General features: G+C 39.6%; 2 protein-coding genes and 2 pseudogenes across 5 annotated transcripts; all 4 read right to left on the reverse strand.

Moving 5' to 3' along the window:
- Positions 1–215: 215 nt before the first annotated feature.
- On the reverse strand, positions 216–43661 carry LOC309868502 (small ribosomal subunit protein mS35-like). Of its 2 annotated transcripts, XM_082738427.1 has the most exons (8): positions 43488–43661; positions 39436–39482; positions 37664–37831; positions 34886–34946; positions 27138–27277; positions 21432–21541; positions 19071–19140; positions 216–499 (listed from the first exon to the last, which is right to left on the reverse strand). In XM_082738427.1, exons 1-8 carry the CDS (start codon positions 43597–43599, stop codon positions 230–232), a joined length of 978 nt encoding a protein of 325 aa, XP_082594553.1. In that variant the 5' UTR covers positions 43600–43661; the 3' UTR covers positions 216–229. The 2 variants fall into 2 exon arrangements, with proteins under 2 accessions (XP_082594553.1, XP_082594554.1); XM_082738428.1 differs by lacking the exon at positions 19071–19140.
- Positions 43662–49278: 5617 nt separating this feature from the next.
- On the reverse strand, positions 49279–50036 carry LOC309868757 (rab15 effector protein pseudogene; annotated as a pseudogene). Its single transcript has one exon. The product of its transcript is annotated as a rab15 effector protein pseudogene (transcript).
- Positions 50037–56519: 6483 nt separating this feature from the next.
- Positions 56520–109752, reverse strand: LOC309870248 (liprin-beta-1-like; the record flags this gene model as incomplete). Its single annotated transcript, XM_082742435.1, has 22 exons — positions 56520–56822; positions 60442–60530; positions 60679–60790; positions 61475–61625; positions 63117–63245; positions 63533–63665; positions 66292–66463; positions 68666–68735; positions 70040–70096; positions 71070–71185; positions 76593–76747; positions 86878–86953; positions 90107–90168; positions 93388–93502; positions 94856–94948; positions 95271–95363; positions 99912–100043; positions 100963–101076; positions 102013–102087; positions 103786–103881; positions 109434–109504; positions 109725–109752. The coding sequence occupies 22 exons, from the start codon at positions 109750–109752 to the stop codon at positions 56520–56522; spliced, it is 2442 nt and encodes an 813-aa protein (XP_082598561.1).
- A 29180-nt stretch (positions 109753–138932) lies between these two features.
- LOC309868712 (kelch-like protein 42 pseudogene) lies at positions 138933–140512 on the reverse strand (annotated as a pseudogene). The gene has a single exon. The product of its transcript is annotated as a kelch-like protein 42 pseudogene (transcript).
- Between the last annotated feature and the right edge of the window lie 3667 nt (positions 140513–144179).

The raw sequence follows: 144179 nt of genomic DNA on the forward strand, positions 1-144179 counted from the left end.
GCACTGGGTATGTTATATGCAACTGATGAATCACTAAACTAATAATAATCACTAAGCCTCTGAAACTAATAAAAAAAATCTGAAATGTGTAAAAACGGTTTTTTTTTTAGCATTTTCAAATTTATATAAAGTGAGATAATTATAAAATTATATCATGGAGATTTTAAATCAAGAAGATTTTTAAAAATCATAAAATAAAAATTAAATCAAGGAGATTTTTCTAAATAAATCACATTAGATTTAATAGTTTCTTCACTGATTCTTTGTACCGAGAAAGGGTATTTTCATTGTCCCCTTCATTCTTAAGACTAACAACAGACTTTTTGTACTCTTCAACTTCTTTCGTAGCAAGGAGCTCTTCTTTATTTACATCCAGATTTTTCTCAGCAGCTTTGATTTGGAGAAGTGTTTCCAGAATATTTTTTTCAGAGGAGCTATTGTTCCATACATACTCTTCCATGTCTGCTTCAGTCTTATCTTTCTCCCATTCTTCAGTTTTCTGAAAGGAAAAAAATGAGTTCTGAAATCTGAGAAATACGATCCAAAAACAAAGTTTTGTTTTTGTTTTAGGGAAAGAGAATCTGCAAAATGTGGAGTCCCTATGGATACTTTGTATGTGAACTTTGATTTCCCTCCCTTACAGCACTGCTATCCACCTGCGCCAACTGTTTCAGGACCCCACACTCTGTAAAGTGACTACTACATTACCACTCACTAACTCTACAGAATTTATCTGGCTTGCAAATTCCACTCACAAAGCAACACTATTTCCCAAAAGAGACAGAAAACTCATTTTTTGCAGCTTTCTAATCCCTAAACTCTTAACACATCAACACTTGCACATTTCTGAGGTTAATAACAAAGAGTTGAGAAAAGACTGTATTTATCTTTGTAACACGCCTGTGTGGATGACAAGGAATACCAATCATTACAATAATATAAAAATATAAAATACATGTGTAATACATGATTTTTAGTCCTAATGACTTCATATATTCTGGAATTTTATTTTGTTATTATCTTTATTTTCTATTCCTCTAAGGGAAACAATTTTTGTTACTACTTGTTTTCTCTTTTCTTTCTGTCTTTCTTTTTTTTTTTTTTAAGATTTTATTTATTTATTTGATAGAGAGAGACACAGTGAGAGAGGGGAAGCAGGGGGGAGCGGGTGAGGGAAAAGCAGGCTTCCCTTGGAGCAGGGAGCCTGATACAGGGCTCAATCCCAGGACTCTGGGATCATGACCTGAGCTGAAGGCAGATGCTTAACAACTGAACCACCCAGGCTCCCCACTAACATGTTTTTTCTTACAAAAGTTACTACTATGCTATCTTAGGGAACACTGTTAGGTTTTATAGTAATATAATTCAGATTCGTGATTTAGATGAAGATGTAACATTCTGTGAAAAATTAAGGAACGCAGCTGATAAATAATAAGCCCTGGTTCAATGAAGTGCTGAATGCCAGCCACATTCTTTTCAAACTAACATATTCTAACATAATAGAACATATTAACAATATTTATTTCCAAAATAACATATTCTGAGCTATATACTATTATAGAATCATCCAATATTCTTAAAGCTTTTGAAGGTGGTAAACCCCGCAAATTAGAACATTTCTGAAGTATTAAAAGAAAGATTTGTAAGGCTGTCAAAATTATTTTATCTCTGAAAACTCCTCTTGAAAAAGACCCCAACTTGAGCAGACAGAGCTCCAAGTCTGTTCAGAATTAAGTGAGTACCAAGGAGTCGGTTTCCACTTCTGCCTCCCTCCTGTCCCCAACCTTACTATTCGAGTCCATGAAAAAAGAAAAAGCACAAGAGGGGTGCCTGGGTGGCTCAGTGGGTTAAAGCCTCTGCCTTCCGCTCAGGTCATGATCCCAGGGTCCTGGGGCATTAGGCTCTCTGCTCAGCAGGGAGCCTGCTTCCTCCTCTCTCTCTCTCTGTTTGCCTCTCTGCCTACTTGTGATCTCTATCAAATAAATAAAAATTTTAAAAAATCTTAAGAAACAAAAAAGGAAAAGAGAAAAAGCACAGGAAATACATCCCTCAAAAGGTAAAGAGGAGCCCCACCAACTACAAATAGGCCCCTGGATATGCCATGGACTCAGCTAAACCCATTTGGGTTAACTGAAGGCAAGGAAAGAGTCTCCTCCACAAAGAACCACAAGAAAAAGAAATCCTGTTTATATCCTTCAAACTAAATAACCTTTCCTTCAAGATAAACCAATAGGATGTGGAGTGTCTCCCTGACCCTCAAATTCCTTAGCCAAAGGGGCTATACTCACAACTCCCTATATACTGTTTGCCCCACCTCCCTATCCTGAATTTATAGCTGAGGAAAACATCTCAACTAACATTCTAGAAACATATTATCTGGTTGAGAATTAACTCTACACTCCTTTTTTGATCTGGCTGTGATTCACCCCATAGACTTGGCAAAGGGGCGGGGTGGGTGAATAATGTGAAACAACTTCTTGTATCCTGTGCATACAAGCCTGTTGCAAATAACTTCCAACAGCCAAACTCTGAATTTTACATTAAAAAGAAAACTGACAAAATCATCCTACCCTACCTACGTTTTACTGTAATATTTGGGGAAAAAATAAATGTCAGACCCTTAAAAAAAACAAATGCCCTAAATTAAATGTATCTTTGGTCCTATCTACTCTTAGAAGTGCTTTAAATGATGAAACAGTGTCATGGTTTCTTCATAATTCTAACTTACAAATGAGTATCCTTAAGATTCCAACAAATACATATATAAAGCACTATGTAAAACAGTCAATCTACCTCTTACTTTTTAAAAAAAATTCTAATCTACTTCATTCTTGACTGCTAGAAGACAATTAAGAAATGAACAATTTAAAAAATTATAACTTTCACCTAGTTTTATGTGGATTTTTTCACCTATTCTGAAATAGATACTTAAAGAGGTAACAAAAGTAAATTCACTGTAATCTTCATCATTTCATTTATCTTCCGCTTATGTTTGGTGTACACAATTCTAGGCTGCTTTGTCAAAGTGTTACAGTGTGCCATGCTATTGATTCTCTCGGCCCTCAGGTGGCCAGGAGACCCTGGAGCAGCGGTGCACAAGCACCCTCTTCCTTCACTGATCTCAGGAAAGACTTTTCTCTGTGTGCAGCGACACAAAAAAGGTTAGGAAATACTGCACTAAGGGATAACAAACACTTACAGGAGAAAATCATACTGTGTTAAATAGCCAGTGGTAAGTCAAAGTGACTACAATGTGTAGAAGGCATAGTTTCCTACTAATCCTACACAGACACAAAGCAGTGTTGGGCTTCAGCTGCAAGCTAAACAAAACTCATGTTTTCAACAATTCTAATAACTTTAGGATCCAAACTCTGCACAGTTGAATATAAATTCCAAGATAATGACAGTAACAATACCAATAAATTAAATATTTATATGCCACGGACCTTAAATGCTTACATACGTTAATTATTTCATATAATTCTTATTAAAACCTACTGGGTTTGATGTTAACATCTCTACAGAAAGAAAATAAAGTAATATGGAAGTTAAATAGGGGCCATAGCCACCTGGGAATGTTTCTGATTTCAGAATTTTTTACATTTTAGAAAATTAATACAGTGCATACACCATATATTTTGTTAACATTTCCAGAGAAGATCAACCACAGGACACCCTAAATCAAATACATCACCATTTTTGCAGCAACATGTATGCAGTCACACTAAATGGGATGAACAAAGGCTGTAAATGTTTTTCATCCATTCAAGTCTCATTTTGCCACCAAATAAGTTATGAAAAAACTAGCAATTTCCAAAGCTTTGGGGGTTACAGAGTTAGGGTGTGTGTGTGTGTGGTTGCTCAGGATCGCACAGGGAGGTGGTATGACACAATATTTAATATGGGCTTTGGTGTTTTACGGAACTCAGTTTACATCCTAGCTTCATCACTTACTACTGTGACAGACTTGTGTTACAGAAGAAGTGATTCCAAGGGCTGTTCTGTGAATTAAAAGAGGTAAGGAATAAAAATAAAATAAAATAGGTAAGGAATATCCATGCACTTAGAGCAACTGGCTAAGAGTAAACACTAAATAAATGCTTGCTACGAATAAAACATAGCTTATGAAGATGAATGAAAGAGAGTGGGATTCAAATCCTTGTTAGCCTACCTACAAAATGTGTTTCTATGTCAAGGGCATCACTACCCCCATCAAACAATAAATAGAAACTTTCAGTGTAAATATAAACACAAACCAAATTGTTCGAATGTTCTGCAATTATTCCCACTCACAAAATTGTATCATTATTTTTATAATGTTTAGATAAAATAGTTAAAGAAACAAGAGGTCTTTATTTCTTATCCCTGATATAAAGGTAATGTTTTTCGTGATTCTTGTAACTTCATGTCTTCTTGATAAATGCTATCACTGATTAAATTTTCCCAATTAATTGCCTATTCTTACTAAGTTATCTCCAGTTTTCCTGCAGTCTCCTTCGGATATAGGCATTTTATGTCTAATCAGATGTAGATTAGAAAACACAGACACACACACACGCACACAAAATAGCATTCTTTTTTTTTTTTTTTTTTTTTTTTTTAATATTTTATTTATTTATTTGACAGACAGAGATCACAAGCAGGCAGAGAGGCAGGCAGAGAGAGAATGAGGAGGAAGCAGGCTCCCTGCTGAGCAGAGAACCCGATGCGGGACTCGATCCCAGGACCCTGAGATCATGACCTGAGCCGAAGGCAGCGGCTTAACCCACTGAGCCACCCAGGCGCCCACAAAATAGCATTCTTGTCAAGAAAAAGAAATTTACTTTTTTGAAGTCCTGAGTTAAATGAAAGAAAATATCTTTACAGCATCTTTAGAATGTCTCTGTTTTTCAAGCAGGAAAAGTAAAAGCTAATTATTATCAATTTATTTACTTTTTGAGGGAAATCTTTACTACTCATTAATGTATAAGCTTTCACAGATGAGTAACAACCAAATAGAGCTTGTCATTGAAGAGAGAACAGAACTAACTAAAAGAGATGCTGTTCTATAAATGATATATTAGGAAGCTATTCTAAAACATCTTAATCTTTGTCAATGATATAAAGGCAGTAATACTGTCCATACTACTTGTCACGTTAGAATATTTTTCATTTCTAAGAGGTATAAATATAAAATCCTTGGGGCACCTGGGTGACTCAGTCAGTTAAACACCCAACTCTTGATTTCAACTCAGGTGATGATCTTAGGGTCCTGGGATGGAGCCCCCAGTAGGGCTTCCTCCTCAACAGGGAGTCTACTTGGGAATCCCTCTCTTTCTGCCCCTCCCCCACTCTCACTCTTTCTCTAAAATAAATTTTAAAATCTTAAAAAAAAAAAAAAAAAGATATCAGAGTTACAGAATCAGTGATGACTAGACGAATATGAATTCCAGGCTGCAAGGATGTGAGAAGGATCCTTTTGAAAATCCTTAAACATTTTCTTTTCTGAGGGCATTTTCCAATTCTGTACAAGACTGGCACTTGGCAAATGCAGGATTCTTCTTGGGTATAGAGGAATACGTGAAATTTGAGCTGTTACACAGGGCTCTATAAAACAGACTGGAACTGAAGAATCCCAAACATGACTGGTTTTAGTTCTGGGGTTACTTATGGAGAAGCTGGGAAATCATAATCACACCTCTAAAAAGCAAAGTAAAATCCCCCATAATCTCAGAATGTTTAGGAGACAAAGTCGCACTAGAAGGAAGAAGTGTGTTTTAAATGCACAACCAATCACCCTTTTTTTTTTTTTTAAATTTATTTATTTGACAGAGATCACAAGTAGGCAGAGAGGCAGGCAGAGAGAGAGAAGGGGAAACAGACTCCCTACCAAGCAGACAGCCTGATGTGGGACTTGATCACAGGACCCTGAGATCATGACCTGAGCTGAAGGCAGAGGCTTAACCCTCTGAGCCACCCAGGCACCCCCTACCCCAATCACCCTTTTAAAACATCTACCAGATTCTGTTTCAAGGTTAGAGGTTACACCAAGCTAAGCTCAAAACTTCTGAAAAGTACAAATGACTCTACAGCAGATATAGAAGTTGATTAACCAAGTTCCCAATCAAAAGCCTTGAAGGCTATGCCTAAGGAAGAGCTGGATGGGATTAATAACAGTCTAGATAGAGCAGAAGTCAGAATTAATGAATGCCAAAACAGACCAACACAAAACTACATTGCTATATATATCAGATCTGTACTATGGGATTATAACTATGAGATTCTGAAATCTTTTTATATTTTATGATATAACTCCAAGATTCCCAATGATTCTACTTAACAAGTTCCAACAAATCTTAACATATTTCTTATAGACTGAATGCTTGGGTCTCCGCCCCCCCAATGCCCACCCTAAATTCTTGTAGGAATGGAATTCCCAAATGGTGGCATTGGAGGCGGGGTCTTTGGGAGATGCATAGGTCATGAGGTGGAGCCCTCATGAATGAGATTAACACCCTTGTGAAAGAGCTTCCAGAGAAAACCCTTGCCCCTTCTGCCATGTGAGGAGACAGCAAAACGATAGCTGTTTATGAAACAGGAAATGAGCCCTCACTAGACACCCAACCTGCCAATGCTTTGATCTTAGATATCTCAAACTTCAAAAAAACAAGAAACAAATTTCTTTTGTTTATAAACAGACCAGTCTGTGGTACTGTGTTATAGCAACCTAAATGGAATAAGACAATGTCTTATACAAATAAAAATCAAAACTTATTTTTTAAGTTTGCAATAACAAATTTTGGGAAATTTAGTCTGGATCAATTTTCTTAAATAAGTTTATTTATTTATTTATTATTTTTTAAAGGATTTTATTTATTTATTTGACAGATCACAAGCAGGCAGAGAGGCAGACAGAGAGAGAGGAGGAAGCAGGCTCCCCGCTGAGCAGACAGCCCAATGCGGGGCTCGATCCCAGGACTCTGGGATCATGACCTGAGCCAAAGGCAGAGGCTTTAACCCACTGAGCCACCCAGGCGCCCCCAATAAGTTTATTCAAAAGCCTATAATTTTCACCATCTAAAACATAATTTTTCTATAACTTCAAACTTAAAGAATTAATAGTGTTAAATTTCACAAAAATAATCTGATACCATAGACTTCCTGATGGAAGAGCACAATACTAATTACACAGTAGTTTTTAAAAAGTCAAAATAGAATCTGATGAAGCTCTAGATACAACTATCAACTTAAAAAATTATAGTATGGTGATACAATCAGCAGAATTCAAATGATGGGAAAGCCCACAGCAAACAAGAGCCCAAGGTTTCTTCAACAAATAAATTGCAATGAAAGAGCTCAACAAACAAAACTCCCTTTCGGTCTGTGACTGCTCCTGCATACTCTTTCACAAAACATTTCCTGAGAACCCACCATGTGCTAGGCAGTACGGGGAGAAGCAGGATGTCTCTAGGTACCCTGGCTAAAAATGAATGTTTTCATATCCAAGTATTTTAGAAAAAGGGTACCTATGCTTGTTCGTATTAGGCATCTGCTGATGAAATAAAAAACAGAAAAAAAATCCTCATTATTCAAATACAATAATAATGTAGTGGAACAAAATCCAATTTTTTAAAAAAGATTTTATTTATTTATTTGACAGACAGAGATCACAGGTCGGCAGAGGCAGGCAGAGAGAGAAGCAGGTCCCCGCCGAGCAAGGAGCCTGTTGCAGGGCTTGATCCCAGGACCCTGAGATCATGACCTAAGCCGAAGGCAGAGGTTTTAACCCACTGAGCCACCCAGGCGCCCCCAAAATCCAATTTATAAGCTAATTCTTTTCTTTTCTTTTTTTCCTAATTCTTCTTTCTTTTTTTAGAGAGAAAGGGCACATGCTAGCAGGGGGAGGAGCAGAGGAAGAGGGACAAGCCAACTTAGTGCTGTGCACGGAGCCCAACTGGGGGCTTGATCCTATGACCCTGAAATCATGACCTGAGCCAAAAATCAAGAGTCCAACACTCCATTGACTGAACCACCCAGGCACCTCTAAGTTAATCATTTTCTATGAGGCTAAATACATTTTGTTTTTGTGATTTAAAGGAGTCTATTACAGAAAATTTCAAACACATACAAAAGAGATAGCACTATATAAACTCTCACGTACTCATCAACCAGTCTCTCTCCACCGCACCCCCAAAGATTTTGTTTATTTATTTGAAAGACAGCAAGAGAAAGAGCAAAAGAGATAGAGAGCATGAGTGGGGTAAGGGGCAGGGAGAGAAGCAGACTCCTGGCTGAGCAGGGAACCCAATGCAGGGCTTGATCCCAGGACTCCGGGATCATGACCTGAGCTGAAGGGAGATGCTTAACCAACTGAGCCACCCAGGCGCCCCAAGAGTTTCTTCTTTTGAAGTGTAGCTGCAATATATTAATTTTAAAGTATAAATAATATCGTCTTCAAATTACTGGGTGGCAATTAAAAATATCACTAAGCTTAAATTGATCACCATTTAGGCAGAGTTTGATTAACCTATAGACTTCTATTTTAATACTTCAACCACTAAACATTTATAATTTTAGCATTTAATTTGTATGAGTGTGTATATAATACATATACACATATCTGGGCTCTCTTTTTTCTTCCCTGCCTACAACGAGAGAACCTGCTCTGACTACAACCCTAGAGGAAGCAACCTTTCATTCTACACGATCTGTTCTCCTGTCTACAAAGCCTCAATTATTCATTTGCTCAATAAATCTTTATTGCACAACTACCCTGCCAGGCACACACTGTGCTGTCCTGCAATTGCCAGTCTAGTAGGAAACCTGGAGTTGAGTAGGAGCCAATCAAATGGAAGACTGCAACCCCAGCAGAGAAAAGAGCATCCAGAAAGACCTGGAGATAGCAAAGACCTCAGTATAATCACGGAACTGAATGGAGGCCAAGGTGAGGAAAGCAGCATGGGATGAATATAGCTATTAGAATACTTACTTTAGAATACTTACTACGTATGTCAGCACCATACATACAATAATTCACTTAACTTCCACAACAACCCTATGAGGTAGTACTATTACTATCTGCTTTATAGACCAAAAACTGAAGCCCAGACCCATTAAATAATTTGCCAAATCATACTGCTTTTTAGTGGCAGAACAACATATTCCAAGGAACACAGATACACTGTAAAAAAGAATATAAAGAACAAAAGAATAATTTAATTGCATCTATCACCTTTTTGTCCTCTTGTAAGCATAAATTCAATACAAAGAAAAACACTGCATTCCATGCATTGGTCAGTGTATTCTGATGTAACAGAAGGCAAAGAAATAGCTGTTCCACTGAACACACAAAGTTGTCACCTTTTACCATCTTAATTACAGCTCCCTTTGCCTAGAACATGAATCACAGTAATATTCCACTTCTCATGATTATAAGTAAGGCATTGTGCTACATGAGGAAAAAACAGTTTAAGCATTAGAAGAAAATTCAAGTTATTTGAAAATCATAAAAAATAAGAAGAGGTAAATATCCATAGTGGATTTTTTCAAAAAAGAAAGACTACTGCCAATTCTTTCAGTTACCATGGCCAAATGTTTAACTGAGTATGTCAAGGAACTCGATTTAATTCAGATTGGTTTTTTAAAAATTTACTGAATGCTATTTTGTCAGACATTGTACTCGGGGTTGGGAATGCAACAATAAATGAAAGATACGTCCTTCTCCTCAGTAATCTCACAGTCTAACAGGGTCAGTCAGACAATTACCATAGAAGCAATAAGAAGAATGCTAACAGGAGGAGGAGGAAAGGATACACTGATAACTTCTAGGACGGGCTACATCTGAAGTGTATTAAAAGATTCATATGAATCGGCAAGGCTGATCAATTTGAAAAAAAAATCATAAGCAGAAAGAACAGCATATGTAAAGTTATAAAAGAACACATTATGTTCATTACGGCTGAGATACAGAATACATAGCTTATATTTCCTGAGAACTGGTAATGAGGTGGCAAACTTGTGAACAGACAGGCTATGTAGGTTAGATTTTATCCTGGGTAATAGGGAACCACTCACTGAAGGACTTTATAAAGCAATATGACACAATAGATTTGCTTTTTAGAAACAATTACTTTAACAGAAATCCAGAAGATAGACGGGATGGGAAAATCAATAAGGCTATTATAGTTAAAAGATGATGAAGACTCAGAGTGGTAGCAGTAGGCAACAGGAAGAGAAAATATTTTTAAAGGATGTAATATGATGTTTTCCCTGACAGCAAAGAGAAGTGTCACCTTAATTGTGCCATCATCCAAGAATACAGAACAGCTGCCTATTGCCTAACACATCAAGTCAAAAAAGTCTGTATCATGGACAAATTTTTTTGCCCTTCTTCTTTTTTTTTTTTTTAATGATCTTATTTATTTATTTGAGAGAGAGAGCAAGTAAGAGGGAGCATGAGAGGGTAGATGGTCAGAGGAAGAAGCGGACTCCCTGTGGAGCTGGGAGCCCAATGTGGGACTCAATCCTGAGACTCCAGGATCATGACCTGAGCTGAAGGCGGTCACTCAACTAACTGATACTAGACACATATACAAAAACCATCTTAAAAGAGATATACCAGCCTTCTGTGTAGTTTCTTTATTAAGAAGACTCAAAGATTGGGGAAATTATTCACAATCAGAACTTATATCAGACTCCTCTGTGGAGACTTTAAAATGAAACCTTCCTGAGTTTCACCACTAGAGATGTTAATTATGTAGAGTTCATGGATCCGTCATTTAAAAAAAGCTTCCCAGGTGAGTCTAATGCAACCCCTACCTGAAAACAGGTTAGGGGGATAAATTTTCTTTCTTTTTTCTTTTTTTAAAAAGATTTTATTTATTTGAGAGAAAGAGCACAAGCAGGGGGAGAGGCCAAGGGAGAGGGAAAAGTAGGCTCGCCCCTGAGCAGGGCGCCTAATAGAGGGCTTTCCATCCCAGGACACTGGGATCATGACCTGAGCTGAAGCCAGAAGCTTAACCAACTGAGCCACCCAGGTGCCCTGGAAATAAATTTTCAACTGTCAATTGTTCAGTTTGAGAACATAGTAAGCTAGCAGCTAAAGTGCAGATTTGATTTCATCTCTTATTTAATAGTCTGTTTTAATGGAAGTCAAAGTTGAATAACACTAAATATGATACCATGGGAAGAATATGAACTTTGAAGCTGCAGTTCAAGTCTCGAGTCCCTCAGCCAACAAACTCTGTAAACTTGAGAAAAACTATGTATCTCTCTAAATCTTGATTTCTCAATTTATATCATGAAGAGGTTGTAACAGATAAATCTGATTCCTGATCTTCAACGTCAGTACTAATTTAAAATGGATGGACACACTAAACACTATTGTGTTCAGAAAAAAGACACCATTTTAAAGCACTTTTTAAAAATGGAGCTCCTCAGAGCACCTGGGCAGCTCAATCAGATAAGCGTCTGCCTTCGGCTCAAGTCATGATCCCAGGATCCTCGTATGGAGACCGGCATGCGGCTCCCTGCTCAGCGGGAAACTGCTTCTCCCTCTCTCCCCTGCTCATCATGCTCATCTCTCACTATCTCTATGTCAAATAAATAAATAAAATCTTAAAAAAAAAAAAATGGAGCTCCTCTCTCACTCCTCATCCCCTTTTTGGTTTCCTTTTTATTTTTATCTAGGGTGATCATTTGGAAAGCAAAGGTAAAAAAGAAAGAGACACAGGTGACTCCTGGAGCAAGATTAAAAATTTCTTTTAAAACGAAAGCCAAGGGGAGCCTAGGTGGCTCAGTCAGTTAAGTGTCGAACTCTTGATTTTGGCTCAGGTCATGATCTCAGGACTGTGATACCAAGCCCCACATCTGGCTGGGTGCTAGATTTGGAGCCTGCTTAAGATTCTTTCTTTCCTAGAATGAATGAAACAAGATGGGATTGGGAGGGAGGCAAACCATAAGTGACTCAATCTCACAAAACAAACTGAAGGTTGCTGGGGGGAGGGGGTTTCCGAAAGGGGGGTGGGGTTATGCACATTGGGGAGGGTATGTGCTATGGTGAGTGCTGTGAAGTGTGTAAACCTGGCGATTCACAGACCTGTACCCCTGGGGATAAAAATACATTATATGTTTATAAAAAAGAAAAAGAAAAAAAAAAGATTCTTTCTCTCCTCTCTGCTCCCTCTCTAAAAATAACAATAACAATAATACAAATAAAAATAAATTAAATAAAGGCCAGATGTGCTATTTGCCTGGAATCAAGGAAAAGGTAGCAAGTAAGCACTCTTTATTGTTACTGCTCTACTACAAATGCTCAGACTCATCATGGGAATCCAATTAATGTATTTAGTTATTTTTTTCTTTAATAAACACTGTAATATTAGTTTATGCATGATTAGATTACTCAGAAGTTTATGCATAAATACATTTCACATTGAAAAGATGTACCCTGTTACAGCAGCCATTATTTTTCTATAATACAGAGGATACTACCATAGTCAAATATAAATTAGCATCAGGAAATAAACTCATAGAAGCAAATGTTTGTGGAAAACTTCCAAAACAATAAGGAATTAAGAATACTTTGTAAATATTTGAGAAAACATAATCAAATGAAAAGCAAACCTAATCTACACATAAATCATACATCCATGAAAATTAAGTATCTCAAACTGTTGCAAAGATATTTTTTATAAACTGGGCACAATTATGATTGCTGATCATTAACAATTTTATCAATAGATCATTAAGCTAGAATAGTAAGCTAATCATTGCTAAGATCTAACAAGTATGCTACGTTTTTACTAAAAAGGGAGTTTGATACTTTGTCACCTTACTTTGAAGACTTCTACTTCAAAAGGCTATGGAAATCCGCACCTGGATGGCTCAGTGGATTAAAGCCTCTGCCTTTGGCTCAGGTCATGATCCCAGGGTCCTGGGATCAAGCCCTGCATTGGGTTCTCTGCTCCGCAGGGAGCCTGCTTCTTCCTCTCTCTCTCTGCCTGCCTCTATGCCTACTTGTGATCTCTGCCTGTCAAATAAATAAATAAAATCTTTAAAAAAAAAAAAAGGTCTATGGAAATCTAAAAGAATGGACAACTATTATTAAACATTCAGTGTTCTTATATAGCACTGACCTAGATACTATGAAGAACAAAAAGAACAAAATACAGTAAGGTTGGATATATGCTAATGAGGACCTTATGATCAGTCAGAAAGACAAAACATACATGGAATAACAAAAACACACATGGGAAACAGTCAACTGTTTCCAGTCATACATGGCACAACTGTCTGTGGTCAAGGGCCCTATGAACCAATATAGATGAGACAGTATAACTTGCTATTTATGTGAGATAGGAGTTACGCAAAGAATAAAAGGCTCAAATTCATCTGTTGAATTAATATCCAAAATATATGAAGAACTCATAACAACTCAAGCAGAAAAACAATTTGAGAATGAGAAGATCTAAATACCCACTTTTCCAAAGACATACAGATGGCCTAAAAGACACATGAAAAGATGTTCCACATCAGTCACCAGTGAAATGCAAATCAAAAGGACAATGAAAGACAATGAAAGAACACTTCACCCCTGTTACAATGGTTATTCTCAAAAAGACAAGAAATAACAAGTATTGATAAAGATAGGGAGAAAACTGCTGGTGGGAATGTAAATTGGTACAGCCACTGTGGAAAACAGTACAGAAGTTCCTCAAGAAATTAAAAATATAACTATCACAAGATCAAGCAACTCCACTTCTGGGTATACATCCAAAGAAAAGGAACATTAACTTGAAAAAATACCTGCACCCTCAAGTTCACTGCAACATTATTTACAATAGCCAAGACATGGAAACAATCTCTGTGTACAATGATGGATAAACCGATAAAGAGTTAAGTGTGTATGTATGCAAGCATACATACATATACACTATGGACTATTATTCAGCCAAAAAAAGGAACTCCTACCATCTGTGACAACATGAATGGCTCTTGAAGGCATTAAGCTAAGTGAAAAAAAGTCAGAGAAAGATATAGAACATATGATCTCATTTATGTGTGGAATCTAAAACACCTCAACGTATAGCAACAGAACAAACTGGTGGCTGCTAGAGGCTAGGGTTGAGCAAAGTGAGTGAAGATGGTTAATAGGTACAAACTTCCAGTTAGAAAGCAAATCATGGGGATGTCATGTACACCATGGTGACTACAGTTAATAATACTGTACTGCATATTTGAAAGTTACTAAGAGTAAATTTCAAAAGTTCTCATCACAAGAAAAAAACATTTGTAACTATATGCAGTGATGAGTGGATGAATGTTAACTAGACATAATGTGATCATTTCATAACATATGTTATGGAAGCATTACACTTTACCACCTGAAACAAATATAATATTATACATCAATTATATCATAAAAAATAGGCTCAAAGCAGGTATCAACTGAAGTGTTGAAGGATATACAATAAGTAGAAAAAATTAAAAATTAAATAGTAACCTATACAACATCGTAAACTATATAACAACACTTTTGTAATATTTACTACTAAACCTTGTTTCTACTAGTGTTCCTCAATGGAAAAGACAAAGTCTTCCTCCTTATATATTAAACCCCATATGCAACAACACCAAGCAAGTAATAGGCAACCAGTAAACTTTTACCCCATCAATCAATAAACAGTTCATTTTAATGAAAGCACACCTGACATTTGCTATACGGATGGTTTACTATTTCATAAACATTAAAAAAGTGAAAGGGGTACTTTCTTAAACAACTAGGAAAATGCTACCTCAGCTCAATTTTGCCCTCTGGATACAATTTTACACTCTGTAAATAAGCCATACAACCTGTTCACAACCTGGCTCTGACTTGTTTTCCTGGTCTCAACTCCTTACCTCTGCCCTATCAGCCTTACACCCCGGCCACACCCAACTTCCGCCGGCTCTCTACATCCACAAGGCCAGAGTCCTTCACCCACTGCTCTACTGCATCTTCCTATTTATCTTCCAGAACCAGTCACCAGTTCTTGTGAAGCTTCCAGGGAGAATTAATACTCATCAGTGGCTCTCACAGCACCGTGTTCCTACCTCCGTTACTGAGTGAAACAGACTACGTTATAACTTACTGGTTCTCTCCAGAAATAAAGGTACCTAAAGGCAGAGCTCTTTCACTTTCATAGTCTGAGCAATACCTAGCACTGTACGTGGTACACAAGACAAAATTATTGCTGAATGCAGGAAAGAGTACACAACATTACAAACATCATTCAAGAGTTCTTTACTGGGGCGCCTGGGTGGCTCAGTGGGTTAAGCCACTGCCTTCGGCTCAGGTCATGATCTCAGGGTCCTGGGATCGAGTCCCGCATCGGGCTCTCTGCACAGCAGGGAGCCTGCTTCCCTCTCTCTCTCTGGCTGCCTCTCCATCTACTTGTGATTTCTCTCTGTCAAATTAATAAATAAAATCTTAAAAAAAAAAAAAAGAGTTCTTTACTATCACCTGGAAATATACGTGCATTCCATGTATTCCACACATCATAAGGAACTCACAGACCAAACATTAAATGGTGATGATGGAGCTGCAAAAGGACTCTTCATTATCAGATACATCTGCGATAAGGTCTGCTTTAAAAATGAACTTTTTTTTTTTAACGATTTTATTATTTGAGATAGAGAGAAAGGGAGAAGCAGGATCTCCACAGAGCAGGGAGCCTAACATGGGGCTCAATCCCAGGATCCTGGGATCATGACCTGAGCTGAAAAGAGATGCTTAACCAACTGAGCCACCCCACTGCCCCTGAACTTCTTACTTTGACATAAACTCTTTACTTCAAAAATGAACTCTGAGGGGCGCCTGGGTGGCTCAGTGGGTTAAAGCCTCTGCCTTCGGCGCAGGTCATGATCCCACGGTCCTGGGGTCGAGCCCCACATTGGGCTCTCTGCTCAGTGGGAAGCCTGCTTCCTCCTCTCTCTCTCTGTCTGTCTCTCTGCCGGCTTGTGATCTTTCTCTGTCAAATAAATAAATAAAATCTTAAAAAAAAAAAAAATGAACTCTGAGTCTGAAATTACCCGACTCAGAAGTTTGTTATGTGGCTTTCCAGAACCAATTTAGTATAAAGCTAGATGTATTTTTGACTAGCAATAAGACTATCATGGAATCCACATAAGACAGTTGAAAATTCAAATTTAAAAAAGGAACTATTAGTAATTAAATATCAAATTATTCAAGAATCCTTGGAATTTGATTTCAGATCTCTATAAAGTAAGTGTTTTTTTCTTCCCCCAGTGTCTACCTTTTGTGCAAATCATTTTACAATGTTTCATCTGATCATTTCTTAACTTAAAGCTTGTGGAAGCTTTAAAGAATATCATGGCACGAAGTTAAAATCTAGGAAGTTTTGTTATTATCAGCATGTCAGAATGCTGAGAAGGATACCTGTTCTAAAAATTCAAATACAACAGGGTACAGATCTGATTACCTATATAAAGTCTCTGTCAAGTTAAATGGGAATAAATTAATTTGAAATCCAAAGACAAATCTTTCTTCCTTTTAGTATTAACAATAATGTTAATAGCCACCATTTACTGAGAGCCTGCTACCTGCCAGACATTTCATGCAAATTCTACCCGAAAACACTTAGAAGAAAAGTGAACCTAGGAGGCCAAATAGCTGGCCAAAGCTACATAAGAAGTAATGGAATTCAAATCCAGGTCAATCAGGTTCCAAAGGATAAAAGTTAATTCACTCCTATGCTAACAACATGTCATACTGAAAGACTGAAACAAATTTCTACAACTCTCTTTCCTTCTTTGAACTGTGGAAGGATAAATGGTCTAAAGCATGTCTCATCACCTCCTAGCACTGCCATAACCATTCTTTAACTCACTGCTTGAAGTCTACGGTATGTGAAATCTATGCTTTTCAACATTTACTTTGATACTTCCAAAGTTAAACTGTTTGAATAGCATACAGTAGTAAATTTCTTTATCCTCAAGTCTAGATGAACACGTTTTCATAGAAGTTTCCGAACTGTGTGCTACATAAAATCAACTACTTTCCCCTCAACACTTAGAGGTAACCTCCACAAAAAGGTTAAAAAGCCAGAAAATTAAGAGCAGCTTACTTTTAGGTATTAAATACTCTGAAACTAGTTAAAAAGAAATGGATTAAAAGGGGGTTCTCTAAATATTTGATTAAATACCAGTTTGCTAACATCAATTTCAAGTCTGAATTCCAGAAAGGAAGGAAAGTGAAGGAAAAAAGAACTTCAATTCAATAAAAATTCTGTTCCACCAGCTCTGCAAAATTTCACGGCTCATCTGCATTCTCTTAAAGCTTCTTCATTGATGGTACTTATTTAGAAAGGATTAAGAGCCAAGTTTAATACAGAAATTATTTAATTATATCTGTTTAGGACAGATGTATGTGGCCACTTATTCTGGCATCAAAGTAAATAGCATTAAAGATCAAAGGCTACTTGTGTGAATCCAGAATACAAACTTGTTTGGATTCTATGTCATGGAACCACAGAAAGAATCCAGTAAGTCAACTTTCACTGAATTTATTTATGCCTGTCATTTCCTTTGGGGCAAATTCAATTTACAGGCTGCTGGCAAAAGAGAATCAAAAGTGGTCAGTTTTTATTGTTTGGTATTAACTCTTTCAGGATCAGCCATAGAGCTATAGCTAATTCAACCATGTTGCTGGTTCAAAAGAGAACTTAATTATATTAAGCCAAAGGCATTTATAAAATCAACTGACAGGAAAGAGAGATTAACTGCTATTATGATGTTGCTCCTGAAGCCAGGAACTAGAAAATCTGGATAAAGTATGATAATTAGAATACCTCAGAAGAGAAAAGCTACCAGCTACTTTTTGTTCTTTAGTAACCTGGCAACAAAATTTCCTTTTCTTTTCTTTTCCACTTAAGCTCTTGTGCTACAGTTTTACTGTTATTATGAAGAGAATGCTGTGAGCAGTCTGGAGAATGGTTGCATGTGTTTACTCAATTACAACAACTCAGGGATGGCAGGAGATTCCCAAGGGCATCTAATCCAACTATCTATCCAAAGAGAGTGATCCTTTCACCACCATATCTCCATTAAGTAGCCAAAGGATGGAATGTTCTCTACCAATTAAAAGTAGCACACTCCATCTTTAGAGGACTCTCTTAGAAAGTTTGTACTCAGTGACAAAGTCTGTTTCTCTATTGCTTTTACCTTGTTGTAATACCTAAAAGTCATGAAAAACAAATCTAACCTTTCTTTAATATGAAGTCCTTCAAACATCTAAAGAGAGTGACACTCTCCTATTTCCATTCCTTCATATGTTCCTAATAGAAAATACTACTGAGTCCCATGTCTGTTAGGCAAGCTGCAAAAAAATTAATTTATGCATATTTTAAATTATTTTAATTTTTAAAAATAATATTTAAAACTTTGAGTTACCCAAACTATTAGATACCAACTTTAAATTAGTAAGTTGATGCTCAAGCAAAAACTTCCTTATAAATAAATGTGTATGCTTGTATTAAATCTCAAAACACTCAGACACAAGACTATTTTTAATACTAAAATTAAATAAATAATTGCCCTTAATTGTCCCTAATGTAAACTAGTGAAATGTTCACACAAAAGGCTATGTGTTAACTAAAAATTTTAATAAATATTTAAAATACCTTTCTATAAAGTTTTGGGGCTTTGTTATGAAGTTTATTTGAACAGCAGGATGCATTCTAAATTCTTGAGTTATACAGATGAACTCCCTTCTATAACTTTGATAACTTTCAGCCAAAGTCAAACAAAAGAAAAAAAAATTCAGATCTTCTAAACGAAGACAGAAACTCTGAATTTTAAAGGCATTTAGTATTTGGTCATCTGATTTCTGTAAGATGGAACTGAGTTGGACTGCATAATCTATTTCAAGGTCCTCAATTTCAATGTCAGTAGAAATTATTTATAACATTTCATCTGTAGTTTAGTGGTTCATTAAATCCTCAACCGACTAACTGTCACAGACTGTTTTGAAATGTTAACACCATCTAAATTATCCTGACAAAATTATTAAACATTCACACACAATCACTTACCCAAGACTCATGGTATAAAACTGTTAGCAGATAGAGTGCATAATCATAATTCTGTCTCTTTAAAGGGCACCTGTAAGAGAAAGAGAGAGAAGAAGTCAAAATTTTAAAAATTCAGTACATAAAATAATTTGCAAAATATACAAACACTAAATACAAAGGATAACTTATATTCAGGTATTCTCTATATTCAGGGAATATCTTACCTTTTATTTCTCTTTGTTTTCATCACTAATGGGAGTTATTTGTATCTGATAATAGTTTTACACTATTTTTAATATGACTGTGTCCAATCCAAGTGCCCTTCACAATCTTGGGGCTAAGAGTCTGCTGGACAGTGTGAGTGTATCTACTGAGTTCATTTTAAAAACAGAGATAGACTAAAGACAGTGGCTAATCAAAACGTTCATCTTGATTTCTCCAGAGCCAAGTTTTAAAAAAAAATAAGCTATACTATTCAATGCTATACTGAAGTTGTTGTATTTAAAATAGAATGAATGACCTAATACTAGATAAAACTTCTATATAAATATGAGATAACAAATTAAGCTTTTAGAAATCATTAATTCCAATTTCTTTAAATATAAAATAAAATCATCATTTGACAGGAGCATATCGGTGGCTCAGTAAGTTAAGCATCTGCCTTTGGCTCAGGTCATGATCCCAGGGTCCTGGGATGGAGTCCCATGTTGGACTCTGCTCAGTGGGGAGCCTGCTTCTCCCGCTGCCTGCTGCTCCCCCTGCTTGGACTCACTCTCTCCCTCTTTCTGTCAATTAAATAAATAAAATCTTAAAAAAAAAAAAAAAAAACATCACATGACAAGTGACTTTAACAGTACTCTGCTTATTCTACATATTTAGGTTTAATAGTTCTCTAAATAGTTGCTACCATAAACACACACCCACACCCACCAACACTGGAAAACTTAGGGAAAAACTCTGTCAGATACTTACAGAATTTCAAAGAGCAACACTTTAAAAGTAATTTTTTAAGCTGCACAAACTAAAAACTCAACCTTATTTTACATTTTCTAAAGACAGTAAAAAAGAATATTACTAATATATCTCAAATCTATTTTCCCCCATAATACTCTAAAACCAGGGTTCCCAAGTTTTTTCCACCCCTCATTATTGCCTTCATTTATATATGCCATACTACTTCTTCTCACCATTAAGAAGGAGGACATAAAACTTAAATGACTTCCAAGAGCTTTGAAACTAGAATGGGAAGGGAGAGAAGATATCTGCCCACTTGCTTTTCTCTAAAGGCAGGTCTTTATATTTTGACATAATTCAGAAACAGCCAAATATGGTAAGATAAAAATAAAATAATCCTGGGGCACCTGGGGGCTCAGTCAGTTAAGTGTCTGACTCTTGATTTTGCTCAGGTCATGATCTTGGGGTCACAAGATCATGCCCCGTGTTGGGCTCCGTGGTGGGCATGGAGCCTGTTTAAGATTCTCTCTCTCACCCTTTCCTTCTACCCTTCCCCGCCTTCCAGAAACAGAAATAAAATAACCCTTTTGTAAAAACATACCAATAACCCTTCTTCACCTCAAATAACACAATTTATAAATTCATATGAGGTAAATTTAATACTGTTTTTATGAAGCAAATTCACTAAAATTCTTATTTACAAAATTGCCTGGGTAAATTAAATTTCTGTATTTAATCATTTAAATTTTAAACTGAAAGATCTTTGACTTTGTAAAAATCAGTTTAAACCTTAATCACTAGCCAATCACACTTTTGTTCTCTTCTAACATCTTCCCTGAGTCTTATTCACATGGATATATTAGAATCCAGACTGAAAAATAACAATAATAATTTAACTAGGCAGTTAGGCAAGCCTCTCCATGTCCATAAAGAGGACAGCAACAGTAGACTAGTGTGAAGATATTAAACACATGAAATGTAGGTGGCTGGGTGGCTCAGTTCTTAAGTGTTTGCCTTTGGCTCAGGTGATGATCCCAGGGTCCTAGGATGGAGCCCTGCATCGGGCTCCCTACTTGGTGGGAAGCCTGCTTCTCCCTCTTCCACTCCCCCTGCTTGTGTTCCCTCTCTCACTGTGTCTCTCTCTGTCAAATAAATAAAATCTTTAAGAAAAAAATAAAATAAATAAACACATGAATGGGACAACTTCACTGACCTAATACGTTAGTTTATGTTGATGTATAAGGCTACCCCGATTTTTTTTTTATTGTTTTAATTTCTTTTCAGTGTACCAGAATTCATTGTTTATGTATACCCTGATTTTCAATGTAATTTCTTAAGGAAAGGACTGCCAGAAGACTGGAAGATAATAAAACAACACAATGACCAATAAAAACAACACAATGACCAATTGGCTGAACTTTTCTTTACCTGTCTGTTTTGATGGTAAGTACATCTGTAGTCTTGCAGTATCGCTCTCCCACAAGTTTAATGAGTTTCTTCTTTGCATGATCATCTAAATTCAAACTGGAAAGTTTAACCTTAAAAATACAAGAAAAAGTTATTTGAAAAGAATTATTTCAGATACTTTGTTTAGTGAAAAGAAAACCCCAAAAACCCAGTATCAATATCATTTAATGTTAAACTAACCAAAAAGAAACTTTTGCAACCTGTACTGTTGTCTATGTAGAGTTAGCAAACGGCATGCATTATGAAGCCTGATCTTACTCATGGGGAAAAAAAAAAAGGAGGAGGAGGAAACTGTTTTGAGTTGAAAGTTCTGGGCATTAGCACCTTTCCTGTTAAAACCAATAAGTCTCTTAAATAAATGATATTACAGCTTATAAGTAGCACTAAGAATTAAACTCAATTAGTATTAGTAAAGCTGGAATATAAGAATACTGGGATAAAACAAAAATGCTTTAAGATATTTCCACCATGCAATTATGAGACTTTTATCATTGCAACTTGCTTAGGGGTATTTATTTTAAAAGGTACAGGTATCTCATGGAAGATGGTACAGAGCATTCATGAAGGATCAAGGCATTTAAAATTCAGCTCGACATTTCTCAAAATGTTAATACTAGTCCGAGAGGCTGTTAAGTAGAATTATTTCTCGGGGCGCCTGGGTGGCTCAGTGGGTCAAAGCCTCAACCTTCTGCTCAGGTCATGATCCCAGGGTACTGGGATCGAGCCCCACATCGGGCTCTCTGCTCAGCAGGGAGCCTGCTTCCTCCTCTCTCTCTGCCTGCCTCTCTGCCTACTTGTGTTCTCTGGCTGTTAAATAAATAAATAAAATATTTTTTAAAAAAAGAATTATTTCTCTAAAAAGGCTATTTTTGTTGAATATATTCAGATAATACAGAGTTAAACTGGGTTCTTTATAGAAGGACTTCTTAGAAGTGGTAATATGCTAATGAGCATTCTGAAATTTCAAGACGCAGGGTTCTTATGTAACAATTTCCAGATTTATCTGACCTCATATTCTATTTTTCAAGGGACAGTTCATGGAATTAGTCTTCCTTAAAACATATTTTGGGAAACACTGGACTACATGAACAGTTTTTAATTTGGAGAGAATTATGGCATGGATTGAAGGTATCTAAAAGAAAACTAGACTTGACATAGAAAAATAGGTTAGATATTAGAATACAGTTAAGTAAGGTAAGCCACACACTGTTTTTCCATGGACGACATTAAGAATAAGAAAAATCCATAACTATATGAAGAGAAAAAAAGGCTCAATAAGATTTTACAATCACATCTACTTCTCGTTAGCTTCAATAACCCTGCACTTCCCTCAAGCCTTTATAGCAGAAGAGCTTATTTATTTTTCCATTTTTCCCACTAGCCTGCAAACTCTCCAGGGTAAGAACGGTATCAGTCCCATTTTTGGTGATGGCCTAGCACTTAAAGAACATATGACATGTATTTGTTGAATGAACACATTAATGAAAAAAAGAAAGGATACATGTTTTTTTTAAGCACTGTGAATTTTTATTTGAACTAAGAAAATATAGGAAATAAATAAATAAAAATATACTTTTAAAGAATAAATGCAGGAAAAACATTGACTATTAAATATCAACCTAACAGAATGGTCCTATGTGCAGGCAGTGCAAATTACCACAGTCCCCTGGAAAGAATACGTATCAACAACCAGTTTATCAGCTTGAGGTATAAGAAATATAATTCTGATTATTAACGATAAGAATTACTTAAAAGGAAATAGTGAAATGAATGTACCCCTAATTATTAACATACTTGTACATATGCATGCATACAGATACAGTACAAAGAATAGTTTTTACGTTAGAATAAGAGAATGGAATGATTTTTTTCCTTTTAAAACTCCCTTCAATGTAATCATTTTCAACAATAAATTTAAAAATTTACAATTTAAAAAGTTTAAGTGTTCTAGCTTTTTATGTAAGAAGTAGTAAAAAAAAATGGCACCAATGCTGATTATTGTAACTGCTTTAAAACTAACATTCACATTAACACTTTGAATGTTCAAAAATTATACAGCGTTTATGCCAGAAACTCCAAATATTTTAGAGCCATGTGGTACACTCACGCCACCTGCTAGCACTCAAAGGCACTGCAAAATTGTAGTCATTAAACTAGATGAACAGTCTGACTCTGCAATTGAGCAGCAATCATTACCATTCTTTTTCCAAAATTCCAAAGAATGCTTGGACTTTTCTTTTGCTACATTTTAAAGCATCAATACTGTATTAACATTATCCCCCAAAACAACACTGACATTTCAAATCATAGGAGATCATGGTTTTATGTATATACTTTCAAATGCCCATATTTAAGAGTCACATAAATTGAGAAATAAACCTAATTGTGTGAAGTACCTTCTCTATTTAGAAGCATAGTACGTCAATTAAAGAACTATAGTTATATACAAAAGACAAGACCTGGGTTTGATTTCTAGATTTGCAACTTTATTTGCTAAGTGACCTTAAATCACTTGATCTTACTGTTTCCTCATTTACAAAACAAAGTACTCACAGGATTTTTGTCAGGAATAAATGAGAATAAATAGAAGAAAGCCATTTTTAAAGAAAAGTCCTACACAAATATTGTTTTTAATTCAGCACTACCTTTATGACCATCAAGAAAAATATGATACCATCTTTCTTTCTCTGAATTTAAAAATTTGAGTATCTTTTTTTTTTTAAAGATTTTATTTATTTATTTGACAGAGTGAGAGATCACAAGTAGGCAGAGAAGCAGGCAGAGGGAGAGGGGGAAGCAAGCTCCCCACTGAGCAGAGAGCCCGATGCGGGACCCGATCCCAGGACCCTGAGATCATGACCTAAGCTGAAGGCAAAGGCTTTAACCACTGAGCCACCCAGTGGCCCCGAGTATCTCTTAATATAGTACTTTATACTATTTGACTGGCTTCACAATATTACTTTAAATCATGCCAGGTGACACCTGGTTAAATATCTGACTCTTGATTTTGGTCATGATCTTGCGGTTGTGAGATCAAGCCCCACAATGGGCTCTGCACTGGGCAAGAAGACTGCATGGGATTCTCTCTCCCTCCCTCCCTATACCCCCGAAGAGAACTCAGGTTCTCTCTCATGTTCTCCCCCCCAAAAATAAAGATTTTATTTGACAGACAGAGATCACAAGTAGGCAGAGAAGCAGGCAGAGAGAGAGGGGGAAGCAGGCTCCCCGCTGAGCAGAGCCCGATATGGGGCTCGAACCCAGGACCCTGGCATCATGACCTGAGCCAAAGGCAGAGGCTTTAACCCACTGAGCCACCCACGAGCCCTTTCTTTTTCATTTTTTAAAAAGATTTTATTTATTTGACAAAGAGACAAAGAGAGAAGGGGAGGGAGGGAGAGAGAGAGAGCACACATGAGCAGGGGGAGGGGTAGAGGGAGAAGCAGGCTCCCAGCTGAGCAAGGAGCCCAAAGTAGGTCTTGATCCCAGAACCCTGTGATCATGACCCTGGCCAAAGGTAGCCGCTTAACTGTCTGAGCCACTTAGGCACCCCAAACATGGACTGTTCTGATTTAAAATAAAAACTACATGGAGTACAAAATCTAATTTTTTGAGTGTAAAAAAAAAAAGGAGTCTCCACCTTTGCTATGATATGACGAAATGGCACTTTACTGGTGAGGCACCCCAAACATGGACTGTTCTGATTTAAAATAAAAACTACATGGAGTACAAAATCTAATTTTTTGAGTGTAAAAAAAAAAGGAGTCTCCACCTTTGCTATGATAGGACGAAATGGCACTTTACTGGTGAGGTTTTCCTCCCCAAAATACATACCAGTCTAAGCATGAGAAGAAAATCAAACAAATCTAAAATGAAGTACATTCCACAAAATACATAACTAGTACTTCTCAAAACTGTCAAGGTCACTAAAAACAAGTAAATTCTGAGAAACCACCACAGTCAAGAGGTGCCTAAAGAAATCTGAATAGGGGCACCTGGGTGGCTCAGTCTGTTAAGCATCTGCCTTTGGCTCAGAGCATGATCCTAGGGTCCTGAGACAGAGCCTGGTGTCAACAGGGCTTCCTGCTCAGCGGCAAGCCTGCCTCTCCCTCTCCCATGCCCTCCAACTCATGTTCTGTCTCATGAGTGCTGTTTCTCAAATAAAGAAATAAAATCTTTAAAAAGAAAATCTGAATAAAGTATGAACTTTAATTAATAATGTATCAATATTGGCTCGTTGTAATAAATGTACCACAATAGTAAAAATGTTAACAACATAAGAAATTTGGTGTGAAATATAGGAGGATTCTGTGAACTATCCTTGAAAGTTTTCCATAAATCTAATTTTTTTTTAGTTAAAAACAAAAAAACAAAAAACAAAAACCCATCAGGTAACTGCTCTGTGACTGCTGTGTGAGAAAGCTATGCCATGTGGATCAAGACTCTTACCGGAGAAAACAGTGGTTTCAAATACTAACTTGGAAGTTACTACAGCAAGACACTTGGAACTGCAATAGTATGTGACATGCTCTGATGGGTAGGAGCAGGGATTTAATGTTTCTCCAAGCAACAAACGATCCTAAAGAAAATGCTAACAGAGCAGATCCATAGGAAGGCAAAAGAATGATGTACTATGAAATAATCAGGGTTCAGAACACTTCAGTAAGTGTAAATACAACCATATAATTCATTACTACATTAATTCAAAGGAGATCATTTCAAAAATGCTATAGGACTAGGACACATCGTTAACCTAATAGAGGCTATTATCTCAAACTGAATACCAGTGTATACTTAGAAGCTAAAAGCCAGAGGCACATCCATTGTATAGAACAGCATAAAGGACTACATAAACATTATTTTAGAAGTTTCACCTAATGAAAAAGACAAAAAGAAAAGATAAAAACAAGGTATAGATATTTAAAAAGGAGAATTAAAACCACTCTTATTTATCACTCATTTCCTAAGAAATCTCTGAAAGAGTAAACAAAAAGCCCAAATATTCAGATTTTGGTCTCTTATTATATATCAGTGTTCAGCCTCAAACACTCTCTTAGCATAGAAAAGACCCTGATTTACGTTATTCTATGTAGCCATTAATAATATATTAAAGAGGGGCATTTGGCTGGCTCACTCAGTAGAGGATGTGACTCTTGATCTTGGGGTTTTGAGTTCAAGCCCCACCTTGGGTATGGAGATAACTTAAAAATAAAATAAAAAAATAATATTAAAGAGTGATAACTTTGTATGCTAACAGATGGTAACTGCACTTATCATAGTGAGTATTTTGTAATGTATATAATCATCACTAGCTTGTACACCTGGTATTAATATAATAATGTATGTCAACTATACTTCAATAAAAAAATTAAAGAATGTTTAATAACCTTGGAAAAATTTTAATTCACATTGTTAAATAAAAAAGAGCAGATAACTAATCAAATATAGTATCATCCTATTAACATACACAAAGGTTGACTGTATATATACTAAAATGAATTCCAGTAGTCAAGGTTATTTATAAGTAGTAGAATTAGAGGCAATTTTATTTAATACTTTAAAATTTTCACTGTTTTCCAAATTTTCTACAGTATCAGTTTTCTATATACAAAATGTTATTTTGAATTAATGTATTATAATAATTCTTATTTTTAGAAAAATATTCCTTACCCTTAAGGTTACTACTCGTGCTTTGGGGTTTCGGATAGATGGTCCTGCTGAAACATAATCAGTTGTGTCCACTTCAATGGGAAAATGCTTCTCACATTTTTCATCCCTGTCCAGAGCAGCTAGCCACTCAGTGCAGAAATCTGAGAATTAAGAAAAATAATCTCAAGTATAGTTTCGCCAAGTACATTCTCGTTGCAATGTGCGCTACCAGACCAAATCACTGAGGGAGATGACTCTCGAGCTACATGGAATGAAAGAGCAGACTCTCTTCTGCACCTCACAAACACATCATCATCCTTCACCCCTTTTCTTCTCAGATGAATCCTCGTTAGGGAATGTGATTAAATGAAAGACTCAGATAACTTGGGTTTGGTGAGGAGCAGTAAGCTTGGTTAAAAGGAAGCTATGACTTGATAGAAGCTTATTATAGCTTTGCACATACCCAGTTATGGGGCAGTTTAATCCCCCCTCACTCACCAACTAAAAGCAAACAGTTCATAGTGCTCAGAGTGTTAATTATTTTTGAGAAAAGCAACAGTTAATAGTAATTCATTCCCAAATGAAAGTTACTAAAGTTCTGAGGGGAACTGAAAAAGGCTCTGAAAGAGCTCTTAGAAGAGAGATATGGTCTCCATTCTCTCAGAAACTGAGCTGAATAGGGCCTCAAACTGAACAGGTACAGGCTAGGGCATTACTAAGTAGATCCTTACAGTAACTCATGTTTCCTCTAGGTGACTTCTGTGCCAACGAAGCTAAATGGAAAAAGGAACAGACTTGTCCTCAGATTCAGGCAACACAACTAGCCTAAAGGGGAGATGGGACTGGCTGTGAGAAGTGGGCCACAATGGGAAGTTTCAAGCACTGTGACAAAAATGTGGTGCACCGTCTATCTCCACAGCACAGATCTCCACAGCACATACAAACTCAGGCCTTCAGTGGAGGGGTGGGGAATAGGGGAGAGGGGGCTGAAAAGAAAAAGAGCTCCTGGCATGTCCTACAGCTATCTGTATTGAGGGACTCCGTAAGAAGGTAGCTGATTTCATTTTGCCCTATTCCTATAAAGTTAGTGAGGTAGAGGGCTCTCAGCTTGAGATGTACTTCTGGCACTATCAGCCTCCCCTCCATGGAAATTTCACTGCATTCTAAGAATCTTCATTCATTCGAAGAATACCTAAAAGTAATTGGTTTCTTAGGTCAAACCTATTAAATCTCAGGGGGTCTGTGCTTTCTCCAAAAAGCATGACTGCAGGAGAGGCTGGTCACAAGCACAGGCATATGTGGAAACCCTTCCACGTGACCATTTAAGGGACAGTGAAAGGTACTTTGTCAATAACATTTCCTATAGTTAACAATTTTCTTTCTTTTTTTTTTTTTTTAAGATTTTATTTATTTATTTGACAGACAGAGATCACAAGTAGGCAGAGAGGCAGGCAGAGAGAGAGGAAGGGAAGCAGGCTGCCTGCTGAGCAGAGAGCCCGATGTGGGGCTCGATCCCAGAACCGTGGATCATGACCTGAGCCGAAGGCAGAGGCTTTACCCTAGTTAACAAGTTTCTTATAGTAGGTACTATATTTAGCTCCCTTTATAGGCTTTAATACCAGTCAGCAAAATGCCACAAAGACTCTCCAAGATTTATAACTAAATATATGGTAACAAATTAAGTATAGCTCACACCATTCCCTGAACACCCTGCTTAAGAGAGCAATACTCACACACTTGAGGGGAAAGAAGTAGCTCCACAATTCTGACATTTAAATAAAATGGAAAGAGCATGATTACTGAAGTTAAATTTTATTCCCATCATGGAACAATTCCAATATCCTGCACTCTAAGATGCCACACTGCCAAGCACTTTATAAGAGACTAGTTTGGAGAATTTTATGAGTTCTTGGGTTTGTACTGACTCTTTTATTTTTTATAACTTTGAAGAAGTCATTTCAATAACCAGATGATAATTACAACTTTTAAATTACCGGATTATATGTCTAAAAAATACAGCCAACTGGAAAGTACATAATAGACCCCTATTCATCTGATAGGTAGAGCAATAGACTAGACTTCGAAAGACCTTGGTTTTTACTTAACTTCTACCACTGATTATTAAAGTTTGGGTAAATTACCTAACTTTCCTGTGCTTCAGATTTTCCACTTGCAAGTTAGATATAACATCTGAACTGACCTACTTTAAAAGAAAATTGAGAAGAAATATTTTAAAAGCTTTTGAGTTATTTGGAAGATACAAGCTAAATCTAGAAGCTGGCAAAAGTGTAAAGACAAAATCAAAGAAAGATTAAACACTTAAACACTTAAAATATAATGCAACTTTTCTGAATGTGCTATATGAAAACCATTCATTTAAGAATTATGAAGTATTTTAGAAGTACCTCATTTAAAAACCCATTTCTAGATTATAAATGCACATTCCAAAATAATGTTTAAAAAGGAAAAAAATGAGATTTATCACAGTGCAGAACATTCCTTAACTGGCTTCACAAAGGATCAAAAAGTGCTACATGGTTTGTGCCAAACAAGGAACAAATCTGGAATAATGATCAGTGACAGTCTATCACTAGGCACCAATATAAACAGAAACATACTAAAAGGATACAAATGCATTCTACTATCCCAAAAAGACCACATCCATGAAAGAAGATAGGAGAAACTGTTCTTCCTTCATGTAAGAGTAAAGTCATTCTTCCTACTTTTTGACTTCTTTATTTCTTCCTTACATTTCTCAATAAAAGGCCCTTCCAAAAGCTCAAATTATATCATAATCATGATCACTATACTATTTCTCCTTCCAGCATTATCACGTTACCTGCGAAGAGCTTTTGCATTTCATTTCTTTTTTGAAAAGCCTTAACAAGTGTACTGAGCATTTATATATCTCCTTTTTAATTAGCATGAAGAATTCATTCAAAGGTACTAACTCTTGAATTAAACTACAAAACCAATCACTAACAGCTGTGAACCTAAAACAATTCTAATGTCCTTCTGTATGTAGTCCAATGCAAATGAGATAAGAAATTGAGTCTATGTATATATGAAAACATACATAAAACTATGAAAAAAAAATTCTTTGCCTTTACCTCCGTGCATGTGGGAAGGAAAAAGAATAAGTGAGTGAGGGCTATCTGGGTGGTGCAGTCAGTTAAGCCGACTCTTGGTTTGGTTCAGGTCACGATCTCAAAATCATGAGACTGAGTCCCCTGTGAGGCTCTGTACTCAGCAAGGAGTCTGCTTCACATTCTTTTCTTTTCTTTTCTTTTTTTTTAAAGATTATTTATTTATTTATTTATTTGACAGACAGAGATCACAAGTAGGCAGAGAAGCAGGCAGAGAGGAGGAAGCAGGCTCCCTGCTGAGCAGAGAGCCCAATGTGGGGCTCAATCCCAGGACCCTGGGATCATGACCTGAGCCAAAGGCAGAGGCTTTAACCTACTGAGCCACCCAGGTGACCCTCTGCTTCAGATTCTCTTTCCCTCTTCCTCTCTCCCTCCCCTCTGCATGCTCTCTCTGCCAATATCTAGGAATCAATAAATATTGTTCAAATTCAATAAATTTAGAACTGGCAATATAGTCATGGTCTGGTGATTACTTCCATTTTACGTATGTATAATGAAAAATATATACTAACATAACTATACATATATAAAATATACAGAGAAAGAATATATAATAAATACTGTATAGAAAGAGACTATATTGGGCACCTGGGTGGCTCAGTGGGTTAAGCCTCTGCCTTCAGCTGGGGTCACGATCTCAGGGTCCTGGGATCGAGCCCCATATTGGCTCTCTGCTCAGCGGGGAGCCTGCTTTCTCCTCTCTCGTTGCCTGCCTCTCTGCCTATGATCTCTCTGTCAAATACATACATACATACATACATACATACATACATACATAAATATGAGACTATGTGGAAAAAATAAGCAAATATACTCTCAGCAAGTAATTATCAGACCTAAACAATGACTAAAAGAGAACACTTCTAAAATGAGGGGCTGAGGGGAAAGGAGAAATAAAAGACTACTGCTTTTCATCATCAGTTTTTCTGCTACTTGATGTTACCACATCTATGTATCACTATGAAGTTCTTATTTTAAATAGTTTCTTCAAGATAACTCTCTGCAAAGTATCCCATTACTGACTCTATAACTATTGACTTGGCATCTTTCTACATTATCTTCAGTTTGGATTATACTGACTTCTATCTATAGGCAACACTCTGCAATATTTTCTTCCATCACTTTATGTATGTGCTATCTATAATGCAACAATTAAGTCCCTAGTCTACCTGAACAAGGACTACAATTTCCGGTTCTATTTATTATTCATAGCCACTTGCAGAGTAGTCTGCAAAAAAAAAGAAAAAAAAAAAAAAAAAGGAACTTGCAGATTTGACATCTTAACAATTCACTGAAAACTTGAAAATTTTTCTAAAAAAAGAAGAAACTAGCAATGAATATAAGACAATTTAATACAATAAAAATGAGGTTTTGTTCTTCCATTTTTATTGAGATATAATGAAAAATATATACTAACATAACTATACATATATAAAATATACAGAGAAAGAATATATAATAAATACTGTATAGAAAGAGACTATATTGGGCACCTGGGTGGCTCAGTGGGTTAAGCCTCTGCCTTCAGCTGGGGTCACGACATAAAACATTGTGTAAGTTTAAGGTACACGATATATTGACTAGATGCACTTAATATATGTTGCAACATGATTACATTCACAACACTAACACAGTGTCACGTAATTACCATTTCTTCTTGTGTTAAGAATATTTATGATCTGCTCTCAGCAAATTCCAGGTAGAGAACACAGTATTAATAACTATAATCACTATTCTGTATGTTAGATTCCCAGAACTTATCATAAAACTGGAAGTTTGTATTCTTTGACCAACATCTCCCTCCCCCACGTAGCCCCTACTCTTCTGAGTTCAGCCTTCTCAAATTTCACATGTAAGTGAAATAATAATCCAATTGTTTTTCTCTGTCTTATTTCATTTAGTACAATGCCCTCAAGGCCATCTATGTTGTGACAGATGGCAGGATGTCCTTCCTTCTCATAACTAAATAATATCAAACACACATCCCACTTTTTTTTTTAAGGTTTTAATTTATTTATTTGACAGAAAGAGAGACAGAGAGGGAACACAAGCAGAGGAAGTGGGGGAGGGAGAAGCAGGCTTCCCACTGAGCAAGGAGCCCAATGCAGTGCTCAGTCCCAAGACCCTAAGACCATAACCTGAGCTGAAGGCAGACGCTTAATGACTGAGCTACCCAGGCACTCCCCACTTAGGTTGTTACCATTTTTTGTTGTGGTAAATAATGCTGCAGTGAACAGAAGAGTACAGATATCTCTTCAATACCATGTTTCCTTTTCTTTTGAAAAAAAAAAAAAATATATATATATACACACACACACACACACACACACACACACATATACACATTCACACACACATACATATATATATCCAGAAGTGTGATTGCTGGATCACATGGGAGTTCTAATTTTTTTTTTTTGAAGATTTTATTTATTTATTTATTTGACAGACAGAGATCACAAGCAGGCAGAGAGGCAGGCAGAGAGAGAGAGGAGGAAGCAGGCTCCCTGCTGAGCAGAGAGCCCGATGCGGGACTCGATCCCAGGACCCTGAGATCATGACCTGAGCCCAAGGCAGAGGCTTAACCCTCTGAGCCACCCAGGCGCCCGGGAGTTCTAATTTTTTAAGGGACCTACATACTATATTCCATACTGGCTATATCAATTTACATCCCTAGCCATTAGTACAATAGGGTTTCCCTTTTTTCCACACCTTCACCAACATTTGGTATCCCTTGCCTTCTGGGTGGTAACTATTTCTAGCAGGTGAGAGGCAACAGCTCCTTGTGGCTTCGATTTGCACTAATCTTTCCACAATTAGTTATACTGAGCATCTTTTCACTTGTCCACTGATGATTTGTATGTCTTCCTTGGAAAGACATCTATTCAGGTTCTCTGCCCATTTTTTAATCAAATTATTTGGGATATTTTGGTGTTGAGTTGTGTAAGTTTTTTATATATTTTATATAACCCTTATTAGATATATCACTTGCAAATACCTTCTCCCATTCAGTAGGTTGCCTTTTCATTTTGTTGATGGTTTCCTTCATTGCGCAAAAGCTTTTTATTTTGGTGGTCTCAAAAGTTTATTTCTGCTTTTATTTCCCTTTCCAAAGAGACATATCAAGAAAAATAGTGCTAAGATCAATGTCGAAGAAATGCCCATGTTTTCCTTAAGCAGTTTTATGATTTCAGGTCCACATTTATGACTAATCCATTCTGAGTTTATTTTTGTGTGTGACTTAAGCCAGTGGTCCAGTTTCATTCTTTTGCATACAGCTGTCCCATTTTCCCAGCATCATTTATTAGAGACTGTCTTTTCCCCATTGCATATTCTTGCCTCCTTTGTCACAGCTGAATTTACCATATAAGCATGGCCTTATATGGACTCTCTATCCCGTTCCATTGATCTATATGTCTACTTTTGTCCTGATATCATACTGTTTTGATTACTGTAGCTTATTGTATATCCTGAAATCTGAGACTGTGTTATCTTCACCTTTGGTCTTGCTCAAGACTCTTGGTTATTCAGGGACTTTTGTGGGTCCATACAAATTTTTTGGATGCTTCTTTCTAGTTCTGTGAAAAATGCTGTTGGTATTTTATAGGGATTATATTCAATCTGTACTTTGTTTTGGGTAGTATGAACACTTTAACAATATTAATTCTTCCAATCCTCTATTTATTTTTAAATTGAGTTGTCTGGGATTTTTTATCATTGAGTTGTATGAATTCTTTATATATTTTGGATATTAACCTCTGACCCGAAGTTTGCAAATATTTTCTCCCATTCTGTAGACTGCCCTTTCCTTTTGTCAATGGTTTTCTTTGCTGTGCTATAGCTTTATAGTTTGGTATAGTCCCACCTGTTAATTTTTGCTTTTGTTGCCTTTGCTATTGGTATCGAATCCAAAAATCATTGCCAAAACTCACGTCAAAGAGCTTACTGCCTATGTTTTCTTCTAATTTTGTTTTGTTAATGTGATACATCATTCTGACTGATTTTTATGTTGGACCATACTTGCATTCCTGAAATAAATACCATTTGATCTGACATGATCCTTTTAATGTACTGTTGAATTTGATTAAGTAATATTTTGTTGAAGACTTTCTGGGTTTTTCTTGTAATAGAGTTCTAGTTTTATACCACTGTGATCAGAAAGGGTGCCTGATAGGACTTCAGTATTTTAACATTTGTTGAGACTTGTCTTTTGCTCTAACATATGATCTGTTCTGGAGAATGTTTCATATGTGCTTGAGAAGAATCTGTATTCTGCTTCTTTTGGATGCAACGTTCAGTAAACATCTGCTAAACCCATCCAGTCTAACATATAGTTTATATTCAGTGTTTCCTTACTGATTTTCTGACTGATCCATTTATTGTTGGAAATGGTATATTGAAGTCTCCTATTGCTATACTGCCATCTGTTTCTCCCTTCAGTTCTGTTAATATGTGCTTTATATACTTAGGTATTCCTATCTTAGGTGCATAAACTAAGATGCGTAAATTTAGGTGCATAAACACATGTTATATCTTCTTGATGAACTGACCCCTTTATCATTAGAAATGAAATTTTTATGTTCAAAGTTATTGTTAAGTTCATATACTGAAACAATCACTTACCTTTAAGAGCTTCACAGTGCTTTTTAATTGCTACAGGAGTTAAATGCAGAAAATTGGGGATCTAAAATAGAGAAATTTAAAGGATAAATTCACCTACTACCTCAAAAACATAAAATAAAAATTTCATAAAACTAAATCCTAAGCACAACAAACCTTGTAATAAATAAAATCTAGTTTTTACAATATTAATTCTATGTCACATGTGTTATGAATTCAATAAATGAATTCTGGGAAATATAGATTCATGATGTATCTTATGATGACTGGCCGTTGTGGGGGGAAAAAATGCTGTTCTTATAGTACTCTTCCTGCCAAAAATCTACAGGTACACATATTTTAGTTATAAAACTAAAAGCACTCAAGGACACAGATTATTGTTTAATCATCTTAATTTCCCTGGAATACAAAAACACATACAAATTATTCAAGGTTCTACAGTCTTAACACTTTGGTTAACATCCTTCTAGACATCTCTTTAAAAAACAGATACATGTATATGACTTTACATAAATGGATTCATACTGTTCTAGAAACTGCTTTTTTTTTTTTTGTCTATGTTTTTTTTTTCCCCCCCAAGGGAAAACCATTTTATAAACATATATTTTTATCCCCAGGGGTACAGGTCTGTGAATCACCAGGTTTACATACTTCACAGCACTCACCAAAGCACATACCCTCCCCAATGTCCATAGTCCCACCCCCTTCTCCCAAACCCCCTCCCCCCAGCAACCCTCAGTAGAAACTGCTTTTTAAAGATTTACTTATTTGAGACAGAGAGAACGTGCACATGTGTGCACACAGCTGGGAGGGGCAGAGGGAGAGGGAGAAGAATCTCAAGCCGACTCCGCATTGAGTGCGAAGCCCAATGTGGGGCTCGATCACACGACCTTGAAATCATGACCTCACCCAAAATCAGGAGTCACTCAACCACTGTGCTATCCAAACACCCCTAAACTAAGTTCCCTTCTTTCATTTAAAGAAATGATAAATTTCTTCAATGTTTGTTTTCTTTTATCCCTTGAAACTTTCAGATTTCCAAATTTCATTTACCCCTCTCTAGCAGCAGTCAACTCCTTCTCCATATTACCATCTCATTTTTTAACCACCATCTTTTAGCAATTTATTTTTTGTTTTTCGGTTTTTCAATACTAAACATATATATATGCGATGCATATAAAAGTAGCATATAAAAGTAGCATACATATGCTAAGTGAAGTACGTCAGAAAAAGAAAATACCATATGATTTCACTTACATGTGGAATCTAAAAACATAATGAACAAAAAGCAGAAACAGACCCTTAAATTCAGAGAACAAACTGGTGGCTGGAGGGGAAGGGACATGGAGGGATGGGAGAAATGGGTGAAGAGGAGTGGGAGATAAAGGCTTCCAGTTATGGAGTAAGTAAATCATAGGGACAAAAGGTAGAGCATAGAAAATATAGTCAATGATATTGTAATAGGGCTGTATGGTGACAGATGCTAGCTACATTTGTAGTGAGCACCGTATAGCACAAAAACTTGTGAAACCACTACGTTGTATACCTGAAACTAATGTAAAATTGTGTGTTAACTATACTTCCAATTAAAAAAAAGAAGAAAAAGATTCTCATAGAGTGGAAAACACAGTTTATGACAATTTTACCGTATATAACATGAACCATCTAAGATATGCCTTCTCAGGCAAAACATATTCATATTTTCTTTAAAAAGGTTATAGTTCATGGCACCTGGGTGGCTCAGTTGGTTAAGTGTGTGTGTTCGGCTCAGGTCATCCTGGGATTAAGCCCTGCATTGGGCTCCCTGCTCAGTGGGGAGTCTTCTTTTCCTTCTGCTCCTCCCCTCCCCCTGCTCATGCTCCCTCTATCTTGCAAAAATAAATAAATAAAATCTTCAAAAAAAAGCTTATAGTTCATAAATCATTATAGATGCTACCAACTGAAGCATTGAATATGACATATTTTGCTTCACGAAATTAAGAAGTTGAAGGACTATAACAATATTAAATGATATTCTACTTTTCTGGGCAGAAAGTTTTAGAATCTCTTTAAAAGTAGATTTCAAGGGTGCCTGGGTGGCTCCATGGGTTAAGCCGCTGCCGTCGGCTCAGCTCATGATCTCAGGGTTCTGGGATTGAACTCTGCATTGGGCTCTCTGCTCGGTGGAGAGCCTGCTTTCCCCTTTGTCTCTGCCTGCCTCTCTGCCTACTTGTGCTCTCTCTCTCTGTGTCAAAAATAAATAAAAATCTTTAAAAGTAGATTTCAGGGACACCTCAGTGGCTCAGCTGTTTAGGCGCCTGTGTTCAGCTAAGGTCATGATCCCCGTGATCAAGCCCTGCACCCTCTGCCTCTTGCCCCGTTGGTGTTCTCTTGTGTGCATGGTTCCTCACCCTCTCTCTCTCAAATAAATAAATAAAATCTTACCAAAAAAAAAAAAAGTAAATTTCAGTCACAATTCTCAATCTCAAATTAGGTCATTTCATTTTTCTGAGTTCCATTTGAAAGATATAGGTAGAAAAAATACAATAGAAAAGAAAAAGCCAGAAAGGAAGCCATAGGATCAACTGGTTATATTCTTAAATGCTCAGGACTCTTTGAGTCTTCTCTACCATGGACAATCAGAATGTATCATCCATTATTACCTGAAAAAAAGTTTAAACTAAAATACAATACCTGCTGCTACATACTGAACCCTCAAGTACAAGGCAGGGTAGGAGTGGGAAGAGGACCAGCATTTCTTTAGAAATAATTCTTAGCCAATGAATCAGCAATTGACCTTACCTTTAGTAGTTCTAGATTTCCCTCCTTTGCCATGGGCACCCCCCTTTTTACTGGATAGCCCATTCGAATGGGAAGAGGTACAGCAGAAGGTTTAAATGGTGCTGCAACAGGATAAACACTAGGCCAATCTTGGTCAACAGTCATTTTCTCTGTCCTAGGAGGTAGTGCCTATAGAACATAAAATGGTTTAGTATTTTAAATATGAATATGATCTTTAATTTTAAAGCAAAAAACCTACAAAAAAAGAAACACAAGCAGAATTGCAACTGATGTAAAATCTGACCTCTCATAAAGCTGCTGCTATTCAAATGAAAAACACCAAATCTACCTAATATTTTTGCACTGTTTCTGCAAAGCTTCTGGTAAGGATCTTCTTTAATAGCACACTTCCTTCACTAAAAATTTCTGTGGATTTACACTTTTAGCAAATTTTTTACATTTTGTTGAAGAGTAACAATGTATTTTGAAATACAGATCTTCCTCAACTTATGATGGGTTTATTGGACACTCTGTTTAAGTTGAAAACACCGTAAGTTAAAAACGCTTTTAATACACCTAACCTACCAAACAGCATACCTTAGCCTAGCCTGCCTTAAATGTGCTCAGAACACTTACATTAGCTTACATTTGAGCAAAATCTTCTAAAACAAAGCCTATTTTATAATAAAGTGTTGAATATGTCATATAATTTATTGAATACTGTACTGAAAGTTACAAAAAAAAAAAAGAATAGTTATAAGGTACAGACTGGTTGTTAAGTATATTGGTTATTTATCCTCATGACTCTGTGGCTATACCTAACTGACACTGCCCAGCATCGCACAAGCTCATACCGCATAATGCTAGCTAGGAAATGATCAAAATTCAAAATTCCTACAACAGTTTCTACTGAATGTGTACTGCTTTCTCACCACTATAAAGTTGAAAAATTATAAGCTGAACCAGTGTAAGGTGGTGAATGTTTCCCAAGTTAAAATAGTTTTCAGAACTTTATTGATGGAAGTCAGTACAGGAGAAGACACTGATAACTGAGAACTAGAGGAAATAAGAAATAAATAATATGAACTTAGAAATAAGTAAGTAGGTTAAACTAACTGAATACATATATAATGAGAGATTATAAGTCTCCTAGTTTCAGAGAACAGCTATGTGACAGTTTAGTCAATCACATTAACATACACGTATTTTTTAAAAAACTGTATTCATTAGAAGGGGACGGCTGGCATATAAAAGTAGGGTTTTAAAGAAGCAAAATCTGGCAATGCCCAATAATGCAATACCAAAACTAGGGTAGTGTACGCCTTGGAAGAAGGTAATATTCCTGTGAAAATAACTACTCTAGATAATTATAATTTGGTACCAGTTAACTTCCATCTAATAATTTGTCTCTGTTCTGACTCCATCCTCAACAAGTGACCTTAGGATTCGGATTCTTTTATAGACTTGCCTACAGCGTAAGACCAAACTGGTGAGATTAATACACACATCCCAGGCTTCATAATTATTAAAAGCACCATCAAAAATAATTCTATATTCTAGTTTATATACCTATTTCCCAGGAATATGTGAGTCTATTTCTCAAAGATGATCCATTTCTTGGGGTACTGACAAAAACCAGTCAAAGAAGAGAGCCAAAGCTCTGGCAGTCACCAAGTACGCATCCCCTTGTGAAGCCTTCTCGGGCAGCATTCTTCTGCCTGATCATCAATATCTGCCTCACTTTAGAACTTCAGAGATCATAAAGATAATATGTAGTAGAGCACATTGTTTACCTTTCTTCTCAGTGGTCTTTCATATCTGGGTGTTCTGCCTGCTGTACCTAAAAGACAACACAGTAGTTACAGAGAACTGAGTATGTACAGTTGTTCAACAGTGATCATGATCCCAAAACTCTGAGATTATTTCAGGTATTCATGAAAATGAAATAATAATCCATTTTCTGTAAGCTCTGGGACTAAATCATCTTAATGAAAAGTCAGAAATAGTTAAGAAAAGTCCAGTTACTATTTTTTTTTTTAAAGATTTTGTTTATTTATTTATTTGACAGACAGAGATCCCAAGTAGGCAGAGAGGCAGGCAGAGAGAGAGGTGGAAGCAGGCTCCCTGCCGAGCAGAGAGCCCGACGTGGGGCTCGATCCCAGGACCCTGAGCAGAAAGTTTTAGAATCTCTTTAAAAGTAGATTTCAAGGGTGCCTGGGTGGCTCCATGGGTTAAGCCGCTGCCGTCGGCTCAGCTCATGATCTCAGGGTTCTGAGTCACCCAGGTGCCCCAAAGTCCAGTTATTTAAATAAAAAATGTATTGTGACTGATGATATAGTGAATTAATCACCTAAAGAAATATTTTTAATAAATGTTAAGGTTCATCATCAAACTCACTTTCCCAATTAAAATATCTAGTTAGAAATAAGAACTTTACATCTTTAAAGATATTTGAATGGAAATGTTTTAACTATAAATATACTTGCTCATATTTGGCATTATTTGGTTCTACCAAAAACAAAAACAAAAACAAAAACCTTTGTTTTTCCTTCTGTATTGCATATTAGAACATATTAGCCAATGTTACAGTAATGCCAGTAAAAACAAAAATCATGGCCATTCCTAATAAATCATATAACTATAGAAGACAGTAAGTTATTTACATACAGTATATAGCTTTCGTCTCTCTAAATGTTCTGCTTCATCACAGCATACAGTGCTATAATTATGCAGCACTTTCACATGCCAGGCACTATGCTACATGCTTTTCATTATCTCACTTAATCTTATTGTTCACAACAACTGGAAGTACTATTATTATCCTTAGAGGTCATTTAGAGCCGAGAAAAAGAGTTAGGGTGACAACAGGATTGCATATAGGACTCTCCACACTCTGAACCACTTCTATCTCTAGCTTTATCTCCCTTCACAAGGTCCCACAGCTAAACTAAACTTCCAGTACCAGAGCCTGTGGACTTTCTCCAAACTTACTGGACCCTCTGCCTGGAATGTGCATCCCTTCCACCTGTCTGGCTTCTGTCCCCTTCTGCCTCCCCATCTCATTTCTTTATCTGACACATTTTTATTCATCCCTTGATAGTAATTCATTTATTCACTCAATCATTTGAGTGATATTGTATACCAGAAACGGAGAAGGCAGCAATGAGCAAAAGAAACACAGACCTTGCTTTCACAGAATGTGGTCTGTCAAATAAGATATTTAACAAGTGATTTCAATAAATAGTCATACTATTAAGGGCAACATATAGCAGAAGACAAAACTTAGTTAGTTGGAGAGAACTGCCCTGAAGAGCTGGATTTTAAGCCTAAACCTTAAGGATGAGCAAGAGGTAGCGCTGGGAACAGGCAAGTGAGAAAGTTTCTACACAGAAAAGGAAATGTAAAATCAATGGGAATAGTTCAAGATAGCTGAAATTTGAGACTAGAACAGAAAGGACATTAAGAAAAGAAGTTGGAAATATTTAATAAGCACCTCAACTACAATACATCATTAAGAGAGCTTTTAATTTTCTTCTTCCAGACTTCCTGACCCCTGTAAATGATACTGCCAATAATCCGATTACTCAGGATAAGAATCTAACCTGCTTCCCGAGACTTATTCTTATGCCCCATATCAAATCCATCAGTTAAGTCCTCCTAGCCGTTCCACGTTTAGCCCACTAAAGTTGGTTCTTCACACAGTGATTTTTTAAAAATATTTTATTTATTTACCTGAAAGAGAGAGAGAGAGAGAGAGAGAGAGAGAGGCCAAGCAGCGGGAGCAGTGGGCAGAGGGAGAAGTAGGTTCCCCACCAAGTAGGGAGCCTGATACGGGGCTTGATCCCAGGACCCCAGGATCATGATACAAGTCAAAGAAGGAAGATGCTTAACTGAGTGAGCCACCCAGGTGCCCCAGGGGTCAGTGATATTCTAAAAGTATAAATCAGGGGTGCCTGAATGGCTCAGCTGGTTAAGCATCTGACTCTTGATTTCGGCTCAGATCATGATCTCAGTCAGGGTCATGACATCAATCTCTGTGTCAGGCTCCACATTCAGCAGTCGGCTTGTCCTTCTCCCTCTGCTCCTCCTCTCCTGAAATAAATAATTATATCACTTCCATGTTCAAAACCCTCCAGTATAATCCCAAACTTAAAATAAAATCCTAAAAGCCGTGTAAGATCAGATCATTACTTATCTTTCTAACATCTTTTTTGTTTTTTAAAGATTTTATTTATTTATTTGACAGACAGAGATCACAAGTGGGCAAAGAGAGAGGAGGAAGCAGGCTCCCTGCCAAGCAGAGAGCCTGATGCAGTACTGGATCCCAGGACCCTGAGATCATGACCTAAGCAGAAGCCAGAGGCTCAACCCACTGAGCCACCCAGGCGCCCTCTTTCTGACATCTTAAGACTACCACTTACCTATGTTCATTTACCTCATTGACTTTCTTTCTCTTCCTTGATCACACCCCTAAGCTTGTTCTCAATTCCTGGCTTTTGCACTTGCACATCCCTATGTCAACAATGCTATTCCCCCCAGATCTTGGCATGATACCATGCCATGAGCTCTGCTCAAATGTCACTTCCTCAAGGAGGTCTTTCCTAACTACTCAAATTTTATCTACCCTATAGCCAGTACTCCTCCAATCTATCATTTTCAATACCCTGCTTTATTTTCCTTCAAAGCCCTAATCACCGCCTGACACTGTACTGACACTGTTTTGTTTATAGTCTGACTTACCCCACACAATATAAACTTCATGAGGTGAGAGACCTTGCTATATCCCATTATCGAGAACACTACCCAGCAAACAGTAGGGTTAAGTATTTACAGAATGAATAAAAAACTTACAAGACACAATCATTAAGACGATAAAGGGCCACTCTGACAAGTTAAGGAATTTATCCTATCTTAAAGCAATGAGGAATCATTCACAGATTTTGAACAAGGGAGTGGCAAGGGAAGATTCGCTTTTTGAATACTTGACTCTATCGCTTCTCAGCCTTTTGGCTAAGATCAAGTGCGAATACTTCACTCTAGTTATGAGAATTCAAGGTAGGAAAGCATGAGCAGAAATAGGGGCCAGTAAAGAAACTACTGTAGAAGTGAGAGATGGTGGCCTAGACTGAACTCTCGGTAATACAAAGATTAGCGATTGTACAGACGGTAGCTTGGACAGCGCCTGGTGAATGACTGGACACGCCCCCTCTTTGACACAGCTTTTCCCGATTCCCTCCCGAGGGCTCTTCCTCAATGCCCGTTACTCTATTCACGCTTCCATTACAGCACCTCACACTGCATATAGTGTGACTCCGTTAACAGATCTGTCTTTTCCACAGATTCTTCCAAGTAAGAACAAGTGTCTTGAATGAAGGTCATCTCAATGATGTCTGTTGAATGAAGGTCATCCCATTTGGTGGCCTACCTAGGGCTGGAATTCAGAGCGGCAATTTGTCCCACGAGAGCTGTATGCTTCTCTTAACGTTCGAGAAAACCCATGGTTCAGCACTGCCCAACAAACATCACCCGGCACCAGTACCTAGCGTGACCCTGTGCCAGTGGCCGCGCAAAGGGAGGACCAGAAAGCGCGGGTCACTCACTGTAAGGGGCTAGGGGCAGAAAGCTCGCAACGTCCAGCCCATCCAGAAGCAGAAATCAGCGACTAAAAATCCGATGACAGGGGTACAGAAAAGAGACCCACACCTGCGGCTTTGCTACCGGGAGCAAAGGACGTACCGGCTTCCCCAAGGCGGTGCGGGCTCCGCCACCGCGGCGGCTAGCATGGATTCGGTGTTCCGCCCTCTCACCTCCCGCAAAGCCCGGAGGGGAGGCGACAGACACTCACGCGGGCTTGGTATCGCGGAGCGGGTGGCCGGAGACACGGAGGTACAGAAAGCACGCAGGGTCCTGGTCCCCGGCTGCAGGGTCAGCCACGCGGAGAGCGCGGCAGCCGCCATGGTCGCGAGGACGGCAAGCCGGATGGGACAAGCGCAGTCGGGAGTCAAGGGGCGGCTCTGAGGCCGCTACTGCGCAGGTTCGCCCCACCTTGCCCCGCCCCTACGGGGGAGAAACAGGAAATAGGCGGGCCTGCAAAGTCCGCTTGGAGTCAAATGTGCAAGAAGATAGCCCCAAAATAGGAAAAACTAATAGAAGAAAACAAAAAGGTAACAAAAATTTTTAATACATACATACATACATACATACATACATACATACATACATACATACATACATACATACATACGCAGTGAGTCCAAAGAGGACTGTAAGGGATGGGGAAAAATGTGGCTTACAGAAGGCAAATGTGATCTGGCTGGGATTTCAGATGACACAAGAGTCTGGCAGTTTACCTTAGGGCCCTGCTCCTTTGCCATTGCTGCCTTTCCACACTTTCTCGGTTTAAGGAAGTCTTGAGCTGGTGCAAGTGATATACTCTAAGAACGAGACCGTATCTGAGAGTAGTTAAAAGGATGGCCTCTAGCCAAACTACTTCTGTTTAAAACTTGACTTCATTTTTTCTTGGCTGGGTTGATCCTAATCAAGTAAATATAGCGAAAGCTCTGGGTGAACTGTTAGCCTACAGTGAGCGCCCTGTGTGCATAGGCTGTGACTGTTATTAATGATTTCGTTAGCTCCTTTGTAGATCAGGTTAGAATTACAAAAAGACCTCATCAAGACCTCAAAAATAATGGTCATTCTTTCGTTTTTTAAGGATTTTTTAAAAAGTTTATTTGACAGAGCGCAAGAGGGAGCATGAGCAAAGGGAGCATGAGCAGGGGGAGCAGGAGAAGCAGGCTCCCTGCTGAGCAGGGAGCCCCAAGCGGGGCTGGAGGCTCAATCCCAAAACCCTGGGATCATGATCTGAGGGAAAGACAGACACTTAATGACTGAGCCACGCAGGCGCCCCAATAATGGTCATTTTTATTTTTATTTATTTTTTTTTTAAAGATGTTATTTATTTCTTTGACGGAGAGATCACAAGTAGGCAGAGAGGCAGGCAGAGAGAGAGAGAGGAGGAAGCAGGCTCCCCACGGAGCAGAGAACCCGATGCGGGACTCGATCCCAGGACCCTGAGATCATGACCTGAGCCGAAGGCAGCGGCTTAACCCACTGAGCCACCCAGGCGCCCCTAATGGTCATTTTTAAAATGAGATTTTTTTTTTTCTGCCCTCCTCTATTTCAATAAAAAGTTGTAGATTTGTGTGTCTGTAAAGGAGGTGAGTTCAAGGTCTTCCTGCCTCGAGGCATCTTGGATTGAAACCTATTTTGACAACCCTAGGATGGATTAATGTACAACCATTAAAAAATTATCCTCTATTGTTTTTAATAGGTACTATAATATTTAACCAAAGTACAAAATTACAGTAACAGGAATAACTGGGAACCAACACGACTGACTCTTGGTAAGCATACCAAGTAGAGCAGGGGGGTGCAGGTGTCCCAGAGTAGTGTGTGTGCAAGCATTCCTTGTGCTATGGACATCAATCAGTATTGTTGGGGGGTGGGGGAGGGTAATTGGCAGATAGGGACAAGTATTGGTGATAATCACCATTCTCATCTTTCCTGGCCTTTTACCATCCCATAACTGTTCCAAAGCAGAAGTACAGTGTGTTAAATGGACTAGTTTCCTAGGGCTGCCCTAAGAAAGTACCACAAATTGAGTGACTTAAAATAACATTTATTCTCTCACCAGTTCTAGATGCGAAAAACCCCAAATCCAGGTGTTAGCAGGAGAAATTAATAAAAGGAAATATCATTTAAAATGAAGTCTAGAGGCCAGATGAGGGAGCTCTCACATCCTACCACTAGCCAGCAAGTACAGACCCCACCAGGAACAGAGAGTACCTTGCAGGTCTTGCCAGTGGATACCAGTTTACTAAGCCCCGCAGGAAACAGCCCAGTCAGGAAGAGACTGTCAGGATTAGCTAAGGAAAAGGCAACATGCCTCAACAAACTCCCAGTTTACTCTCTAGGACTTTTCATCCATAACAGCCCCTCCCAACTCCCTTCTTTGTAACAAAGCAGTCATCTCATTTGTTCTCCATACATGCCAATGGTTTTGCTGTAGCATTCATGTCCTAAACTGCAAGTCTCTGCTAATCCCTAGTAAACTCATTTTTGCTGGTAAAATAATTGACAGTTTTAAGATTAACAGTTCCTTCTGGAAGTTCTGAGAATCTGTTTATGCCTCTCTGCTCCCTTCTGATGGTTTGCAGTAGCTTGTAGATATATGGCTCCAATCCCTGCTTCTGTCTTCACATGGTGAGCTACCGTCTCCTCTGTTTTTAAGATTAAAAGTACAGCCTTTTGGTCAGATGGGTATGGGGTTTGAGTCCAGGCTCTGTTTTTTTGTGTTCTGGAGAAAATCTAACATCTCTGAGCTTCAGTTTCGTGGAAAATGGAACCTTAAGATCTTCCTCAGAGCTGTTGTGATTTAAGTAGTTATGTTGCAGAAGGCAGAGTATAAATGGTGGTCATGGGGCCTCTAGGTGGCTCAGTGGGTTAAGCCTCTGCCTTTGGCTCAGGTCATGATCCCAGGGCCCTGGGATTGAGTCCCGCATCTGGCTCTCTGCTCAGCACGGAGCCTGCTTCCCTCTCTCTCTGCCTGCTCATGGTCAATACAGCTGTGATTTTTGTACTCTCCAGTTTGTATGTTCTAGGACAGTGAATTAATTACAAGACCTATACCATACAAATTTAGGGACAAAAGAATTATGAATCTTTACGGAATTACTTTATATTCAGGGATCTCTCGGTTTCTGAGCAGGAAGTTGAGACTCCTGTCCTCACCCTGCCCTCCTGTGTTTTCTTTTTGTCTTACTATCTCCCTAAGACGTTAGTAGACAGACATGACCAGAGTTAGAGGACCTAGAAAAATACTTACTGTTTTCCCAGACATCAAGTACAGTAAGGTTCCTTCTGAATTAAAAGAACTCATTTGCAATCCTGTCAGCAGGCAATAATATGTTTCATGCAGTGTAAACAGTAACACATGTACCTAGGGGTCACTAAGAATTACATAATTTTTCAGTTGGAAGAATTCTTAAAAGTGCAGTTGCTCGCTTAGGATAAAAACTTTTTGTTCAGCTTTCTTACCAAATTATGGCCCTGCAAATTATAGCCAATGCTGCGTGGAATAATTTTAAATATTAAGGATTTTTATAATGGGGTTTTATTATATCTAAAACCCAGATTAATCCAGTGACTTTCTGTCAGAGAGCTACTTTTAGTTAAAACTTCTTCAAAACGTCTTAGTTAATAGCAAAATTCTTAATTCTTAATTATGCAAATTTCTTAAGCAAATTCTTAATTAAGCAGAATTGTTAATTAAGCAATATTCTTAATGTTAACTCTCCAGCAAACTGGAGAGAGTGGGTATGGAGAGAGGGTGAGACTCCCGAAGGCTTAACTTTCTGTATTTCCATACTTTTTTACAGCAGAATGCAGATTTTTAAAAAATACAATATTTTTTAAATCAGCAAAACCTTCACATTTTTATTTTCATGAAAAAAAGAAGACATGGTACGTCTTTGATTTATATCTTCCAGTTGTTTAGAACATGGATATTTACAATTTGTACTAGAGTTCCCAAAATTATTGTTAGCTTATAATTTAGTATGGAAAAATGTTATCACAAGCATCATCTCCTTCAAATTAATTGAACTCATCCCCATACCCTAACCACCTTCTTGATAGTTTCCTTGACACAGCATTGCTACAGATAGGGTCCACATATGCCAAGGAAACATTGAGTGTCAGGGTAGCTTCCAGGCTCATTCAAAGTGTGTGCCTTTATTTCTTCCCTTGCATCCTTAATATTTAAGATGTTTGGAAATACAGCATTAATTGTGGTAGATTTCATCCCTACATCCAATCATCAGCAAACGCTGTATGCTTTACCTTCAACTCTTTTAACAGCTTCCCAGCTGCTCCCATGGGCTCGGATTTCACTCTTTCCTCCTTACAGCCTAGTCGCCACCCAGTAATCAAGTGAGGTGTTGTTTTTTGTTTTAAAGATTTTATTTATTTATCTGAGAGAGAGAGAGTGAGAGAGCATGAGAGGGGAAGGGGTCAGAGGGAGAAGCAGACTCCCCGCATAGCTAGGAGCCCAATGCGGGACTCCACCCGGGGACTCGGGATCATGACTTGAGCCGAAGGCAGTGGCTTAACCAGCTGAGCCACCCAGGTGCCTAAGAGAAATTTTTTTTGAAGAGTAAGTCTGATCAATCTGATCAAGGCATGTCTGTCTGTCCCTTTATCACTCACAATAAAATTGGGTCCTCACAAGGGTGATTTGCTTGTTTCATTTGCTGGGTACTTCAATTTCAACTCCTATCACTCTCTCCCGGGCTCCCTGGACTCCATTCACACCAGCCGCCTCTGCTTTGCTTTACACACATTGACTCTGCTCCCATTTCAGGCTCTGCCTTTACAGTACTCTAAGCCTAGAACATTCTTTCCCAGATCTCTCTGTACTAATGCTCTCCCTTTTCATTCAGATCTCTGGTCAATTATCCCTTCTCAGAGGTCTTCCTTAACCTAAACCCCATATATAGTAGTACCCCCTTCACTCACTATCCCTTTATCCGTGTTTTCACATAACACTAGATATATTTTTAAGATGCATTTTATATAATCATATATTTGTCAATTGTCAGTCTTCCATCATTAAAAGAGAAATCGCCAAGAGTAGGGACTTTGTTCTTACTACTGGATTGGAAGGGTGTAGGACAACACCTGACATAAAACTAGGCATTTACCAATCATGTGAATGAATCTTTCATTTACATTCCTAAGCACTTTTTGCTTCACTTAGTTTTCCTCTCTTTTACTACTCTTACAATTCCACCCAGGCTTTTAAGCAAAGATGCTTTTTATAAGTGGATACATGTTAATCATCATTACGAGGGATTGCTATAGGGGTCACTGTTTATTTATTTTAAATGTTTTATTTGACAGGGCGGGTGAGAGAGCACAAGCAGACAGAGTAGTAGAGGGAGAGGCAGAAGCGGGGAGCCTGATGTGGGTCTCAATTCCAGGACCCTGAGATCATGACCTGAGTTGATGGCAGATGCTTAATCATCTGAGCCACCCAGGCACCTCAGGGGTCACTGTGTTTAACGCCTAGGGAAAGTGGACACTTCAAGCAAGTCCCAAAGTGAATCCTACCAAGAGTCTCTGTGCGCAGAAAAAGCAGCTGGGGAGGAGATGGGATCAAGGGCAGAGCTCATAGGAAGAGAGGGAATGAGGTTTTGTTTAGGGGTCCTGAATCGGACTGGTGCTGTCAGTGTAATTAATCCCATTCTGTAGTCTCACGGACCAGCTTATCCCCCACCCTGCCACCTCCCACCCAAGCAGTAAAAATACATTTTACACTTTACAGTTCTAGACTTATTAAACAATTAAAGACTTTTTCTTAGCAAATCAAACTTCAAGGCTGACTTTCTTCTCTCCTCTCATTTTTATTATTGAATAAATTAATTTTCCCTGCAATATGAGCAGGGTTTTTTCCCCCCCTGTTGTCATGACATTATATGCTTTGATCCAGGTGATTATTTTCTTGCAATGGAGGGTGGGTAGAGAAAAAAAAAAAAAAAATCCCATGCTGGGATGATGCATGTGGATGAGCTCGCTGAAATACTTTTTCCTTTTTGCCTTACAGTCTCTTTGCCCACGTCCAGTTCAGAGGATGCTAATATAAACCTTGCCCACCTCTCTCAGCCCATCTTTCTTACTCAGACAGTTCCCCAGCAGCTTTCTGATGGGCACACACTCTTCCGTTTCCAGGACAAACTGTGCCACGGCCTTCCGTCCTGGCAACTGGCCCCGCACGGTCTCACTTTTGACACTGTCCAGGACTACTCCTCTGATGTCTTTGGGCTTACCTGGCACCCCAAAGATGATAAACAGACCCAGTCAGTCATCTCCTATCAAGTGACAGAATTCTTCAAGCTTATCAAATCGACTTCTCTTCCTGGAAGACCCCCCTGCCCTGGATTCTGGAGGGGACATGTCACAGGGCTGAGATGCCACAGGAGGGAGGGAAGACATCTGCAGAGTTTGCACTGCCAGCTGAAGCCTGATCTGTTTGTCAGCTCCCCAGAAAGTCCAAATCCAGTCTGCCCCGAACAGTACAGCTTGGTGCTTGGTCATCTTGGTGGTAGTGAGCCATTCATCCACTCCCTTGTCTTGGCAGAAAGTGATGAAGCGGATTAAGAAGATCTTGTTCAGAGTGTTGGAAGCTGGGCACAGATTGCTCAGAGGATCTTCGAATCCAAGATACTCCCTCACTTTCCGAGCTGCATGGACTATAGCCTCGCTGACAACCTCACAGATGCTGGAATCCTCTTTGCTGTCCTTCGGAGGCAACTGTTGCGATGAGTTTTGCCCCATATTTCCTCTTCACCTGATCAATACTGCTTCCGGAGATCGAACGTATGAAGCTCATGCAGAATGACTTCTTCGGAGAAGTTTTACGGTGTTTTACAGTGAAGTCATGTCTGGTAATGCAGTCCCAGTTTTCTGACTCAGCATTGACGTGGCGTAGCTGAGCACATAGACACACAGCTAAACAAACATGCCCGGTCTCTCTGTTTGCCAATGAGGTGTGTTGTATTCACACATTCCTGCTGGTTTATTAAGTTAGAGATGATTAACTCTCACCAAAACATCTGTTCTTCTCTAGCGATGTTCACTCCACTTCTAATATTGGGCAATCTCTTCCAAGATAGGTTTCCGCTTTTCAAATTTTACTTAAAGACAGTATTTAGTTCTTTAAAGGAATATACATCTCCTTCTAAAACAAACTTCTTCAACTTTGATGGCGAGTCATTTCCCTTTGCTTTTCTAATAACCCCTCTGCTAGGATTCCTTACGCCCCACCCAGTCCGGCTGCCTATTTCCTTTTGTACAGAAATTCCTCAGAGCCCTCAAATTTCTACCTGTCAATATATGCTATAACCCTCCCCCATGAAATTTATGGGAGTTTGCAAATGATAAAGCATCTGTGTCACTGTTCTAATAGGTCAGAAATAAAGCCTACTGGGTATTCTGCACAAAGGAAAATAAAGTCACAGAGCATAAAAACAGGAGACAATTATCAACTGACTTTATTTCTTTTCATATGTTAAAACCAGCAGTGCACAATGTTTTGTAAATAAAATATATCTCATCAAAAATAAATTTAACTTTATCACATATCATCAGTTATGGTACACTGCCCTGAATAAAGAATATTTGGCATCTCTAACAGTCTTCTGGCATATTTTTTTTAACCAGGTTTGAATAAGAAATTGTTTTTCAAATGGTGACATATGTTCACATTAAAAAAAATACTAGTATGTAAGAGTCCAATACAGTTACCAGACAAAGAATAGTAGAGAGTAAAGGATTATTAGCATCAGATCATTTTAGTCACGAATAAACAGTAATTTGCTGAAAAGCTTGGTAACCTGCTAAGAACTTGCAAGATCACACCACTGATATTCAAATAGAATTTATAAGCAAATCCATGGGCACATACTGAACTGCCTCTCCCCACACCAATTTGTGACGTGTCTTTACCATGTTGGCTATCGTGGGAAGTGTAGTAGTGAATAAAAAATAGGTTATTTTTTCGACTACCCCTAAAAATAATGATAAACACAGTAAATTTTTGCCACCGCTATTTCCTTTAGAAATAAATGTCATCTGGGCCCTGTGCTAAAAACATGAATTACGTTTTCTCATCAATATATAGCCATTCTAAAACTCATTGTGCAGCCTCAGCGTTACTGAACTCTGAGACGAAATGTTCAGATGCATATTCAGCTTAACATAACAAAATCCCATCCACTGATAGCCTGAGAAATATACAATTAATAACAGTAGGTAGATGGTTAGTATTTTCATGTCATGAGATACTCAGCAAGAAGTAAAATAAGCAGCTTAATACTGTGAAGGTTTATGTTTGGGTCTGATTTCTTCAGAAATTTCTACAAATTTGGGGGGGAACTTCTGAATTCATTTGAGTTAATAGTATTCAAATGTCCCTGGTGTTCTTCCTTTTGAGGCTAAAGGATCCAAGATGAAGGCTGAAACTTTCAACTCTTCAACAATTAACTGGGTGATGTGTCATCAGAGAAGGGGCATTTCATATACCCTAATTTAGTTGGGATGATCAATATTAACTCATTTTTAATATCATTAAAATTCAGCTTGGAGAAGGAGAGATCATCCCAACCTTTCGAGGACCACTTGGTATATGACTGTTTGGAGCACTGCATTTGCTTTTCATCATCTCCTGTATGTCACAAAATAAAAGTTCTATTTTCTATGTACTAAATATATACACGTATTTAGAAAAATATATAAAATAGGACAAGAGGTGGCAAGTGGAGGTGGCCGCTGGCATTTAGCAGGCACGTGGAACACTTGAGGAAATTCCACATACGGATTTTGAAAGCATGTGATGTCCTATGCTGACAGCTACAGTGTTGTCACACTGACGTGACGAGATCATCCACGCACTGCTTCCTGATCCCCAAATCCTGGGTACTGTTGAATGGGAACGTGAAACGCTACAGTAAAACACTCATATTAAATGCAACACTTTAAATATATCACAGATTTTTACATTAAATAGAGGACAGACCACTACACTCTCATTCACCAGTGTCTCATTTTTCATGGCGTCTTCGGAATAGGCACACGCTGTCCCCCGCAACCCAGGCCTCCGTGTCCATTTCCGAGAAGGTGGAATGATCAATTGTATATAATCTGTTGTTTGTTCTAGATTCTTTGAGTTGTTTGAAAAATCAGGTGGAGGAAAGCCAAGGGGCTCCTCGTGCTCGTCCAAGTGCTCAGATTAAACATTGGAGTCCTCGTCAGTGATGCTGGCACTGGGGAAACGGGCGGCAAAATCCCGAAACATGTCGTCCTCCTTTAACTTGCGCTGGAAAACAAGGGGATGGGGTCATGAAACAGGAAGCAGGAGCTCGGCACGACACACGCTCCGTTAAAACATGCAGTCCTTTGGGGTTATTTTAAATATCTTTTTAGAATAACATTTTTATTTTAAACTTCTTCTCATTTTTAAAGATTTTATTTTTAAGTAATCTCTACCCCCAACGTAGGGCTCGAAGTCACAACCCCATCAAGAATCGCACGCTCCACCAACGGAGCCAGCCAGGTGCCCCTGTAGAATAACATTTTAACTTCGTTTTACAGACTTACCGTTAGATTGTTGATGCCTTCGGTGAACACCCGTATCTGTCTCACTGTGTCTTCTGAATCCTCCATCTGTAAAGAACACACCCATCATGTGACCTACTCGGTTGCATCATTTCAAAGAAAGGACAGCAAAATGAGAAGTCGAAGAAGAAATAATGCAAGTGATATGAAACGGGCTGGGAGCAACAGAACACTTCTGGGGATACCTCCTTTCGTTACAGCAACCAGAGGCTAAGAATGAGCCAAAATGTCCCTTTACTGGCACCTCTAGCCTAATGCTCTGATATTGACAATGACATCAAAGGATTGGTGACTAGGGGGCAATACTCAAATCCAGGACTTTGCATTGAAAAAGACTACATGAGCTGTGTATTTCCACTTGACTTAATACACAGACTTCCATAACCCAGAGACAGTATAACATCAGTGAGCAGCCCAGCCTGGCAGCTTGGAAGCCCAGGTCTTCAAGCTGCTCTTCTATCTCAGGTGAGTTACTCAGCCTCTCCGTGCCTCGGTTTCCTTCCCCCTACACTGAGGATGACAAGGCTCTGTCAGTGAAAGCTGACATACGTTAACTGCTGAGGATAGTGCCTGGGACATAGCAAGCAACTGGGAAGCTATTGACTATTATTTTCTTATTATATTTTCAGATATTAGAGAAAAAACTGATTAGTAGACACAGTGCATCAAGTTTCCATTTAGTGTTTCATGGCTGGAGGAACTTGAAAGAAAACAGGCATGTCCTATTGCCTTTACCTGCTCCAACCAGTCCAAATCATCTTCGTCATACAGACGCGTGTCCAATCCAGGTTTAAATCCCTTCTTAGAGGTACTTCCTGATGGATGTCCCAGTTCCATAGGACAAATATATTTTTCCCTATCTTCCTGTCTCTTCCTTCTCAGTTTCCAAAAATTGCCGAAGGTAAGTTTCCTTGGCTTTAAAAGAAAAGCAAACATCCAGGGATTTAATAAAACTCATATGGCAGAGAATTGAGAATATGCATGATTCAAATATTCACTCCATTTACAGAGAAAAGCAATTGGATGATTAAATTGGTGTGACAAAAATAAAAGCACCCTGTGTGTGTATGATTGATGTGCCCAAATATAATAAATGATCCAGATTATGAATCTCAGAAGATTAAGCTTGTTCTACTTATTCACCCCAATTAGCTGCGCAGTCACGGTGATACGCAAAAAAATGCCAAGAGCCTTAGTTTTTGATTAAACGGGACTTAATGCAATGATATTTCTCAGGGATGAATCCCGTTTTGCAAGGTTTTCCCATCTCAGATCAGGAAAAGAGAATGGTCCTGTGTTTTCTTTTCAGGGGAAGCTAGGATTATCCTGTATGCCCGCTATGCTTCCATAACAGAACTGAGGTTGCTAAAGGAACCCTCGCTTGTTTGGAGAGAGAATTTCTAATGATACTTGGAAGAGAAACTCCATCTGAGTCACTGCATAGTCCCTGAGACTATCAGTTCAGCAGACGGTGATCAGGCTGATGGTGAGAATTTAAATAGAACAGAGTCTTTGAGAAGTTTCAAATCTGGCAGATCTCTTAAGAGAGAAAGGGAGCTAATGAGAAAGTGTCAGGCAGGTAGAGGAGGTAAAAGAGAGAGAGAGAGAAATATCTATATTTCTATATATAAAGAAATTAGTACAAATTTGCAGAAGAGCTGATAAACTCCATCTCCACATTAAGTTGGTTGAGATAACAGACTCATAAGAGTTCACAGAGAAATGATTAAAAAGAAGAAAATGTAATCTGAATTTGGTATGACCCATGAATCTGGGTATACCCAGAAACAGCCATTCTCTGTTGGTCTACCTTGAGTCATTTCTTAAGTATCTTTTTCTAACTTGCAAGATTGGTTCATTGCAAGCCAGACAAGTTGAATCTGTGTGAGAAATCTTCCTCTTCTGCTGGATTTATCCATAGAACAACTGCAATCAATGTTTGAGCCCAAGTCATGGACTCTGCATTGGCAATACATTGACTGCATCCCAACGTCATCCTCTTCATCACTGTTAACTCTAATAGAATAAATGTGAGCAAAGGTTCCCCCAGAAAGACACTTGCAAAAATGCATTTTCTTAATTACTCTTAAAGATGCACAGACCATTAACCCATCCACAAGACTCAGGAAACTCCAGAAAATGGGACAGTCAGGTCAAAACCAAGCCCCAGCTTTAGTTTTTGCTTTAACCAGTTATTAGAAGACAGAAGCCTAAACCAACCTTCACTTTGGCCTTGGCTGTCAGGAGTACATAATCTGGTAACTCCATGGCATCACGCTTTTGGTGCTGGGCCTCGGCCCCGATCAGAAGGTTGAAATGAGTAGCCAAATGTCTTCGCAAGAGGGTCTTACTTGGTGGGATGTTCAATAGCTGAGCCATTGTTTCTACATTAAAACGAGGTTCTAGAACCTATAAAAAAAAAAGTCATTTAAGGCACTGTGTATCATGCATGTCTGCCCTGCGCTTTGTAATTGGCAAAGTTCCTTCATTTAGTCATCACCAATGATCCCGCAAAAGCCCAGAGAGACCGAGCATGGACTTTGATTTTCAAGCTATAGATCTTTATTTTGCCTAAGCCAGTGAGAAGTAGAGCCGTTCCCAACATCCATGCATTCCAAAGTTAGGGCTTGTAGCTCCCCAAAGTGGAGCCTTTGGAAGGCGACTCCTTATATCACTGTGCAGAAATAGAATCTGGATGTGGCAGGTGTTTCACGCCTTTGGTGCTGCGCCTCACATGAGAACCAGTGGCCAGATGGTCACATAAGATAAGAGACAATGGATTGAAATCTGATCTAACCCTACATGATACAAATACATGATGGGGAAAAATACTCGGAAAGTAAAGACTCCCTAGAAATGGTTCCAGGAGGGCTCAGTTTGATGGTGCTAGGATTATGACAAGCAAACTGATAATGTCCTAACTCATTTGACTGATGGAAACAAAATGAGAAGTCAGTTTTTCAATTAAAAGAGAGTTTTACCATGAGCCCACCATGGACACCACTGCCTCTGAGATTGGGGGCATATTCTGCCAAGTCCACGGAGCGCAGCCACTCCATCACCCGGTGATTGGTCCACTGCTGAACTTCGGACGGGGTGACGCTGTTCTGTGAGAACAAACAACCACCAGGAGCTTCAGTCATGAGAGACTGTGGGCTCTGAGAAACACACAGAGGGTTTTGGAGGGGAGGGGGGTAGGGGGTTGGGTGAGCCTGGTGGTGGGTATTAAGGAGGGCACGTATTGCATGGAACACTGGGTGTGGTGCATAAACAATGAAATCTGGAACATTTTATTTTTTATGAAAAAAGTAAAATAAAAGGAGCGTTAGTCCATTGACTGTGGGATCCCAAACACTCAAACTGCACCTTCTACAAAGTCTGCCTTCTAGAGCACAATTCCCTCGACATCCCACTAAGTATTTACAGAAAAGGTGAAAAGGGGTCTGCTAATCTCAGTTTTGTTTTGAGGCATCCGTGCCAGTGTTCCAAGCTTTTTTCACAAACTCATGAAGCAGTGCTTTAGGAAAACAAGTCTCTAGAGTGGTATTTAACTCTGTGGCTTAAGGAGGCAAGAAAATAAGAGACACCTGAGAAAAGGAGGGAGGGAAATTAAAACACAATCTTTGTGGTTACACAGGTAGACCCATCACAATGGGGGGGATATAGGAAAATAAAGCCCGAGAAGGTAATGAGGCTGGACTTGAGGCTCTGAGGATGGCAGAAGCCTTCCCTGCCGGCCCATGAAGACTCGTGTGTCTGTTTTGCCCGCACAGCTGTCCCGTGCATGGAGAGCGCATGCAGCGGGAATCTCAACCTCAGGTGCTACCTCGTCAGACGGCCGCCTCCCCAAACAGTTCGGTTCAAAGTTATTGATCCTCAGGACCTGGATAGCCCTTTTGATACTGAGATGATGTAGCACACTCACGACCTTCAAAGACAGTAAGTCATCCTGAAAAAAAAACAAAACAAAACAACAACAAAAAGAGGAGTTCACTGAGCTGGCCTAGAGCAGGAGGACCTTCTCAGGGAAATTTCAGAAAACAAGTAAAACTAGGAAACCCCTCTACCAACAGGCCTCGAGCGCTTGTATTTTCAAACCCTTTATTTGGTAACAGAACACTTTTTTTCCTGTTCCCAACAAAATCCTCTCCAGGACCCCAAATTAAAAACAACCACCAAAAAATTAGTGTTGTATCAACAGAAGCCAAGTTTCACCTGTTTCTCTTCCGGACACTTTGAAACAGGATCGTGAGACCCCACAGCTCTGTAGAGCACAGTTGGAAAGGAATTGGCTGGGTTACACTTTGATTTGGTGTGATAAAGCAAAGAGTTAAGAGCCCATGATGTTCCGTGAGGACAGCAGAACTAGGTTTGCTGAACTAAGGCACATCACCATTTGGGAGAAAATCAGAAAAGTATCTCTGTTATAGTATTCCCCAAGCCTCAAGGAATCTCTAGTTCTTGATTATTATGCTCTATCCAGCAGAGTCTGTGATCGATGAGAAGGTTTTGGTGAGAGTTAAAGAGAAAGGAGACATGAAGAAGTTATTAGTAGCAACATGTATCACCATCAGTTCCTTCCAGGTGTAACTTTCCTGTCTGTGGTTATTGGGAACATTTCAAACATACCAAACACACCAAAACAAATTATTTCAGAAGGTGATGTGGAGGGCAGTGTCAAGATAAGCACCAGTCTATTTCCAAACACACCCAGAAAATAAAACAAGAAAAATATCCATTTTAGACACACCTTACTGATAAACACATTTGTTGGTGGTGGGGGGGGGGTGAAAATCTATTATAGAAATAGTTTTTAAATAAAAATATTGGACAATCAGCTTAAATTCTTAAAGCTACTCAGCAAAATTATTTCCTGAATTTTTTTTGGATCAATTTCTTTAAGGCACTTCCTTATGGTAAGTTAGAAGGCATTCAACACATTTTAATCTAAGATTGAGACACCCATTCAAAACATTTCCACGTGGGTCAGTTTCAACTAATTCAAGTTTTTCAGATTTAAAAAAATCTAAATACGTGATTACAATGTAAATACAATGCAAATTATTTTAGCTTGAGACATTTTTTTTAGAGGACTGTTTTAAATCAAAACAGATACTATTTTTAGATTTTTTAACAAATCTTTTGTTTTTTTAAAGATTTTTATTTATTTATTTGTCAGAGCAAGATCGCAAGTAGGCAGAGAGGCAGGCAGAGAGAGAGAGGAGGAAGCAGGCTCCCTGCTAAGCAGAGCCCGATGCCAGACTCAATCCCAGGACCCTGAGATCATGACCTGAGCCGAAGGCAGGGGCTTAGCCCACTGAGCCACCCAGGTGCCGCCGCCTTCTTCTTCTTTTTTTTTTTTTTAAGATTTTATTTATTTATTTGACAGAGAGAGAGAGATCATAAGTGGGAGAGAGGCAGGCATAGAGAGAGAGGGAGAAGCAGGCTCCCTGCTAAACAGAGAGCCTGATGCAGGGCTCGATCCCAGGATCCTGAGATCATGACCTGAGCCGAAGGCAGGGGCTTAACCCACTGAGCCACCCAGGTGCCCCTAAAAAAATCTTTTAGGTAATTTTAATTTACCAAAGAGTTGCCAAAGAAGAGATAATAGTTCCATATATCCTTCACTCAGCTTTCCCTAATGGTTAACACCTTCTATAACCATAATGTAGTCATCAAAACTGAGGAATTAACATAAACAAAAAAATGGTAATTAAAACTACAGACTTTACTCAGATTTCACCAGCTTTTCCACTAGGTCCTTTCTCTATTCCAGGATCCAGCCCAGGATATCATGTTCAAATAGGTATTTTTGTGACTCAGAACTTTTGAGGTCTAATTGTCTAAGATGATTTACTCTTTTATAGTCACAAAATTTATGTGCACTTTTCTTGTGGTTTTAAGCCTGAATCTACTCACGTTCGTGCAGAAGCATACCTACCTAGACAAGCAGGCAAGTATTTACTGAATTTGTTGCAGGCTGAGCTATTAAGAGGAGGAATCTGGAAACATCTTGGGTTCAAACACCCTGTGACTTCTGACTACTTTCTGGCTGTGGAAACTTGGTTGAGCTACCCCATTTCTCAAGTTTCTCATTCCCTCACCTAAACACTGGGGGATAACAAGAATGTCACCTCAAGGCTTGCTGAAACTGGAGTATTCATAGGAGTACGGAGCTTGGAAGAGTGTCTGGCACACAGTATACATGCAATGTGCCACGCGCTCGTGTTATTACAAGCAGGTGCCCACCAAGGTACGGACTTTGGTTCAATGACAGAGAAGAAAATGAATCCCATGAAAGGAACCCCACAATTCTGACATTGAAAAATAAGCTGTTTGAAATTTTCAACAACTTTTTTTTAAAAAACGATTTATTTATTTGACAGACAGAGATCACAAGTAGGCAGGGAGGCAGGCAGAGAGAGAGAGGAGGAAGCAGGCTCCCTGCTGAGCAGAGAGCCCGATGCGGGGCTCAATCCCAGGACCCTGAGATCATGGTCTGAGCTGAAGGCGGAGGCTTAACGCACTGAGCCACCCAGATGCCCCAAATTTTCAACAAACTTAAAGAAGATACTTCTCGGGGTTGGTTCCAGAGCGTAGCTCACAAAAGGCCTTTTAAAGAAAAGAATCTAAAGCAGCAGTGCACTAACAGGACTGCGGAATCTAGAACAAGTTCTCCTGGAAACCGTCTCTTCCACTGTTGTAAAGTCCTTCTACCTCTTAGATGGAAGGATAAAAATACGGAACAGTAATGCAGGAATCAGAGAGTCCACCTCAGTCTACTTCTTGCCTCTGCGATTACTCCCCTAGTGGAACGGGGCTAAAGAGAGAAAGGAGGCAGGTTTTGGGTAACATTCTCCAAAGCAGAAGGGAGGAGAGGAGACGGGTCTCTAGATGTCAGGTCAAAAGGGTGGTCTCTTCTGAGCAGTCACTGCATATAGGAATGTGTAACTCAGAAACCCCCAGGGCTTCGACACTCTACACTCTATTTTTTAAACATCGTTAGGAGAGGGGCGCCTTGGTGGCTCAGTCAGTTAAGTGGCTGCCTTCGGCTCAGGTCATGATCCCAGAGTCCCGGGACCAAACCTCACATCAGGCTCCCTTCTAAGTGAAAGTCTCCTCCTCTCTCTGACCCTCTCCGGGCTCGTGCTCTATCTCACCCTCTCTCTCAAATAAATGAATAAAATCTAAAATAAAATAAAACAAAGCATCTTCATAACATATAATTCGCATATAAAATTATGCGAAAATTTACCCCTTCAAAGCATGCACTTCAGGGTCTACATTGTCGAATATACATAAAACCATCTTCCTGGAGAGCTGAGTTTAGATTAGCCTTCATACAGCTTAAATCCAAGTTTTAAATTTCCCAACGATACTGCAATCACCAAATCCTCTGACTTCAACTTAACAGAAACTCTTCTGGCTCTTCTCAAGTTAAGGCAACACCCTGAAACTCTGGTGGAATCATTGTGAAAACAATGCATTTTGCTCACTATTTCTGTGTCTTTCCAGAGAAAAGCAATTTGACACTCCCCTTCCCCAACTCCCAGGAGCCAATCACTTACAAGAGTCATGTAATGGAGCATTCGACCATCTACCCGTCCTTCGTCAAACTGGGTCTTGTACTGGGGGAGACCAATGTCATCCAACCACCCTACAGGAGAGAAATCGGTGTTGTTAGTAAGCCACGCAACACCTGTACTTGTGATTCAAAAGAAAAAGCAGCTTCATTCATTTATTCATTCATTCAGTCAGTCACTCATTTACTCATTCATGAATGAGTGAATTTAAAAATCTCTTACTAGTAACCCAGTTGAAATCCAGCTTTCCATGGTTGGTTTCTTCTTCAGACCCCACGGCTTGCAGTGCCAGCTGGAGCTTCTTTCGATGAAGTGAACGCTTAATCCCAAGTTCCTGAAATAATAAGCAGAAACACTGGTTTGACCATTCTGTCACTATGGGCTAGATGCCACTGGCAAAAGATGCCAGCTCCCCCCAAACGAAGCCAGTGTTAAAGACCCGACAATCCTGTTCAGTCAGCATGCCAAGTCAAGTTGGTGAAATGTTGCTGAACAAAAGGCCCCTAGAAAGCCAAGACCACAGCAACTAGTTTAGTGGGATGTTCCATTCCCTAGTAGGCTCCTTCCTCAGCAAGACTGGAATTCTATTCTTTCTGTACAAAAGGTTAAACAATTAGGAAATATGTTAAATAATTTGACGTAAGATGTAGGGCTCTTTCCTTTTCCTTTTTGCAAAGTAAAGTTGAATTGCATACATTACACTGAGAAGTTGGGCCAATGCTAAATCCTCACAAAGATTCTGAGAAATATGAGCTTAAGGTTTATTATTATGTCTATACAATTATTTCTCATTAAAATAGCCAGTGGCTTACATGTTTCATAAGGATTCATTAAGATCAGGTCCTTCTTGTTAAATCCATGCGATTAAATTAAAAAAAAAAAGTGTGAAGCAGAAAACACAGTTTTTCAAGAGTACTGACTGGCTCCCCCCACTCCCCTTTCTGGAGTATAAAACAATTCTACAATCATATTCTCTTTCTCAGTAACCATTGTCTAAACAAAACAGAGAAGCAGTCACCTTCTCCAGATCTTGCTGAGAAGCCTGCAGAAGTGTTTGGCCAGATGCAATCCAGTGCTTGCCTGAATTCACGTAGGACCCCAAGCCCTGCTCCACAAGCCAATCGCAAACCTGCTCCTTGGTCCATTTGGCAAATGGCATATCCAAGTCGCTATAAGAAAACGAACAACTGTGTGAAGAACAATTCCAAGCCAGCCCGGTGGCTTCTCAAGGTTGACCAACTTATACTGAATGAATGTAGAAATTCCCTAGTAATGCCCTATTTGACCATGAAAAGCTTACTTTTCAGTCCATGTTTAGGGGAGGTGGTACTGGCATTGAAAGTTACCTCAAAAGGACCACAGCTTTCATTTTCAAATGAAACCACAAAAGATTCAATATGATTGAGCAAGAAACATATTTGTGGAAGAAAAACAAGTTGAACCAACAAGTCAAGTCACTGTACTAGTTTCAGTCAACGTGGTTTGAAGACTGAATTTCTAAACAGAAAACACTAGGTTAGATGGAAAGAAATCAAGTCTAACTTGAACTGTAGCAGAATTATGGTTTCTCTCCAAATGGTTATCAGTGAGAAGAGCGCAACATGCCATCACTGAGTACAGGGAAACATAATCACAGTAATTTCTGGGTCAAATTTTCTACTTTGACATGTAAATCGTGTTCCTCTTTGGGGGAAAAAAAATGTAGATAAACAAAAATTTTCTTTATTTTTTTTTAAAACAGCACAAGGAGATCCTCTACTGTGTATAAAGAGAACACATGGCAAATGAGACCTTCATGTGTTTGGAGAAAGCCAGGGTTTCCTCCTTGATAAAACCTGTGCCCAGTCTTCTGCGAGGGTAGGAGAGACCATGTTCCAAAGACTAAGTGTAATGGTTTGTGCTAGATGTTTGCCAACCCCATCCTTCTCATGCTCAGTAGGTCAGTACAGTAATTTCAAAACAGCCCTCAATTGTGGTAAGGGTGTAGGAAAAGTTCCTAGAGTCTTAACAGATAAAGCATTACATAGTCCTGATAAATTCAGGATTATTTAATCCTGATTAAATTCCGTTAGAATTTGTGTCTTAATGAATTTATGTAGGTGCGTTCACAGAATCCATTAGTCATTAACGTTCACTGAACAGTTACTATTTACCAGATACTCAACGCATATTAACTCCTTTAATCTTCATAATTAGACTAATTCATACCAGGGGACACGGAGGCGTAGAGTATGGATGTAGTTGCTCAAAGGTCACCGAGGTTACAGGAAGCAGCCAAGCCAGCAATCAGATCCAAGCAGTCTGTCTCTAGAACCTACTCTTAACCGCTATGTTAGCCCATCTCTCTAGAGCTATGCTTTAGAGTACTTGGAGTAACTATTTTCTCAGTCAGATTGAAGTCAAAGAATCATTCTTACACAGATGTTGCTGACACTTTAGCTTTGGTTCCTCCCCTGGCTCACGCAGCCCTCATCTTCTGCATGATTTTCACCAACCACTGCCAACCCGCACTGCTCTAAAGATGACGGACCCCTCTGCCAGGCAAAGGGGTAAGCAAGGGATTCTACTGCTCAGCCCAGGGACAATACTAACATTGCAAGTGCTCATAGCCTGGACATGTGGGTAGAGATGTCAAAGTCCATTCGTTCAGTTTTTCTCACCTGTTAGATTGTCCCAAATCTCGAGACCAACCCAGTCGTGGCCCTGCAGTTGCCCTTGTCCCTCCTCTTTTAAATTCAGGCTCAGACAGGTCATCTGGGTTGAATGTAGTTGACTGACTTCTCCTAAGTCTGAATAGAAGAAACAACATCACATTGCCTTGTAGAGACCTGAGGAGACCTTAGGACTTTAAAGTTAATGAGAACATTGCTTATGTATGGTCAGAAAAGATGTCTGGATTTACACTTTAACTGAGACCCAGTGAGTCAGTGCATCCCAGATCACAATCTTCTTTCCCATCAAAGGAACAGCAAAGCCTTACAACTGCATACTTGTTTCTAGGCAATCTTCCATTTATTCCTACATTTGAGCAACACACAACACAAAGCCCCCTCCGGTTGTCTGCTGTGTTACTTACTTTCCAAAGAGTTTCATGAATCCTCTGGATTTCTTTTTGGAATCTGGCGATGGTGGAGATATCTGCGAATTTTTCGGCTGGGAAGATCTACCAGCCAGATCTAGGTGCTCAGCTGTCTCCTTCTCTGTTTCAGCTATTCCAAGAACAGAATACATACTTGGTGAGTTTTAAAGTACGGAATGAACATGACTAGATGCTACCCTTCTTAACTTTAGCAACTCTTCACAAATTCTTCTTCGGTTGGTCTGTAAAGAGCACCCTACAAATATTACAGATGGAACACAAATTTATGTTCTGCTTTACCGTCTGCTGTGTATCAGTGAATGATGTGTATAATATCGCATATGATATTGTGCCTAAATCCATTAACTCACAAATTACCACCTCTTTGAAGTTCAAAGGTGGGATAGGATTGCCACATTCTTTAAGTGATCTGAGATCACTTAAATTAATCTCGATTTTTCTGCAGCACTTGGTACTGCTGACATTCTTCCCACATTCTCCTAAAACATCATCTCCTTCATCTTGTTAGGACAATCTACCAGATCTGTCATCTGATCGTTTCTTCTCTGCTATAGGACCTGTTTTCTCCTCTTCTTCCACTCCGAGATTCTGTTCTAGGCTCCTGCCAGCAGGATCTCTCAACAAGTTCACCCACTCCGTGCCTGGCACAAAATGATGGCTTCCCTCATTCATAAGCAGCCAGTATCACAATCTCTGGTCCTAATCTCTCTCCCCAGACTCAGGATCTGAACGTTTATGGATATTCCCAATGTGCTGTGCCAGGAACATCTTAGACTCAACAAATCCATCCAATTCTCAGAAGAATTCTCTTAGATTTTCTTATTTAATATTCCCTTGATACTAATTAATATTCTTCCTGTTACTCCCATTCACACTCTTTGGCATTTTCTTTTCACTCCCTCCTCTCCTTTGGCATTTACATCAGATCCTAGTCACCAAGCCCTGGCGGTCTTTTTTCAAGAGAGTTATTCCTATTTATAACTTGCTATGTCCTACTGAGAAAAGACTGTACTGGATATGCACACATTTTTCTTTTGATATAAAATCAGTGTCTGTTGATTCTGCCTTGAAAGAGTAACATCCAAATTTGCTACGCCCAGTTCTCCCAGCATTCTCTATTTCTTAATTCTTTTACCTGCCCCTTAAGATATGATCCCCCACTAACAAACACAAGCAGTACTGTTTCCTCAGTGTGAGACGACACTTTTACGGGAAAGAAAAAGTTGTACAAAAATCACAGAAATGGTGTTTCAGCAAGATACAAAAGTTGCAGAGGTTGACTTTTCTACGAAGCACAGCTGTGATTATAGGTTATAATAAGCAGCACTGGGCTCTTAGCATTAACAATGTATTTCTTCTAAGAAAGATGCAAAAACATTTGAAAATGTTGTCTGGATTTTATTTATCCCATGTGTATTCTAGAAATGTAAGACTGCAAAGGGAGAAAAGTAACCTGTGCTGACCCACATGAGTTGGTGTATGGGTATCTCAGGGAAAATCCAAAGGAACCTTTCCATCCAAACCCCAAAGCCATCATGGGTACGGGTATACCAGAAAATGTTGCCTAACTCACCCTCATTCTAAAAGCATCCTGTTTTCATTTTTTTGTTTTGAGGATGTTTCCTCCCTCCCATGCCCCACACTTTTAAAAAGGAAAACGGAGTTTCCCCTCTCCTAAAATCACTCTAGGGGAGGCTCCTTAAATATCCCAGAAATCTTCCTCCAGTGTCACTAAATGCCACTTCCATCTTCAAAGCAATAAATGTCAGAAGAACATTCCCTTAAGAAAAGTCAGTCTAAAGCAATCATTTGCAATGTCTTCTACAGACTTCTCGATTTGGCTGAAAACATTGCTCTCTGGGGATAATGGAGACATGGAGAAGGAACTGTCAGGACCTGGCAGTTAGTGTGAGACAGGATGCACCGGAAGGGTGAGAAAGCTGGAAGGTACGAGGCAGGAGAGTCCTGCCCTGGACTCTGAGGGTGCCGTGCGCTTCTGGGTCCTCCCAGAGCTCCTGGCAAGGTGTCATTAGCAAGGGTTAAAACAGCACGTAGGCTGGGAAGCAAAGACTCTCCAGAAAGTTCACTTTAGCAGCAGTTGGAAGGAACTCTCTGGAGTCGAGGACAACATTTTCTGATCGCTGCCAGCTTGCTTTCTAGAGATCGCAGATACCAAGAGCAAGGATTAGTCAGCCTGGAGGACAGCACTGGCGAAGGCTGGCATGCAGGGGTACGATACCTAGGGTGGGTGCACTGGCACTTCGTTTACGATCTTCAGATATCCCAACAATGCACACAATCACACGCAGCCCAATGGAGAGAACACAGGAGAATGACAAAATGAAACACAGCTCAAAGTCCTACTCACAAAATACACACGGGGGAGGAAAGGCAAGCACTGCGCTGTGCTTCCAACATCGCAGACTCCATTAGCAGGAACAATATGGGGTTAATTGGTCCACTTTCGAAACAGATGAGAAGCTGTTTACAATGAACTCAGAGAGTGTCAAGGGTTTTGGTCTTTCCTCTACACTTATACTCCAACAAGGAGAGCAGGGTGATGGCCTGCACAGAGCTATCTTTACCACCGAATTAAACCCAAGGGGTCAGTTTCTTGCATTCACCTTCATTTCTGAGAACGAGAAACGCACAGATCAATGAACCAGGGAAGGGAGGGGATTGACCTTGTCCTCGTCCTGAGTGAATTAAAGCAAAAGCACGCTGGCCATACGTACCCAAGTTTGGTGCACTTGCTGTCCTCTTGTTACTTTTTATTTTAAAAAAGCCACGCCCAAAGAATGATCTGGCTTTCCTAGTGCCAAAGGGGTTGTCGTCCACGGATGCATCACGCCCCGGAGCTTTCGGAGGGAGGCCCCTGAATGGGCTGCTTTCTACAGGAGCTTTATCCTAAAAGACAAGTAATAATAAATGGAACACAGCGTGGCTGTGCACAATTAGGAGTACACGCTGGGCACAACACCTGATCTGTTACACATGTGATTTTATTTAAAAGAATCACAGAACTGATAAGTTGATTATGAACACCAAGCACCATATTACAATTTAGAAAGTCAGTTCTGAAAGCTACTTAGGAAGCAAGAGCAGCAACAAAAACATGTTCATCACTGACCTATAACCGGCATGCTTCAGATGTGAAGTATTTAGGACATAGAAATTCTCAAGCTTTATTTTATTTGCCTCATTCCCCCAATGACATGGAAATAAGGTACTGCATAACCAGAATACCAGCAGGCTTCCTATTTTTCGAATGGTTATGACATGACTAGGCTACAATGCAGTTCACAGTCTTTGTACCGTAACTGCATCAGAAGCCCAGCGTAATATAATCACTGTGCAAAGTAGGCGTTATCTCCAAGCTTCTACACCAGCAGCAGAAAGAGATTCTACTCCAGTTATTTAAATATTCTACTCAAGGAATTACTAGTCAAATGAGGACACAACCAGTGACTGTTAAACATTTTGTTTTTGAGAGGGTGTTCTGAGACATATTCATTACCTTGCCTGCAAGTTACCCGACACAGATCACCAATTTTCAAACACTATGACATGCTTGATACACTTAACACCAAAACTAAACTTGTTATAATTAAATTTTTCTTCATCGATTCAGAAGATTCTTTGGCTGTCTCTAAAAGGTCAAGGTCTTTATCGCGAAACTTAACTGTAATTAAGTTATACTTCTAAGTACTGTTGATTTTTTAGCTTTCTTGTTATTTGAATTAGCAGTTCCAGTAACATGATCTATTATATTGTTTTAGTAGGATCCAAAGATGCTTTGATTTGCATGCCCTCATTCCTCTAACATCTCCTGCCCTCTGTTTTTGTTTTTGCAGAGGTAGAGAAAGGGGAGAGGGGACACAAGCTTTGAAGGTGGTTATTTTATCCTCTGAATTTATTGCTCATCGTAACTACAAGTTTATAGATGCCACAGTTTAGTGCAACTATTACCTATGTCTCACCACAGATGTCAAAATCATTTAATCATTTATTGAATTGGCAAGACAAAAAAGGACAAAGGATGCCTGTAATTACAGCTGTGTGCACAGTCCATGCCTTATCAGGGACACCTACATTACAACTCAAGGCATTCAGAGCCAGCAGTCAAGGGAGTGCATCTGGAAGTGGCCTACCAGAAGGTAGCCTTTACAGAGTTAATGGTTGAAAATTGGAGGAAGAACGAGAGCCCTTGTTGATGAGGTCTTTAAAAAAAAAAAGACAAAAAAACAGAACACCAAAATGTTTGCTGTATACACAGTGGCTATATTAAATAAACAGCTGTTCTCGGGCGGGTGACCTAAGGATGTTTTGTGAGGTCTTAGGAAGCCCAAATATGATAATTAAGAATATCACTAGCCTGATTGAGAGTTGGGGGTTTTGTCTGTTTTTTGTACCTCCCCAACAGTTTATTGAGGTGAAACATAAAAAGTAACTGAACAATTAGGGGACATTAAGTACACTCACGGTGTTATATAACTGCCACCTCCACCTAGCTCCCAAACATTTCCATCATTTTGAATAAAACCCCTCACCCTGGAAGCAGTTTCTCTCCGTTCCTCCCTCTCCATCTCTGGCAACCGCCAAACTGTGTTCTGTCTCTATGGATTTATCTACTCTACATACTTCACATAAATGGAATCGTGGACTATCTGATCTTTCGTATCTGGTTTCTTTCATATAACATGTTTTGGAGGTTCTGAGTTTGGGTTTTTTGGAGACAGTTAAGCAATCCCATGTATCAGACATCACAAACATTTTTCCATTGTAATCTGGACATAGGAATGGCTTCATATATTCACAAACTGTTACACACAATTCTAGAAATTAAAATAAACTTTTATCTACTTCTAAGCTATACAATCTCAGTTCCATTTATTTCCAATAATGGCTAATTAGTCTTCAGTTGTGATTATATACACTAGTTTCAACTGTTCATATTCACCCTTCTTAATATTTACCATTAACTGTGGTATCTAATAGATCTGCATTAGAGAAACCTCAAACTCTTCTTGACAGTTTTCTTTGGAAAATGGGAAAATGTGAGGATCCCTAAATATTTGCGTCTCAGGGTAACAGACAGAGAAACAACACAGAACCAACCCCATCTGATGACTCTTTCTTCAGATTGACCAGGCTGCTGGACTTTTGCAGACTTGAAGTTCTAAAAATAACAATAATAGTAATTAGGATTAATAATAAGTGGCTCTGGTGCCACTGTTTCTTAGGAGAATATCTTGGAAAGAAACTAAAACTGTGTGTGGGTTGAATCCTGGTCATAAAAGAAAATCCGGATTCAGGCAGTCACTTATGTGCTTTACTAAATTATAACATTGAGTTCTTTTAAAAGCAGAGGTGGTTAACTGTCCTGCCAATAACTCTAAATGTCCCACACATGTTAGAATAGCTGGAAAAACACTTAGGACTCTCCTTGTGATGTCAACATTTGAAAATAAACCAGCATTTTTCCATGGACCAGTGGTGTATCCTTTTATGTATACATTTAGACCAGGAACCTTTTTATTTTTTATTTTTATTTAAATTTTAGTTAATATACCAGGGAACTTCTAAAATACTCACGTACTATTTATATATAATCCTTGTAATTAAAATAAAGCACAGAAGTGTTACTTTTCAATTCACAAAGGAATCCATTTTCTGAATCTGGCCAAGTAGTTCATTTTACAGTTCTGATCGAGGCAGACAAGAAAAATCCCTCTGGCTGCCCATAATAATTTGTTTGCTATCCTTGCAAAGGCGAAGTGACACTGTAAACATCCAGAGATTTTTTTCCCTTTCACATAACTAGCATTCAAGTGTACAGGGCTGTCTTTTCAAAAATGGAAGTCAGGAATAGGTGACCAGTTTAGAGAGAGAAAAAAGCTCTAAGAAGCAGAGTAACACACATACACAAACTTTTAAAAGGCAATTCTCATGTACTCATGTGTACGTAAGTTACTAGACTTGTCCAGTATCAAATAAAGTAAAAGATATTGGTGAGAAAAGAGAAGATCTCATCTTTGAATACTGCTCTGGTAAGAGATTTTCCTAATTCAGACTTGAACTTGGATAAACATAGATAATGGACCGGTTTACTACATGGAGAATGCAAAAAACTACTGCATCCTTTCCAGCCATTACATCATTCTCTGTGACTCTTTTCTGCTAGGGTCAAAATGCAAGCCAGTGCAAACCTGAAATTCAAAGCACTGCACTTCACATGAAAACTGATGAAGGAAGGCTAAAGCCGTGCAAACACTTGGCACGAGATAATGGATAACAGTCCATGAGTAAGAATCTCTTTGTTAACTCACAACCTCCCCTTTCCCTGACATCCAACCACCACACCTGCATTAATGTATTCAGGCCTCAGTCATCCGCTTCTCACAGTGGTCACTGTGAGTTTGTCAGAAGCTTCCTCTCTCCCAGGTATCAATGACATTTTCCACATTCAAGAACATGACTTACGAAAGACTATCGCACGGCTGGGTTTCAACAGAAGCACCAAGGATTATTTTTCCATCACTAAAAGAAGAAAGAAAAGAAAAGGAAAAAAAAAAATGGAATGTGTGTGCTTCACAAGTAAAAGACCATATATATTCTAAGTAAGCAGAACTGTCAAAAAAACAAAAAATTGTGCTGGGGAAGCGATTTCTCTTTTAAAACAGTCGTGTGTGTTTTGTTTTGTTTTGTTTTTAAACACACGCTCCATGCCCAGCATGGGGCTTGAACCCACAACCCTGAGATTAAGACCTGAGCTGAGATTGAGTCAGCTGCTGAATTTACTGAGGATTCCCAGCTGCCCCTCTCTTTTAAAATTTTCTACTATATTTTCTTTTGTTAAAAAAATATTTTACTTATTTATCTGACAGAGAAATCACAAGTAGGCAGAGAAGCAGGCAGAGAGAGAAGAGGAAGCAGGCTCCCTGCCGAGCAGAGAGCCCTATGTGGGGCTCGATCCCAGGACCCTGGGATCATGACCTGAGCCAAAGGCAGAGGCTTAACCCACTGAGCCATCCAGGTGCCCCTAAAATATTCTATTATATTTTCTTTTATTTGGTCTCATTATAAGGTTAAGTAATTGCGAACATGCTCCCTCAAAATTCTACTTGTTAATGGAGAAACTACTGTATCCCTGTCCCAAATCCTTCTTCCGAACAGCCTGGGCCACATGACCATTGCTATGGGGCTTGGGACCCACTGGCGGCTCCCCATGACTTAGGACATAAAACTTGAGTCCCCTAAAATCTCTCTCTAACCTGAACACCACACCTCCCTGGACTCCTGCCCTAGGACTTCTTGCTTCACACCCTTTATTTCAATAATCCAGAACTGACTGTAGTGATTGATTTACACTGGTCCCCTGGCACATGCCTTACAGTTTCTTGCCTCTCACAGTAAAACCTGTGTCTGTAAATAAATTGCAATGCACTCTTGTGTTTGCTTGATCTACTCTGCTGAACATTTATATTGCAATGTTGGGTCATAAATGACATACCTTTCTTCAAATGAAGTCTCTGGTTGAGGAGGCAATTTTGCGCTTTCAGACGTTTCCAGGCCCTTAGATGTTGGCAGTAATGAAGGGATTGAAACTTGTAAGATGCTGGTGTGGAACTGTAATGTAATTAGAGAAAGTAAAAAATCCAATAAATAAGACAGAAGTCACAGAGATAAAATAAAAATAACGGAGACAATTACATGGTCCATCAAAAAAATTTCATACACCTATGTTTAAAAACACTATTCTTCTCTTTATAAAATGGTCTCTGGATATAAACATCAATGACTGTTAAAGTCAGAGAAAACATTCTGGAGGAAGGTCATTTTTTTTTTTAAAGGTTTTATTTATTTATTTGACAGAGAGAGAGTGATCACAAGTAGGCAGAGAGGCACGCAGAGAGAGGGGGGAAGCAGGTCCCTGCTTAGCAGAGATCCCGATGTAGGGCTCGATCCCAGGACCCTGAGATCATGACCTGAGCTGAAGGCAGAGGCTTAACCCACTGAGCCACCCAGGTGCCCCAAGGAAGGTCATTTTTGAACTTGGTTGTGAATAAAACATAATACCATCAAGTAAGTCAATAGTTGATCCTGACAACTTTAAGCCCTAGTAAAAACTTTGGTTCTAACCTTATGCAAGTCACTTAACTGGGCACCAGTTTTCTCCTCTGTAACATGAGAATGGCAATGCCTACCTGACAGGGTTGTCATGATTTGAGATGAGATTTGGGTAAAGTGCTTTGTAAACACATCTGTTTTCACTTTATTTTCTATCACTAGTCTAATAGAGAATGTTGTTCAAACCAGATTTTTTTTTTTTTTTAAGATTTTATTTATTTGGGACGCCTGGGTGGCTCAGTTGGTTAAGCAGCTGCCTTCGGCTCAGGTCATGATCCCAGCGTCCTGGGATCGAGTCCCACATCGGGCTCCTTGCTCCGCAGGGAGCCTGCTTCTCCCTCTGACTCTGCCTTGCACTCTGTCTGCCTGTGCTTGCTCTCTCTGTCTCTCTCTGACAAATAAATAAATAAAATCTTTAAAAAAAAAAAAAAGATTTTATTTATTTGACAGAGAGAGACATGGTGAGAGGGAACACAAGGAGGAGGAGTGGGAGAGGGAGAAGCAGGCTTCCCACTTCCCTGAGCAGGGAGCCTGATGATGGGCTCCATCCCAGAACCCTGGGATCACGACCTGAGCAGAAGGCAGACACTTAACGACTGAGCCACCTAGGCACCCACCAAACCAGTTCTTTGTGGATACCACTTAAAACACTTGGCTTAATAATACTACAGTAGCAACAACAAAAATGCCTAAAAACACCTTCCTAAACAAATGCTTTGTGTACCCTAAGGATGGAATCTATGGAACAAATTTTATACTCTGGGGTTAAATAATTTTCGATGACTGTAGAGCAGTATGGTGTAAGAGCCCATCATAAACTACAATACATGAATCACTTAAAAAATATTGTGATAAAAAAATAAAATTTTCCTCAGTGAATTCAGTCTGCCAGTCAACCAACCAATCAGTGACCGTCCCTCCTTCTGAAGTCAGCCAGGAAGGTAGGGACTTACAACCTGGAACACACTTCTAGATGCCAATCAATCAATGACAGTCTCACCTCTGTAACCACACATCCACAGTGGATGTCAACTCTCTCTAGCCTCTGAGAGTCCCTCAATCCCTGAGCTCCAAGCAACCCCACATGCCCCACATATGATCAAAGAGACTGTCCCTGACCAACAAAGTTCACCGAGGTAACTAAATAAGCAATACATTTAGCTCTGTGGTTTTTTGTTCCAGTTACTGAGCGGTGGTCTCATTCCTTGACACTAAGAGGTTATAACATGTGAAGTCTGTTGAAATAATCTGATTGGGCCCAAGACGGAGTGGTTCGTGTTAAGCTCCATGTCAGTAAACCCAAGCTTAGCTAAGTTTCCGTGCTCGGCACTCCCAGAAAAGGCAGACCTAGGTCAACCAATCGGCACTTGCCTGCCCTTAGTAAGTTACCTGACCCACCCCGCCCCGAGACTTCTCTTTGCTGCACATTAAGGAAAGTAACCCTACTTAACCAACCAGCAAATGACCAGCCTGATCCTCTGCTCCTGCTTCCTTCGGCCTAAAAAAGCCCTTCATTTTGTACAGATCCGTAGAGTTCCTTTCCATCTGCTAAAACGGACATTGCCTGATTCATAAATTGCTGAATAAAGCCAGTAAGATGTTGCAAATTTACTCATTTGAAGTTTGTTCTTTAACAACAAGTCTGATCTTGTTGCTTCGCGATTTTTTATTTATTTATTTTTTTTTTAGAATCTTTATGATTAGTTCTGGGCAATTTACAGAGCCATCATCCCTGTGTTAAAAATTTTCTCAGCTGAATTTTTTTTTAAAGATTTTATTTATTTGACACAGAGAGATCACAAGTAGGCAGAGAGAGAGAGGAGGAAGCAGGCTCCCTGCTGAGCAGAGAGCCCAATGTGGGACTTGATTGATCCCAGGACCCTGAGATCATAAACTGAGCCGAAGGCAGAGGCTTAACCTACTGAGCCACCCAGGCGCCCCTGAATTTTGTTCTTTAAGAAGTCCTATTGCTGTAAAATAGGAGATTACTTCACTCTCTTTTTTCTTTTTTTTTTTTTTAATTTGAATCTTTATGATTAGTTCTGGGCGAATTATTGAGCCATCATCCCTTGTGTTGTCAAGTTCACAGTAGCTCCCCGGGTTCCTAACATGGGGAAGGAAATGGCCCACTAACAAACTGATCCATTTCCTTGATTTCGTTTTGAACTTAGGACTTTAACTCCCAACTCCAATCTCCCTTCTAGCTCTTCTTTAACAATATGGCTGAACACACTCAATCCTCATCAAATCATTCTGGTTCCAAACAAAAAGTCTCATTAAAGTACAATTCACATAGGAAAGACTTTTTTTAAAGAGACTATCTGGGCAAATCTTACATGTAACATCTGCCATTCTGTAAATAGGCAGCAAGCATACTCATTGACTGTCAAATGTTATTTTTCCCTTCAGTAGAAATATAATTAGCAATTAGGGGATTTTCCCCCTCTAACATATTTTTTATTTCCCCCTCTAAAATATTTTTTATTCCTTAACTAATCCTTTGCCTCTTTTTTCCAATTTTATTGGGATATCACTGACATGCAGTACCGTATAAATTAAAAAGAAAAAAGAAAAGGAAAGGAAAAAAAAACACATTTTTTTCCTTGCAATGAGAACTTTTCGGATCTACAGTCTTAGCAACCTTCCAGCATACCAGACAGCAGTGTTAACTATAGTCATCACGTTGTACCTTATACCCCCAGCACACTTGTCTTATAACTGGAAGTCCGTACCTTTTGATCACCACCTTCCAATTTCCCCTACCCAGTAATCCTTATGACTGACATCTTTTAGCCCTCTCCTATAGTGAAGAGAGAAATGTTTCCTCCTTGAATTCATTTTCATGCAATTCAAATTTCATTTTCTCATTAGGTAATCAGCAGGAATAGATAGGAAAAGAAAAGATGCCACTTGGTTTTTTTCTCACTGAATACAGTAATATGTTAAAGGAAAGATGACCAAAGGGGGAATTGGAAAACATAAGGTAGTCAAGACTATTTAGTTAAAAAACAAAAACAACAATAACAAAAACAATTTTTCCCATTCCCAGTTTCTCTAGACAGTACACTGCACTAAAATTAAAAGTTCTAGGGCAAAGACGGAGGTGCTGTCAGGAAGCCACGGGTGTGCCTAGGTTAAGACCTCAGGAAGACTTAAGGTACAGCTGTCTCATTGAAACCTTCAAAAAGTTCGACAACTCTAAAAACAGAGGGAGATTCCATAGCAGCCATACAGAAAACTTAAGATAGAGAAAGTCTTATGGTGAAGATAATTGTGGATATCCTTTACCTGATAGAGTGGATTATAAATTGATTCATAAGAAATGCCAAATGAATAAAATATTATACCAAATAGAACCAAAAGGGACAGAGATAGTAGAAGGCAGAAGGCCCTAGACCCGTATAGATACTTTTGCAGAAAACAACTCATCTGCAATTACAGGTTCTTTCTCCTGGAAATGGAAAGATGACTCCCAAGGAACAACCAAGAGCCCAAAGGTCTGGGCCCTGTCAAGGAACTGGCCACACGAGCCTGGCTGGATTTGGGAACTGCTACTGACTAATGATACGTGGGTGTCTTCCATGTCTATGTTCCCTCTTCTTGAATGGGAATGCCCAGTAGTTACTATGCCCATTCCACCACTGCATGTCAGGTGTGTAGGGGACAAATGACTTGACCTTGAATTTCCTGGTTCTTTACATGGAATGGAGTGCTACTCGAGAAGCCAAACCTGAGCAGCTGCACCTACATCTTGACCGGGTCTGGATGACAAGGTCTTGGGATGCGGAAGCCTGACTGGAGTAAGACCAAGAGGTCTTTGATGAGGGGATGAGGACATTTTGCATGGGGGAGGGATATAAATGATTGTAGCCAGAGAGTGGAGGGCAGTTGTACTAGTCGAATATGGTCGTAGGGGTATATGCCATCCCATGTGTTCTTCTCAAATGTGATATTACTTGTCCATCAAGAGGTAGGGTCTTTGTTTCCTCTCTGTGAATGTGTGTGGGCCTGTGACTACAGGAGAAGAGATGCCACAGGGTTTCCGAGTCATAGCATAAAAGATGATATAAATATGCCCAGTCCTCTTATTGGGATGCTCATCCTTAGGATCTAAACGCTCTGCTAGAAGAAAGCCAGGGAGTCACAGGTATTTCCAGCTAGGGCCTCAGCTGAGGTCCTGTCCAACAGTAGTACCAACCAACCATGTGATATACAAATGGGTAGCCTTCAGATGACTCAAGCCTCCAGCCTTCACACCATTCCAACTATTGCCCAGTGGAGCGAAGAAGAAATGCTCCTGCTGAGCCTTACCCACATCACACATTTGTTAGCAAAACAAGTGCTGTCATTCAAGCCACAAATTTTTGGGGTGGTTTGCAATAGGTAATGGAAACAGATTTTGGAACCAGTCTGATGTGTGAAAGAAAAGTTAATGATGAGTTCAAGACTAAATATTCCTGTCCAGCTGCTTTTTTCCAAGTCTAAAGAAGTCAGGGAAGATTTTAGACCAGAATTTTTCAGAGACAACATTGGAAGTGACTAAAACCAATTCTTTATATAATCTCACGTTATCCCTCTTCATTTATTCCCTATTTGTTCTTTACTAATAAAGATTATTATTGTGTAGATTGTAATCCATTTAGGATGACATCTTTCTCCCATGTTCTTCCTGAATTGTTTAAGCAATTTTGACATTGCCCAAGGTATTTATTTATTAAAGAGGGGGGGAAAAAACAATCTTTCAAATAAAGTCCTAGCAGACTGAGTTTTGACATGAAAATTGCTAAGACTCAGTCAGTAGCCACACTGAGAAAAGATCCCAGGTCTTTCCTGCTGTCAACAGCATTTTAACCTTCAATGACACAGTCTCTTCACTACAAAGATAATGTTGAGAGTCTGTAAATACCTCTTCTGGAACACTTGTGTTGAATGGGTCACGACTGGGAGATCCCGTGACTGGTGTAGATGATACACTTTTCTCCAGGTCACTAAAACCCTGCGCATCCAGCAAAGTGGAGACGGAACCAGAAGTGAGCAGACCGTCCAAGTCGCCATCTTGGTCTAGGAAAAGGAGAAAAATGGCAGCTTTTCATTTACATTTCATTTTTGGAGGAAGAATACCAACTGAATATAAAAATTTTTCCCATCCTCAAAAATCAAAAGTGAGTTTCCTTTGAAATCCTTAGAAAAATAACAAGAGGACCTCTAGGAGAAATGTTAAACTATGAGCACCTGGAGCCTGAGGGTGGTATTAATAGCTATTACCACAGACTCACAGCCTTGAAATCAGAAGTTCATTTAGTCCAACAACCTTCCCTAATTTTGTTTCAGAATTTGGGGCTTTACAAATTTCAGTTCAGAAACAACCAAGCTGGGGAGGAGTCAAGATGGCGGAGAAGTAGCAAGCTGAGACTGCTTCAGCTAGCCGGAGATCAGCTAGATAGCTTATCTAAAGATTGCAAACACCTGAAAATCCATGGGCAGATCGAAGAGAAGAAGAACAGCAATTCTGGAAACAGAAAAACAACCACTTTCTGAAAGGTAGGACCGGCGGAGAAGTGAATCCAAAGCGACGGGAAGATAGACCCCGGGGGAGGGGCCGGCTCCCGGCAAGCAGCAGAGCAAGCGCGCACAAAATCAGGACTTTTAAAAGTCTGTTCCGCTGAGGGACATCACTCCAGAGGCTAAACCGGGGCGAAGCCCACGCGGGGTCAGCGTGGCCTCAGGTCCAGCAGGGTCACAGAAGGATCGGGGGTGTCTGAGTGTCGCAGAGCTTGCGGGTATTGGAACGGGAGAGCTGGCTACAGAGACAGAGCCGACAATAAGCTCACAGCTCGGTGTTACCTTGAACCGGTCGCAGGCTCGGTGAGCTCGGAGCGCGGCTGGAGGTCAGGCAGACGGGAGTAACTGGGCGCTGTTCTCTGAGGGCGCAGTGAGGAGTGGGGCCCTGGGCTCTCGGCTCCTCCGGGCCTGAGACCAGGAGGCCGCCATTTGTATTCCCGTCCTCCGGAACTCAACGGAAAGCGCTCAGGGAACAAAAGCTCCTGAAAGCAAACCCGAGCGGATTACTCACCCCGGCCCCGGGTAAGGGTGCTGTAATTCCGCCTGGGGCAAAGACACTTGAGAATCACTACAACAGGCCCCTCCCCCAGAAGATCAACAAGAAATCCAGCCGAGACCAAGTTCACCTACCAAGGAGTGCGGTTTCAATACCAAGGAGAGCAGCAGAATTCCAGAGGAGGAGAAAGCCAAGCACGGAACTCATGGTTTTTTCCTGTGATTTTTTTTAGTCTTGCAGTTAATTTAATTTTTTCTTTTTCATTTTTTTTTTTTTCCTTCTCGCCTTCGGGTAAATTTTTTTTTTTTAACTGTTACCTTTTTCTTTTTTAACGATTTTTTACTAGTTTATCTAATATATATATTTTTACTTTTTTACATATTTCTTAGGTGTTTTCTTTTTTAAAAAATTCTTTTCTTTTTTAATTTCTTTTTTCTTTTTTTTTCTTTCTTCCTTTTTGAACCTCTTTTTATCCCCTTTCTCCCCACTCACGATTTTGGATCTCTTCTCATTTGGTTAAAGCATATTTTCCTGGGGTTGTTGCCACCCTTTTAGTATTTTACTTGCCCCTTCATTTACTCTTATCTGGACAAAATGACAAGACGTAAAAATACAACACAAAAAAAAGAACAAGAGGCAGTACCGAAGGCTAGGGACCTAATCAATACAGACATCAGTAATATGTCAGATCTAGAGTTCAGAATGACAATTCTCAAGGTTCTAGCCGGGCTCGAAAAAGGCATGGAAGATATTAGAGAAACCCTCTCGAGAGATAGAAAAGCCCTTTCTGGAGAAATAAAAGAACTAAAATCTAACCAAGTTGAAATCAAAAAAGCTATTAATGAGGTGCAATCAAAAATAGAGGCTCTAACTGCTAGGATAAATGAGGCAGAAGAAAGAATTAGTGATATAGAAGACCAAATGACAGAGAATAAAGAAGCTGAGCAAAAGAGGGACAAACAGCTACTGGACCACGAGGGGAGAATCCGAGAGATAAGTGACACCATAAGACGAAACAACATTAGAATAATTGGGATTCCAGAAGAAGAAGAAAGAGAGAGGGGAGCAGAAGGTATACTGGAGAGAATTATTGGGGAGAATTTCCCCAATATGGCAAAGGGAATGAGCATCAAAATTCAGGAGGTTCAGAGAACGCCCCTCAAAATCAATAAGAATAGGCCCACACCCCGTCACCTAATAGTAAAATTTACAAGTCTCAGTGACAAAGAGAAAATCCTGAAAGCAGCCCGGGAAAAGAAGTCTGTAACATACAATGGTAAAAATATTAGATTGGCAGCTGACTTATCCACAGAGACCTGGCAGGCCAGAAAGAGCTGGCATGATATTTTCAGAGCACTAAACGAGAAAAACATGCAGCCAAGAATACTATATCCAGCTAGGCTATCATTGAAAATAGAAGGAGAGATTAAAAGCTTCCAGGACAAACAAAAACTGAAAGGATTTGCAAATACCAAACCAGCTCTACAGGAAATATTGAAAGGGGTCCTCTAAGCAAAGAGAGAGCCTACAAGTGGTAGATCAGAAAGGAACAGAGACCATATACAGTAACAGTCACCTTACAGGCAATACAAAGGCACTAAATTCATATCTCCCAATAGTAACCCTGAATGTGAATGGGCTAAATGCCCCTGTCAAAAGACACAGGGTATCAGAATGGATAAAAAAACAAAACCCATCTATATGTTGCCTCCAAGAAACTCATTTTAAGCCCGAAGACACCTCCAGATTTAAAGTGAGGGGGTGGAAAAGAATTTACCATGCTAATGGATATCAGAAGAAAGCAGGAGTGGCAATCCTTATATCAGATCAATTAGATTTTAAGCCAAAGACTATAATAAGAGATGAGGAAGGACACTATATCATACTCAAAGGGTCTGTCCAACAAGAAGATTTAACAATTTTAAATATCTATGCCCCCAATGTGGGAGCAGCCAACTATATAAACCAATTAATAACAAAATCAAAGAAACACATCCACAACAATACAATAATAGTAGGGGACTTTAACACTCCCCTCACTGAAATGGACAGATCATCCAAGCAAAAGATCAGCAAGGAAATAAAGGCCTTAAACGACACACTGGACCAGATGGACATCAGAGATATATTCAGAACTTTTCATCCCAAAGCAACAGAATACGCATTCTTCTCTAGTGCAAATGGAACATTCTCCAGAATAGATCACATCCTCGGTCCTAAATCAGGACTCAACTGGTATCAAAAGATTGGGATCATTCCCTGCATATTTTCAGACCACAATGCTCTAAAGCTAGAACTCAACCACAAAAGGAAGTTTGGAAAGAACCCCAATACATGGAGACTAAACAGTATCCTTCTAAAGAATGAATGGGTCAACTGGGAAATTAAAGAAGAATTGAAAAAAATCATGGAAACAAATGATAATGAAAATACAATGGTTCAAAATCTGTGGGACACACAAAGGCAGTCCTGAGAGGAAAATATATAGCGGTACAAGCCTTTCTCAAGAAACAAGAAAGGTCTCAGGTACACAACCTAACCCTACACCTAAAGGACCTGGAGAAAGAACAAGAAAGAAACCCTAAGCCCAGCAGGAGAAGAGAAATCATAAAGATCAGAGCAGAAATCAATGAAATAGAAACCAAAAAAACAACAGAACAAATCAACAAAACTAGGAGCTGGTTCTTTGAAAGAATTAATAAATTTGATAAACCCCTGGCCCGACTTATCAAAAAGAAAAGAGAAAGGACCCAAATAAATAAAATCATGAATGAAAGAGGAGAGATCACAACTAACACCAAAGAAATACAAACTATTATAAGAGCATACTATGAGCAACTCTACGGCAATAAATTTGACAATCGGGAAGAAATGGATGCATTCCTAGAAACATATAAACTACCACAACTGAACCAGGAAGAAATAGAAAGCCTGAACAGACCCATAACCAGTAAGGAGATTGAAACAGTCATTAAAAATCTCCAAACAAACAAAAGCCCAGGGCCAGACGGCTTCCCGGGGGAATTCTACCAAACATTTAAAGAAGAACTAATTCCTATTCTCCTGAAACTGTTCCAAAAAATAGAAATGGAAGGAAAACTTCCAAACTCATTTTATGAGGCCAGCATCACCTTGATCCCAAAACCAGACAAGGATCCCACCAAAAAAGAGAGCTATAGACCGATATCCTTGATGAACACAGATGCGAAAATACTCAACAAAATACTAGCCAATAGGATTCAACAGTACATTAAAAAGATTATTCACCACGACCAAGCGGGATTTATCCCAGGGCTGCAAGGTTGGTTCAACATCCGCAAATCAGTCAATGTGATACAACACATCAATAAAAGAAAGAACAAGAACCATATGATACTCTCAATAGATGCTGAAAAAGCATTTGACAAAGTACAGCATCCCTTCCTGATCAAAACTCTTCAAAGTGTAGGGATACAGGGCACATACCTCAATATCATCAAAGCCATCTATGAAAAACCCACCGCAAATATTCTCAATGGAGAAAAACTGAAAGCTTTTCCGCTAAGGTCAGGAACACGGCAGGGATGTCCATTATCACCACTGCTATTCAACATAGTACTAGAGGTCCTAGCCTCAGCAATCAGACAACAAAAGGACATTAAAGGCATCCAAATCGGCAAAGAAGAAGTCAAATTATCACTCTTCGCAGATGATATGATACTATATGTGGAAAACCCAAAAGACTCCACTCCAAAACTGCTAGAACTTATACAGGAATTCAGTAAAGTGTCAGGATATAAAATCCATGCACAGAAATCAGTTGCATTTCTCTACACCAACAGCAAGACAGAAGAAAGAGATATTAAGGAGTCAATCCCATTTACAATTGCATCGAAAACCATAAGATACCTAGGAATAAACCTAACCAAAGAGACACAGAATCTATACTCAGAAAACTATAAAGTACTCATGAAAGAAATTGAGGAAGACACAAAGAAATGGAAAAATGTTCCATGCTCCTGGATTGGAAGAATAAATATTGTGAAAATGTCTATGCTACCTAAAGCAATCTACACATTTAATGCAATTCCTATCAAAGTACCATCCATCTTTTTCAAAGAAATGGAACAAATAATGCTAAAATTTATATGGAACCAGAAAAGACCTCGAATAGCCAAAGGGATATTGAAAAAGAAAGCCAACGTTGGTGGCATCACAATTCCAGAATTCAAGCTCTATTACAAAGCTGTCATCATCAAGACAGCATGGTACTGGCACAAAAACAGACACATAGATCAATGGAACAGAATAGAGAGCCCAGAAATAGACCCTCAACTCTACAGTCCACTAATCTTCGACAAAGCAGGAAAGAATGTCCAATGGAAAAAAGACAGCCTCTTCAATAAATGGTGCTGGGAAAATTGGACAGCCACATGCAGAAAAATGAAATTGGACCATTTCCTTACACCACACACAAAAATAGACTCAAAATGATGAAGGACCTCAATGTGCGAAAGGAATCCATCAAAATCCTTGAGGAGAACACAGGCAGCAACCTCTTCGACCTCTGCCGCAGCAACATCTTCCTAGGAACAACGCCAAAGGCAAGGGAAGCAAGGGAAAAAATGAACTATTGGGATTTCATCAAGATCAAAAGCTTTGGCACAGCAAAGGAAACAGTTAACAAAATCAAAAGACAACTGACAGAATGGGAGAAGATATTTGCAAACGACATATCAGATAAAGGACTAGTGTCCAGAATCTATAAAGAACTTAGCAAACTCAACACCCAAAGAACAAATAATCCAATCAAGAAATGGGCAGAGGACATGAACAGACATTTCTGCAAAGAAGACATCCAGATGGCCAACAGACACATGAAAAAGTGCTCCATATCACTCGGCATCAGGGAAATACAAATCAAAACCACAATGAGATATCATCTCACACCTGTCAGAATGGCTAAAATCAACAAGTCAGGAAATGACAGGTGCTGGCGAGGATGCGGAGAAAGGGGAACCATCCTCCACTGTTGGTGGGAATGCAAGCTGGTGCAGCCACTCTGGAAAACAGCATGGAGATTCCTCAAAATGTTGAAAATAGAACTGCCCTATGACCCAGCAATTGCACTATTGGGTATTTACCCTAAAGATACAAATGAGGTATCCAAAGGGGCACGTGCACCCGAATGTTTATAGCAGCAATGTCCACAATAGCCAAACTATGGAAAGAACCTAGATGTCCATCAACAGATGAATGGATCAAGAAGATGTGGTATATATACACAATGGAATACTATGCAGCCATCAAAAGAAATGAAATCTTGCCATTTGCAACAACATGGATGGAACTAGAGCATATCATGCTTAGCGAAATAAGTCAAGCAGAGAAAGACAACTATCATATGATCTCCCTGATATGAGGAAGTGGTGATGCAACATGGAGGCTTAAGTGGGTACGAGAAGAATAAATGAAACAAGATGGGATTGGGAGGGAGACAAACCATAAGTGACTCTTAATCTCACAAAACAAACTGAGGGTTGCTGGGGGGAGGGGATTTGGGAGAAGGGGGTGGGATTATGGACACTGGGGAGGGTATGTGCTTTGGTGAGTGCTGTGAAGTGTGTAAACCTGGTGATTCACAGACCTGTACCCCTTGGGATAAAAATATATGTTTATAAAAAATAAAAAATTAAAAAAAAAAAAAGAAAGAACCAAGCTGGAGAATATCAGTGGTACAACAAACTAATTCTAAACAGCAACACAGTCACCATGAGAAACTCAATATTCATCATTCATCATTTCTGTGTTCTTATTTTTTTATTTATTTTTAATAAACTAATAATGTATTTTTATCTCCAGAGGTACAGGTCTGTGAATTGCCAGGTTTACACATTTCACAGCACTCACATCATCATTTCTGTGTTCTTAAAGCAAAACAAAACAAAACAAAACAAAAACCACATACATATAAAGAAGAAAAAACAACAATAGGCAATCTTCTGATTCCTTAAGATGATCCTTCTGTGCCATTTATTTTAAAGAAGAAAGAACAGCCTTATGGACAAATGCAACCACATACCCAGGAAAGCGGCCAACTTTGAGAACTACTTCTACATCTTCAGCAATGAAAAGGATTAGCTGCTGAACAACTATGTCAGATATTCTTTTTTAAAACCAAAAATTGATGCTTAAAACACTATTCTCTGAATAGTACAAAATCCTAAACTCATTTAAAGCTGTTAACTAGACTTACCTTCTTATATTTTTATTAGGCATTTATTCTAATTTCATTAAAATGTAGGTATTATTCGCATTCTCTAAGGACTAAGTAAATACAAATACTAGTTAGAAATCACTGTTTATAAACTATTCATTAGAACAGGACATAATTTTCAATGGTGGTTAAAAACTCCCTCTTTTTAATATACAAATGTCAGTAAGTACATGATAAGATGTCCAATACTTTTCATCATGAGGGACTTGTGACGAGAATACTTAAACACTAAACCAATTAAATCAAAATCATATCAAATGTACAGGATTGTGAAGTTTCAAATACCATACCAAGTGTTGGCAAGTGATACATTGCTGTTGGCAATGTAAAATAATACAACTAACTTTGGAAAAGAAAACGAAAAACAACCTCCTTTTTCTACACATTTTATATGCATTAAAAAAGATGAAAAAAAGTACAGGAGGGGTGCCTGGGTATCTCAGTTGGTTAAGTGTCTCTCTCTCTCTCTCTCTTTTTTTTTTAAGCTTTATTTACTTATTTGAGAGAGAGAGAGCATTGCATGCACGCACAGGCCAGGGGAGGGACGGAAGGAAAGAATCTTCAAGTAGCCTCCACCTGAGTGCAGAGCCAAGGTAAGGCCTGATCTCACGACCCATAAGATCATGAGCTGAGCTGAAAGCAAGAGTCGGACGCTTAACAAACTGAGCCACCCAGGTGCTCCAAACGTCAGACTCCATCTCTGCTCAGGTCTTGATCTCCAGGTCGTGCGTTCAAGCCCTATGTTGGGCTCCATGCTGGTCATGGAGTCTATTTTAAAACAAAACCAGATTAAACAAACAACAACAACAACAAAAAACCCCATGAAACTGACAAAAATGATCATGTCAGTGCAATTATGAAGAATACCTCTTTTCTTGATTTTCTTATGTTTCATAATTATAGAAATTAATGTTTTCCTTTGATTTTTAAATATAAAAACTACAGTATTGAGATTCTATAAAATCAAATACTGTTTTAAATGTTATGACTACAGGGGTGCCTGGGTGGCTCAGTGGGTTGAGCCTCTGCTTTCGGCTCAGGTCATGATCTCAGGGTCTTCTGCTCAGCAGGGAGCCTGCTTTCCCCTCTCTTTCAGCTGCCTCTTTGCCTATTTGTGATCTTTCTCTTTGTCAAATAAATAAATAAAATCTTTAAAAAAAATAAATGTTATGACTACGTAAAAATTAATCACTTGTTAATTTGCAATACTGTCTAAAAAGAGACACTCTCTTGAAGGCAGAGAAAATGCTGAGTGATGAGAATCGCTGTAAGAACACTGACAGAGGTTCATTTGCTTGTTCATTTGGATATTTAAAATTTTAACATACACTAAGTCCTGTGGAAAATAAGATGAAGATCCATTTTTTTTTCCCCTCTCAGAAATCCTCGTCTGAAGTAGGATTTTCTTTCTTTTTGAACTCATCGAAATTGAAATTCCAAAATCTGAGTATTTCACAAGTATCTCTGAAAAAATTTATTACTCATGTTTACTTTTAGAGCAAATAACCCCACCTTGCATTGCTAATGAATGAGAAAACTTCCAACGTTCTTAACACTTTTGTTTTAAATGACCCCCAGAGATTTTCCACATTTGAGGATGGCCAACTGAACCATGCACCTATAGAATAATACCACATCAAAAGGCATAACTATTTTATTAAGTTTTTAATTCTAATTAACATACAGTGTAATACTAGTCTCAGGTATACAATATAGTAATTCAAAACTTCCCAACATCACCCTGTGCTCATCCCAACAAGTGCACTCCTTAATCCCCATCAAAGCGTGACTATTTTTACTTAGATGTCTTATGGTTTTGGTTTTATTTTATGTTTTAACTTAACACATTCAAAGCTGAACACAACCCCCCTTAATCATTTCAGTGCGCCCTCACTAGGCTTCGCTACCTTGGTAAATGGAATCATCACACACCCACCCCCCACCCCCGGTCGCTTTAGTCAAAAACATCAGTCTTTCTTGATTCTTTCCTCTTCTTCACTCTCATCTAATTCGTCACACCACTGTGTTAGTTCGAACACCAAAATGTGTTTCTAATCAGTACCATTATTAACATTCCATTTGGAATCCTGCAAGAGCCTCTTGACTGGCTTCTCTTCTTCTGATACTGCTCCCTCCTCCCAATATGGTCCATTTGTTACGAAAATGCCGCAGACTTGTAAAAACCCTTCCGTGGATCCCTCTGGGCTCACAGAGCTGAATGCCTCACATTGCCTGACCTGGCCAACGCTAACTTCTATCCGCTCGGCTCATCTCCTCTCATCCTCCCCCTGATCACTTCCTTCCAGTCAGTCACAACGGTCTTTTTACTACTTAAATACACCGAGCCCATTTTCCCCATAGGCTCTTTTAATAAATAAACAAACAAACAAACAAATAAATAAATGAATGAATGAATGAATAAAATTTACTTATTTATTTTTGAGAGAGAGAGAGAAAGCATAAGCAGGAGGGAAGGGTAGAGGGAGAAGCAGACTTTTTGCTGATCTGGGAGGCCAATGCAGGACTCGATCCCAGGACCCTGGGATCATGACCTGAGCTGAAGGCAGATGCTTAACCCACTGAGCCACCCAGATGCCCCTCCCCCCAGGCTCTAGAACACACTGTTCTGTCTAGAATGCTATCTGATGAACTCCACACAGAGGTTCTCCTTGACCAACCAGTCCACAGTATTCTCTTTGGCCTACTCACCAAGAAAGTGTGTGATATTGTTTCCTAATGATATTGTTGAATAAATGAATAAACAAACTATTTTGGAATAATGGATATTCCAGGAAAATGAAAACAAATGTTAAAGTTCATAGCCACTTAAAATCAAGTAAAGTAGAAAAACCTATAGAGCTACAGTACCTTTGTTACCTTGGGTCAGTATCACTGTATCTTGCATCTTCTTGTACCTATTCAGGCACTGTCGAAGATCTTCTATTTTCCGATCCTATTAATAAAATAAATTGTCATCTTTAAACTATGACTTTAAACAGTAAAAGTAATTGCAACACAAAGAATAGGGAGACATGAATTATTTACATTATTCAAGGAATATTTCTAAACTTTAGTAAAACTGGTAATATCTACATTTTACCAGTTTTCCTACGTACATCAGAGATAGAGAAAAAGTACCTCTAAATTTAGAGATCCTATCCTTCAGCTGCCATCTTTAAAAACAAAAACAAAACAAGGTAATAAGATACAAAACAAAAACAAAAACAAAACAAGAAAAAAATCAACTTTAATTATTCTCCTCTCCAACTTATGGGCAGGTCTTGAAAGAAAGATCTACTACACCTGTTGTCTTTACCTGCTGTCATCAATCATAATCTGGCCTTTCTCTTCTCAAAACACTCAGCCAAAGTTGTACCAATTAGTCATCAGAGTCATCAGAGACTTCACATTTACTAAAAATAAGAGAACTTTTCATCCTTTTTCTAATTGGACCTCTGATACTTGACTGACCCCACTCTTTCCTCCTTTTTCCTTCACTTTTCTTTCCACTCTTTCTTTTCTTCTATTTTGATTTCTTAATCCCTTGACCAGATAGATATTCTACTTCCACTATCTACCCAGCCCAGTCTATAAAATGTTAGTGCTTTAAGATTTTGTCCTTTACCCCCACTCTGGTGGATCCTAAAAAAATGGGCTCCCTAGCTCTTCTCTCACTGGTTTTGGGCCTGGCCATGTGACTTGCTTTGGTCAAAGAGATATCAACAAATGTGGTTAGGGTTTGCCCTCTCTCTCTGCTCCAGGGAACCTTCACTATGTGAAGAAGCACAGGCTAGTCTAATGGAAGACGAGATATCATTTGGAAAAGAGACATCCCAGATGGGCCCAATCTACGCAAGGATGTTAATCACTAGACATGTGAGTCACACCAGCCTAGACCATCCAGCCCCATCCCACCCACCAGCTAACTGCAGAGATCAACAAAGCCAGCCCAGACCAGGAGAACCCCCTAATCAACCATCAGAAGTATGAGAAATAATAAATGTGATTTGTCATGGAGCAAAAGCTAATTTACATATCAACTATAGCTTAGTCTCCGAAAATCTATAATTCTGTATTTTTCCTAAAATGGACTGGGTTCACTCCCTACCCCATCTATAATTATACATTAACCCCCAAATTTAGATTCATTTTCCAACTTTCTATGAGAAATCTCCTTTTAAAAGTCCCATGAGCACATCGAAGTGAATGTCTCTAAAATTAAGCTCATTATTTGCCCCTGGTACTTGAGCTTAGATCCCCTTAACTCTTTGAGGGCACTATCATTCACCTCATTACTCAAACTAGAAACTTGTTCTCAAATCCCCCCCCCCCAAAAAAAATTACTTCAAAGACTTTTACTTACTCGAGACAAAAAGAGGGTGAGAGAGAGAGAAGAAGAAGCAGGAGGAAGGGGCAGAGGGAGAGGGAGAAGCAGGCTCCCACAGGGAACCTGATGTGGAGCTCAATCCCAGGACCCTGTGGTCGTAACCTGACCGAAGGTAGGTGCTTAACCAACTGAGCCACCCAGGAGCCCTCAAATCCAAAATAAGGTTTTCAAAAACCCTGTCAACCTGTGTAAATGTCAGCGTCATATACCCCTCTACCTTATCTCATTCTGAACTTTCCCAACATGCACTAGGCTGTGCCAAGTCTGGGCTTTTGAGACATGTTTAGTTCATAGATACTCTCCTTAGCAGCTTTCGTTTTCCTGATAAACAACTCTTGCCTTTCCTCAGATTTTGCTCAAATGCAACCTCTTTGAAGCCTTCTGGAACTACTAAAAACTTATGTCAGCGTTGGTGCTCCTAAAGCAGTTTGAATGTCTAGTAAGCCCTCAGTCAACACTGGGAGATTTGTTTGTTATTGATGCTTTTTGAGAGAGAGAAATTAAGACTAAATGAATTTGTGATTACTTTTTTAAAAGTAAAAGCTATGGGGGCACCGAAGGGACTCAGTCAGTTATGCGTCTACCTTTGGCTCAGGTAGTGATCCCAGAGTCCTGGGATCAAGCCCCATATCAAGCTCCCTGTTCGCTGTTTTTCTCTCAAATAAATAAAATCTTAAAAAAAAAAATAAAGTAAAAACTACATGGGCCCCTTGCTAATGACTTTCCTTTTTATTCCACAGTGGTAAAGACTAGCAAAAAGAAACCTAAATATAGGTGGGTGGAGAGGGCAATGAGTTTATTTCCTAATAAAGAGCAAATAAAGAGAATGAACGGCAAAAATATAGAGTAAAACAGAGAACACAAGAATTAGAGAAAGAAACAAGCTGAGACAAAAAGATCAAGGCAAAGTTCTTTGGCAGTTGCTTGTTTTTTTACTTCCTTGAAATGACTCTTTTCTTGGGAAAATGCCTCCTTGTCCTATTCATTGAGTAACATGACGTGTAAGAGTAGTTCTGATGATGCGAGCTGAACCCGACTGTTGCTGTCCGCTGGGTATATGGCTGATCAGGTAGGCCATGAAAAAACACCTTGCTTTAGAGGACACTGTTTCCCTGCTCTCATCAGAATGAAATCAGTGAAGCAACAGGAAAGAAGACTCTGGAGTCCCTGGCATTTGGCCAACAAAGCTAAAAGACAGCCTAGGGCCATATTTTATTTCATGGTACTGATGCCTCTGTTCTCGTATCTCACCTCTCAGGAGAACAGAGACAATCCCTCATGTGAAAGAATCCAGGAGTGTGAAGAAAATGATATGAAGAAAATTAACCTCATCGGGAAGCTAACAATTGTCAGGGACCACCCCTTTCAGAGTTCATGCGAGCCCAGAAAGGATGCACTATGGACTGTATCCTTTCTCTCATTTCCCACCTGAATATAAAGAAATGATCTCAGGGCTTGAACATTTTTCCAGATTCACAGGGAGGTGGGAGAGGGAGATCTCAGTGGACCCAGTGCTGCCGGTCACCACTCTACCCACACAGTCACAATGACAACTGCCATCACCGAGAGCAGGCACATGAAGGTAGAAAGGCAGAACGGCTGTCCCTCAACATCAGTAGTGTGTAGGGTTCTTCCAACCTGGCATATCTCAAGAAAACTCATGGAGTGATCAAAATGGTGGTACACACCCACATAAATACTTTAATTTCATCTAGATACCTTTTCTTCATTTGCTGCCATCAAAGATTCCATAGCCTTTTTCATTTTTTGCACTTCAATATCTGTAAATATCACAAGAACACGTCAGAAGTCAGTTTTGTTAAGGTGTGTGACAATAACAAGGGGCTAACTCTTCAGACTGAAGTGTTTTAATGAAATGTTTACCGTCCATATCCTCTTTTGGGGAAAATCTGAAAAATGAACACCTTCCATGTCGCCGCCTGAATAGTTATCACTCCAGAAAGCAAACAATATGGGTCAAAGCTAACTACCCTCTCTCGAAGCAATAACAAAATCCTCACGAGAACACGGAAGGTGAAATTTCAGTGCTACAACCATGAAAACACAGCTTTTCAATTAAAAAAAAAAAAAAAAGAAACAAGAAACCTAGAAAGCAGTGGGCGAAAGCGATGGACGGTGTACACAATGACATAAGCAGAGGACAGGATACTCAGTTTTAACCAAGATGGAGGCATGAATGGCAAGAGCCTGATGGAATGTGGCATCTATAGCAGTCATGCTATGAAGGTGGTTGTAGGTTCCATACAGAAGGATAAGTACTTTGCTTCATCTATAAACATCATTTATGACACTATTTTAAAAGGTAAATGTGATTTTCCTTAAAATTTGACAGTCAAATACAAAAGCACATTACTTTAATAATAAAAGAACCAATATTTTAAGATGAAATGTCAACCTAAAACGAAATCACAAATTAAAAAAATTCAAACAGAAAAAAAAATTGAGCTAAGGTTACCTGCTTCTGAGAAAAACAAACAAACAAACTACTACTTAAGGTAAGTTTTAAAATGCATCATTCATCACTGATACAACACTTTCAATATGAAGGTATATTCTGTAGAAATTGTTTTTTTTTTTTTTTGATGCCCAATTCTCTGGGTGTAAGAATTCAACATCTGGAGGAAAGAGTCTATTAATTAATGATTTATCTCGATGAGGCTGGTTCTGTTAATCAGCCTGGGTACAATCTTGTCTAACACCAACAGGGTATGTTTAGTTCCTAATGTAGATCTCAGGGAAGAAATGGGCTACAAAACCTTGAAAAGTAATTTTCTCCTCTGATACTCTGTCTCCCGAACTACAAAAAAAATTCTTCCTCCCCTCTGTTACTCTGGGTGTTCTGCTATACCCTGTGGAGCAAAAGGGCTGAATCGGGGGGGTGGGGGGGGAGAAATCAGCAAAATGACCTTTTACTCCTTGTTTTTACTGTTTGTTTATTTACCCTCTATTTTGTGCACTCTGAAGAAATGGGGAGCTTATCGATGAAGCAACTTCACATCTTTGGTGAGATAAATGTTTTTAAAACACATGCAAAGAACAGTCCAAGTAGTACTTTTGGTGAATTTAAAGGCTGATGGAAAGACACCAAAAACCTTACTTTTGTCTTTGAGCTTCTTTTTAAAATTTTCATCTGTGCAGGAAAACCCATCGAATTGGAAGTTAGTATATACATTACAACAATAAATATTTTTAAAGTACTATTATTTAGTCTTTTGCCTAAGATAAAGAAGCTAACCCTATAAAAACTGAATATTAAACACTATTTTGTGGCTTTAGGAATGGTACTGCAATGCATGAAGCTCTGTGTAAGGTTAGAAAGAGAATATAATTCATCCAAAGACCTAGATTTGAGTTCCTACCTCTGTCACTTCTTCTTTGTGAACCCTGATTTCCTGGCATATTAAAGTTAGGTCTGTGGAATACAAGCACTCCTTATACTCTACGGGGTGAAAACACCATTAGTGATGTTTGGTTGTAACATTTCCATTACGGGTCAGCACATGGCTTTCCTGAATGTGCCCAGCACTTGGCTTAGGACACATGAACCTCACCACTCAAATTCAATGACTCTGACGTGGTCTACCTCCCGTTCAATGAGATGAGTCCACTGATCACGCAGTGAGATCTTATGCCAACATCAGATTGCTATGAAGTTTCTAAACATTGCTCCCGACTCTTGTGTTTATCGGGCTGTGTGTTGGCGATAAGCAGTTCATAGACCAGCGTCCGTCTTTGGGAACCACTACTCCAACACGTCCTCTAGCCCACAACATGATTCCATTTTATTCTTAAAACCCTAAAGGCATGACCTATCTGTGAACGTCCTTTAAAGACTACACAAATCTAGGGATGCCTTGCTGGTTCGTTCAGTCAGTATATAGTATGTGATTTTTGATCTCGGGGAGGTGAGTTCCAACCCCATGTTGAGTGTAGAGCTTCCTTAAAAAACAAAAAAACACAACGCCAGAATTCTATTATATGCCAAAATACACAAGGGGGGAAAAATCCTTCAATGGTTGATGAGTTAGCTTTCTGATCCATAGGGAATTACAACTACAGGGATATAAAGCCAGGGTATTCTAGAACCAAGAAAGACATTATAGGTAACCTAACTGAAGCCCTTCATTATTCAGACAGTGAGGTTACCGATGCTCACATAAAAATGTACTAAAGCTACACTCAATGGAATTTTTAGTTTCAAGAGTCAGAAGTTGCTTTGTAGTTTGCATGCCACAGTGATTTATAATAGCAAAGAAAGGTTAAATCAAACCTAGTGTTGTCAGGTGTTCTGTGCATTTATATTTCCAAATATAACATAAAAAACACATTTCATTCAAGTTATTTTCTATCACATATAACGTGTATTAAAAATGACAGTCCATACAATATTCAAGACAAACTTCCTCAGTTATGAGAAAAATTTTTGATAAATTCACACACGTTTTCAAAAAAGAGGATTATTTTTGCTTTCTAGCAGGTTGAGGGCTCAGTCCACCATAAGAAATTTTCCTTGATCTTCCAAAGATGCAAAGTCCTTTCCTCTCTTCTCTCAAAAGTGTAGGAACGGTTTCTAAATCTCTTAGTTCATGCTGTTTCAAGTTCAGTTCAGAGGGAGATTAAACCTGGGACATGATAATGTTCCCTTTTAATGCTTTCTATCACTTCCTTGTACTGCCATCAGAACAAGAACTGTCTCAACAGAATTCACAACTTAGTAATGCATAATAAACACCGCATGAAGTACAGAGTTGCTCTCCTCCAGCTGCTGAAGAGGAAGCTACTAGATCCCCAGGCACAGGGAAGAGTTTCGGAGGAGGCCCTGCTGTCCTGGCCTCAGCTGGTTTCCGCTACCCTTCTCCTTTCTCTGAAAGGACTCACCACTGACACGGGGTTCTTTTGCAGGTGTGGGGAGGAAGGGAGGGCTGCACAGGGAGGTTTCTAAGAAAGTAAGAGAACAAATGTCAAATGTATGTGCCCACCTCGATCGAGAATTTCCACCCCTTCTCCTTTCATCTTGCACACCAGTTTTTCCTGTAGCCTTTTTACTTCAGATTCCTTCTCTTCCAGCTGTTCTTTTAAAGATGCCAGTTCGTCCTACAAATGATAAGCTCGTTTTACAACAGGGAATTATGACTAAAGGAGAATATTCAGGGAGCATGTTAACTCTTAAGTCAATAATGAGTTTTTGGGAATGAAACAAAAACGATAGGAATCTAGATGCAGACTTCAGAAACCAGACAGTGGCAAGAGGAAGCAGGAAGCAAGACAATTAATGAAGGTCAATGTCTAATAATTCTGGAATAAGTGTTTCAAGTTTCTGTGTGACCAAATTAAAACAAAATGCTTTAAAGTGTAATTAGGACCTGAGTAGCCTAAGTTTTAAAGCTTATGTTAAACAAACAAAAAAAACCCTCCCCCAGTTAATCCAGGATGATAATCAAATTAGACCCCGAGTGTCATAAAAGCAAAATAAAATGCAAATTGGAAAATATATATCAAGACTTGACTGAGATTTATTTAGTATTTCAAGATGGCATTCATGTTCCCTGAGCATGAACAAGGCAGAGCTTAATTGATGGGTAAGGTAGCAAGTGGTGAACAATGTTAGCCAAATCATGGGACTAACTAATTCATCTTCATCACCAAAATAAAAGGACAGAGTCTCCCACAACAATGGAAAAAAGATTTAACAGATTTTAAATCCCCCCCCCTTCTTGTCTACTATGTAGCTATTAAAGATTCCAAGTCCAATATTCTATTTACTAATGTTAAATTTTCAGTTTAATTTTGGTGAAGAATTAGCTTTAGCAAACTGAAATTTTGCTGGCTGTATTTTAGCACAGAAAATAAAGCTCTGCAGTGCTAATAAGTGTATTTTTATAACTGATAAACATTTTATTTTCAGTCTCTTAAGGTAGGTATTGTGTTTAGTACTATGAGAAGATCTCCAAAGACGCAAGAAAGCTGGCCCTATACTTTTTACTTATGATAGGCATGGATCCCAAGTACAAGGAATTTTCAGTAGCACTGGCAAAAAGCTTCTTTACAGCAGTAATTTCAACTCACTGTCAGGATACAGTTAACCTGTAAGAAAGTCCCAAAGGAAGAAGCAGTCTGAGGCAAAATGGATATCTTTTTCCAGGTGCATTTTTACAACTATTTTACCAAGCTTGGATCTCAGGTACTCTAAGAGAATGAGATCAAATTTCTAAATGAATATTTTTATTTTGCCCATTTATTATTTTTCATTAATTATTTCATATGTTTCTGAAAACAACATCAGGGATCGCACTGGCCCTTCCATCAGCTTTTTTAAATGTATTTTTAAAAAAACAGATGACACACACACGATGAATGCACATGCTACTGAAAAACACTATCACGGCAAAACAGCGCAAGCCAGAAAGCAAACAGGCCCAGGACCCCATTACCCAAAGTCTACTACACCTTCAGTGACTCCCATTTTTGTTCCATCCGCTGCTTTTCATACTGCATCTGACCCACCTTGATTTTCATGCTAGAAAGTTTGGCCATTAAAGACTGATAGAGAGACAGAGGTGTGAAAGAAACCACAGATAGAAAAAGACAAGCCTAAATATCCAAGAAAATAGTATCGGTTTATAAAGGAGGTTAGGTTAACTAACAGAAATAACAGGTTATGTTTCACTAGATTAGTTAAAGCCCCAAGTTTTAAAAATTCAGAATAGTGGTGTTCAAATTCAAGAAAGTCTCCAGCTTGGGGGGAAATTTCATTCACTTGTAAGATAACTTCTTTATCATCTATTGAGTTGAGAACTTGTATTATGGATCATAGGTAAGTGAGGCAGGCTGTTTACAAATTTTTGCCATTGAGAAAGCTTACCTTGGTTGATTTCAGCTTTTTTTCATACTGAAGTCTTTCATTGTCCATTTCACTGACTCTTAACCTCAAATCATTGATCTCTTGCATTAGCCCCTGTCAAAGGAGGAACAATGAAACATATCAGGAAAGCAACAACACACCTATGTAGGCCAAAATAGCAGCTTGGAAACCTAGTCAACAAGCCCCTGGGTTCAGGTTGTAGGAATTGGATCAGACAAATGGAAATAAATGTATCTCCCTGAGGCCCAAAGCATCTTTCTAGTTAAAACACTATTTTAAATTCTCCATGCATCTGGCCCACAATCATGAGATTATGGAAATCAAAGGTAATTCTTTAAAAATTAAATTCAAATAATTAACATATAATGTATCATTAGTTTCAGAGGTAGAGGTCAGTGATTCATTAGTCTTATATAACACCCAGTCTCTTCACATCACTGCTCTCCTTAATGCCCATCCCCCTTACCCCATCCCCCCACCCCCCACCCCTCCAGCAACCCTCAGTTTGTCTCCTATGCTTAAGAGTTAAAAGGTGACTTTCAATTTTGATTAACAAAGGTAGCCAATCGCATACATCAATCATCAGCTATTTCTGGACTAAAAATCACCATATAGATTCCAACTTTAAAAATTAACTAGAAAAATTTTCTTTAGTAAAGCCATTACTTTTAGGGCCTTTTCAGTGATCTGTGGATTATTTATAAAAATATTTTTACAATTTCTTCCTTTGTCTAACAAAAATATAGATTGTTCATCAACCCAGTCTGGGAGAATGGAATGGAATTTAAATCCTTTTATTGTTTTTTTTGAAATGTAAACCTTTTAAACCAAGGATTCTCAGCTTGAGGGTGGATGAGGGCCCTGTAATTTACAAATACATTGTCATAACATGAATGTTACATTTGGAACAGAAAAAAGAAAATAATCCTAAGGTTTTCATAATACAAATACAGCCAGAAGCTTTTCTCTTTCACATTAAAAAAAACAAAACAAAACAAAAACTAATTTGCTTGTAAAACTTGTCTAAGTGTTCTAAGAAACAGTAACATATTTTTGTCTAGAGCCCAGACAGTAGGAAAAGGGAATCAGAATGCCACACAATACCAACTTCAAATACTGTGGAAAGGATTTCTTTTTTGATTACAAACCATCAAGACTCCACCAATGCTTAACATGTTTTTATTCCTCATTTTACAAGTCCTCTACTCCTGAGCCACAAATAAACAGATGACAGAACTATACAAAAATGCCATAAAAAAGAAGCAATACCATAAGAAATAAAACTTTCTTACTAAACTTCTATGAGTAATGATTCACACATGGGGAGAGGGATGCCTTTCCTAAATTACTTAACAGTACTATATAATAATTACTCATTAGTTATTATTATAATTATTTTTTCTTTTTTTTGTTGTTCCTAAAGAGGGGGGAAGAAGGAGAGACGTTTCAAGCAGACTCCCGCTAAGCATGGAGTCCTAGGCAAGGCTCAATGAGATTCTGACCTGAGCCAAAATTCAAGTCAGAGGTTTAACTGACAGGGCCACCTAGGTGCCCCTAGTACAGTTGTTATTAGTACAGTACCTCAGTAAGGGAACAGCTGTTTCCTCCTTTCACGAATGAGGTCAGGAAGTGTTTGACATCATTTAATAACATTTTAGCTGTGATTCCTTATCTACAGGTTCGGAATTCAAGTCTAAGGAAAAAGTCAGTTTCTCCCATTTATTTATCCCCCATTTATTAATCATTCTTGCATACTAGAATTCTTAGTGACCTTCCTTCATCTCCTGGTCTTTTTAATATATATCTTGCCACTTTTTCATGGCTAGCAGCTTTGAATTCCTATTTGGTATTGTCTTATTTTAACTCTTCTTTTAGAAACAGTGACAACTTGCAAAAAGAAGTAACTAAAAAAACCACAATTATAAATTGAGATAATTTTTCTGTTAAAAAACAAACAAACAAACAAACAAACAAACAAACCCTACCCAAATTTCCCTTCTGGCAACACTAAGTATGAATGTAAATCTCCAACCTGAAAGAAGTCCTGTTTTTCCACAGTCACTCAAGCTGGAAAATCTGGAAATAGCTCAATATAAGACTTTAAAATAATGGAATTCAAATTATTTCCAATTCAGTTCTTTATAAAAAGAAAACCCCTGTTACTAGTCCCTTTTCCCTCTCCGAGAAACTTCAGGCTCCGCAGAAACGTCATTTCTGGCATCTGTACTCTTACCAGAAGGGGGCACTGTTGAATAGTGTTAAGCATCTCCTATCAGCCATTCCAGGCAAGTCTTCAAAATTCCAGGATTTCAAGACTTTTACCCTTAATCTTTCAGAAGTGCCTGTATTTCTTCCCCACTCCAATATTTTCTTAGAAATTAATCTCCAAATAATCTAAAATTCTAAGACAAAGTTAAGGAATTTTGGATTCATGAAACAGCCAGGGAAATTTTTGTTTGTTTTTAAAGGAGGCTCCAGACCCAATATGGGGCTTGCACACTCTACTGACTGAGCCAGCCAGGCGCCCCCACCAAACATTTTATTAAGGGAACAAAAATAGGAAAGAGCATATTCAATTCGGTTTTAATTTTGAGGACTATTTTATTTGTTGTTATATGTAATGAGGTTGATCAGATTATAGTTTATAATCTCTAGATATGCATGTGGTATTTTACCAATAGTGTTAAATATCTTAGAAAAAAATCAAGGATTGAGTTTACTGAAAGTCTGATGACAGGATCACTTTGTTTATGATTGAAAATGCATGAGTAATGAGTAAAGGAAGGAAGCACCAGGAAAAAAAAAAAAAAGTTTTATTAAAAAAATGCAGACACGGCACCTGGGTGGCTCAATCGCTTACATCTCTGACTTGATCTTCGGCTCAGGGTTATGGGATCGAGCCCCACGACAGGCTCCTCACTCAGCACAAAGTCTCTTGAGATTCTCCCTCACCTTCTCCCCCTGCTCACACGCTCTTTTTCTCTCAACTCAATAAAATCTTTTTTAAAAAAACGCAGACAAACTCAAGAGATGTGACTACTGCTCTGGAGTCTTACCAAAAAATCCTAACACATCCACTTCTATTTAGTCCCAATGCTTGGTTAACATCCCCGATCCAAATTAACCAGTCATGCAGGATGACTCCCCCTCAGCTTTAAGGACACAAGGGAAAGGGCCAACTCTTGACCAGAACACTGCGACGTCTTTCCCTGCACCAGAGTAACCTCCATGGCACGCAGTCCATCTGTTGACTGAACTCTGTCATGTTATGCAGCAAGTGTGGAGTCAGGGAATGACAGAGAGGAAATAGAGGAAAATATCCAAATGGATTTTTTCAAGAAAGCACAAAAGGGACAATTTTAGAGAAACTGGATGACTTTCTCAGCTCTGTTCTAAGAGCCCCAGCCTCAATCAAGTGAGGAACATGCTCATATAGGTGACTGACAAAGAACTTTTGAAGATTGAACGTGAACTAAGTTGGGGATTTCCTTTTGCTGTTGAGGAAGTAACACATACGCCAAGACCTTCCATTACAGTTCCATTTTGGCAGAAAATTGAATTTGGAAAATAGCAATGGAGTAAATCTCACTAAAGCCAGTCTATGCGGGACTTGCCCACAGCTAGTAACATACCTAAGGGACCCCGTTATCATGATGGTACAGAGTTGGCTTCAAAGAAACGTGTGCAAAGAAAACAGAGGGGGAAGAATACTTAAATGAGTTCTCCTCTCCGCTTCTTGGGACGCAGTTTCTAATGCAGTATGACAACTTTCCATACTCCAACCGAGGAAACAAAAGAGAGAGAAAGGAAGAGATTCGCTGGGAGATAAGGGAGTCCTGCAGATCTTCAAATTTTTTCCAAATAAACAGATTTCAAACGGATATGCTCTCTTTTCCCAACAACAAATAATAAGCAAATAAAAGACCCAGATTAACAATAAAACAGCCCAAAGAACAAAACATGTTTAACCACAAAAATGGGTACTTCAAGTTGTAGAATCTATCCCAAATTTCACAAAAGTATACTGAGCTTTATTTAATTGGTATGATTTATGTGTGGAAGAGACCAAAAGTAGAAGGCCAAACTGAATAAACTCTAAAAATCTGATTTTTATGATTATATAATAAAAGCATGTTCTCTGTACATATTTTCAAACCTACTTATTATATAGAAAATAATCAGTAAAATTTAAAAATGGCTATTAGTAAAGTGATACACTTAAACCCATTATTTCCATAATGAAGAAAACCACTACAGATGGACAGGAGGACGGACAGGAGGACAGACAGGCAGACGAACAGAGAGAAGCTCCAAATGTCACAAAGTGAAAAGTTCTTTCTAAAGACTAATGAAAGCATTAAAATTTCATATCAAAAGTCTCACAATTTAAAAAAAGGTATGAACAACAAAAAGTCTCACAATAAATATTGCCATGAGCATTTAGTGATTAAAAAGTCAATGTAAAAGAAGCCAATGTAATTAAAGATTATTCCTAAAAAGGAGCACGGATGAACGAGAGCACGTAGCCATTAACTACCTCCCCCTCACGCCTACAAGGAATTTCAACTTGCTCTGGAAATATGTGTATGACATATACACACGCACACGCATATGTATGTTAAGGGGGAGGGTATCACTTACCTCCGTGTCTCTGAACCTGTCTTCATAATCCAATCTATCCTTCTCCACAGCGGTCAGTTTAAGCTTCAAGTTAGATATTTCAGCCATCAGATCCAACTTCTGAGTTTCTAGGGATGTCCTACTCAGAAGCTCCTATTGGAATTTAAGAGATACACTCAAAACTTGTTTTATTACAAATCACCACATATGATTGTGTCTTACCCTGCAAAGCAGTAACTATCAAGTCGGGAATGTGGTAAAGATTAATCACTAAACAGATAAAATTTGAAAATATTATCTGCTTCTGTGAACCTTCATGGAGCAGAACTAAGTGTGCGCTTACTTCCTGGGGAGACGTACATGCTCTAGATATGCAGAAATCTTAACTGCTTCAAAGCCTGATGAGAACACTGATGCTGACAGGGTCGCTCTGTGTTAGGCACTGTTCTGATGTGGTTCGATCCTCAAAACAACTTTCTAAAGCAGAAACTCCTACTAAAGATAACTCAGGAATTATCTGTGTTCAACAAATGAGGAAGGTGAGGAACAGAGAGGCTGAAAACCTGCCAAAGGTCATACAGCAAGGATGTGGCAGAGCAAGGACTCAAACTGAAACAGTCTCCCTCCAGTACGTACCCTACCCGCTATATTATAGGCCCTCTCGTCTACGAGCACTGTGTGTGTGTGTGTGTGTTTGTGTGTGTGTGGTGTATTACAAGTTTGGGTTTGTTTTCTTTTCCCCATAAAAGTCACATATGGTACGTATCTTTTTTCTTAATCATAAAATATATGCTCATATCTGGGGGTTAGGAAACCATATGCAAATTTAAAGAAGAACATTAAAACTACCTATAATCCTATCAGTATTTTATTCCAGATTCAAATTACATGAACGCTTTCTATGTTATGCATGTGTTTTGAGACCCTGTTACCCTCGGTTTTTGCTTAAACTATGCCAGTCTCGGTGAATCATGAACTTCAATGCTGCGTCCGAGGGGACACAACAAACAAGTGCAGAACTTCAAACAGGCGAGCAAGAATACCCCACCTCAGTGACGGCTTCTGAACATACCTGCTGCAGCATTTCCTCTGTGGCATTCAGCTTCTCCCGGTGCTCTTCAAGACAAAATTCCAAATCTCGAATCTTCTCCCCCTGAGCATCCACGTGGTCTGTTAACACACTTACCTGTATATAGAGCAAAATACTGCAATAGATTAGGAAGGATTTGGGTCCCACTACAAACTTTATTTCTCTAAATAGAACAAAAACTGGAATGATGTCACTACCCATTTGTTGTAAGGGGAAAAAAAAAGCTGTCAATAAGACAGCAGTCCTTTACAATCCTATCTAAGTGATGCTTCTTGACCTGCAGACTCCCAATTTTTAAGGAGGTTAGGGCTGATTGGGGATATGCAATACCTTGTAGTTATAGGTTAACTTCATTTCAACCATTTTATGCGAGAGGGTATGTGCATAGATCATCATTTTGGGGAGGTTGGAATGGGAGTGGGAGGTAGTATTAGAGATTAAGAGAGTTACGTTTGAAAGAGAAGCTGTCAAGGACTACACGTGAGTCTTTCCCCACGATCACCAATCCCATAAATACACTGCAATTTACTTAACTCAAAATACCAAAATAAAAATGTTTGTCGTGCATTTAAAACATTAAGAAGAAGAAAACTCAAATTTAGCCACTAAACCAGAGTCCGCTACTCACTTCTGTTCTGTTCAGCTCACAGGATCATTTTTAAAATTGAAAATTAAATAGATTCAGATTCAAAAACATTCAGGTTTATGAAAATCTGTGGTATAAAATTGCAATTTATGCTGTAAATTAAAAACACCAGATCAACTAAGATGACAGACCAGATCAGAAAGTCAGCTTAGATGACACTGTGGCTGTCATCAGAGGAGCCGAGGCTGCTCACTCTAGACCGGGGAGGCACACCTTGGTGCTACCACAGTCCTCACCACTCCCTATTGTGTGTACGTACTTATTTCTATCAGCACTTATTTCTATCAGCAATCCGGCTCCCAAGCATCTGAATATGCCATCCCAATTTAAAATGGTCTTTGTAAATATGTTGTGGAGGAAGAATAGCATTGTTAAAAATCACTTGCCTGAAGAACGAGAGATTCGTTATCATTCTCTAAACGTGCTAGCCTTTCTTGATACACCTCTCCATTTCCATTTGTCTGAAAAGATGAAGGAGTACGTGTAAGGCTTGACTCTCTTTAAAACTGAAACGACTGTGAGCAAATAAAATGGCATACATTCTTAATCCAAGGAACCTGAATAGAATTCAGCCAGCTGCTGCCACCACTGCTAGAAAACACGAGTCTAAAACTTGGTCCATTTGCCTCAAAATAGGTAAAATGGGCATGGTAGGCATGTTATCACCAAACCAGACAAGTTCCCATCAAGCAGAAAAATCATGACCTAAAAGGAACAGTGGTTACTAACATGCTCGCAGGGACGCATAGCTGGGTCATACGAAGTTTCGCGAGTGTGTGGTCAGGCAGAAATTACTTATGCCCCCTGAATGATCTGTGCTATTTCTGGGTGGGGGCACTGGGAATGTCCTGGGCTGCCCTTATGTGCCTCCCCTCTCCTCCCAAGTTGCAAACCCAGAACTGCAAATGCCTGTCTTTACAGAGGAGGCCTTGGGGGCAGCTCATATCAGCTTCCTCCCTGTTACTCAGGACCAAATCTCAGGGCAAGCCTTCCCTTTGTCTTTGAAGCCTTTCTTCCTTCCCCTGAAAGCTTAGGAAGCAGTCCACAACTACTTCCCCCAACCGTCCCCATCCACACCTTACCAGGAACTTTATTAGCTCCCATTCTGACTTCACTCTTTGTGACTTTGCTCAACTCTATTAGGTTACGCCAAGCTCCCGCAGAGCCTGGAAACAGGTATCATCCTGCAACCACAGCACTGGCCTGGGGCTCTGCTTAGATTCGTGCTCACTTTCTTCACCTCCCTCCAGCCCCGCACGTTTTTATCAGATTCGGACATGTCTGTGCATGGTGTAAATGCTGAAGGAAACACCGATTGGGAAAGCGAGTCACATTTTTCTTTTTCTCAGCTGTCTCATATATAAAAGCCATTAAGGAGATACACAAAAAGGCTCACGGAGAGCACACAATATAAAAACATCATTTTGAAATACAGCAGTATATCTGATATGTCCCTTGTTATCTCATGTAAGTAGCTCATAATCATATGACGGGTAATCCCAATAGAATTTCCTGATTCCTCATTCAACTACAACAGAAATAAAAGCCACTGGAGCTCAAATTAGTTAGATAGGGCCATCCAGAGGTCAATGAAGAAAGCAAATAACTTCAGGGGCGCCTGGCAGGCTCAGTTGGTTAAGCATCTGCCTTCAGCTCAGGTCATGATCCCAGGGTCCTGGGATGGAGTCCTACATCAGGCTCCCTGCTCAGCAGGGAGTCCGCTTCTGCCTCTCCTCCCTGTGCATGCTCTCTCATTTTTTCTCTCTCTGAAATAAATAAAATCTTAAAAAAAAAAAAAAAGAGCAAATAACTTTAGGTTTAAACCAGAGAAACACAAACTCAACCTTATTGTCCAAGAACACAGCAGATGTGACATCTATTATTTTCCAGAATTAACTGGTATTCTTATACTACCTTTCCAAATAATGCAGTTTCCCATATAAATTCTGGAAGTAATAAAAGGCATGTGTTGAGCGCACGCACACACACGTACATGCAAATGCTAACAAAAAAGGAAATTGCAGCATGTTGCTTCTAAAAACTTAGATGCACTGGATACATTGCCCATGAGGCCACAAAAGAATCAGAAGCTAATGGAGGAAGGCTGCAACATGTATTTAGAGTGGATAAAGTTTTTTAACATCAGCTTGACCACATACCTGCCCTATAACCATTGCATAATTCTGGTCATATTGTAAACCGAAGTATCCAAATACATTACAAGTTGTGGCCTGAAAGACTTCCAACCCCAGGGACTGCCATGAAAATGAAATTTACGTAATTTCTTAAGGACAGTTTTTTGGAACAGAGCCAGGATGTATGATACACGTTCTCAATCTGAAGCAGTACTCAGACTGGCCTTCTACAGCTTTGAATTCCTCATTCTGATGATGAATGTTAGCAGGCATCTGCTTTTAAAACCCCACGTGCTTTTATAAACAGATACATTTCATGAGGTAGAAAAAAAGGTTTCTGTTCACTGAGGATAAAAAGTAAAAGTTGTTATTTCTTCCGATGGAAAGATTAGAAATGCTGCTATAGCAAGTTCTAGAAGGGTTTCACGAAGCTACTGCATTTGAAATGGAAATCAGATGTTCCAAAATCAGTATCACAAAACGATCTTAGAATCAAAATACTAAAAACTGACTCACTATGAGCATACATACTCACACTTCTCGAGACTAGTGATATTTACAAGAGTTCATAATGCTCAAGGAGTTCTTTTTTTAAAAGACCACAGGTCACCACAGCAAAACAAAGCCAAAGTTAAGAATCACCAATGGAGTAGTTAAATACTTTTCAAGGAGTGCACTGACCTAGTCAAGCAGGTGAAAGTCTAGTCTCTTCACACATTTATTTCTATTTCTGCCAATTCTGTTATCTTGGACTTAAGAATCCTTGCAGGAGGTAAATTCCATTAGGCAAATACCTTACCACCTCTGTTTTTCCTCCAACTCCCAAGCTTTACCAACCTGACCACTCAAAACCTCCCCACGTGGCATGCACTCTCGAAATCTATTCCTTTGGCGCGAGCCGTATTTCCCACCCTTTCCTCATCTTTCCTCGCTCTGTAAAGTCCAGCTCAACCTGGGCTTGGCCTGTGAAGTGTTCCTTGAGTTAACTGTTCACTCATAGGCCAGTTAGAGATTCCAGATCGTGGAATCCTCATCGTGGCAGGCAACACACTGAACAGATGAGGTTAGACGTGGCTACATGTATGTTCCCCTCTTCCAACAAACTGCCTTCTTTGTGAGTAGGTTTGCCTTTGCACCTGGCACACAGTGAGTTCAAACCAAATGACTATGGAATGAATAACGAATGATAGGTGTTCAATAACCATCAGATGAATACAGGATGAATGAACACTTGGTTGCAAGTTGGCCCTCTCACTTCTCACTCCGTGGTTGACCTGAAGCCTGTACTCCCTCTTGCTACCATGTTTAGGAGGTGTTTTCAGAGCCTTTTTAATGGACTATACTTGAGACTATCTTGCATGAACTCCCTTACATACTATCTTCTCCAAAGCAGAGTATATATGGCCTCCGACATCTTCCCTTTCTTCCGCCATCTTGGGGGAATTGAGTCTTACTTCCTGCTCAAAGCTCATTATTCCACATAACCTTTGGATCCTTAATTTCCTGCTTCCCTGAGACTTACAATTACCACCTCTACCCATACTATTCTCAGTTTCTTCCTCCTAGTGAACTTTCTTCCACTGGCCATTCCAACATCTACTCCAAGGCTGTGTGTCCACCACTATACTCACTCATCATTCCTCTCGGCCTCTACAAATCCATTTTTCTTAGCCAGTTCTCACCTCCTCCTTCTTACCTTATGCCATACTCTCTTCTGCCCCTACACTGGTTTCCCTTCTCTGTCTTGTCTTGTCCTTCACCACTTAGCTTTTCACCATATTCTGCCATGGATGGCTTCCTCATGACCTTACAAGAGTTGGTCACTTATTCTCCTTAATGATCCCTCAAGGCAAAACTACCTTACATTTCTTTTGATTCTCCCAAGATTCTTATAAAATCATGGGCAGAGAGTTAAAAATACATTGAGTATCAACTCTTGTTGAGTCTATTTGACATCCAAAGCACTGAACACCAGCTCAAATTACTTTACTCAAAATCCCAGAGATGCCTTCAAAATAACTCTTCCTACTTTCACTCATGATGCAACTCCATCCTGACCACATTCGATACAACTGAAAGTTTAAGTCAAAATCAGCATCAGCTTGGGGATTTCAATAGTATTGTAGCCAACTAACAGTGCGTGTGGAGGAGGGTATGGGACACTTGGGAGGGAAAAGCAAGGCAAGGGATCCAGCTCGAATGCAACAGTGATACTTTAATTAAGGAACTTGTGGTGTTTGCCGGATATTCCTGGCACGACGGGTAAAATGTCTAAATGGCTCTATTCCTTACAGAATTATAGAGTCCAAAAGTTAGCCAGCAACCACCCCTGGGAATATGAGTTGTCTGAATTCATGGAGCAGATGCTCCATATAATGCTAAAGGCACAATATACCTCACCCACAGTCATCTAGATAGAAGCTCTTCTATTTATATTATTTTCCTTTTAATGGTCAAGTAGACCCACGATCAAGTATAAAGATGTAATAAATGTTAGCATCTTGCTTCCCATGCCTCCCTTTCAAAAACTGTTTTATTATACAAAATTTCATTTGTATCTGAAAGTAGAGACCTTAAATACCCATCACACAACAATATCAACGGTTACTACTTCAAGGTAGGCAGGAATGTTTTGCCTGCTATGTTCACTTAAAGTATCGTGCTATATTTTCCTTTAATTTTCTTAGTTCTGTTGGTTTGCACTGGTCTCCAGTTGACTACCCTCTCTCCCCTGCTTCGTTTTGCTTTGTTCTTTCCAGAGCTCTACTGTCCTGTCTAAATCCCAAACCAACAAGCAAGCAGTGATTTGCCACAATTACACTTAACTTCTGTTGTAACACAGAACTCAGTTTGAATAGAACATTCCCAAATCAGAGTGCTGAGTAGCTAAATGACAATATGGAAAAGAAAATCAGTTCCATTTTATAAGGACAACAAATGTTAAGAAACAGTTGGACTGCTGCTATAACACAGACACACACACACAGACACATACACACACACACACACACACACACACACAGATACACAGTCTCCACCAAAGTCAATACACTTATTTTTTTTTAAGATTTTATTTATTTATTTGACACAGAGAGAGAGATCACAAGTAGGCAGAGAGGCAGGCAGAGAGAGAGGAGGAAGCAGTCTCCCCACTGTGCAGAGAGCCCAATGTGGGGCTCGATCCCAGGACCCTAAGATCATGATCTGAGCCAAAGGTAGAGGCTTAACCCACTGAGCCACTCAGGCGCCCCTCAATACACTTATTTTTTAAATTAGTTTTAAAAACTGCCATCCAGTTTTTTATTTCATGATGACATTTTTCAAAATTCTGTATCAAGGAAAAAAAAGGAAGGCGCAGCCCTCTAAATCTCCTTTGGTTAAATTTATCTCCAGCCACTCAAAGAACCCTCTCACACCAGGGCCTCGTGCACCCTAACCAGCATTACCTCTCTACTGCTGCGTGCAGACATTTGTTTGCCTGCTCTCTACCAGATACTGGAGTAGGAGGAGAAACGGAGAAAGACAGGAAGGCCACGAACACCACAGTCACATTTCACCAGGGCCTACCAGCACAAGAAGGAATCTCATACACTGTTGTCCAAAGAATAAATGAACGTGATGGCAAGAGCACTGGAAGTCAAACCACCAGGCAACAATACTCCACTCCCCTGTCCTCTCTCCAAGTGTGATGGAATCAGGGCGGTGAGGCTCTCACCTTGTGCCATGCATAATGATCTCAGGGCAACAGCACTGCCACTGGGAGCTACTGGAGCATCCCCACTGGAGTGTCCCCACTGATTGGCTGATGACGCTATGTACTAGCAGGTCTGCCTCCATCAATCTTGAAACACACCATTTATTGTCTCCTCTGAAATTTCTGTTATGACTCTAAAAAATAAATACGAACCCGGGGCAATACAGACAATCTTTCCAGGAAGATGTCTATTTCTTCCAAAATCTCATCAGGTCTGCTCAAAAAGAAATCCAAAGGGAGAAATCCATCTCACATATACAGCGTCACACCCAAAAAGCCCACTCATGACCCTCTCCTAGAAAAAGATGCCTGTTTATTCAAAGTCGCCAGAAAGTGCTTCAAAGCCCGAAGCTCAGGATAAGCCTGAGTACCTCCTGTACTTTCCAAGTCAAGAGAGCAGATGTGGTCAAAATCAGAAATATGGATTTATTTCTGGGTTGTAATTTTTCTCAGTGTTTGTTTTCCAGAAATAGAACACATCTTCTTCACTCAATAGCCAACGGGAGCAAGAAACAAGTGTTCTGGGGGTGAGAAGCTTTCACGTGAGCTAGGATGTCTCAGTGAGACACTGCTGAACTCAGATGATCTGTGACTCTGTGACCCAATCTTAAGATGGGCCTTGTTTGCCAAAGCTGGAACAAACATTCCCTGGAGACACACATGAAAAGGGAAGCTGGGCAGAGAGCAGTGGGGGATTCTGGGGACGGCGGGCCTAGAATGGGTCATGTGGCGGAGAGTCAGGGACTGGAGAGAATGTGCCCCACGTCTCACGTCATGAGTATTTTTATTTTTATGAAACTTGTTCTAAAAACTTTTTTAGAAGATACACTTGCAATTAATAGGACCTATTTTTTAAATGTAGGAATACGATGGAAATGTATTGTGACTTATCAGGTCAGAAGCCAGTGAGGCACACTTCAATTTATCTTATCGGCCACGATGCCGATTTGAAGTTCTATCATCGCAGTTCCACTCACTTTGTCAAAAACTGCACTTTTGTCATTTCTGCTGATTTTGCGAATGCCTCATACTAAAGCTGCTAAGCAACTGGTCACTTGTGGGATTTTATGCCCTGATCAAGGTCACGATCCTCAACGTCTTCTATTGGGAAAAGCATAGTATGAATGTTCTAGGCAACTCATAGAGTTGCTTGGCTCAAATAATTTGACATATTTTTCTGTTTGCCCTCTTGAACTTAGAGCTTGATAAAGCATGTAATTCTCCACCATTAATACTCCACCATTAATATCTCTATTAACAGGATAGAGATATCTCAGTACTTGACCAAATACGGCATACTCAACAGATTTGGGTTTTTGTTTTGTTTTAACCACAGGAGAGGAACTTCGGAGTCTTAAACTTGTCAGTGTTTAGAAGGTTACAGCTATAGCTACTTTATTCAAACAAATTCATTCTTAGTGATTTAATATCCCCTCACAAGTAACAAACTATTAATGTGACTATTTTCTTTCTTCTGAACCAGCTTCTGATCATATGAAAGAATGATACAGCAGAAATCAGTAGGGAAGGAAGACGCGACACCCGACAGGAAACCAGGGGGTCTCCTGGCCCAGACAAAGTAATTAGAACTGCAAAGGGCCAGTGGCATTAATGAGAAGATCGGTATCAGTCTTAAGGACATGGACTCCCAAGGTGGCTATCATTAAACATAAATGAAATCTTAATTATGTAACTGAGAAGAAGTCTCTAAAATATTGTCAAAGCTTCTCCATAGTCTGAAAAATGTCTGTAGTCTTGTAAAAAAGCCAAGATACAATCCAACCATCAGTTTTATCACTCCATGTAGGAGTGACACGGAACTGGAGCCAACACTTTCTTTCCCTCTTTGCAGATGGACCCCGTAGTTTCCCCTCCATCCTCTACAATCTCTTCAGTGTTGTATTTTCGACTCGTCTACCAGGCGCACCGACAAGCACTCATAAGTTCGCTCCCGGCACTCACATTCCCGTGCGGCAGAAGCTGTTGTCCCTGTTTCACAAACGAGGAAACGAGACAAACAGCTTAAAAAATCTCCCCCAAATCATGCAAGCTTCTAAGAATCAGCCCCCAAATTGAAATTCAGGTCTGTTGTCTCCAGCACCTGCATTGGGAAATGCCAAGATACAATCCAACCATCAGTTTTATCACAGTATTAATGTTCTCATTTTGGGTGGTGGTAAGATATACCCAGAAAATTTGTCACTTTTACCATTCTTAAGCATATAGTTCAGTGGCATTACTCGTATTACAGAAAGAACACTTTTTCTATCTTCTTCTCTCAATATTTTTAGTGGCATTCTTTAGATTTTATTTGTTCCAAATGTATTAAAACCATGGTATATACCAATGTGTTCAGGGAAAGGGCAGATCCTCCACGCCATCCGTTTTTGAGACGGATGCCTAGAAAGGGGCTTCACTGTTCCGGGAAGAAGAACGCGATTGGAAGCCCAATTCTATAGCTTCCCTCACACCCTAGAACTGACATGACCCCCACAGATCACTAGAGGGCACTTCCTATCAGATACTGCAGACCTCTGCCTCGCTGCCTTTGGAGGTTCTATTCACTCTGCTTCCTATCTGAACTGCTCTTGGTCCTTTTACAGTAAATTTTCCAATAGTACTGAGAAAGCATCTATTACGTGCAAGGTTCTTTCCTTTACAGGACTATTTGTTCTAGGCCACAGCAGGTCATCCAAGAAAGCGAGTCCACCTTCAGAGGCAAAATCAGGTGGTGGGCTGGAGCCCATGAAATGTACACTAACATTATCCTTAAAGGGAACTGGGATGCATTAAGGGATAAAAATCACAGTGAACCTGCTGCCCTGTACTTTTTTGTTGTTGTTGCTCTAATCAGCTACTCTATGTTCTAAATTTTGGAAGAAGCCACAAGAGATTCCGAGCGCAGGATCTGTAATGTGCCATTATCTACCATTTGACTCTGAAGCCATTTGACGAGTGTTTCCGCTGTTGAATCTGGGATCTGGCATCTCAACCCTTCCTTCTCATCTGTGTCCATCACCTCCAACAAGCCACGCAGGTCTTCCACAAGGTGCAGAGTTCGCAGGCTTCCCATGAATCCCGGGGAGGTGGGAGACTGGCAATCAAAAATTCCATTGGAATATTCCAGGGCCTTAGAACCTAAGTTTAAAAAAAAAAATCACAGAGAGAACAACAGGGTTTATATTACATAATGTCCTAAAGCTGAGGGTGGCAAGCAAGTCCAGTCACAGTGAGGAATAATCAAAATAAGCAAAAAGGAAAAGAAAATAAAGGAGTCGTGTGAATCTCTCCAAGTCATAGTGATTCGGTGCAAAAATAAAATCCATATAATTGATGGTAAATATCAATCACCAAATACCTAACAGGGACGTCAACTGTGTATTACGGTAAGAACATAATGAATGGACTTTGGTGAAAGATGTGCTGACCTCATGGAAATAAGGGCTAAGAAGGTAGAGATCAGTGTGGATAGAGCCAAGTACTCCCCAAAATATAAATTTAGGTACCATAAGATTTTGAGAAATTCCCTGTAAAAGAAGTTGCACAATTTGGTGGAAACCGCATAGCATAATGTCAAGGGTAACAGGACTGGCTTCCGGTTAATTTACCAGAATTTAATCTTTGGAGAATTTCAATGAATTACATGTATACATTTGCGTATGTACAGGAGTGTGTGTGTGTTAACATTTTCTCCCATGATTTTGTTTGCAGCCTAGCATCAAAAACTCTTGCTAATATCAGCTTTAAAAAATAGTTTTACAGCCTTTCTTTCCCTATTACTTATAAGGGAAAGCGTTTTATGACTGGAATGTACATAACTAACCCATTGCCTGCTCAGAAATCACTCATATATACCTCTTCATCTCTTTGATTTTTATTTTCTGGTCTATCAAATATACATATTAATTAGAAGTACTAACTTTAAGTGTCAATAATTATGATATTTTGACTACCACCTCATTAATCTGAGGGTCTTATAAAGGGAAGAAAAGTGTGAACCAATGTGTAAATTCTCTCTCCAGTTGCCACACAGCTTGATCAATTCCAACCACAGGGAGAGGCATTTTCCTTCAGTTAGTCCATTCCACTGACCTTCCAAAGAACTAGACCAAATGATGAGGACCCAAATCTGCCAAACTGTAATAATGGTAACCACTGATATGCTAGGCCCAATGTTAAATACTTCCCATGATCTTCCCCTCAGGAACCATATAAGGCTGAGAGGAAAATCCAGAAAAATAGAAATTGAGGAGAGTATGTCCGGGAAAGGGAGGAACAGTAGAGCATTTTAAAAACAAAACAGGCTATCGTGTCCTATTCCAGTAGTTTAAAGCACTACAATCACCTGATAATACTATTCACAATAGATGTACCCACAATAACCTTCTACTCTTTTAAGTCTCCATCACAAAACAAGGTGAGGGATAGGGGAGAAATGCATATTTAGAAAAACTCCTCAAATATTTGCAATCACATCTCCCTCTACCTTAGGTGGAGAGCTACTGATAGTAATTTGAGAAAATAAAGCCAGGTCCTACCCAAAAAGCTCCTGACTGCGTCAGTGTGAGCTGAGACCCAGGAAGTCTTGATTTTCCGAAGAACTCTCATGTTGGTCCTGAAGCCCTGCCAGGGCTAAGGAACAAATATACTCATCTAGTAGAGTATGTAAAACGTCAGTCCTCAACTACTGTCCAGAAACATCACTTGTCTTGACTACGGAGTTCCACTAAGAATTTGAGGTTATAACCTCTGATAACAGCCTAGGATCTGGCTCTGGTTCTATTTTCCGAAACTGTGACACAGTAAGTCCAATCTCTTTTCCACGTAATAGTCCTTCAACTGTGTGAAAGTATCTATCATGCCCTGAGCAAGAATATACTTGCTTACCAAATGAAGTTGTTTCTTCGCCTTCACGGTCACCTCCTCTTAAGTTTTACCAATAACCTCTTTGAAACGGATATTCCAAGAACTAAACACAGTACACAAGATGTGGTCTAATCTACAAAGGAGGTCAAATTAAAATCTGGTCTCGGGATATACAAGTAGAACAAAGGAGGCCAAACTTTGACTTGCCATGGCATTCAAGGGAAGAACCTCTGACAATGAAAACACCTGTAGTTTCTTCAAACCACTGAAACAGAGTAGGGTCAAATTTATGACCAGAAAAGATAAGCAACAGGGGCTAGGTAGCTAGAATGGAGGAGCAGTAGATGCTACCCACACCTCGACCCTGACCATCAGACCATCAGATGGATGACAACCCCACCCACTGGCCCCTTCAACCTTTCTTCATGACCATGGGTTCCTAAATACATAAAGGTACTTCTCCTGTGACAAAACGCAGAATGTGACATGAGACCTTAAGGAGCCACTACCCCTAGGAGAGCACAAGCATCTGAAAGGGTTTACCTACTGTTCAGTCCCTCTGGTCATGATGAGAAAACAAGCAGGTCATGATCTACACTGTTTTTGCTCTACTTCCATAACAGAGAATCACTCAAGATTCATAATAAGGGAGGAATACGACCAGATCTGTGTTTCAGAAAGAAAATTCTGGTGGTCTAGAGAATGAGGAACTACAGCGGGAAAGCAAGAATGCCAAGAACATCAAGGGAGAGGGTTGCCAGGACAAAGCACGGCAGAGCACAGACAGGACAGACTTCAGAGGAGAAAAAAAGGAATGGCTAAGGGGCACGTGGGTGGCTCAGTCATTAAGCGTTTGCCTTTGGCTCAGGTCATGGACCCAGAGTCCATTCCTTTTTTCTTTCTGTGATGACATGGATATGCATATAAGCTATTTCAAAGGAGGTATCTGATTGGCAGTTAGAGACCCAAAGCTTAGCAGAGAATTGAGAAAGTAAATAGAGGTGAGAGTTACTGGTGGCAAAGTAAATGTCAAATTCAAGGGAATAGATCAGAATATCCATGTATCCTAGGTAGAGCAGTATCTCTCAAAGTGTGACCTACAGCTACTACCTGCACCGAAATCCCATGAGATGTACTTACTTACTTTTTTTTGGGGGGGGGGGGGTCGGCAGCAAAGCAAGGTTTATTGGGAGTACAGTAAAGTACAGATAGTACAAAGCTCCCGAGGAGGAAGGGAACCCGAGAGCATTGCCAGAGAATACTTTCTTTCTCCTTGAGTCAGAACTACAGTATGGAAATGGAATTAGACATTTTCAAACAAAGTTTGAGAATGATACTGGTATAAAATAGAGAAGAGGGGCTAATGTGAAACCACGAGGAATCTAAAGGCAACCAATAAATGAAAATAAAGTGGAAAAGGTAATAAAAGAGTTGGAATGAAAAAGCCAAAAGTGCAGAGTAAATGTCATGATTCCATCTTTCAGAGGACGCAGATTACCTGCTGTAAGCCCATCCATCTGCTCCAACGCCACAGCCAACATATCACTTGCGTCACTCATCATTTTGTGTTTGTCAAGGGCAAATTCCAACCTAGATCTGAAAAAACAATGATGTTACCATTATATCCTTTTAAATGACACATGCTTCCCAGCAGGTGTGACAGCTCAAGGCCAAATTACAACCCCACTTAGACGTCAGCTAGGGAAGAGAAATTTTCTGAACCGGCAGAGCTGAATTACCTCAGTCACTTAACACGCAGTGGCCGACTGTCTACCTAACTGCAAGACCACACACTCCACCAGTTAATAAAATGAGTTTCAGATCTTTCACGCAAGGTGACAACAGATAGTTATGTATTTCTTCTCTGTTCCGTTCAACGAGCCTTTCAAATGCTCTGACACGGAGGTATGAGAACCTAGACCATGGTTTTCAGACTGGTGAAGAACCATTGTTTTTTTAAAATTTCCAAGCACTTGTTTAATAAGTGACAATATGAAATTGCAATAAGCAGGGGTGCCTGGGTGGCTCAGTTGGTTAAGCAACTGCCCTTAGCTCAGGTCATGATCCTAGAGTGTTATATAAACACTCTTTTCAGTGTTATATAAACCTGCTTGACAGGTATGAGGTATATCTCTAAAATTCAAACAATGTATTTTACAGGCCTTTACAACAAATGTTCTTTGTAAGAAACAGAATTTGAAATATTCATTGGGGTTATCATGCTATATCTCAGAAAGCAAGTCAAAGTGCTTAAAAACAGGAAATATTTCAATATCTCCTCTTCATTATGGTGTCAAATATGCTATGACGCTATTAGCTACATGTTAAACTACGACCAGGTTCTCCACTTTTTGTCACACACATGGGGCTGGGGTTAGAGGAGGCCCATTATACATCAAAAGGACTGAGAGCAAAATGGAAGTGGTCCCTGGAAGGTCCTACCTTTGCTGTGATCTTAAGCTTCGAATGACCGCACTTGCCAGACACACGCTAACCGAAATAACCAAAACATTTTGGGATTCCCATTATCATAATATCCAAAACTAAAACAACTCCTTCAAGTGAACCGCTCAACCTTGAAACCTACAAAGTTCAGCTAGTTGCACTAGACAAGTGTTTGTTACCTTAGATACTCATATTCTAGAATCAATAATGTCATAATGGGCCAAACTGTCGTGAAAACTTACCAAGCATACATAGAGAGCATTCAGCTTTCTCCACACACACAATTGGAGAGATTAACGTAAATTTTATTGCCCACCCCATGTCAATTTTTTACTCAGTAGGATCCCAATGAGAGAAAAAAGTATGTGCGCCGTACCAGCAAAACAAAATCATTTTCTTCAGACTTGCTTACATATTTGTGCTTACTTTTCAGTGTTATATAAACCTGCTTGACAGGTATGAGGTTTATCTCTAAAATTCAAACAATGTATTTTACAGGCCTTTACAACAAATGTTCTTTGTAAGAAACAGAATTTGAAATATTCATTGGGGTTATCATGCTATATCTCAGAAAGCAAGTCAGAGTGCTTAAAAACAGGAAATATTTCATTATCTCCTCTTCATTATGGTGTCAAATATGCTATGACGCTATTAGCTACATGTTAAACTACGACCAGGTTCTCCACTTTTTGTCACACACATGGGGCTGGGGTTAGAGGAGGCCCATTATACATCAAAAGGACTGAGAGCAAAATGGAAGTGGTCCCTGGAAGGTCCTACCTTTGCTGTGATCTTAAGCTTCGAATGACCGCACTTGCCAGACACACGCTAACCGAAATAACCAAAACATTTTGGGATTCCCATTATCATAATATCCAAAACTAAAACAACTCCTTCAAGTGAACCGCTCAACCTTGAAACCTACAAAGTTCAGCTAGTTGCACTAGACAAGTGTTTGTTACCTTAGATACTCATATTCTAGAATCAATAATGTCATAATGGGCCAAACTGTCGTGAAAACTTACCAAGCATACATAGAGAGCATTCAGCTTTCTCCACACACACAATTGGAGAGATTAACGTAAATTTTATTGCCCACCCCATGTCAATTTTTTACTCAGTAGGATCCCAATGAGAGAAAAAAGTAGGTGCGCCGTACCAGCAAAACAAAAGCATTTTCTTCAGACTTGCTTACATATTTGTGCTTACTTTTCAGTGTTATATAAACCTGCTTGACAGGTATGAGGTTTATCTCTAAAATTCAAACAATGTATTTTACAGGCCTCTACAACAAATGTTCTTTGTAAGAAACAGAACTTGAAATATTCATTGGGGTTATCATGCTATATCTCAGAAAGCAAGTCAAAGTGCTTAAAAACAGGAAATATTTCATTATCTCCTCTTCATTATGGTGTCAAATATGCTATGACGCTATTAGCTACATGTTAAACTACGACCAGGTTCTCCACTTTTTGTCACACACATGGGGCTGGGGTTAGAGGAGGCCCATTATACATCAAAAGGACTGAGAGCAAAATGGAAGTGGTCCCTGGAAGGTCCTACCTTTGCTGTGATCTTAAGCTTCGAATGACCGCACTTGCCAGACACACGCTAACCGAAATAACCAAAACATTTTGGGATTCCCATTATCATAATATCCAAAACTAAAACAACTCCTTCAAGTGAACCGCTCAACCTTGAAACCTACAAAGTTCAGCTAGTTGCACTAGACAAGTGTTTGTTACCTTAGATACTCATATTCTAGAATCAATAATGTCATAATGGGCCAAACTGTCGTGAAAACTTACCAAGCATACATAGAGAGCATTCAGCTTTCTCCACACACAGAATTGGAGAGATTAACGTAAATTTTATTGCCCACCCCATGTCAATTTTTTACTCAGTAGGATCCCAATGAGAGAAAAAAGTATGTGCGCCGTACCAGCAAAACAAAATCATTTTCTTCAGACTTGCTTACATATTTGTGCTTACTTTTCAGTGTTATATAAACCTGCTTGACAGGTATGAGGTTTATCTCTAAAATTCAAACAATGTATTTTACAGGCCTCTACAACAAATGTTCTTTGTAAGAAACAGAATTTGAAATATTCATTGGGGTTATCATGCTATATCTCAGAAAGCAAGTCAAAGTGAAAGCAAGTCAAAGTGCTTAAAAACAGGAAATATTTCATTATCTCCTCTTCATTATGGTGTCAAATATGCTATGACGCTATTAGCTACATGTTAAACTACGACCAGGTTCTCCACTTTTTGTCACACACATGGGGCTGGGGTTAGAGGAGGCCCATTATACATCAAAAGGACTGAGAGCAAAATGGAAGTGGTCCCTGGAAGGTCCTACCTTTGCTGTGATCTTAAGCTTCGAATGACCGCACTTGCCAGACACACGCTAACCGAAATAACCAAAACATTTTGGGATTCCCATTATCATAAGATCCAAAACTAAAACAACTCCTTCAAGTGAACCGCTCAACCTTGAAACCTACAAAGTTCAGCTAGTTGCACTAGACAAGTGTTAGTTACCTTAGATACTCATATTCTAGAATCAATAATGTCATAATGGGCCAAACTGTCGTGAAAACTTACCAAGCATACATAGAGAGCATTCAGCTTTCTCCACACACAGAATTGGAGAGATTAACGTAAATTTTATTGCCCACCCCATGTCAATTTTTTACTCAGTAGGATCCCAATGAGAGAAAAAAGTATGTGCGCCGTACCAGCAAAACAAAATCATTTTCTTCAGACTTGCTTACATATTTGTGCTTACTTTTCAGTGTTATATAAACCTGCTTGACAGGTATGAGGTTTATCTCTAAAATTCAAACAATGTATTTTACAGGCCTCTACAACAAATGTTCTTTGTAAGAAACAGAATTTGAAATATTCATTGGGGTTATCATGCTATATCTCAGAAAGCAAGTCAGAGTGCTTAAAAACAGGAAATATTTCATTATCTCCTCTTCATTATGGTGTCAAATATGCTATGACGCTATTAGCTACATGTTAAACTACGACCAGGTTCTCCACTTTTTGTCACACACATGGGGCTGGGGTTAGAGGAGGCCCATTATACATCAAAAGGACTGAGAGCAAAATGGAAGTGGTCCCTGGAAGGTCCTACCTTTGCTGTGATCTTAAGCTTCGAATGACCGCACTTGCCAGACACACGCTAACCGAAATAACCAAAACATTTTGGGATTCCCATTATCATAATATCCAAAACTAAAACAACTCCTTCAAGTGAACCGCTCAACCTTGAAACCTACAAAGTTCAGCTAGTTGCACTAGACAAGTGTTTGTTACCTTAGATACTCATATTCTAGAATCAATAATGTCATAATGGGCCAAACTGTCGTGAAAACTTACCAAGCATACATAGAGAGCATTCAGCTTTCTCCACACACAGAATTGGAGAGATTAACGTAAATTTTATTGCCCACCCCATGTCAATTTTTTACTCAGTAGGATCCCAATGAGAGAAAAAAGTATGTGTGCCGTACCAGCAAAACAAAATCATTTTCTTCAGACTTGCTTACATATTTGTGCTTACTTTTCAGTGTTATATAAACCTGCTTGACAGGTATGAGGTTTATCTCTAAAATTCAAACAATGTATTTTACAGGCCTCTACAACAAATGTTCTTTGTAAGAAACAGAACTTGAAATATTCATTGGGGTTATCATGCTATATCTCAGAAAGCAAGTCAAAGTGCTTAAAAACAGGAAATATTTCATTATCTCCTCTTCATTATGGTGTCAAATATGCTATGACGCTATTAGCTACATGTTAAACTACGACCAGGTTCTCCACTTTTTGTCACACACATGGGGCTGGGGTTAGAGGAGGCCCATTATACATCAAAAGGACTGAGAGCAAAATGGAAGTGGTCCCTGGAAGGTCCTACCTTTGCTGTGATCTTAAGCTTCGAATGACCGCACTTGCCAGACACACGCTAACCGAAATAACCAAAACATTTTGGGATTCCCATTATCATAATATCCAAAACTAAAACAACTCCTTCAAGTGAACCGCTCAACCTTGAAACCTACAAAGTTCAGCTAGTTGCACTAGACAAGTGTTTGTTACCTTAGATACTCATATTCTAGAATCAATAATGTCATAATGGGCCAAACTGTCGTGAAAACTTACCAAGCATACATAGAGAGCATTCAGCTTTCTCCACACACACAATTGGAGAGATTAACGTAAATTTTATTGCCCACCCCATGTCAATTTTTTACTCAGTAGGATCCCAATGAGAGAAAAAAGTATGTGCGCCGTACCAGCAAAACAAAATCATTTTCTTCAGACTTGCTTACATATTTGTGCTTACTTTTCAGTGTTATATAAACCTGCTTGACAGGTATGAGGTTTATCTCTAAAATTCAAACAATGTATTTTACAGGCCTTTACAACAAATGTTCTTTGTAAGAAACAGAATTTGAAATATTCATTGGGGTTATCATGCTATATCTCAGAAAGCAAGTCAAAGTGAAAGCAAGTCAAAGTGCTTAAAAACAGGAAATATTTCATTATCTCCTCTTCATTATGGTGTCAAATATGCTATGACGCTATTAGCTACATGTTAAACTACGACCAGGTTCTCCACTTTTTGTCACACACATGGGGCTGGGGTTAGAGGAGGCCCATTATACATCAAAAGGACTGAGAGCAAAATGGAAGTGGTCCCTGGAAGGTCCTACCTTTGCTGTGATCTTAAGCTTCGAATGACCGCACTTGCCAGACACACGCTAACCGAAATAACCAAAACATTTTGGGATTCCCATTATCATAAGATCCAAAACTAAAACAACTCCTTCAAGTGAACCGCTCAACCTTGAAACCTACAAAGTTCAGCTAGTTGCACTAGACAAGTGTTAGTTACCTTAGATACTCATATTCTAGAATCAATAATGTCATAATGGGCCAAACTGTCGTGAAAACTTACCAAGCATACATAGAGAGCATTCAGCTTTCTCCACACACAGAATTGGAGAGATTAACGTAAATTTTATTGCCCACCCCATGTCAATTTTTTACTCAGTAGGATCCCAATGAGAGAAAAAAGTATGTGCGCCGTACCAGCAAAACAAAATCATTTTCTTCAGACTTGCTTACATATTTGTGCTTACTTTTCAGTGTTATATAAACCTGCTTGACAGGTATGAGGTTTATCTCTAAAATTCAAACAATGTATTTTACAGGCCTCTACAACAAATGTTCTTTGTAAGAAACAGAATTTGAAATATTCATTGGGGTTATCATGCTATATCTCAGAAAGCAAGTCAAAGTGCTTAAAAACAGGAAATATTTCATTATCTCCTCTTCATTATGGTGTCAAATATGCTATGACGCTATTAGCTACATGTTAAACTACGACCAGGTTCTCCACTTTTTGTCACACACATGGGGCTGGGGTTAGAGGAGGCCCATTATACATCAAAAGGACTGAGAGCAAAATGGAAGTGGTCCCTGGAAGGTCCTACCTTTGCTGTGATCTTAAGCTTCGAATGACCGCACTTGCCAGACACACGCTAACCGAAATAACCAAAACATTTTGGGATTCCCATTATCATAAGATCCAAAACTAAAACAACTCCTTCAAGTGAACCGCTCAACCTTGAAACCTACAAAGTTCAGCTAGTTGCACTAGACAAGTGTTTGTTACCTTAGATACTCATATTCTAGAATCAATAATGTCATAATGGGCCAAACTGTCGTGAAAACTTACCAAGCATACATAGAGAGCATTCAGCTTTCTCCACACACAGAATTGGAGAGATTAACGTAAATTTTATTGCCCACCCCATGTCAATTTTTTACTCAGTAGGATCCCAATGAGAGAAAAATATGTGTGCCGTACCAGCAAAACAAAATCATTTTCTTCAGACTTGCTTACATATTTGTGCTTACTTTTCAGTGTTATATAAACCTGCTTGACAGGTATGAGGTTTATCTCTAAAATTCAAACAATGTATTTTACAGGCCTTTACAACAAATGTTCTTTGTAAGAAACAGAATTTGAAATATTCATTGGGGTTATCATGCTATATCTCAGAAAGCAAGTCAAAGTGAAAGCAAGTCAAAGTGCTTAAAAACAGGAAATATTTCATTATCTCCTCTTCATTATGGTGTCAAATATGCTATGACGCTATTAGCTACATGTTAAACTACGACCAGGTTCTCCACTTTTTGTCACACACATGGGGCTGGGGTTAGAGGAGGCCCATTATACATCAAAAGGACTGAGAGCAAAATGGAAGTGGTCCCTGGAAGGTCCTACCTTTGCTGTGATCTTAAGCTTCGAATGACCGCACTTGCCAGACACACGCTAACCGAAATAACCAAAACATTTTGGGATTCCCATTATCATAAGATCCAAAACTAAAACAACTCCTTCAAGTGAACCGCTCAACCTTGAAACCTACAAAGTTCAGCTAGTTGCACTAGACAAGTGTTAGTTACCTTAGATACTCATATTCTAGAATCAATAATGTCATAATGGGCCAAACTGTCGTGAAAACTTACCAAGCATACATAGAGAGCATTCAGCTTTCTCCACACACACAATTGGAGAGATTAACGTAAATTTTATTGCCCACCCCATGTCAATTTTTTACTCAGTAGGATCCCAATGAGAGAAAAAAGTATGTGCGCCGTACCAGCAAAACAAAATCATTTTCTTCAGACTTGCTTACATATTTGTGCTTACTTTTCAGTGTTATATAAACCTGCTTGACAGGTATGAGGTTTATCTCTAAAATTCAAACAATGTATTTTACAGGCCTTTACAACAAATGTTCTTTGTAAGAAACAGAATTTGAAATATTCATTGGGGTTATCATGCTATATCTCAGAAAGCAAGTCAGAGTGCTTAAAAACAGGAAATATTTCATTATCTCCTCTTCATTATGGTGTCAAATATGCTATGACGCTATTAGCTACATGTTAAACTACGACCAGGTTCTCCACTTTTTGTCACACACATGGGGCTGGGGTTAGAGGAGGCCCATTATACATCAAAAGGACTGACAGCAAAATGGAAGTGGTCCCTGGAAGGTCCTACCTTTGCTGTGATCTTAAGCTTCGAATGACCGCACTTGCCAGACACACGCTAACCGAAATAACCAAAACATTTTGGGATTCCCATTATCATAAGATCCAAAACTAAAACAACTCCTTCAAGTGAACCGCTCAACCTTGAAACCTACAAAGTTCAGCTAGTTGCACTAGACAAGTGTTAGTTACCTTAGATACTCATATTCTAGAATCAATAATGTCATAATGGGCCAAACTGTCGTGAAAACTTACCAAGCATACATAGAGAGCATTCAGCTTTCTCCACACACAGAATTGGAGAGATTAACGTAAATTTTATTGCCCACCCCATGTCAATTTTTTACTCAGTAGGATCCCAATGAGAGAAAAAAGTATGTGCGCCGTACCAGCAAAACAAAATCATTTTCTTCAGACTTGCTTACATATTTGTGCTTACTTTTCAGTGTTATATAAACCTGCTTGACAGGTATGAGGTTTATCTCTAAAATTCAAACAATGTATTTTACAGGCCTCTACAACAAATGTTCTTTGTAAGAAACAGAATTTGAAATATTCATTGGGGTTATCATGCTATATCTCAGAAAGCAAGTCAGAGTGCTTAAAAACAGGAAATATTTCATTATCTCCTCTTCATTATGGTGTCAAATATGCTATGACGCTATTAGCTACATGTTAAACTACGACCAGGTTCTCCACTTTTTGTCACACACATGGGGCTGGGGTTAGAGGAGGCCCATTATACATCAAAAGGACTGAGAGCAAAATGGAAGTGGTCCCTGGAAGGTCCTACCTTTGCTGTGATCTTAAGCTTCGAATGACCGCACTTGCCAGACACACGCTAACCGAAATAACCAAAACATTTTGGGATTCCCATTATCATAATATCCAAAACTAAAACAACTCCTTCAAGTGAACCGCTCAACCTTGAAACCTACAAAGTTCAGCTAGTTGCACTAGACAAGTGTTTGTTACCTTAGATACTCATATTCTAGAATCAATAATGTCATAATGGGCCAAACTGTCGTGAAAACTTACCAAGCATACATAGAGAGCATTCAGCTTTCTCCACACACAGAATTGGAGAGATTAACGTAAATTTTATTGCCCACCCCATGTCAATTTTTTACTCAGTAGGATCCCAATGAGAGAAAAAAGTATGTGTGCCGTACCAGCAAAACAAAATCATTTTCTTCAGACTTGCTTACATATTTGTGCTTACTTTTCAGTGTTATATAAACCTGCTTGACAGGTATGAGGTTTATCTCTAAAATTCAAACAATGTATTTTACAGGCCTCTACAACAAATGTTCTTTGTAAGAAACAGAACTTGAAATATTCATTGGGGTTATCATGCTATATCTCAGAAAGCAAGTCAAAGTGCTTAAAAACAGGAAATATTTCATTATCTCCTCTTCATTATGGTGTCAAATATGCTATGACGCTATTAGCTACATGTTAAACTACGACCAGGTTCTCCACTTTTTGTCACACACATGGGGCTGGGGTTAGAGGAGGCCCATTATACATCAAAAGGACTGAGAGCAAAATGGAAGTGGTCCCTGGAAGGTCCTACCTTTGCTGTGATCTTAAGCTTCGAATGACCGCACTTGCCAGACACACGCTAACCGAAATAACCAAAACATTTTGGGATTCCCATTATCATAATATCCAAAACTAAAACAACTCCTTCAAGTGAACCGCTCAACCTTGAAACCTACAAAGTTCAGCTAGTTGCACTAGACAAGTGTTTGTTACCTTAGATACTCATATTCTAGAATCAATAATGTCATAATGGGCCAAACTGTCGTGAAAACTTACCAAGCATACATAGAGAGCATTCAGCTTTCTCCACACACACAATTGGAGAGATTAACGTAAATTTTATTGCCCACCCCATGTCAATTTTTTACTCAGTAGGATCCCAATGAGAGAAAAAAGTATGTGCGCCGTACCAGCAAAACAAAATCATTTTCTTCAGACTTGCTTACATATTTGTGCTTACTTTTCAGTGTTATATAAACCTGCTTGACAGGTATGAGGTTTATCTCTAAAATTCAAACAATGTATTTTACAGGCCTTTACAACAAATGTTCTTTGTAAGAAACAGAATTTGAAATATTCATTGGGGTTATCATGCTATATCTCAGAAAGCAAGTCAAAGTGAAAGCAAGTCAAAGTGCTTAAAAACAGGAAATATTTCATTATCTCCTCTTCATTATGGTGTCAAATATGCTATGACGCTATTAGCTACATGTTAAACTACGACCAGGTTCTCCACTTTTTGTCACACACATGGGGCTGGGGTTAGAGGAGGCCCATTATACATCAAAAGGACTGAGAGCAAAATGGAAGTGGTCCCTGGAAGGTCCTACCTTTGCTGTGATCTTAAGCTTCGAATGACCGCACTTGCCAGACACACGCTAACCGAAATAACCAAAACATTTTGGGATTCCCATTATCATAAGATCCAAAACTAAAACAACTCCTTCAAGTGAACCGCTCAACCTTGAAACCTACAAAGTTCAGCTAGTTGCACTAGACAAGTGTTTGTTACCTTAGATACTCATATTCTAGAATCAATAATGTCATAATGGGCCAAACTGTCGTGAAAACTTACCAAGCATACATAGAGAGCATTCAGCTTTCTCCACACACAGAATTGGAGAGATTAACGTAAATTTTATTGCCCACCCCATGTCAATTTTTTACTCAGTAGGATCCCAATGAGAGAAAAAAGTATGTGCGCCGTACCAGCAAAACAAAATCATTTTCTTCAGACTTGCTTACATATTTGTGCTTACTTTTCAGTGTTATATAAACCTGCTTGACAGGTATGAGGTTTATCTCTAAAATTCAAACAATGTATTTTACAGGCCTTTACAACAAATGTTCTTTGTAAGAAACAGAATTTGAAATATTCATTGGGGTTATCATGCTATATCTCAGAAAGCAAGTCAGAGTGCTTAAAAACAGGAAATATTTCATTATCTCCTCTTCATTATGGTGTCAAATATGCTATGACGCTATTAGCTACATGTTAAACTACGACCAGGTTCTCCACTTTTTGTCACACACATGGGGCTGGGGTTAGAGGAGGCCCATTATACATCAAAAGGACTGACAGCAAAATGGAAGTGGTCCCTGGAAGGTCCTACCTTTGCTGTGATCTTAAGCTTCGAATGACCGCACTTGCCAGACACACGCTAACCGAAATAACCAAAACATTTTGGGATTCCCATTATCATAAGATCCAAAACTAAAACAACTCCTTCAAGTGAACCGCTCAACCTTGAAACCTACAAAGTTCAGCTAGTTGCACTAGACAAGTGTTTGTTACCTTAGATACTCATATTCTAGAATCAATAATGTCATAATGGGCCAAACTGTCGTGAAAACTTACCAAGCATACATAGAGAGCATTCAGCTTTCTCCACACACAGAATTGGAGAGATTAACGTAAATTTTATTGCCCACCCCATGTCAATTTTTTACTCAGTAGGATCCCAATGAGAGAAAAATATGTGTGCCGTACCAGCAAAACAAAATCATTTTCTTCAGACTTGCTTACATATTTGTGCTTACTTTTCAGTGTTATATAAACCTGCTTGACAGGTATGAGGTTTATCTCTAAAATTCAAACAATGTATTTTACAGGCCTTTACAACAAATGTTCTTTGTAAGAAACAGAATTTGAAATATTCATTGGGGTTATCATGCTATATCTCAGAAAGCAAGTCAAAGTGAAAGCAAGTCAAAGTGCTTAAAAACAGGAAATATTTCATTATCTCCTCTTCATTATGGTGTCAAATATGCTATGACGCTATTAGCTACATGTTAAACTACGACCAGGTTCTCCACTTTTTGTCACACACATGGGGCTGGGGTTAGAGGAGGCCCATTATACATCAAAAGGACTGAGAGCAAAATGGAAGTGGTCCCTGGAAGGTCCTACCTTTGCTGTGATCTTAAGCTTCGAATGACCGCACTTGCCAGACACACGCTAACCGAAATAACCAAAACATTTTGGGATTCCCATTATCATAAGATCCAAAACTAAAACAACTCCTTCAAGTGAACCGCTCAACCTTGAAACCTACAAAGTTCAGCTAGTTGCACTAGACAAGTGTTAGTTACCTTAGATACTCATATTCTAGAATCAATAATGTCATAATGGGCCAAACTGTCGTGAAAACTTACCAAGCATACATAGAGAGCATTCAGCTTTCTCCACACACACAATTGGAGAGATTAACGTAAATTTTATTGCCCACCCCATGTCAATTTTTTACTCAGTAGGATCCCAATGAGAGAAAAAAGTATGTGCGCCGTACCAGCAAAACAAAATCATTTTCTTCAGACTTGCTTACATATTTGTGCTTACTTTTCAGTGTTATATAAACCTGCTTGACAGGTATGAGGTTTATCTCTAAAATTCAAACAATGTATTTTACAGGCCTTTACAACAAATGTTCTTTGTAAGAAACAGAATTTGAAATATTCATTGGGGTTATCATGCTATATCTCAGAAAGCAAGTCAGAGTGCTTAAAAACAGGAAATATTTCATTATCTCCTCTTCATTATGGTGTCAAATATGCTATGACGCTATTAGCTACATGTTAAACTACGACCAGGTTCTCCACTTTTTGTCACACACATGGGGCTGGGGTTAGAGGAGGCCCATTATACATCAAAAGGACTGACAGCAAAATGGAAGTGGTCCCTGGAAGGTCCTACCTTTGCTGTGATCTTAAGCTTCGAATGACCGCACTTGCCAGACACACGCTAACCGAAATAACCAAAACATTTTGGGATTCCCATTATCATAAGATCCAAAACTAAAACAACTCCTTCAAGTGAACCGCTCAACCTTGAAACCTACAAAGTTCAGCTAGTTGCACTAGACAAGTGTTTGTTACCTTAGATACTCATATTCTAGAATCAATAATGTCATAATGGGCCAAACTGTCGTGAAAACTTACCAAGCATACATAGAGAGCATTCAGCTTTCTCCACACACAGAATTGGAGAGATTAACGTAAATTTTATTGCCCACCCCATGTCAATTTTTTACTCAGTAGGATCCCAATGAGAGAAAAAAGTATGTGTGCCGTACCAGCAAAACAAAATCATTTTCTTCAGACTTGCTTACATATTTGTGCTTACTTTTCAGTGTTATATAAACCTGCTTGACAGGTATGAGGTTTATCTCTAAAATTCAAACAATGTATTTTACAGGCCTCTACAACAAATGTTCTTTGTAAGAAACAGAACTTGAAATATTCATTGGGGTTATCATGCTATATCTCAGAAAGCAAGTCAAAGTGCTTAAAAACAGGAAATATTTCATTATCTCCTCTTCATTATGGTGTCAAATATGCTATGACGCTATTAGCTACATGTTAAACTACGACCAGGTTCTCCACTTTTTGTCACACACATGGGGCTGGGGTTAGAGGAGGCCCATTATACATCAAAAGGACTGACAGCAAAATGGAAGTGGTCCCTGGAAGGTCCTACCTTTGCTGTGATCTTAAGCTTCGAATGACCGCACTTGCCAGACACACGCTAACCGAAATAACCAAAACATTTTGGGATTCCCATTATCATAATATCCAAAACTAAAACAACTCCTTCAAGTGAACCGCTCAACCTTGAAACCTACAAAGTTCAGCTAGTTGCACTAGACAAGTGTTTGTTACCTTAGATACTCATATTCTAGAATCAATAATGTCATAATGGGCCAAACTGTCGTGAAAACTTACCAAGCATACATAGAGAGCATTCAGCTTTCTCCACACACAGAATTGGAGAGATTAACGTAAATTTTATTGCCCACCCCATGTCAATTTTTTACTCAGTAGGATTCCAATGAGAGAAAAAAGTATGTGCGCCGTACCAGCAAAACAAAATCATTTTCTTCAGACTTGCTTACATATTTGGGCTTACTTTTCAGTGTTATATAAACCTGCTTGACAGGTATGAGGTTTATCTCTAAAATTCAAACAATGTATTTTACAGGCCTTTACAAGAACATTTGGTTTCATTAAACACATGAAGTTGACCACCGTACCCAAACACCAATGTAGAAGGTAAAAGAAATGGTTGCTAGGTCTCTCTCTCTCTTTTTTCAATTATTTATTACCCCAAAAAGCTGGCAATTATCTTATCTTTACTGGAAAGTCATGAGGGAGAGGCACTGGGACTAGCTCCACAGGGTAAAAACTTGAGGGCATTAAAAAACAAAAAAGTTCACTGCGTCCCATGCATTTCTCTTGGTCACTGCCTCTCCTTAGATGCATAAACACAGCACCTGTACTGAGTTCAACAGTGGCTCCCTCAAAGATATGCGCTTTCTATTCCTGTCAAATAAATAAATCAAATCTTTTTTAAAAAATAAAAAATAAATAAATTTCTTTGGCCAAGAGGTAACTCGGACACAAGTGGGGGAGAGCGATAAAAGGCAAGACACACTTCTATCTGGTGGGCCCCACCGCCTCCTAACACAACCAAGTTTGTCATTATCATGTGAGATGCTATCTACCAAGAACAGCAGTAAAAAACCTATTGGGAAAACTTATTTCCAAATTATCAATGCCAAATGCCCACCAAAAACAGTACAGCTTAATAAAAAGCACAACCACCTCCCACTCTGGTCAGGAAAAAGTTCTCTTATATTGTTGTCTTTTGTAATCCTCTTACACTATGTGAACAACAGCCTTGAGCTGAGCTTCTGGAAACTGTCTGATAGGTTTGTGCTCAAGAACGAAGAAAGTGAAAACACAGATCCACAAGGATGTTCTGGCCCTAAATTCCATAGTGTTAAATGTGTTTGGAAGAAGGATGGCACTTACCCAGTCCAGTCACAAGACAGCTGCTCACAAGGCTGGGCTTCCAGAGCAGAAAGAAAATACGTATTCTCTTGGGGCACCTGGGTGGCTCAGTGGGTTAAGCCACTGCCTTCGGCTCAGGTCATGATCTCAGGGTCTTGGGATCGAGTCCCGCATCGGGCTCTCTGCTCAGCAGGGAGCCTGCTTCCCTTCCTCTCTCTCTGCCTGCCTCTCCATCTACTTGTGATTTCTCTCTGTCAAATAAACAAATAAAATCTTTAAAAAAAAAAGAAAATACGTATTCTCTTCATCACATCCTCTACCCCATTCAATTTTCATGCTCACACAAAGGGATCAAAGGTCCCTTCTGTCCAAAGTACCCTTGTAATACTCAACTCTCTTCCTCCCAGATATGCAAATGTCCAGTATATAATGTATGAAATTACAATATGTACATCAGAGCATTTCCCTAGGCTGCCCAAGCTCACGTGGAAGAGGATCACTTACTTGGCCCCTTCACTTACCTCTGGTCGTATATCCTCCAATGACATAAATTTTCCCCTTACACTCACACGCAGAGAACTCGGCCAGAGGGTTTGGTAAGGGTGCCACAAAATTCCAGGCATCCTGCTCGGGATTGTAACACTCAACATTAGAAACGGCCTGCCCACCAATGGCATAGAGTTTTGAATTAACAGCCACAAGTTTGAAGTTAGACCTGAAAGAGAGATACAAAGGCCCAGAGAGTCAGTTTTCTTAACCATTAAGAAGGCAAATGGCATCAACTGCTAAAGCAGACTGAGGAATGTGCTGGAGATCTAAAGAAAATTAGCTCTCCAAGCTGGGTGCCATTCTGCCTGGGGACAGAGGAATGGCCAAATGACACCTCAAATTTCACTCCTATCTCAGAATTCACAAGAATGAAGCATTTTTCAAATGTTAGCAATTAGAGATAAGCAACTCAATATAACCAAGAGTAGTCTTGCTTAGCCTTATGCCAAGAACCAAAGATATTTTAATAGTAATATTAATTTATTCATATTAACATTAAATAATAATTTATATTAACATTTAATATTTTAATATTTCTTTCAACTGCGGGAGCAAGTGTTAAGGGAGGAACGCATAACCTCCCTTGTCTCTCTACTCAGCATGTTTCCAATTCTTCCTCCCCATTGAGGAGGCTCCATGTTAGGTACACACTAGCACCTTCTATGGTGCATATGCTAAGGGTGGGTGCTAGAGGGTGGTTCAAAGACCCCTTTACCACAAGTGCTCCTGGCAGATCTCTCGCCCCCCCATCCCACCGCTCCATCCGAGGGCATCTTATATACTGTTTCACAACACAATACAAAGGGCTACATAAGCACCAAACTAAACATATTTTGATACAGCACCCTTACGGGGGCTTCCGTATGTTAACAAATACTTAAATCAACAAATGCTCATTTATCATAATAGAAAATAATTTTAGGGGCACCCGGGTGGCTCAGCTGGTTGAGCGTCAGCCTTTGGCTCAGGTCATGATTCCAGGGTTCTGGGAGTCTGCTTCTCCCTCTCCTTCCTGCTCATGCTCTCTCTCACTATCTCTGTCTCTCTCAAATAAATAAAATAATTTTAAAAGGAGAAGACACTGGTTTTAAGCCCCATATTCAGTAATACAATCAAATACTGCTCATCAGCTTCAGATGCTACATAAAAGTCTTGTAACTTTTAACTTCTGAATTGAAAAGAAAAAACGAATTTGTTCCAGTGTAGCGCACAGAAATTAATGACTCCTTGAAGGCCAGATGGGATACACATTTGGGTCAGTCTCCCAGATTGGTGCTTGGTCTCAAGTTTACAGGAGTGTGAGCAGAGCACAATGCAACAGAAAGACCTGAAGCAGCTCTCTGACCCTAGTCCAAACACACCAATTCACTATTGCTGGTATGGGGATAATACTCATCACAGGATGGTCAAGACATTACAGGCAACAGTTTCTCAGGAAGTACCACACTGAGAGAAGATACTACCATTATCATTTCTTAGTTTTCTAGTGTTTGAAATAAAGTAGTAAATTTAGAGACCACATCTACCACTAATACAACAATGTCTTCAAAATTAACAATATCCTAAGAAAGAATGGGGAGACCCACATTTGAAAAATGCAGGTAAGAGGGTAGATGAGGAAGAAACAGGGAACAAGTTGGCCATGTGTGATCTCCTAGCAGGAGTCTAATCAACACTGATGTACCATGACATAGGACATGTGGGTAATAGCCACCTACACCTACTAAAACAGTAAGATGTTTTCAAAGGTGCCTGCAACGTGTCCGTTTAAATGAGTCTTTATTTTGTTTTTGAAATGACAAAGTGAACAGAGTACTCTTCAGCAAGAACCTCACATTGTCCATTACACCTAGCCAGCCAGTCACATTTTATGCCAACCGACTTCACTGGGGTGGCAGCCACCGGGGGGGGGGGGGTCTCTACTTCATGTTGCTTACTTTTCCTGCTGCCAATGGTCCTTAAAATCTGACCATGAGGGCGCCTGGGTGGCTCAGTGGGTTAAGCCGCTGCCTTCGGCTCAGGTCATGATCTCAGGGTCCTGGGATCGAGTCCCGCATCGGGCTCTCTGCTGAGCAGAGAGCCTGCTTCCCTCTCTCTCTCTCTGCCTGCCTCTCCATCTACTTGTGATTTCTCTCTGTCAAATAAATAAATAAAATCTTTAAAAAAAAAAAAAAAAATCTGACCATGATGCCCTCTCTGTGTGTGCAAATTTGGGGAACCAAAGGAAATAAAGCTTGCAAATAAGGACTAAATTTTACCAGTCTGCAATTTGTTTTTGCTTCCCAAAGGTACACAGATAGTAAATTTTCTAAGATCAAAACGGATTTTAATATTCATCCAGCATAAGCATTTGTCCTAAGTAAACATGTAAGGGCTGAATGAGTAAGCAGTTAAAAGTAAACAATTCCATCTCTCCAGACCCAGCATGCTCAAATTCACTTGAAGAGAAGACGCTTTTCAATATTGAGTTGAAGATGAAACTGCCACCCCAACGCGGACCACTTAGTGAACACGCGTCCTGCTGAGGATTGTGAGCCCAGGCTCACCCGGGGAGATCTTAGCTCCACCACTCAATGGCTGTGTGACCTTAGATAAGTCACTAAATCTCAGTTCATCTCGTCCTCAGTTTCCCCACCTGTGAAGTAGAGAAAGGAACATATATCACACAGGAAGAGTTGAAAAGGGGAACACCTGCAGAAAGGGGTCACAAGAGGGAATGCTTTTTCTGGGTGTCATAAGACTAAATTTCTTAATTCCGAGAGGATCTCTTTGTCATTTGTTAACTGCAACAGTCACCGGCTGGAATGTATTCTGGAATTACATACAAAGTGCTCTCTCATCCATAAATTCTCACCATGAAGCACCTCATTTCCTACTCTTTGAAAGTAACTCTTTCACTCTTCACCTACTGGAAGGGTGAAAGTATGAATCCAAGCTACGGCTTGAAAAAAAAAAAATTCATCTCTAGTGTTTTCTTAATATTGATCCCTGACATACTACCTTCAGGGGGTAAAAAGAATAATTTTTAAACCAAATAATGATGTGTTGTAGCTACATCCTTGACTGACTTAGAAATAAAGGGGAAAAAATGCTGATTTAATTACTACTTCACCTCAAGGAAATAAAGAGCCCAGCAAATCCTTAAAAACTAAGTGACATGAAACATGCTGAACCCTGCTACACAGATCAACAGTAGCTGTATACAGCTGTAGGGCGGCCGGTGACACAGAGGTGGGAGCGGCTTCGAGTGCTGGCCCTGTAACCATGCAAACTTATGAAACTCATCCTCAATTTCCCCTTGGGAAGATGGAGCCAATACTACTAAAAAGAGATTAAAAAGATCTAAAAAGAGACTACTCCAAAGAGATGCTGTGAGTGTGAAATAGGAAGTGACATCTAAAACAGTGTCTACAACATGTAGCCCAGAGTTAAGAGCTCAAGAAATAGGAACCATTGTCAAGGTTTGGTACAAAGAAAAGTTTGTTGCCATTGGAGTAAACATCAGAGAAAAATGGCAAGATCTTTTCTCAACCACACAGAAAAGACATATAGTTTGTGGAGCATTCAGGTCCTTGTGTCCCCTCCTCCTCCTCCTCTTGCCTACCTTCTGCCACTTCCCTATGGATTAACCTCCCCTGAGGACCAGCAGGTCGCTACCTACTAGGTGTCTGAGAGACTGGAGCACACGAAGCAACTACTGGACAAAATCACAATGAGTGGGGGATGAACAGACATATAGTTTTCTTTCCTTCCCACTATTCTCGGGCTGCAACCTTAACTAGAAAGGAGACCAGAAATGCCCTAAAATACTAAACTTTGGCCCAGAGAAAAAGGGAACAGCTAAGGCTGACGACAGTAATTCCGTCTCAGCCAGGAAACTTGTTTAACTCTCTCCCGGCTTTGTATTCACACACAGAACAACTGCAGAGCAAAAGTACAGGGCAATCAGAGAGACTAGAGATGTTAGAGACGGAGAAATGAACGACCAGGATTGCTGCAACAGTGGCCAGTTCCTGCAAGTTATCACCAATGGAAGCAAGGAGGGAGGGCAAGCAATGTTGTGGGTACACAGACTTTCGCACAGATGTCCTGACAACTCCTGAGATCAAACCCACATGCAGACCACTGGGCAGTGGGGCATCCCTGGACTCCAAAGCAGCCTCTCTGCTCTGCTGTGTACTCACACTGCCATTTTCAAGTGTGCCGGCACAACACTAACATCTCTTTCTTCCTTTTTGGGCGGGGGGTGGGCATGGGGAACACTACTGGTCACATGCACCATTTTATCCAGGGTGCAAAGGGCTTTACAGAATCTCTCAAGCTAGGGTTCCTGCCTGTGCCATACTATTTAAGATTCTGAGATCACCACCCTATTCCGTTGCTGAGGAATGTGGGCTGCTTTGCATTTGACCACTTTGTCAAAGTAAAACAGTAAAGGTACTGTGATGTAAAGGTACATCACAGAGGCAGTGAATCAAGCCAGATGTGAAATGCTGTGTAATCACAGGGGCTGAAATCTGCTTTTCCTCAAGGTTCTAAGTTTCCTCTGGTGTTTCCAGAAACTGTATTAGATACATTATCCAGAAACAATCCCATTCTAAGTTTCATTTTTACTTGTTTCATCATCTAAATTCCTTGAGGACAGGAACCATGTTGTCTTTGTTGTTTGCCCAATAGTGACTAGAAAGATGCTAGACATGAATGAAGGCTGTGGTGAAGCTCAAACACATGTAATGAAATTTTTAAAAGCAGCACAAAGCATCTGTGCTCCACTTCTCTGAAGAAAATAATTTTTAAGAAAATTAAAAAATGCACATGAAGATGGTCACTGCCAGTCTAGAAGCCAAACTGTAAATACTCTAAATGGTTATATCTATTCAATGGATATTTACATTTTGGTTACGCTACTTACTACACACCTTAGCAAATTACTTACTTACAGTTTCTGACTGTAAAATGGGAACCTGCCTGATACAGTCTTTGTGAAGAATAAGTGAGATAATACATGCAAAGCAGTAAGAACAGTACCTAGCACAGAGTAAATGTTCAGTTAAATGTTACCTAATATTATTTTTCTGCTATTCTAAATAACGACAGTGACTGTTACAAGATAAAAATATTCACAATATTACATTTAAAAAAATAAAATAATATAGTCACTTTTATTACAATAATATATGATATAGTTCATAATTCAAAAACAATGGTGCATTTTGAGCATCTATGAATTATTGGATACCACATTAGCAGTAGGGGCACACAGAAGCAATGAACTGGACCTGACTGGAAGGGAGAGAAGCAGACATAAGCAGAAAACTTCAATTCGAGGTGGAAAGTATTCTAGAGAAACAAAGAATTTGAATATTTAGCCTAACTCAGAGTTCAGAAAGGGACATCCAATTGAGCTGACCCTCAAATCTGAGTCAAAGTATGAGAGAGATAAAGAAGGTTACAAATTCCAACATGGCACCCAATTTTAAAATTTGGTGGAAAAAAGTATCTGTGTAGAAAAAAAACAGTAGCTCGGGGTTGCCTGACTCGCTCAGTCAGTGGAGCACGCAACTCTTAATCTCAGGGTTTTGAGTTCAAGCCCCACCTTCGCCCAGAACTTACTTAAAAAAAAAATAAACAAAAGTTTTAAAAAAAACTAGAAAATTCCTGAGAATAGTTGCAAAAAATATACAGACTATACAAAGATCATAAACCTTTCCTGAAAGACCAAAAGACCTAAATACATGGAAAAACAATTTTTCTATCTGCAAAGTATTATGAAACTATTAATCCTCCTCCAACTTAACTGATAAATATCAATCAAAACTCCAACAGAACTTGACAATTGGATTCTAAAGCTTCTCTGAAGGGGAAAATGTACAAAGAATAGCTAAGAGAATAAAAATAAAACCAAAAAGGGGTGCCTGGGTGGCTCAGTGGGTTAAGCCTCTGCCTTTGGCTCAGGTCATGATCTCAGGGTCCTGGGATCGAGTCCAGCATTGGGCTCTCTGCTCAGCAGGGAGCCTGCTTCCCCCTCTCTCTGCCTGCTGATCTGCCTACTTGTGATGTGTCTCTCTCTCTCTCTGTCAAATAAATAAATAAAATCTTAAAAAAAAAATAAACAGAAAAAAATGGGTCTCTATTCCACGAGATAACAGAATAGTTTACCAAGCTGCAATAATTTAAAAGTATGCTATTGGAAAAAAATAATAAATAAATAAATAAATAAATATAAATAAAAGTATGCTATTGGTAAAGGAAAAGCCAATATGTCAATATGGAAACAGGAAAATTATCATCTGATAACTGGTTGTGCAAATCACAGTGAGGACTGAGGCCACTGAGACATTTAGGAAACATGCTATAACCTTACATTATACTTTACATAAAAATAAATCCCAAACACATTCAAATATAAATGTAAAAAGGCAAAACCATAAAATAGATTATAAGACAGATGAATATTTGTATATTCTTAACTTGTAGACACCTTTCCTGTGCAAGATTAAAAGCTAATAGTATGTAGGACAAATTTGACTCCCCCAAAATTTAAATTTCCTCATGTAAGAATACGTGATACATTTGTATAAAGAGATCTTTTTAAGATTATAATGAAGATTAGGTATTACATATTAAAGATTTAAAATCTGATGTCCAAAATTGGAGGCTCACAATGCCAGTGTTGTCCTACAGTTTGTTTGGTCTGCAAGGTTTCTGTTATTGTTGATGTTGGTTTTTTCAATGCAGTAAGTTGCCAGTCTTTAAAAATCAGGGCATCTGGCTATCTGGCAATGCTTTCTATACTTGGAGATAGCAACAAGCTGTGGGTGACAGGGGTGGGGCCCTCTTGCGGTAGGGTGACAGCTCTCCGATTCATCATCACTCCAACCCACCCCTCTACTCATTGACTTCACCAGCCTAGTCACTTTGTGGATTTTTATTTTTGAGGCCTTCCAGTAAAATAAAGGCAGGGGGGAAACAGTGCAACATTACCTAAGAGACAAGAGATTGATTCTACGTATGTAAACAGAATTTCTAAACGGAATAGGAAAAAGATAAACCAATTGTATTTTTCATTGGCAAAGGCCACTTATAAAATATATATACAAAGTGCCAATAAACATCTGAGAGGAAAAATTTCTCTCCCAAGCAGAAAGATTCACATCAGTGTTTGCCAACTGGATTGGTAAAAATATAAAATGATGATAATATCCTGTCTTGGCAGGAGTACAGGAACTGGCAAGCTCAGACACTGTTGATAGGAGAGGAGATCTGAACAATGTTCTGATGGGCAATTTGGCAGGGGCTACCAAAATTTAAAACTTATATATACTTTGGCCCACCTATCCAGAGATTCCAGGAATTTGTTATTTAGGACTACTGAAAAATGCCTGCTAAGAGAGGCACATCTATGCCAAGATGTTCAACATAGCATTTTTTAAAAAGATCTTATGTATTCGAAAGAGAGAGTGAGCGAGTGAGAGAGCACAAGTGTGGGGAGGGGCAGAGGGAGAGGGAGAAGCAGACTCCCTGAGGAGCAGGGAGCCTAACATGGGACCCATTCCAGGGCCCTGGGATCATGACCTGAGCCAAAGGCAGATGCTTAACCGACTGAGCCACCCAGGCATCCCATTATAGCATTGTTTATAATGGCAATAGAAGCAACTTAAATGCTCACGAGTAAGGGATGGGCTGATTACATTACCATACAGCCAAAGGCTAGAATACAGCTCTTAATGAGTGAGACAGCTCTATGTATGTTGATATTTGTTGATACAGAAAAAACTCTCCAAGTGGAATTGTCATAATAATCAGCACAGCCTAATCAACCTATGGTAAAAATATATAGAAGATGAACAGACACCCCTACATGTACACACATACAAACATTTTCCCCTAACAATTATTAACATACTTATGTTTATATAAATGTACATTTATAGCATATATTTACAAATGTATAATATATAAATATATATCAGTAGATACACATATCTTCCACTCTGTGGTTTCTCGTGTCATTTGTAATTTTTCTAAGCATGTATTTACGAATTACTTGAATACCTTTTTTTTTTTCCCCTGGAGGACATAAAGAATATTCCTAAAAAAAAAAGAGAAAAAAGAAAAACGACTATCAAGGATTTGTAAAGAAAGAAAAGGCGGCACTGGAGTGACTCAGTTGGTTAAGGATCTGACTTGATTTTGGCTCAGGTCATGATGCCAGCATCATGAGATCAAACCCTACGTCAGGCTCTGTGCTGGACACGGAGCCTGCTTAGGATTCACTTTCCCCCTGTGGCCTTCCCCGCTTCTCTAAAAAAATAAGAATTCTGTGAGGTGTTATGTTAGAACTCAAGCTGGATTTGGGGGTGGAGGGGTTCTGTTGAGCAGCAGTTGATACAGCTGGACACACGTGTGTAGAGGTGACAGACAACCGGCTGGGCCTTCCACCCCAAATCTGAGCACCATTCGTAACCACTGAATGTCCCTTTGTTACCTCAATTAAAGCTTGTAGAATTTGCCTAAAAATAACACTTCTGATACCAAACCTTAAATACAGTATCATCTCAGTGGTATAAATAATACACTAAAAAGGGCTTGGAAGAAAACATGCCAATCTCTACACAGTATTGCCTCTGTGAGGGAGGGAGCAGGAGTGATAGTCTTTCTGTTTCTTGATTCTTTTCCATTTTCCACTTTTCTAAAATAAGTATGTATTATTTTTATCACCAGAAAAAAAAGAACACTTTCCAAAATGAATTTCATGTTAGAGTAGAAATAAAGCCACTGTTCCCCCCACCCCCCTAGGCTGGGGTACCCTTAAGTCAAGTATGTATGTATAATGGTCTTCCCATTCCAGTTACAACTTTCTTTGCCTGGTGGTGAGTCCCCCAACTACTTGTTCCACACTTCAGGGTAGGGCCCATGTGGGGGTTGAGATGGATACAAGAATAGCAGAAAAAAGGGTATTCCTGTCCTTTCGTGGATCATACTGATTGATTCTTCTCCCCACTTAAGTGTGAATGGCTCTGGGCCATCTTGAGTCCTTCCATCTTTCTTTCCTACCATCTCTTCCTGTATCTGCTCTGCTCTTTTATTTTTTTTTTTTTCCTTCTTCTTCCTTTTCCTTTCCCACCTCTATTCCCTACTCTCCCTCGCCTCCCCTCCTCCTTTACCTGTCTTCATGTCACCCAAGGGCATGTTGGGAGGGATTTGAGGATGGGAGGGGGAAGGTTGGGTGCACTGAAACGTTCTAATTTTGTAGGTGACCACTGCCAGGCTCAAATTTTAGAACAAAGACGAAACTGTCTGGGAAGGAAGGGAGATGCAAAAGAGAGGATACAAAATAAAAAAGACAATCCAAGGTACAATTCTAATGGTAATCTGATTACAGATTGGGGCCCCAGTGTGGAAAGCTTCAAAGTCAATAACAACAACAAAAATCCTCCCAAGACCGCATTACAGGTCACTGCCCGGTCTGTCACTGTAATCAGGATTAGAGCCTAAAAAATTTTAAAAAAGGTAAAAATGAAAGCAAACTTAAAAAAAGTTTTCCTTTACAGTATCCTTCCAGGAAACCACAGACATCCCCCACCCCCACGCCCCCCCAACTGGGAAAGAGGCAAAAAGGCAGTTTGCCTGAAAGAGCGAGACCTGCAAGGAAAGTACTCGGTTAGTTGACCTGGCGGGGGCCACTTCTTCCTCGCAAGTTCTCAGTTCCTTGGGAACTCTGCCAGAGTCCAGGCCAGCGACACTCCTGAAGATGTCATTCCCACTTCAGCAAAATCTCCTGCGATTGCCCAGCAAACATCAAGGGAATGAACGAACTAGTGAGCAAGTGAATGAATGGAACGGGAAAAGAAGCAGAAGCAGCCCCGCTGGGCGCTTACCTCTTCTGGTTCATGGAGGCCACCTGGAGCCACTCATTGGTGCTGGGGTTGTAGGAGTGCGCAGCCGAGATTTCCTGGCTAGTGATCCTATACCCGCCCACTATGAAGAGGTAGTTGTCCAGGATGGCAGACCCGTAACCCCTGACGTTCACCAGGTCGGGAGGAAGGTTGTTGGCCAGCGGGAACCAACGTTCGGTCATCTCCTCATACCTGAGCATGGACGGGGGCTCCCCTTGGTAGGGGTGTGGGGCCAGGGGGCCCCCCAGGAAATCCCCCAGGGCTACAAGAACCGGAGTCCCGGTCATCCGGGCCTCTCTCAGCCTCTGCTTCAGGCTGACATCCCCGGGGGCCTGAGGAGGAGCCCCCAGGAGGTGGAACTGGGGCTTGCACCGCACCTCGTGGAAGTGGACGACCATGAAGCGCAGGCAGGCCTCCTGCAGGTCGGGCAGCCCGTACACCTGCGCCAGGCGGTACAGCTCCAGGCAGTTGGTGAGCCGCACCTGGGACAGCAGCAGCTGCAGCAGAGACGTGACCTGAAGGAAGGAGGCCGCTTCCACCAGCTCCGCCAGCAGGCTCACCTCGTCCATCTCCTCTTCCTCCTCCACCCCGCCGCCCTTCTCCGCCTGCGGGCCCAGGAGCCAGCCTTCGCGGGCCCCGCCGGCGTTGATGAAGTCCAGCACCAGGCGCAGGCCCGGGGCGCTGAGGCCGCGCAGCTGCTGCACCTCGGGGCCGCCGGCCTCCTGGCTCAGGGCCTCGCGCATGCCGGAGCGGTAGAGGGCGCGGAAATAGTCGCTCTGCTCGATAAGCTTCCTCTCGCTCACCGGGTCGCAGCGGTCCTCCAGGCGGATCTGCACCATCTCCTCGGCCGACATGGCTGGGGGGCCGGGGGCCGCGGGGGTGCCCGCCAGCTCTGCGCGCTCGCCTCCCCGCCCCCACGCGCTCGCCGGGTTCCGGGTTGGGCGCGCCGAGGGATGGCGCCGCGGAGGAGGAGGGAGGCGACGGGCCGCCGCCCGCTCCCGCGTCCGCCCAGCCTTTCTGGGTCGCGGCGGCGCCCCCGAGGCAGCCCCTCCTCCTGGTCCCGGGGGCGGCGGCTCAGCCTCGCTCCCCCGCAGCGGCCGCCCTGCCGGTCTGCTCTGCCTCAACGCCACAAAAGGCCGGGTTGCCGCGCGCCGGGCGTCGGGAGGCGGCCGCCGTCCTCGTCCGGGTTGTCCGGGCCGCGTCCGCCGCCGAGGGGATCCCAGCCCCCAGCCCGCAGCCTCCTGCCACGCCTCGCTTCTCACTTCCGCCCGCAGGACCCCTGCCGCCCGCCAGACCTGCGAGCGGATCCGTTGTCGGGGAGGGCTGCGGGCCCCGGCGCTCCGGCTGCGGCCACGTCCCCGCAGCCTCCCCCGCACGCCCGGCGCAGCGGCTCTGCGGCCTGCGGGCTCCGCAGCGACGCGCGGGTTGGGAGGGGGACTGGAGGCGAGGTGAAGCCAGTCCGCTGTTTCTTCCGCGCTGCTTTACGAGCGGGGAGACAGAGAAGAGAAGAAACAGGTGTGGGGGGACCGGGATGATGGGAGTCGGGGGTCCTGGGAGTCAAAATGACATCACATCTGGGATCGCCCATCTAGCCCAATCCGGCATAGTGTCCCGGGGCCTGAGGCACATAGGCCGTCCCTGCACACGCAGGTGACACCTAGAGCTGATTCTTCGCCAGGGTCATCGTGGAGGAGCCATCTTGCAGAAAGAAGGTCCAGGCAGATGGCAGCAGGTTCTGCAGGGCTCGCTGGGCTGCACAGTACAGCAGATGAAACGGGTCGGGAAGCAGACGAGCTTGTATTTGCTGCTGGGGCCCGTTAAGTCTTTTTATGCTATTAAAAGAAAGACAATTTAAGTGAGGACACGTGACTTCTTTTAAAACCTCGTCTAAAAGTTATTGCTTTTCCTATTTCAGTTTGGTTGGGCTAGCCATGACAGATGGTCTGAGCAGAAGATCTGGCCGCCTTTAGTCATACTGGCCTACCGAGTGGCGTTTCTTGCCACCCTATGTTCCCCAGCCCATGAGGACTACTGAAGGAGGGGCAACTTCCCGGTCTTCTGTCACTGGACGTTGCAAAGAGATGAGTAAAAAGCTCAGGCCAAATAATGAAGACCTCGTGTTGTTCATGAGATATGAATTAATCTTAGAAGAGAGTGAGAGGGATACTGTTAGGTTAGCTTTGGGTAGATGGAGGGATAAGGATTGGGAGGGAACTGGCACCCTATCCTAAAAAACAAAACAAACAAAAAACAAAAACAAAAAAAATTTGAAATTTTTCCCAGACCAAGATTCTTCCGTAATAGTCCTCAACTTGGGGAGGAGATGTATTTGGGCTTTGTTTTTATTATGACAAGCTTCATCTGTCTTCTGGAATGGCAAGTTGTTAAATGACACCTTCTTCATAAATACATTTCCGCTTTTTGAAACAAGTTATCTCCTACAACCGGATTAACATTTTACCTTAGTAAGGGGGGAAGCATTAAAAACCAGAGAAGAAAGATTGGTAAAGCATGAAATCATTTCAGCACCTTTTTGGTTAATTTGTTCTTCTCACTATGTAACTTAACTGCCTCGTGGTGAGTTGTCCTCCATTATCTTCTCTATAAAACACCATGGATAAGGAACTAACATATTAAAGACATAGAAAAAAATTCTAGTAGATTCTGGCCTCCCTGGGAAAAGTGAAGGAGACAAGGATGGATCTATGACTTGCCTTATTCATCTGTTTTTTGTTTTTAAATCTGTGAACGTTATCTTTTCGCCTTGTTTCTTGGACTTTAAATCATTACTGATAAAAGTAATGATTCTCAAGCAACTTCTCACACTTCTGTTCTCAATAAGGGTGCAGTCAAGACATTCTAAGTTTCTTGGGTGTAGGCAACCATGACTTTAGCAACCTCTTTGGGAAAGTAAAGCGCCACCTCTAGTATTAGGCCCTAAACTGGCAAATTTTGCTGGGAGGCACATCCTCTATTAAAGAGGCTTGGACTTGGGATTTATTTGTGCCTCCACTGGCAACAATGCCAGATTCAGTGGGTCAGCCAAGAAGAACAGGCTCTTAGTCTCTTCCCTGTCCTTTTAGAATCTTTCACCAATGGATGCTTTTGTTTCCAAACGTCATGGATATGCCTCAGACTGGTATTTTCTTGCCTTCTAAAAAGAGACCCAAAAAAATCACACTCAAAGAATGATGCACATCAGAAAGGCAATTCACGCACAGTAATATTATCAGAGTAAGATTTGCTTGGGCAGGGAATCTGGGGTGTGAGTCTGACAATACCAGGCACTAAACCTGTAAGCTTTTTGACCCTGATAATGATAATAATGTCACTTAGGATTTGAAGTATCTTAAAAGACAAATCATTTTTATAATTTACACAGTAAGCTTTCTGTTGAGCTAGAAATGCAAAGTCAAAGCAATATAAACTCACTTATAAAAGATCTAAAATATTATTTCTAAGCCTTTTGAAAATATTGCTCATATATAGTTGGTGGTATAATTTTATAGATCTGTTATTGACTGAACAATGAATAATAAAGACTGGCCTTTGTGGTACTATGACTCACTTCAGACACTTTATATTTTATGATCTTTTTACAAAAGACTACAGTAAGTGTCAGACACAGGCTATTTCTTTAAGAATTTCTGGAAAATACAACCTTAATGACTGAGAAGAAAAAAAATATTTAAGTACAAGATGTTTATTACATTGTTGCTTTTAATAATAAAAAATTAGAAAACATAACGTATAATAGTATTAGTAGCCAGCATTTATTGAGTATTTATTATATGCCAAGCACTATTGTCGGTGATTTTGTGGGTTACAATACAATTTTTTATTTTGCTTCATAGCTGAGGAAGCTGAAGTACAGAGTAAATTTTGGTACATTCGTAGAATGAAATACTGGAGAGCCATTACAACTGAGGATAAATATGTAGATCCTTCTTTAGAAACCCTGAAAAATATAATTTTACCCTGGGTATTTAGAAAACAGTTTCTGGAGGGACAAATGGGTGGCAGAGTCAGTTAAGCATCAGGTTCTTGGTTTCAAGTCAGGTCGTGACCTCGGGGTCGTGGGATTGAGCCCTGAGTGGGGTCCATGCTCAGTGTACAGTCTGCTTAAGATTCTCTCTCCCTCCCCTCTGCCCTTCCCACTCATGTTCTCTGTCTCTAAAATAAATAAATAAATAAATCTTTAAAAAACAGTTTCTGGAACAGCATGAATCCATTTATGTACAATGGCATATATATATATATATATATTTTTTTTTTTCTATAAAGATGTCTAGAAGGATGTTAATGAAAGTGTTAAGACTATAGGACTGTAGTTTTTATTCCTTTTTGTGCTTTTCTGTAAGTTTGGATTTTTATTTTATTTTTATTTTTTAAAATTTTTTAGAGATTTTTATTTATTTATTTGACAGAGAGAGACACAGCACGAAAGGGAACACAAGCAGGGGGAGTGGGAGAGGGAGAAGCAGGCTTCCCATGGAGCAGGGAGCCCAATGTGGGGCTCAATCCCAGGACCCTGGGATCACAACCTGAGCCGAAGGTAGATGTTTAACAACTGAGCCACCCAGGTGCCCCAAAAGTTTGGGTATTTAAAGTGAAACATATATCAATTTAATAAAAAGCAAAACATCTTAATAAAGATTATTTCCTTTTCTTTTTTAACAAGCAAAACTGAAATATTTTCCTTTCATGCAAGCATGTGGGACAATTTAAATGACTATAAAGTAGTACAGTTCTTTAAAAATGGCTCAGGGTCTCTTGGGTGATTCTCCGTGTGTTGGCTATCCAACTTTTGGCTTTAGCTCAGGTAATGATCTCTGGAAAGGGACAGGAGATCCAACCCCTTTCATCTTTATACCACCCCCAACAGGTCAGGCTCCCTGCTCAGCAGGGAGTCTGTTTTTCCTCCCCCTCACTCTCTACCCCCACCTTGACCCCCCCATCTGTGCACTCTCTCTCTCTCAAATAAATATTAA

Source organism: Mustela nivalis, assembly GCF_964662115.1.
Source record: "Mustela nivalis genome assembly, chromosome: 7".
NCBI lineage: Eukaryota > Metazoa > Chordata > Mammalia > Carnivora > Mustelidae > Mustela > Mustela nivalis.

Bases quoted from the DNA above. Each gene is read 5' to 3' on its own strand.
- LOC309868502 (XM_082738427.1), bottom strand. From the start codon at position 43,599: ATGGCGGCTGCCGCGCTCTCCGCGTGGCTGACCCTGCAGCCGGGGACC. The intron at 39,483-43,487 runs GTGAGTGTCTGT...GTTGTCTTTTAG, and splicing joins CTCCGCGATACCAAGCCCGC to GTACAGCAGGCAGAACACCC. The intron at 34,947-37,663 runs GTAAGGTCAATT...TCTCTATTTTAG, and splicing joins GAAATCTAGAACTACTAAAG to ATCCCCAATTTTCTGCATTT.